Here is a 141,159-nt window from a genome sequence, read left to right as displayed (position 1 = left end):
TCCAGAGGAGGACTTCCTGGGGAAGACAAGGAGGCGCTCATGAGGCGTTTGGTTAGTAATGGTACACAGTAGCGACCGGATGGAGTGGAGGGCGTCCGGGAGGACCTCCTGCCAGCGTGAAACTGGGAGATCCCTGGACCGTAGGGCCAGTAGGACGGTCTTCCAGACCGTGCCGTTCTCCCTCTCTACTTGCCCGTTCCCCCGGTGGTTGTAGCTGGTCGTCCTGCTCGAGGCTATACCCTTGCTGAGCAGGAACAGGCACAGCTCGTCACTCATGAAGGAGGACCCCCTGTCGCTATGGACATATGCGGGGCAACCGAACAGTGTGAATATGGTGTTAAGGGCTTTAATGACTGTGGCCGCTGTCATGTCAGGGCAGGGGATGGCGAAGGGGAAACGGGAGTACTCGTCCACCACGTTCAGGAAGTACGTGTTGCGGTCGGTGGAGGGGAGGGGCCCTTTGAAATCCAGACTGAGGCGTTCAAAGGGACGGGAGGCCTTGATCAGGTGCGCACTATCCGGCCTGAAAAAATGCGGATGCACTCTGCGCAGATGTGGCAGTACCTTGTGACTGTACGGACCTCCTCCACGGAGTAGGGGAGGTTGCGGGACTTTATAAAATGGTAGAACCGAGTGACCCCCGGGTGGCAGAGGTCCTCGTGGAGGGTTTGGAGACGGTTAATTTGTGCGTTGGCACATGTGCCGCGGGATAGGGCATCGGACGGCTCGTTCAGCTTTCCGGGACGGTACAAGATCTCATAGTTGAAGGTGGAGAGTTCGATCCTCCACCTTAAGATCTTGTCATTTTTAATTTTGCCCCGCTGTGCATTATCGAACATGAAAGCTACTGACCATTGGTCAGTGAGGAGAGTGAATCTCCTGCCGGCTAGGTAATGCCTCCAATGTCGCACAGCTTCCACTATGGCTTGGTCTTCCTTTTCCACTGAGGAGTGGCGGATTTCTGAGGCGTGGAGGGTTCGGGAGAAAAAGGCCACGGGTCTGCCCGCTTGGTTAAGGGTGGCCGCTAGAGCTACATCGGAGGCGTCGCTCTCGACCTGGAAGGGGAGGGACTCGTCGATGGCGCGCATCGTGGCCTTTGCGATATCCGCTTTGATGCGGCTGAAGGCCTGGCAAGCCTCTGTCGACAGAGGGAAGGTCGTGGTCTGTATTAGGGGGCGGGCCTTGTCTGCGTACTGGGGGACCCACTGGGCGTAATATGAAAAGAACCCCAGGGTTGGATGAAGCTATCTGTGCTCCCGGAGTCGACCAGGCATGGTGTCTCGTGCCCGTTGATCAGCACCGTTGTTGTCGTCGTCTGGAGCGTCCGGGGCCGTGCTTGGTCCAGCATCATTGAGGCCAGACGTGGTCGTAGTGCTTCAGCGTCTTCCTCGAACCCCGTTGAGCCGTCGATGCTGGGGTCCATTGTTGCCGTCCAAGATGGCGGCGGGGGTGAACAGAATGGCCGCCCCCATGCATCGCACATGGCTGGGGGGGTCACAAGATGGCGGCAGGGGTGGACAAAATGGCCACCCCCATGCGTTGCACAGGGCTGGGGGGTCCCAAGATGGCGGCGCCCCTCCTCCCCTCGTGGTGGCCGGGACCCAAAATGGCGGCACCTGCGGGTCGCACATGGGGCGCTGGGGGGGTTGGGGAGCGTTTGAAACACGCAGGACTCCTTGTTCTCCGGGGACAGCGGTGGCCGGGACCCAAAATGGCTGCGCCTGCGGGTCGTACATGGGGCGCTGGGGGGGTTGGGGAGCATTAGAAACGCGCAGGACTCCTTCTTCTCCTGGGACAGCGGCGACCTCCCGGGACCGGCACACAGCCGCGAAATGGCCCTTTTTCCCGCAGCTCTTGCAAATCGCTGCGCGGGCCGGGCAGCGCTGCCGGGGGTGTTTCGCCTGGCCGCAGAAATAGCAGCGGGCCCTCCCGGGACGACTTGGCGTCTGAACCGCGCAAGCCTGTGGGATGGGGGGGGGGGGGGTTTGTCGCGACGGGGGTCCATGGAGCCCAAGGGGCTGCCGCGCGGTCGGGGCCGTACGCGCAGGCGTTTCGCGCGGCCACATCTAGGGAGGCTGCAAGGGCCTGTGCCTCTGAGAGTCCTAGCGACTCTTTTTCTAAAAGTCTTTGGCGGATTTGGGGAGAGTTCATACCTGCCACAAAAGCATCGCGAATTAACATGTCCGTGTGTTCAATCGCGTTTACCGGCGGGCAGCTGCAGGCCCGTCCCAAAATTAGCAGCGCGGCGTAGAATTCGTCAAGCGATTCTCCGGGACTTTGCCGTCTCATTGCGAGTTGGTAGCGTGCGTAGATCTGGTTCACTGGGCGAACATAGATGCTCTTTAGTGCTGCGAACGCCGTCTGGAAATCCTCTGCGTCTTCGATGAGAGGGAAAATTTCCGGGCTTACCCTTGAGTGCAGGACCTGTAGTTTCTGGTCTTCTGTGACCCGGCCGGGGGCCGTTCGGAGGTATGCTTCGAAACATGTCTGCCAGTGTTTAAAAACTGCTGCTGAGTTCACTGCGTGGGGGCTGATCCTCAGGCATTCCGGGATGATCCTGAGCTCCATAGTCCTTTAAGCACGCTTAATAAATTGTAGCGCACAAAGACTCACGAGAGACGAATAGAGATGAAGTCGATGAGGCTTTATTAAGCGTGACTTGTTCCCCGCAGTTCAGTAACAGACTGGCCTGCGGGGGAGATCTCCTGGTTCTTATACTCCGCCTTCAGGGCGGAGCTAGAGGTCAACAGCCAACCAGGACCCGGGATCTGTCAGCCAATGACATCACGGCTTCACAGTCCCACATGACCCCTAATGCATACTACCACAGTAAATAAATAAGCATTTGACTTTGAACTAACTAACTGGTGTATCGAGTCTTTGATCAGTATTCGGTTTGAACCTTGTGGCAGTATCGAAAGATACCTGGCGACTCTAGAGCAAAACGTAATTAGAATTAAGGAACGCGACCATATTGACCGCCATATTCAGAGCCAAATAAAGAGAGAAACACAGTTAGCAACAAAACTCCACACAGTCAGCCAAGGCCGGAATTGAAATCGGTCCCTGGTGCTGTGAGGCAGTAGTGCTAACCGCTGCGCCGCCCAAAAATCACCGGTTGTATCCTTAAGCATTTTAACTTTCATATGACACAAATTTTCAACATCCTCTACTGACTGGCAGGATGTACAGAAGTTAGAATTACAGGAGGCACCGTTATGTATGCATTTTTGTCTCCTAGTAAAATATCTGTGACTTAAAAACGAATGAAAGATATTGCAGCAAGTAGTTTGATGTTTGTGGGATTTGCAATCTCCTTAGATCCTCATCCATTGTCTCATACACATATTGTTTCCCAAGCAAGTTTGATTTTCTTTATTATCAAGTTGGATAAGCAGCAGCCTGATTTTGGAATGATTTTGAGATGCATTTTTAACCATTTTTTTTATTGCAGTCTGAGTGGATTATGTCCCCCTGTGAGCAGCTGTCTGCGAAAGCAGAAACATTGTGGACATTTTTTGTAATGCAGTACGAATACCTCAATGCAGAACGCTGCCAATTACAACAAGGTCAAACTCACTACGATTCAGTTTAAATAAACAATGTTCTAGTAATAGTGGGGGTCTACAGTACAATGGGTGCTTCATCACAGTTGAATTTGCCCTGTCTGGAACAGTCAATTTGTAAATAGATCAGCTATAAGAGTTCTCCATATTGAAAAGAAATGAACAGACGTGGTATTGACTGCAATGGAGGCAGCTGCTGGTTAAACTCAGACCTCATGACAGTGGATTCACTGGTCACTAATGCAGAAACAACCTCCAATGGAAGTTGCAGCACACTTATTACACACTATTGCCCAACAAACAACCCTTTGCTCATTGTACAATTCATATAGCTGGAGGCGATGGACATAAACTTCAATTATTTTTTTCATGTTTGACTGAGAGCCATTTTCTCGAAGAACAGAAACATTGTACAGGAGTGATAATGCCATGGAATCATTAAACCGTTGTGCAAACATGTGTAGTTCAATCTCCCCTCGCTTCATTCAAAATAGTCAAGCTTACGTTTTCCACCATTGCTTCCCTGACGTTTTCTGGGGTTTTGTTTTGAAGGGGATGAGAGTGAGATTTGGGATGAGAGCCCCTCCATTGGATTTCCCGTTTCCACCAGACTGTGGGCGAACGTTTGCAAATGCTGGGGAAGTAATGGTTTCCTATTGCTACTCTTGTCATTAATGGCGTAGCAAGACTTCTGCATTGCTGCCATCCAATAATACTCAGGGAGGAGGATGGAGGAGGTGTAGAGGAGAGGGAGGAGGGTTGGGTAGGAGGGGAAGAGGGACTGTTGATAGACACTCTGCCTCGTGCAAATCTCATAATTAAAATTAATTTTCAACAGTGTTTTTCTTCTGCTGAGGAGCCAGATACTCGATGATATGATCAGGACGTTTCTCCCTGTCTCTTCCCCCTACTCCCTTTCCACAGGGAACCTGATGGCACGGTGGTGGTAGCGTAGGGGGCGGCCTTAAACAGGAAATTAGAGATGTCTGTACTATTTCCAAGTTTGTAGATGACACAGAATTAGGTGGGGATGTGAGTGGTGAGGGCGATGTTAAGAGACTTCAAGGCCACTAAGACAAGTTTTAAAAATAATTTAGAGTATCCAATTCATTTTTTCCAAGTAAGGGGCAATTTAGCGTGGCAAGGCATCCTGCAAGGCCATCCTTACTAACTCCACCAAACTCGTTTGCCCAACTGTGCCAGGCATCGTGCCAACCTGCTATTCAACAGATTTCTTACTCACCCCTCATGTGATAAATAGTGATCCTGCCAAATCTGAAAAATTGTGCAGGATGGCCAGGGTAGGTATCCCAATGCTCAGAACAAAGTAGCAGACACTCCCTACAATTGTTTTTACATCTGAGAAAGTGTCATGACTCCTGTCCAATCAATAATAACAACCTGCACTTTTTTTTAGCACCTTTCGCAGCAATAACCTGCATTTGTTATAAAACATTCCAACTATGCTTCAGAGGAAAAATCATCAAATATTATTTGACTTTGGGCCCCATGAGGGAGACATCAGGGACAGGTGACCAAAACCTCGGCCAACAAGGTCAGTTTAAGGAGGTCTTAAAGGAAGAAGGGAGGGGGGAGTGGGAGTGGTGCAGGGAGGGAGTTGTGGATTTTCAGGGCCCAGGCAGCTGAAGGCATAACCAGCAATGGCAGAGCGATTAAAATGGGGCAAGGCTGTGAATGGGGCAAGGATTTGAAAACAAGGGTGAGAATTTCAAAACTGAGGCACGATAGGATGGTACAGAAAGGAAGGAGGCCCATTGTGCATGTATCAGCTCTTTCTGGGAACTATTCGATTAATGCTCCTCTCCCTGCTCTTTCCTCATTGCTCTGCAAATTTTCATTTTCAATGATTTATTCAATGTACTTTTGGAAGTTTCTGTTGAATTTTCTTCCACCGCCCTCTCAGCCAACACATTTCAGATCACAATAAATTGATGTGTAAAAAAAATAATTCCCCCAGCACACAGCCTTTTTGAAAATTATCTTATAACCATGTCCTTTGGTTACAGACCCACCCGGCATTTGACATATTTTTCAATTCTGACCAAAGAGTCGGGGCTGTGATACTGAACCGTCGTGTCTCTCCACACTGACTGATGTATGAGAGGCTCCAGCATCTTCTGGTGAGCTCTTTGGTCATAACCACTGTTTAACCAATACAGTGACTTAGCAACAGTTGAACATTAACACGGGGATCTGACCTGTACTGAAATGCCCTTTGTTAACACATTTATGGAAACTTTGCAAATATTGATAAGTTGCAGCCAATATTTTGACATCTGAGAGAGCTAATTGTCTGAAATATTTATGTTTGCAAAATTACTGATGCATTACAGTACAGTGTGATCGAATAGACTCTCCATGTGTCACCATCTCACTGTAATGTATAGCTTTACAAAAATGTCAACTGAGTCACATATCATTGTTTAAATCAAAACCAGCCCCAGTTCAGTTGCTGTTAAAACATTTATCCATCCCTCTGTTACTCCTAGCTGTGACTATTCCAACACACTCCAAGCCAGCCTCCCATCTGCCACCCGATGTAAACAGCAGCTCATCCAAAAATCTGTTACCTGCATCCGAACTTGGACCAAGTCCCAATCACACATGATCTCTCTGGCTTACTGACCCACGGCAACTCCCAGTCCAGTGGCAGCACATTTTTAACATTTTCATCTTTGTTCTCAAATCCCTTTATGGCCTCATGCCTGTCCCTGTAATCTCCTCCGGCCCCACACCCTCCTCTATGCTCCTCCACTTCCCCGATTTTAATCACTTTACTAATGCTGGCTGCGCCTCCAACTGCCAAGGTCCAACATCCTGGAATTCCTTCCCAAAACCTCTCCACCTCTGTCTCCATTAAGACTCGCCTTCAAAACCAACCCCTTTGACCAAGATTCTGGCCACCTGTCACTAATGTGTTAGATTTTGATTGATAATTGGAAATTTCTCGTGTTCTTTTTAAATAAACCAGAGGAAAAACCTTACAGTAACATAACAACATGTCTTTTCTCTCTTTTAATGACTTCATTAAAGTTTTTATTTAAAGGCAATATTCTTATTGAACAAATTTAGCAGGCTTAAAAGTGGATGAATCCCAGTCCCATATTGCTGTGTGAGGCAAGGGGGGAGATTGTAGGGGCTCTGGCGCTAATTTTCAAATTTCCTCTGGCACCGGGAGAAGTGCTAAAGGACTGGAGCACGGCTAATGTGGTACTATTATTCAAGAAGGGAAGTGGGGAAAACCAGGTAATTACAGGCCAGTGGGTCTAACATCAGTGGTAGGGAATTTATTCGGAAAGATTCTAATGGACAGAATTAACCTCTACTTGGACAAAGATTAATCAAGGATATTCAGCATGGCTTTGTCAGGGGGAGAGACCATGTGTGACAAATTGGATTGAATTTTTTGAGGGGGTAACTAGGTGTGTAAATGAGGGCAGTGTAGTTGATGTAGTCTACTTGGACTTCAGTAAGGCTTTTTACATGGTCCCGCATGGGAGACTGGTCAAGAAGGTAAGAGCCAATAGAATCCAGGGCAATTTGACATATTGGATCCAATATTGACTTAGGATGGTCGAAGGTTGTTTTGTGACTGGAAGCTTGTATCCAATAGTGCACTGCAGGGATCGGTGCTGGGTCCCTCGCTGTTTGTAGTGTACGTTAATGATCTAGGCATGAACGTGGGAGGTCTGATCGGTAAGTTCATAGAGGGCACAAACATTGGTGGTGTGATAAAAAGTGAGGGGAAAGCATTGGATTACAGGATGATATAAATGGGCTGGTGAGGCAGGCAGAACAGTAGCAAATGGAATATAACCCTGAAAAGTGTGAGGTGATGCATTGTGGGAAGACTAACAAAAAAAGGGAATATAAAATGAACGGTAGGATTCTAGGAAGTACCGAGGATCAGAGGGACCTTGGTGCGCATATCCAAAGATCCCTGAAGACAGCAGGACAGGCAGATAGGGTGGTTAAGAAGGCTTATGGGACACTTCTGGTGGCGGCCACGGAGTGACATGGTCGCACATTTAGCAGCTCCCGCTCGAGGTTGGGTTTGGTGGCAGGATGTCTGGGTAGCTTTGAGGGTGAGTGCACCTTTTTTCTTGTTCCATTGTTGTTGTGTTATGGAGGTGTGCGAGTGGGGGAGGGGAATCAGTGGAGTGTAGGAGATTCAGGCGCCTTGGGCGGGTGCTGCCAGGCTAGCTGGGCAGGCTAGAAGTGGGGGGTGGCTAGATGGTTAGTGTAGTGGAGGGGGATGGGATGGTTATTTTGTTGCGGGGAGGGGGGTGGGGGGAAGGGGAGCTTTTCACAAAGGTGTGGTTCCTGCGTACCAGCAAGAAAAGGAGCGGTGGGCATCCGAGGGTTGGCCTAGATGGTCAGGTGACATGGGCCAGGGGCTGGTCCAAGAAAGGATATGGTTGACCGGCATAGGAGGGCACTCCCCCTCGACCAGGTTGGTCACATGGAACATGGTTGAGCTGAATGGGCTGGTCAAACGGTTGCGTGTGTTCTCGCACTTGAGGATCTTGAAGGCGGACGTGGCCTTTTTGTAAGGAACACACTTTTGTTTAGAAAATATTTTATTGATTTTATAATTTAAAACATTTAACATTTTAAACAGAGATCCAACAAACGCAAGAACCTCGCAATAACACACCCAACTCCCCCATCCCTAAATCTCTACTCATATATTAGATTCCCTGCCCTCATCCATCCCTTCCATGCACCCCCCACCAACACCCCCCCCCCCACCCCGCCCGCTGGTCAATTTTCCTTGAAGTCGATGAACGGCTGCAATCTCCGAGCGAACCCTTGTAATGAACCCCTTAAGGCGAACTTAATTTTCTCTAGCTTAAGAGACCCTGCCATGTCACTGACCCAAACCCCTGACTTTGGCAGCTCCGAGTCCCTCCATCCCAGCAAAATGTGTCTCCGGGCCACCAGGGAAGCAAAGGTCAAAATGTCGGCCTCTCTCTCCACCTGGGCTCCCGAATCTTCTAACACTCCAAATATTGCCATCTCTGGACTCGGAGTCACCCTCCCTTCCAGGACCTCTGACATGGCATCTGAAAATCCCTTCAAGGAATACACTTGAGGACCAGGGATCAGACTAGGCTAAGGAAAAGGCGGGTAGGGCAAGTCTTTCAATCGGGATTAGATGTGAAGACACGGGGGGTTGGCGGTGCTGGTAAACAAATGGGTGGCATTGAGGTGGGGAACATTGTGGCATATTCAGGAGGGAGGTTCATAACGGTGAGAGGGTAACTAGAGGGGATGCCGGTGGTTTTGGTAAATGTTTATGCCCCAAACTGGGATGATGTGGAGTTTATGAGGCGGGTGCTGGGGAAGATCCCGGCCTTGGATTCACAACAATTGATCATGGGAGGGGATTTTAACACGGTCATTGAACCAGGTTTGGGCCGGTCCAGCCCGAGGTCAGGGAGTGTGTCAGCAGTGGCAAAACAGCTGAAGGGGTTCATGGAGCACATGGAAGTGGTGGATTAGTGGAAGTTTGGGAGGCCGAGGGAGAACGAGTTCTCGTACTTCTCCCATGTATACCGGGTGTACTTTTGGATTGATTTTTTCTGTGGTGGACAAGACACTGCTGGCGGGGATCGTGGTTTCAGACCACGCGCTGCACTGGGTGGAACTACAAGTTGGCCGGGTGGTGTAGCCATCTGGGATGGCCACTTCCAGAATACAAAATGGATGCTCGCAAAGAATATAGGGAACTGTGGACAATGCTAGAAAACAAGCAGGCACAGAGCCTGAATGTATATTTGGGAAACAGCTCCCAGATGGAATTGAAACTCTGGTGGGTCGATTAGCATATTGATGGCCCATCTCTGGGAAACAAAGGAATGACACTCAGGTAACCGATACTATTGCAGACATCCCGGCGCCAGTTCCCCAACCGAAAAGCACAAACAAAGCAAGGCCAACGGCCACCAAAGACATGCCCAGCCTTCAGGGCACCCACTCCTTCATTGGTCAAGATCGATAACAGTGATCGAGAAGCGGCCCAATTAATTGGGACCAAGTTTAAGGCCCGCCTAAAAGCGCGCGAAGCCCCTCCAAGGATAAGAAGGAACCCCCATGAGAGATTCGCTCTCTTGGACTTGGCTCTCAAAGCGGAGAGACCCGTCCACCAGCATCACCAGAAGCAAGCAAGTTCAAGGTCAACACTCGCTACCAGACGGACGATCCTAGCTGTTCTCCTGTATATCTTCGAACCCAACAGCCTCAGATCCGAACAACGGCCATTGTTCCTCTGACAAAGTGGGCACCCGAAGTTAACTATAGGCGTTAGCGTTAGAGATAATTTAGTTTGTAGTACTGTTGTGCATGAGTAGATATTACTGTGTGTGTAAATAAATATTATTGACTTTGAACTAACTAACTGGTGTATTGGCTCTTTGATCAGCATTCGGGTTTGAACCTTGTGGCGGTATCGAGCAGTATCGAAAGTAAACATAATTAGGATTAAGGAAGGCGACCTTATTGACCGTCATATTTATAACCAGGTAAACAGAGCAACATTACTGGCGACACCTGGTTGGACTCGACCTAGAAGTGGCCTAGTCACTCTGAGAGAACCCAAATTTGAATTAGAATCTTTTATAAGGGCCACGAAGAATCCAGCACGAGTTTTAAGGATACAAAGTAATAACATTTATTTAATATAACATATATACATAACAGTAGCAGTAACTTCCCTTGCTACATACTCCTTCCTGTTGGTTCCTGAACTGGCCAGCTTTATTTATACTAGGAGTTTACTAGTGGTTTCTCCGCCCCCCGTCATTGGGGAAGCTCATACTCCCACAGGATTGTGGGATAGTCATTAGTCCCCAGCCAATGGTAAGTAGGCAGGTTATAACATCCCTCCCCCCCAAAGTCCAAGGAATCCACCGAAGACCCTGGCGAAGGAGGGCGTCGGCCTCGTTTGGCCGCAGGCCGGACACCATTTGCACGCGGCGCTGGATCAGGCGGCGTGTAACGAGACGGAGACCGGCGCTTCCGTGATGAACGGCGCAACGGTTGTACGTCCACGGCTCGTGGACCCGAGGATTCCCCCTCTGATGCATCCTGTGTCTCCATCTCGGAGTCAGAGTCTGCTGCCTCCATCATGTCAGCGTCTCTAACTCCATTCGGTCCCGTAACGACCTGTGCAGGCTTCGAGTGAGGCACCAGTGGAAGATTGTGAAGACTACCTTCCCTTGTCTCTGGTCTCTGCGGCTGTTGAAATGAGCTCCGGGGGCGGGGAATCTTTTGAGGGGATGGTCTTCTGGACCGAACGTGGTCTACATGTTTTCGCTGGAGACGACCCTGGGCTTGCACTTGGTAAGATATAGGGCCCGTTTGGCGAAAGATTACACCAGGAACCCATTGGGCACCACCAGCAAAATTCCGAACGAACACTGGGTCACCGGGCGCAAACTGCCGAATCGGCCGATGCCGAGAAAATCCCTGTCCCTGCCGTTCTTATGTGCGGTGTACTTTTGCGCCAATGTCCGGGAAAACCATACTAAGGCGGGTGCGAAGTCTCCGGCCCATTAGGAGTTCTGCGGGAGCTACCCCAGTCACTGCATGGGGGGTGGTCCTGTATGTAAACAAAAAGCGAGCCAGTCTCGTGTCCATTGATCCGGAAGACTGCTTCTTTAGGCCTCTTTTGAATGTCTGCACTGCGCGCTCTGCCAACCCATTTGAAGCCGGGTGGTAAGGGGCAGTGCGGATATGGCGGATGCCGTTCATCTTTGTGAACCTCGCAAACTCCTAACTCGTGAATGGAGTGCCGTTATCTGTGACCAGCACCTCGGGGAGGCCATGCGTACTAAACGATAAACGCATCTTTTCAATTGTTGCGCAGGACGTTGTCCCCTGCATCTTATGCACCTCTAGCCATTTGGACTGGGCGTCAATTAGTAGAAGGAACATGGATCCTTGAAAAGGGCCTGCGAAATCTGCATGCAAGCGTGCCCAAGGCCGCCCTGGCCATTCCCAGTGATGTAGGGGCACGGCCGGCGGAAGCTTCTGATGCTCCTGGCAAATGGAGCAGTTTTGGGCCACCTTCTCAATGTCGGTGTCGAGGCCTGGCCACCAGACATAACTCCGGGCCAACATTTTCATTTTGGTCACGCCTGGATGCACATTGTGCAAGTCTGATAGTATCAGCTCCTGGCCTTTTTCCGGGACAATCACACGCGGCCCCCACAAGAGGATGCCGTCTTCCATGCTGAATTCTGACAGCTTGGAGGAAAATGCCCGCAACTCGCCTGGGAGCTGTCTATGCTGCCCACCATATAGGACTATGTGCCGAACCTTTGACAGGACTGGCTCCGTCTGGGTCCACTCACGGATCTGTGATGCCGTGACAGGCAAGGTGTCCAGAAAATTTAAGGTTGCAACCACCTCACCGGTCGTGGGGGTCAACATGGGGCCGGTCGATAAAGGCAATCGGCTCAGTGCGTCGGTATTTGCTATCTGCGTACCTGGTTTGTGCTCCAGAGAATACTCGTATGCAGCAAGCAACAAAGCCCAGCGCTGGATCCGTGCAGAAGCAATGGGCGGTATTGGCTTATCCTCTCTGAAAAGTCCCAGCAGGGGCTTATGATCAGTCACGATAGTGAAATGGCAGCCGTACACGTACTGGTGGAAGCGTTTCACCGCAAAAAACACTGCCAGGCCCTCCTTTTCGATCTGCGCGTACTTTTTCTCCGTTGCAGTCAATGTGCGGGAGGCGAAAGCTATCGGTCGTTCGGCCCCGTTCTCCATCTTGTGGGACAGGATGGCCCCAATACCATACGGGGATGCATCACATGTGACGAGCAAAGGCTTTCCAGGATCATAGTGGGTTAGTAACCCAGACGACGACAATTGTTGCTTTACCCGCCGGAAAGCGGTTTCTTGCGGCTGACCCCAAACCCAGGTGTGATTTTTCTTTAGCAGAAGGTGCAAAGGGGCCAGCGTAGTTGCCAGATTGGGGAGGAACTTCCCGTAATAGTTTACGAGACCGAGAAAAGAACGAAGATGCGAAGTGTCAGTCGGGGCGTGGGCATGTTGAATTGCACGCACCTTCTCTGCGACGGGGTGCAGACCTTCGCGGTCCACCCGATAACCTAGGTAGACTACTTCCTTTGCCTGAAATACGCACTTTGTGCAACGTAAACGGACTCCAGCCTCCGAAAGGCATCTAAGCACAGCCTCCAGATTTTCCAAATGTTCCTGCTCCGATGTCCCTGTAATCAAAATGTCATCTAGGGAGACAGCCACACGTGGTAAACCTCTCAAAATGCCCTCCATAACACGTTGAAAAATTGCGCAGGCAGAGGATACTCCAAAGTTTATAGTCGCCACACAAGCGAACTGTGGCATCTGGCTTCATTACAGGTACAATTGGTGCTGCCCAGTCAGCAAAACGGACGGGCCTGATAATACGCAAACTCTCCAAACGAGTGAGCTCCCCTTCTACCTTCTCGAGCAAGGCGTAAGGCACTGGGCGCGCCCGGAAATAGCGCGGCGTGGCTCCTGGTTCAACTTGGATACGGGCTACGGCCCCTTTTATTTTCCCCAAATCAGGCTGGAATACATCTGGGTATCGTCCTAGCACCTCAGTCAACCCTTCAGAAACTGTTTGGAGGATGTGCTGCCATTGCAACCGCAAATGGCGCAACCAGTCCCGACTCAACAGGCTGGGCCCATGGCCGCGCACCACGATAAGTGGGAAACGCCCCTCCTGGCGTCCATAGACAACAGGGGTCATTGTAGTTCCTGCAATGTCCAGTGGTTCCCCCGTGTAGGTGGCCAACCTGGCCTGTGAGTCGGTTAATGTAAGGGTCTGTATACCCTGCTTGATGCGGTCGAATGTCCTCTGGGCGATCACGGAGACCGCTGCGCCAGTATCCAACTCTATCTCAAGCGGGTGGCCATTGACCCGTACTGTCACCTTAATGGGGGCCACACGGGGAGCTGCCACACAATGCAGCTGCAGGCAGTCGTCCTCCGTCTCCACGTCCTCAGGAGTAGTCGCCGCAGGTTCATCCACATGGAAGGTACGGTCTCTGAGCTGGTCCCAGTTATGGCCCCTGGGCTGGTCCCAGTTTCGGTCGGAACGACTGCACCTCTGGCGCCCCCAGGACTGCCGTCCGCGACGGGGTCGGCGCCTACAAGTCTGACACGGACATGGCTCCTCATCCATTGGCTCTGGAGAAGGCTCCCTTCGGGGAGGAATGTCTGACGGCCACTGGCGTCGGTCCGGACGTTGCCTCGCCCAAGGTACCGCAGGAGTGCGGGGGGACGTTTTCGGACGGAAGGGGTTGCGCCCCAAGGCATGCACTTCCATTCCCTGTAGCTCCTGTACTCCTCGCTCTCTCGGGACAATACTATTTGAATGGCCTGTTGAAAAGTCAATGTTGGCTCCGCTAACAACTTTCTCTGGGTGGCCGCATTGTTAATACCGCAAACCAAACGGTCGCGTAACATTTCTGACAAGGTCTCACCATAGTCACAGTACTCCACAATCCTGCGTAGCCTGGATAGAAAATCGGCAAGGGGTTCTCCAGGGGTCCTCTCAGCGGTATTAAACCGGTAACGCTGGACTATCATGGACGGGGTTGGGTTAAAGTGTTGCCCCACTATATTCACAAGTTCGTCAAACGTTTTGGTATCCGGCGCAGCTGGGTACGTAAGGCTCCTAATCACCCCAAACGTATGCGGGCCGCAGGCGGTGAGCAATATGACCACCAGGCGCTCGTTTTCGGTGATATTGTTTGCCCGGAAATAGTAACGCATCCGTTGTGTGTACTGGTTCCAGCTTTCCAGCGCAGCATCAAAAACATCCAAATGTCCGTACAGAGGCATGGTATAATAGAAAACAACTTCCAACCTGTATCCAACAAAAATCCAGGGAGGTGGCTTCAGCAGTGTAGACAGCTATTCACTTTAACCTTCGTCGCCAGTTTTGTAAGGGCCACGAAGAATCCAGCACGAGTTTTAAGGATACAAAGTAATAACATTTATTTACTATAACATATATACATAACAGTAGCAGTAACTTCCCTTGCAACATACTCCTTCCTGCTGGTTCCTGAACTGACCAGCTTTATTTATACTAGGAGTTTACTTGTGGTTTCTCCGCCCCCCTCATTGGGGAAGCTCATACTCCCACAGGATTGTGGGATAGTCATTAGGCCCCAGCCAATGGTAAGTAGGCAGGTTATAACAGAATCCAATTGGAAAAAGAAAAGCCACAAGCGTAAGACCAATACTGATCAAACCACCAAGGTTCGGAAGTGTGTTATTTGCATGCATACCAACAGGGATAAAAGGTAAACCTGAGAGATTTTGTCGCGTAAAACTGTCGCGAGTTTTGTAGAACGGAAAATAGCGTAAGCCGTACCCGTGTTTACATCACCACTTTATTCCCCCCTGTTCCAAATTCAGTAGAAACCCCAGAGATAGCGATAGAAATGGCAATGAAGGCAATGGAACGCCTTATGAACCCCCAGGAATTCGAGGTCGCAGCGACCAGTAGAGTAGGACAGTGTCCCGTATGGGAAGAGGAAATCAGAAAATATCTCAAAGGGAAAGGATGGCCCCTTTGGAGTGAATTTTGTGCGAACGATGAAACAGCTCCCGGATGTATAGGGCATACTTGGTGGGAGAACCTGACAGAGATCCATAAGAAGAGCTTAGGGAAAGCTCATAAGCCGATGGCAATCCTGTCCTGCTTGGCACAATTATGAGGCACAGAGGAGGTCGGGAGGACGCTCCGCAGAGATTGAAGAGAGAGATAAGAATAGTGAAGGAGACGTGAGTGAGTATGAGAAAGAAAACAGGGAACTGAGAGGGCAGTTAGCGGCGAAGGACAAGGAGATGCTGATGTCAAACGGGCACACCAATCTTGTCTCATCCATTTAAGCAGCTTTCAGTCGCAATATGACAAGGCCTACCAAGACACGCAACGCACAGTGTTGGTAAGAGAGGAAACGGAACACCAAGTTGAGCAGTTACAGAAATAATGTAACGATTTACGAGCACTCCACAGTTCCACGACGGAACAAAGACAGAGCTCGGTAGACCACGCCAAATGCCGAAAGGAAATTGCTGACCTTCAATCCCTATTTTCTGGACAAAATGGATTCCAGAACACGGGAGGGAGCGCGGGAGCCATATTGGGGTGGGGTGCTGGTCATAGTAGGTTGGGCGGGATATGGTGGAGGGGCGGTGGTGGTGGTGGTGGAACCGGCGGGTGCCAGGTCCCGGAGGGAGACCGTATCCTGTCGGCCATCGGAGTGTTCGATATAAGCGTACTGGGGGTTGGTGTGAAGGAGCTGGCCCCTCTCTACCAGAGGATCGGACTTATGGCTCCTGACGTGTTTTCTGAGTAGGACTGGCCCCGGTGTCTTCAGCCAGGACAGAAGCGAGGCCCCTGAGGTGGACCTCCTGGGAAAAACAAATAGGCGGTCATGAGGGGTCTCGTTTTTGGCCATGCAAAGTAGGGACCTAATAGAGTGGAGTGCGTCGGGGAGGACCTCCTGCCAGTGGGAAACTAGGAGACTACTGGACCGCAGGGTCAGTAGGACGGCCTTCCAGACCTTCGCGTTCTCCCTCTCCACCTGCCCGTTTCCCCTAGGGTTATAACTGGTAGTCCTGCTCGAGGCGATGCCCTTACTGAGCAGGTACTGACGCAGTTCGTCGCTCATGAACGACGAGCCCCGGTCACTGTGAACATACGTGGGGAAACCAAACAGGGTGAAGACACTATGTAGGGCTTTAATGATGGTGGACGTGGTCATGTCGGGGCAGGGGATTGCAAAGGGGAAGCGGGAGAACTCATCAATAATATTGAGGAAATATGTATTGCGGTTATTGGAGGGGAGGGGCCCTTTGAAATCAATACTGAGGCACTCAAAGGGCCGGGATGCCTTCACCAGGTGGGCGTTATCTGGTCGACAGAAGTGTGGTTTACACTCCGCCCAGATCTGGCAGTCCCTGGTCATAGCTCTGACCTCCTCGGTGGAGTAGGGCAGGTTGCGGGCTTTGATATAGTGGATAAGCTGGGTGACCCCCGGGTGACAGAGGTCATCGTGGATAGCCCGTAGTCAGTCACCTTGCACGCTGGCGCATGTGCCGCGGGACAGGGCATCTGGGGGCTCGTTGAGATTCCCAGGACGATATACTATATCGTAATTATAGATGGAGAGTTCGATCCTCCGCCTCAAGATCTTATCGTTCTTGATTTTGCCCCGCTGCGTATTATCGAACATGAAGGCTACCGATCGTTGGTCGGTGATGAGGGTAAACCTCCTACCAGTGAGGTAGTGCCTCCAGTGCTGTAGAGCTTTCACGATGGCTTGGGCCTCCTTTTCGGCTGAGGAGTGCCGAATTTTGGAGGTAGTGAGGGTGCGCGAGAAAAACGCTACAGATCTGCCTGCTTGATTGAGGGTAGCGGTGAGAGCGACCTCTGATGCGTCGCTCTACACCTGAAAGGGGACGGACTCGTCCACCGTGCGCATCACGGCTTTGGCGATGTCCGCCTTCATGCAGCTGAAGGCCTGGCAGACCTCAGTTGCCAGTGGGAAGATGGTGGCCTTGATTAGTGGGCGGGCTTTGTCCGCATAGTTGGGGACCCACTGGGCGTAATAGGAAAAGAACCCGAGGCACCTTTTCAGGGCCTTGGGCCAGTGGGGGAGGGGGTGTTACAGGAGGGGGCGCATATGGTCGGTGTCGGGTCCTAGAACCCCGTTTTCCACGACATAGCCGAGGATGGCTAGTCTGTTGTGCGGAAAACGCATTTCTCCTTGTTGTATGTGAGGTTTAGGGTTTGGGCGGTTTGCAGAAATCTGTGGAGGTTGGCGTCGTGGTCCTGCTGATCATGGCCAAAGATGGTGACATTGTCCAAGTACGGAAATGTGGCCCGCAGCCTGTACCGGTCCACCATTCGGTCCATTGTTCTTTGGAACACTGAAACCCCGTTCGTGACGCCAAAGGGGACCCGGAGGAAGTGGAAAAGGTGGCCGTCTGCCTCAAACGCCGTGTAGTGGCGGTCCTCCGGGCGGATTGGGAGCTGGTGGTATGCACACTTCAGATCCACCGTGGCGAACACCCGGTAGTGTGCGATCTGGTTTACCATGTCTGCAATCCGGGGAAGGGGGTACGCATCAAGGTGCGTGTACCGGTTTATGGTTTGGCTGTAATCTACAACTATCCGATTCTTTTCCCCGGACTTGACGACCACCACCTGGGCTCTCCAGGGACTATTGCTGGCCTCGATGACTCCCTCCCGCAAGAGTCGCTGGACCTCGGACCTGATAAAAGTCCTGTCCTGTATGCTATACCGCCTGCTTCTGGTGGCGACTGGTTTTCAGTCGGCGGTGCGGTTTGCGAAGAGTGGGGGAGGGTCGACTTTTAGGGTCGCGAGGCTGCATATGGTGAGTGGGGGTAGGGGCCCCCCGAACTTCAGGGTTAAGCTCCTGAGGTTGCATTGGAAATCTAGTCCCAATAGGGGAGGAGCGCAGAGGTCTGGGAGCACATATAATTTAAAATTGGTGTACTCGGCGCCCTGTATTTCTAGGGTTGCGGTTGCAGTAGTGCACCCTCGGATTTTCACCGAGTGGGACCCAGAGGCGAGGGAGATGGTTTGGTGCGTCGGGAAAATTGGGAGCGAGCAGCGTTTGACCATGTCCGGGTGAATGAAGCTCTCTGTGCTCCCGGAGTCGAAAAGGCAAGGCGTCTTGTGCCCGTTTACCCGGACGGTCATCATGGAGCTCCGGAGGTGCTTGGGTTGTGACTGGTCCAGGGTGAACGCGCTGAGTTGTGGGTAGCCGGCGTGGTCGGAGGTGCTGCGGCGGTTTCACGATGGCTGCCCTTGTTAATCATACGCGTCGAGCGGCGTAGCAGATGGCGGCCAAGATGGCGGCCCCCATGGATCGCACATGGCCGGCCGCGTGGGGGAGGATGGCCAAGATGGCGGCCCCTGTGAGTCGCACGTGCTGTGAGGGCTGGAAGATGGCTGCCCCCACGGATAGCACGAGGCTGATGACGCGTCTACAGGGGACGGAGTCGGCAGACACGCTGCCACGCTGCGGGGTCTGCGGGCCTGTGAGTCTGAGGGTCGGGCCTGTGAGTTAGAGTTCTTGGACCTGGCCAGGCAAACTTTGGCAAAATGTCCTTTTCTCCCGCAGCTGCTGCAGTTCGCGTACGGGTCTGGCAGTGCTGCCGGGGGTGTTGGGACTGGCCGCAGAAATAGCAGGGTAGCCCCCCATGGTGGGCGGGCAGCCGCGCAGCACAGGCCTGGGGTGGTCTTTGGTCGAGGGTCAATGATGGGGTCGCGTGGTCAGCCGGGAACACGTTGAGGCTCTGGAACACTACTTCCAGAGAGGAGGCTAACTTTACCGTCTCATCCAGGTCCAGGGCCCCCTTTTCGAGTAGGCGCTGTCTCACGTCGTTGGACCGGACTCCAGCCGCGTAGACGTCTCAGACGGCGAGTTCCATATGTTGAGTGGCCGTAACGGCCTGGTAGTTGCAGCTGCGTGTGAGGGCTTTGAGGTCACGTAGGAAGTCTTCCAGCGATTCCCCGGGACGCTGGCGGCGAGTGGTGAGGATGTGTCGCGCATAGACCTCGTTCACGGGCTGTACATAGAGGCGTTCGAGCATCGCGAGGGCGTCTGCGTAGGGGGAGGCCTCGTCGAGTTGAACAGAGATTCGATGGCTCACCCGTGCGTGGAGGAGGCTCAGATTCTGTTCGACAGTGACGGAAGGTGTGGAGGAGGCTGTGAGATAGGCCTTGAAGCAGCGGAGCCAGTGCAAAAAAATGTCTTTCGCCTCCGCGGCCAGCGGATCGAGTTCCAGTCGGTCAGGTTTGAGGGCCGATTCCATAGTTGCGTTTAAGTTGATTAAATTGATGCAACCATCAATTCACTCGAGTCAAGAGTAGAAGTAAACCGTGGCTTTAATCAACTTAGAACAGTGCCTGTCTGCGACTGATCCAATACTGAGAAGCGCCTACAGGTCGACTGCTCTTTATACCTCCCTTCAATGGGAGGAGCCATGGGCGGAGCACATACATGCCCCAACATGTTCCCCTATGGAATATGCCAAACAATGGCCCATAGGTGGAGCACACAAGGGCAACAGCATAGCACAGATACAAATACAAAGGCAAAGCATGGTACAGATATAATGGTGGATTATTGGTATAATACATTCACCACACACCCCATTAACCGTCACTCAATTAAGGGACCCATGCAATAAAATAACACCGTTCCTATCCACATCGGACCCACACCATTATTTCGCAAGAGTCAAACAACAGGTGACCATGTACGGCCTGGATGAAAAAGAGCAAGTGAAGCTCACAGTTTGAGCCTCGACCCCTCAGTCGTGGCAGCTCTTCCCGACCCACAAAATGTAGGAGGAGGCACCCTCCAAGAAATGCTTGCAGCGATCCTATATGCGATCGGCTACAACAAAGGAGACCCCGTAGAAGGCCTAAACAAATGTAGGCAGAAAAAGACAGAGCACCCAACAGCGTTTGCTGGACGCCTGTGGATTAATTTCACAGCGGTATTTGGAGTTAGCCAGCGCCCATTTGACCCCAGACAATATGACCAAATGGACCCGCATCCTAGTCTCTCATGCGACAGAATCATTACAGAGAGCTTGCGCAAATTACGACCCCTCAGACGAGGCCCACAATGAGAAATGGGTACTAAAAAGATTATCCCGCTCTTGGGAACAGTCCGTCCAGGGAAAATCAGCTTACGGTAAAGCAGAGGAAGAGCAGGCAGATGCGAACATGCATCCAGTTAGGACGCACCAGAACCCCGCATGGGTAAATGAGGGAAGAAACAGCCCCCAGCAAACTAAATCCCAAGAATGTTATAATTGCGGCCAATTAGCACGAGAATGTCAAGCCTCCCAGAAGCAGCAGCGAAACCAGCAGACAGGCACCCTGAATAAGAATAGGGCCAAGCCAATCCATAGTATTAGCGCCTGTTCCAAGAACGCAGATATGAAAGGCACCAATTGACGATGTTCGGACTCCCCAACTTGGGTCTGCGACACCCTTTGGACAAGTCCGGGAGACCGATAGTGGCAGGCACACTCCAGGGACACCCCGTAGAATTTCTTTGGGACACAGGAGGGTCCCGCACCACGCTCAACTCCTCCACAATGTTTCAGCGAGACACATGGCCCACCACAGATACCATTACCCTCAGCGGTGTTACAGGGCATTTGCAGCAGGGACACATCACGGCCCCTGTAGCGATTCAGATAGGGAACATAAAAACGAAACACCCCGTGGTTCTAGTAGATCTACCCCAGATAGCCGAACACATTTTAGGTATCGATTTTATGAGCTCCCACAATCTATCATTCGGCCCAGTAAACAAATGTGTGTGGAGAATGGTAAAGGCAGCACGAGCCCCCGCCACGCTCACAGTTGGAGCTACGAAAACAGAATCAGCGCAGTAGGAGACTTCTGGTTCAACCCTCGAGCCATTAGTCAGGATAGAGAAGTTAGGGAAGTTTTGCAACGACACAAAGCAGCTTTTGCCCAGCACAAGCACGACTGTGGCAAGATCGCTGGCTTAGTGAATATTACAGGTCCCGACCCCAGACCCCAAAAGCAGTACGGTTCTTCCCAATAAGCAGAGGGAGAAATTGCAAAGGTTATTCAGAGTCTGCTTGACTGAGGTGTACTCCGTTCAGTGGCATCAACGAATAATGCACCAATTTGGCCCGTCAGGAAACCCGATGGATCATGGCGACTGACCATTGTTATCGGGAACTAAACAAAGTGACCCCAGTAGCAGCCCCCACCGTAGCCACGAGTCCCGAGACAATGCTAAAACAGGGACTCCAATCAAATTTTTTTTCGGTTTTGGACATTAGCAACGGCTTTTGATCCATTCCATTGGATAAAGCGTGCCAATATAAATTTGCTTTCACATTCCAGAGACAGCAATACATGTGGACGTGCCTTCCACAAGGTTTCCACAATTCCCCCTCCATTTTCCCCCGACAGCTGGCGAATGGTTTAGCCAAATTTTCCCGACCCGATTGCCTTGTCCAATATGGCGATGATTTGCTTCTACAGACAGACACTAAGGGAGAGCACATTTCGCTTCTCGCCGAACTATTAGGACTCCTTCAACAAATTGGATGTAAAGTGAACCCCAAAAAGGCCCAGATTCTACAAGAAAAAGTAATTTATTTAGGAACAGTGATCACCCATGGCAAACGTGAGATCGAGCAGAAACGAATCGACTCGATTGTCAAATTACCTCTGCCCCATAATGTCACAGCCCTCCGGTCATTTCTAGGAATAGTTGGCTACTGTAGGAATCACATCGACGGTTTTGCCACAAAAGCAGCCCCCCTCTCCGAACTGCTAAAGAAGCAAGCACCATGGGAATGGCTTCCACAGCACACGGATGCCATGGATGTATTAAAACAAGCCCTCAGCACAGCCCCCGCATTACAGGTCCCAGATCCACTCTCCCCGTACGCAATTGAAGTTGCAACCACCGACCGAACCCTTTCGGCCATGCTCCTCCAGGCACGACATGATCGTTTAGGCCCCGTCGCATACGCCTCACGAGTACTTGATCCAGTTGAGCAAGGATTTTCTGCCTGCGAAAGGCACATGCTCGCAGTTTTTTGGACAGTCCAATACTTCGCCTACATTACAGGACTCAACGCCATCACCATTTTAACTAAGCACACCCCAACACAACTCCTACTTGATGGTAGATTAAAGGACGGCACAGTCAGCCAAATTCACGCAGCCTGATGGACCCTTCTCTTACAGGGACGGGATGTTACAGTAAAGAGGACAAAAACACACACTTTCCTGGCTGACAATTTACACTATGCAGGCACCCCACATGAATGTGAAATCATCTCCACCAAACACAACACAGGACCCTTTGTACCAAAGTCAGCTCACCCGAAACCAGGTACTACACCCCAGAGGCCCCAGCCCACAGACATTGGTGCACCCCTTAGGATTTATGTGGATGGCTCCTCCACAGTTCTGAACGGAAAAAGGATTACCGGTTGCGGTATATATGTAGAGGACGCGCAGGGACGCGCGTTAGAGGAGATATCTTTGATATTGCCCGGACATTTAGGCTCACAGGCAGCAGAACTAGCAGCCGTAGCGTATATCGTAGACCACCCCGACTCGTTCCCGACCCCAGCCGACATATATTCCAACAGTTTATATGTCTGTAATAGTTTGACAGAATTCCTACCCCTGTGGGAATCTAGAGGTTTTGTCTCCGCAGATGGAAACCCCTACCCTCAGCCCCATTACTCCAGCATATCCTAAAGACAGCAAAAGATCGGAAATATGACATTATTAAAGTTCCACCGTGGTCTGGCCCACCAACTCAGGAAGCAGGAGGCAGTGAGGGAGATTGGAAGGGTGAAGGACAGGAGGGGAAGAGTGCTACTAGACCTAGTGGGGTGAATGGGTTATTTGAGGAGTTTTATCGGAGGCTTTACAAATCGGGGGGGGGGGGGGAATCTTATAAGAAGTTTGGGGGGGACCTGGGGCTCCTGCTGGTGAGGGAATATAATAGGTGAGGGAAAAGGAGGAGCGCCCCCTACATAATCGCAGGTGTCCATGTCCCTAATTCTGAAGAAGGATAAAGATCCGGAGCAGTGTGGATCCTAATGCCCGATATCACTACTAAATGTGGACGCTAAGTTGCTAGCAAAGATCCTGGCCAGCAAATTGAGGACTGTGTGCCTGGGATGAAGGGGCAGATCAGACAGGGTTTGTAAAGGGGAGGCCACTGTCGGCGAATGTTAGGGGACTATTAAACGTGATAATGATGCCCCCGAAGGGACAGGACGTGGAGGTGCATCAGTAATGGACGCAGAGAAGGCTTTTGATCGGGTGGAATGGGAGTACTTGTGGGAAGTGTTAGGATGGTTCGGGTTCGGGCAGGGGTTTGTGGACTGGGTCCAATTATTGTATAGGGGGCCGGTAGCGGACAAACTGGGTGAGCTTGGTGTACTTCGGGCTACATCGAGGGACAAGGCAGGGGTGCCCACTCTTCCCATTGCTTTTTGCCTTGGCAATAGAGCCATTGGCAATGGCACTTAGAGCATCGAGGAGCTGGAGAGGGATTGTGCGGGGGGAGGGGTTGAGCACAGGGTCTCGCTATACGCCGATTATCTGCTGATTTATATCTCGCACCCACTGGAAGGTATCGGGGGAATTATGAGTGTTTGGAGGAGTTTGGCCGGTTTTCCAGATATAAGCTAAACATGGGGAAGAGTGAGGGGGCAGAAGAGGAGGTTGGGTGAGCTGCTGTGCCAGGTGGTGGGGGTGAGCTTCAGATATTTGGATATCTAGATGGTGTGGGGATGGGAGTAGCTGCACAAGTTTATAATAATAATAACAATAATCTTTATTGTCACAAGTAGGCTTACATTAACACTGCAATGAAGTTACTGTGAAAAGTCCCTAGTCGCCACATACCGGCTCCTGTTCAGGTACACAGGGAGAATTCAGAATGTCCAAATTACGTAATAGCATCTCTTTCGGGACTTGTGGGAGGAAACCGGAGCACCCGGAGGAAACCCACGCAGACACGGGGATAACGTGCAGATTCCGCATAGACAGTGACCCAAGCTGGGAATCGGACCTGGGACCCTGGCACTGTGAAGCAATAGTGCTAACCACTGTGCGAGCGTGCCACCCATGTTGAACTTGGTGCGAGTGGTGCAACAGATGAGGGGGGATTTTAAGAGGTGGTATGTATTGCTACTATCGCTGACGGGGCAGGTGCAGACAGTGAAAATGGCAATGCTGCCGAGGCTCCTATTTATCTTTCAGAACCTCCCGATCTTCGTCCCCAAATCATTTTTTAAGAAAGTCAATACTCTCATCTCGGGTTTTGTGGGCAAGGAAAACCCCACGGGTTAAGAAGGTGCTGTTGGACTGGGGGCGAGGTGGGGGGCGGGTTGGCCTTGTCAAACATCATGAATTATTATTGGGCAGCATACATTGCTGTGGTGAAGGGATGGCACGATGGCACAGTGGCTAGCACTGCTGCCTCAGGGCGCCGAGGCCCCAGGTTCGAAACCGGCTCTGGGTCACTGTCCATGTGGAGTTTGCACATTCTCCCCGTGTTTGCGTGGATCTCACCCCCACAACCCAAAGATGTGCAGGCTAGGTGAATTGGACACACTAAACGTGCCCTTAATTGGAGAAAAATGAATTGGATACTCAAATTTTAAAATTAAAAAAACGTAGCTATGGTGAGGAAGTGGGTAGTGAGGTCGGCGTGGGGACAGATGAAGGCTGTCTCTTGTAGGGATACGAGTTTAGGGCATTGTTTTTTTAAAATAAATTTGGAGTACCAAATTATTTTTTTCCAATTAAGGGACAATTTAGCGTGGCCAATTCACCTACCATACACATCTTTGGGTTGTGGGGGTGAGACCCACACAGACACTGGGAGAATGTACAAACTCCACACAGACAGTGACCCGGGGCCGGGATCGAACCCGGGTCTTCAGCGCCGTAGGCAGCAGTGCTAACCACTGCACCACCGCACTGCCCGTTTAGGGCATTGCTGATGGTGCCTCTGCCAATCCCGTTGGCCAAGTACTCCACGAGTACTGTGGTGGTGGCTGCCTGCAGGTGTGGGGGCAGTGGTGGCAGCATCTGAGGTTGGAAGGTGCCTAGGTGTGGGCAGTGATTTGCGACAATCACAGATTTGCACCGGGGGGGTGGGGGTTGGACGTGAGGTTTCGGGGGTGGCGACAGGCAGGGATCAAGTGGTTTGGGGACCTGTTTGTGGGAGGAGACAGCTTTGCGAGTTTAGAGGACTTGGAGGAGGATTATGAGCTGCCCAGAGGGAACGGTTTCTGATACTTAGAGGTCCGGGACCTTGTGAGGAAGCAGCTCCCGTCCTTTCCCAGTTTGCCGCCCTTGGGATTACAGGATAAGGTGCTTTTGCTGGAAGGAGTGGGTGAGGGCAAGGTGTCTGAGATCTACAAGGAGCTAATGTTAGTAAGGCCACACTTGGAGTATAGTGTTCAATTCTGGTCGCCACACTACCAGAAGGATGTGGAGGCTTTAGAGAGGGTGCAGAAGAGATTTACCAGAATGTTGCCTGGTATGGAGGGCATTAGCTATGAGGAGCGGTTGAATAAACTCGGTTTGTTCTCACTGGAACGAAGGAGGTTGAGGGGCGACCTGATAGAGGTCTACAAAATTATGAGGGGCATCGACAGAGTGGATAGTCAGAGGCTTTTCCCCGGGGTAGAGGGGTCAATTACTAGGGGGCATATGTTTAAGGTGAGAGGGGCAACGTTTAGAGTAGATGTACGAGGCAAGTTTTTTACGCAGAGGGTAGTGGGTGCCTGGAACCCGCTACCGGAGCAGGTGGTGGAAGCAGGGGCGATAGTGACATTTAAGGGGCATCTTGACAAATACATGAATAGGATGGGAATAGAGGGATACGGACCCAGGAAGTGTAGAAGATTGTAGTTTAGTCGGGCAGCGTGGTCGGCACGGGCTTGGAGGGCCGAAGGGCCTGTTCCTGTGCTGTACATTTCTTTGTTCTTTGTTTTGTAATGGATTGGCAGGGAGCTTCGATAGGGGAAGTCAAATGGAAATGGGAGGAGGAACTGGGGGCGGGTGGGGGTGGGGTGGGGAAATGTAGGCTGGGTTATGGGAGGAGGCTCTGAGGAGACTGACTGCGTCCTCGTCGTGTGTGAGGCTCAGCATTTTCCAGTTTAAGGTAGTTCATAGGGCGCACGTGACGGTGGCTAGGATGAGCAGGCTCTTTGAGGGGGTGGCGGACAGGTGTGGGCGGTGCGCGGGGTGGCCCGCAAACCATGTTCACATGTTTTGGGCATGTCTGAAGCTGAAGGGGTTCTGGCAGGGGTTCGCGGACGTAATGTCCGAGGTTTTGAGGGCGAAGGTGTCCAGAAGTGGCGATATTCGGAGTGTCGGAAAACCCGGGATCCAGGGGCGAGAGAGGCCGATATTCTGGCCTTTGCCTCCCTGGTAGCCCGGAGACGTATTTTACAGGAGTGAAGGGACTCGGAGCCACTGAAACTGAGGGTGTGGGTGAGTGACCTGGCGGAGTTCCTAAGGTTGGAGAAAATCTAGTTTCTCTTGAGAGGCTCGGTCGATGGGTTTGCCTGGAGGTGGAAGCCGTTCATCGACTTCTTTAAGGAGAATTGAGGCATCAGCAGGGGGAGGGGGGATAAAGGAGTTAAAATGGGGAAGGCAGGATGGGAGGAGGCGAATGGCAGGGGGATTGGGGTGTTGGTTAATGTGGTAATACCAGGTATTGCAGTACCTGAGAGGTGGATGCCCATTGGCTAGACCTAGGAGTCTACCATTGGCCAACGTATGTAGCTCCGCCCTGAGAGGCGGAGTATAAGAACCAATGCCATCCCAGCAGCCTTCACTTTCTGTATCAAACCTGCTGGGCACAGTTCTAGCTGATTAAAGCCGATTAGTATGACTCTCCTTGTCTTGAGAGTAATTGATTGTGCATCAATTTAATCAGCTTTTACTTCTGAAAGGATGGACCTCCGCATCAAGCCGGAGTGCCTTCAGTTCAGTCCCCACGCAGACAACTCCGCTGCTATCTTCAAGCACTGGCTGGCGTGTTTTAAGGGCTACCTCGACACGGCCGCCGACACCCCTACGGAAAGGCAGAAAATGCACCTTCTACGCTCGCGAGTCAGCCCTGCGATCTACCCTCTGATCGAGGAGGCAGAGAATTATGCTGCAGCTATCGAGCTGCTAGAAGGACATTACATCTGTCCGCTGAACCAGGTCTATGCCCGTCATCTGTTGGCAACTAGAAGGCAGAGCCCTGAAGAAACACTGGAAGACTTCTATCGGGCTCTACTAGTGCTGGGCCGGAACTGCGGCTGCCCACCAGTCACGGGGAACGAGCACACGGAACTTTTAATTCGGGATGCTTTCGTGGCAGGTATGTCTTCCCCCGACATCCTTGAAATGGACACGCTGGGCCTCACTGAGGCACGGGCCCTGGCAGGGTCTATGGACGTTGCGTACAAAAACGCACTGGCCTTTGCTCCCGGGCGCACGGCGCCCCCCTGGGCTGCGTGGCACCCCGTCGCGGCAGCCCCCCAGACGTTCCTGCTAACCCCGCAGGCCTGCGCCGCTAGACGGCCCCTTTTTCGCCGCCGGCCAACGCTGCTTCTTCTGTGGCCAAGCGAATCATCCCCGCGCGTGCTGCCCAGCCCGCACCGCCAGCTGTAAAGGGTGCGGCAAGAAAGGCCATTATGTCGCGGTCTGCCAGGTCCGCGCCGTGGCAGCGGTCGCCAGCGACTATCAGCAGCCTTTGTTCCACGTCCCAGCCGTCCAATGCCCACCGCCGCCCTCCTATCCCCAGGCAACGTGCGACCCACAGGCGTGGCCATTTTGCCCTCCGGCCACCACGCTGGATGGGTGGGCGCTGCCATTTTGTCCCTCGCCGATGCCATCTTCTGCATCCCCGGAATCCAGGTGCGACCCGTGGCTGACGCCATCTTGGATGGGGCCTCAAGCCCCCAGCACTGCCGACTCTATGCCGCCTGACCAGAACTCCCCCTTGCTACAGCTGGCCTCCGTTACTCTGGACCGGCTTCAAGCCCCCAGCACAGCCGACTCCACGCTGCCTGACCAGAACTTCCCCTTGCTACAGCTGGCCTCCGTTACCCGGGACCGGCCTCAGGCCCCCAGCACTGCCGACTCCACGCTGCCTAACCAGACCTTCCCCTTGCTGCAGCTGGCCTCCGTGACCCTGGACCAGAGTCGACCCCTGACGCTAGCGAAAGCCACCACAATTATAGCCATCAACGGCCACGTGACGTTGTGCCTGATCGACTCCGGGAGCACGGAAAGTTTTGTCCACCCCGACACGGTAAGGCGCTGTTCCCTTGTCACCCATCCCGTAAACCAACGGATCTCCCTGGCCTCCGGGTCACACGCAGTGGAGATAAAGGGGTTCTGCCTAGCGAACCTCACTGTCCAAGGCAGGGAATATCGCAATTTCCGCCTGTACGTTCTACCGCACCTCTGCGCAGCCACCCTTCTTGGGCTGGATTTTCAGTGCCATCTGAAAAGCCTGACCTTTAAATTCGGCGGCCCTATTCCCCCCCTTACTGTCTGCGGCCTCGCGACCCTAAAGGTCGACCCGCTTTCCCTGTTTGCGAACCTCACCCCGGATTGCAAACCCGTCGCCACCAGGAGCAGACGTTACAGTGCCCAGGACCGGACTTTCATCAGGTCCGAGGTCCAACGGCTGCTGAAGGAATGGGTCATCAAAGCGAGCAACAGCCCCTGGAGGGCTCAAGTAGTGGTGGTAAAGATCGGGGAGAAACATAGGATGGTCATCGACTATAGCCAGACCATCAACCGGTTTACGCAGCTGGACGCGTACCCTCTCCCCCGTATAGCCGACCTGGTAAACAGGATTGTGCAATACAAGGTCTTCTCCACGGTGGATCTCAAGTCTGCCTACCACCAGCTGCTCCTCCGTCATGGGGACCACCAGTACACTGCCTTCAAAGCAGATGGGCGGCTCTATCACTTTTTAAGGGTTCCCTTCGGTGTCACGAATGGGGTCTCGGTCTTCCAGCGTGAGATGGACCGAATGGTTGACCGGTACGGCTTACGCTCAACGTCCTCGTATCTTGATAACGTCACCATCTGCGGCCATGACCAGCAGGACCACGACACCAACCTCCGAAAATTTCTCCAGACCGCGAATATCCTTAATCTGACCTACAATAAGAATAAATGCGTGTTTAGCACCGACCGTCTAGCCATCCTAGGCTACGTAGTGCGAAACGGAGTCATAGGCCCCGACCCTGAACGCATGCGCCCCCTCATGGAGTTCCCCCTCTCTCACTGCCCCAAGGCCCTAAAGCGCTGCCTCGGATTTTTTAGCTATTATGCACAATGAGTCCCTAATTACGCAGACAAGGCTCGACCCCTGATCCAGTCCACAACCTTCCCCCTGTTGACGGAGGCCCGCCAGGCCTTCTGCCGCATCAAAGCGGACATCACAAAAGCCACGATGCGCGCCATCGACGAGTCCCTCCCCTTCCAGGTCGAGAGCGACGCATCCGACGTAGCTCAGGCGACCACCCTCACCCAAGCGGGCAGGCCCGTGGCTTTCTTCTCCCGCATTCTCCATGCTTCCGAAATTCACCACTCCTCGGTCGAAAAGGAGGCCCAGGCCATAGTAGAAGCTGTGCGACACTGGAGACATTACCTGGCCGGCAGGCGATTCACTCTCCTCACGGACCAACGGTCGGTGGCCTTCATGTTCGATAATGCACAGCGGGGCAAGATTAAGAACGACAAGATCTTGCGGTGGAGGATAGAACTCTCCACCTACAATTACGAGATCTTGTACCGTCCCGGGAAGCTGAACGAGCCTCCTGATGCCCTGTCCCGCGGCATTTGTGCCACCGCACAAGTAGACCGCCTCCGAGCCCTCCACGAGGACCTCTGCCACCCGGGGGTCACTCGTTTCTTTCATTTCGTTAAGACCCGCAACCTGCCCTACTCCATCGAGGAGGTCAGGACAGTCACCAGGGACTGCCGAATCTGCGCGGAGTGCAAACCGCACTTCTACCGACCAGAGAGAGCACATCTGATAAAGGCTTCCCGCCCCTTTGAACGCCTAGCATGGATTTCAAGGGCCCCCTCCCCTCCACCGACCGCAACACGTATTTCCTGAACGTGATTGACAAACACTCTCGGTTCGCATTCGCCATCCCCTGCCCCGACATGACCGCAACCACTGTTATCAAGGCCCTCCAGGGTATCTTTACACTGTTCGGTTTCCCCGCATACATTCACAGTGATAGGGGGTCCTCCTTTATGAGCGACGAACTGCGTCAATTCCTGCTCAGCAAAGGCATCGCCTCCAGCAGGACGACCAGTTACAACCCCCGGGGAAACGGGCAGGTAGAAAGGGAGAACGGAACGGTCTGGAAGACCGTCCTGCTGGCTCTTCGGTCCAGGAATCTCCCAGTCTCCCGCTGGCAAGAAGTCCTCCCAGTTGCCCTTCACTCCATCCAGTCGCTGCTTTGTACTACCACAAACCAGACACCTCACGAACGTCTCCTGGTTTTCCCCAGGAAGTCCTCCTCTGGGACCTCGCTCCCAACCTGGCTAGCGGCATCCGGACCCATCCTGATGCGAAAACATGTGAGGGCGCACAAGTCGGACCCGTTGGTCGAGAGGGTCCACCTGCTGCATGCCAACCCCCAGTACACCTACGCAGCGTTCCCCGACGGCCGCCAACACATGATCTCCCTACGGGACCTGGCGCCCGCCGGAGCCCCACGCGCATTTGCACCATTGCCCCCATCCCCACCCCCCTCGCAGCACCTGACCGGAGGGTCAGTACTGCCGCCGCCCCTACCCGGCGCCGAACGAGCACCGACGCCCCCTACAGGTGCCCCTCCCCCTGACCACCTTTCGCCCCAACAGCGCCGCCTAGGGGTGACGAAGCTGCCAGGGAGGAAGACACCACGTTCCCGGAGCCACAACCGCCGGGGCCCCCACCAGGATCATCGCCGAAGCCCAGACGCTCCAGAAGGACGACTCGGCCACCCGATCGTCTGATTGCTGCACCTTAAAACACTAAAAACTATCTCTGTTACCCTCGACATCACGGTACCTCAATACCTGGTCCTACCATGCAAAAGGCGACAGTAACGCTGGCCATCACCCCGCCGGGTTCTTTTTTTAACAGGGGTGAATGTGGTAATACCAGGTATTGCAGTATCTGAGAGGTGGATGCCCATTGGCTAGACCTAGGAGTCTACCATTGGCCAACGCACATAGCTCCGCCCTGAGAGGCGGGGTATAAGAACCAATGCCGTCCCAGCAGCCTTCACTTTCTGTATCGAAGCTGCTGCGTACAGTTCTAGCTGATTAAAGCCGATTAGTATGACTCACCTTGTCTCACGAGTAATTGATTGTGCATCAGTTAGTTATCTATTTATTATGATGTTCCTGCTTGTTCTTATTCTTTTTTAAAATAAATTTAGAGTACCCAATTCATTTTTTCCAATTAAGGGACAATTTTAGCGTGGCCAATCCACCTACCCTGCGCATCTTTGGGATGTGAGGCCGAATCCCATGCAAACACATGTGCAAACTCCACACAGACAGTGACGCAGGGCCGGGATTGAACCTGGGACCAAGGCACATTGAGGCAGCAGTGATATCCACTGTGCCATCGTGCTGCCCATTTGTTCTTGCACTTGTGTTGGTTTGTATTTACTGTTCATATTAATGCCTTAATTTAAAAAAAATTTTTTTAATGAAGATATATGGAATACTTGCGTCTATTAACTGAGGCATAGAATATAAGGGCAGGGAGGTTATGAAGAAGCTGTATAAAATACTCATCAAGCCACAGCTTGAATAATGTGTACAGTTCTGGTTGCCACACTATAAGGAGAATGTGATTGCATACAGAGGTTGCAGAAGAGATTCACCAGGATGTTGCCTGGGGTGGAGTGTTTCAGCTGTGAAGAGAGACTGGACAGACTGGAATTGTTTTCCTTGGAGCAAAAAGGCTGAGGAGGGACCTGATCGAGGTGTACAAAATTATGAGGGACATAGATAGGGTAGATGGGAAGAAACTTTTCCCTTCAGTTGAGGGGCCAATAACTGGGGTCATAGATTTAAGGTAAGGGGCAGGAGATTTAGAGGGGGTTTGAGGAAATGGTTTTTCACGCAGATGGTGGCTGGAATCAGGAACTCACCTTGCCTGAAAGGATGATAGAGGTGAGAAACCTCACACCATTTATGAAGCATTTAGGTGAGCACTTGAAATGCCATAGCACACAAGGCTACGGACCAAGTGCTGGAAAATGAGCTTAAAATAGGTGCTTGATTCAGCCCACGATGGGCTGAAGGGCCTCTTTTTGTGTTGTCAAACTCTATGACTCATTCTCTTTTCTTCCTCTTTTGACCAGCTGATTGAATTTCTTCACATTATTTTGGAGATTATTTTGATTTTAGTTCAGGGTGACCCATGTAGTGCATGGTAGCTTCAGTGTGACTCCTACATTCTGTACCTTTACAATCATTACCTACTGTTTGGGATGGAGCCATCTATTGTTATGAGAAATGTCCACCGGTTCAGCTCCTCAGGCATGGCATTTTCTCACTAGCTTTCCATCCTGTTACAATCTCTTGTCCCATCTCACACAACAGTGGCCCTGGGTCACTGTCCGTGTGGAGTTTGCACGTTCTCCCCGTGTCTGTGTGGGTTTCACCCCCACAACCCAAAAAGATGTGCAGGTTAGGTGGATTGAGCATGTTAAATTGCCCCTTAATTGGGAAAAAAAATAATTGGGTACTCTAAATTTATATTAAAATAAAATGTAGGTTGTTGGGGTGTAATATGGATGGACAGGGTTTAATATGGATGGGCGGGGTTTAATATGTACAAAAGGAGTTTAAAATAGATGTGTGGTGTGTAACATGGTTGGGCGGAGTGTAATATAGATGGGCGGTGTTTAATATGGATGGTAGGAATTTAACATGGATGCGAGGGGTGTAATATGGATGGGAGGCATTTAATATGGATGGGCAGTGTGTAACATGGATGGGCGCAGTTTAATACAGATGGATGAGGTTTAATATGGACGGGAAGAGTTTAATAGGGATGGGTGGGGTGTAATATGGATGGACGGAGTTTAATAAGGATGAGGGTTTAATATGGGTAGGAGGAGTTTAACATGAATGACCGGACTTTAATATGGATGGGAGGAGTTTAATATGGATGGCTGGGGTGTAATACCGATGGACAGAATTTAATACGGATGAAAGGAATTTGATACGATAGATGGAGTTTAATATGGATGGACAGGTTCCAGCTATGCCTAGGTAGGTCGCACGTTCGGCAGCTCCCGCTGGGAACGGACTTTTGGGCTCTTCAGAGGGGCGCAACGGCAATTGTTCAACGGCTCCCAGTGTGGGAAGGAGACAGCAAGGTTCCCCCGACACTATATGGATTGGACCAGGAGTGGAGCGGTTAAAAAAGTGATCCTGGTGCAGTGGAAAATGCGAGGGAGGAAAAGCAAGATGGCGGCGGGTGGAGACCAAACAGCGTGGGCGCAGTGGTCGCAGGAGCAGCAGGAATTCCTTAAACGCTGCTTTGAGGAGCTGAAGACAGAAATGCTGGCGCCAATGAAGGCGGTGATTGAGAAGCTTGTGGAGGCCCAGAAGGCACAAGGGGCGGCGATCCGGGAGGTACGGAAAAAAGCCTTGGAGAACAAGGACGAGATCTTGGGCCTGGCGGTGAAGGTGGAGGCGCACGAGGCGCTGCACAAGAGGTGGCAGGAAAAATTTGAGGACCTGGAGAATAGGTCGAGGAGAAAGAATCTTCGGATTCTGGGTCTCCCCGAAGGAGTGGAGGGGCCCAATGCCGGGGCATATATGAGCACGATGCTCAATTCGCTGATGGGCGCGGGAGCTTTCCTGAGGCCCCTGGAGCTGGTTGGGGCTCATCGGGTCCTGGCAAGGAGACCCAAAGCCAGCGAGCCGCCAAGGGCTGTAGTGGTGAGGTTCCACCACTTTATGGACAGAGAGTGTGTCCTGAGATGGGCCAAAAAAGAACGGAGCAGTAGGTGGGGGAACACGGAGATCCGTATTTACCAGGACTGGAGTGCGGAGGTGGCTAAGAAGAGAGCTGGTTTTAACCGGGCTAAGGTGGTTCTCCATCGGAAGGGGGTGAAGTTCGGGATGCTGCAGCCAGCACGATTGTGGGTCACGTTCCAAGATCGGCACCACTATTTTGAAACGCCTGATGAGGCATGGAACTTTATACAGATTGAAACGTTGGACTCAAACTGAGGGTTTGCCGTGGGGGGATGTTTACTGTGTTTACTGCGTTTGGGGAATGTTCTTTTTGTTTTGGTGCTGGGTGGGGATGGGTGAATGGATTTGATGTGGGGGCTGTGGGAGAGTGTGGGCGTCGGTGTTGGAGGGGCGGGGCCCCGTGGAGGAAGGGGGGGTGGAGGCCCGGGGATGGGGAGTTGGGGTAAGGCCGCAAAAAGGAGCTGCGCCAGAGGGGGCGGGGGCAGCTCAGACGGAAAGCGCGGGCTTTGTCCCGTGCTAGGGAATGGTTTGGGGGCGGGGCCGAGGGGGAAGGTCGGTGCTGGAGAGGAGCACACACTGACTGCCAAGGGATGGGGGGATTCTCACACTGGGGGGTCGATGGAATGGCGGGAGAGGCCGGGGTAAGCAGGAGTCAGCTGACTTACGGGAGTGTCATAGGGGGAGCAAAATGGCTAGATGAGGATCTAGCGGGGGGGGGAGGGGGGGAACTGGGTTGCTGCTGCATTGGCCAAAGTGGTGCTGGAAGTAGGAGAGGTGGTCGGGGCGGGGGTCTGCCGCCTGGGGGACTGGAGGGTGCGGGAGGCGCGGGCACGTGGCTGGCCTAGAAACGGAGATGGCTAATCGGCAGTGGGGGGACAAGTAGCCCCTGATCCGGCTGATAACTTGGAATGTGAGGGGCCTGAACGGGCCGGTCAAGATGGCCCGGGTGTTCGCGCACTTAAAGGGACTGAAGGCAGACGTGGTTATGCTCCAGGAGACACATTTGAAGGTGGCAGATCAGGTTAGGCTGAGAAAGGGATGGGTAGGACAGGTCTTTCATTCATGGCTTGATGCAAAGAACAGAGGGGTGGCAATACTGGTGGGGAAGCGGGTGTCATTCGAGGCACTGAATATTGTAGCGGATAATGGAGGTCGATATGTGGTGATGAGTGGTAGGTTGCAGGGGGTGCGGGTGGTACTGGTGAATGTATATGCCCCGAATTGGGATGATGCCGGATTTATGAAACGCATGTTGGGTCGGATTCCGGATCTGGAGGTAGGAAGCTTGATAATGGGGGGGGGGACTTTAACACGGTGCTGGACCCAGGACGGGTAAGAGGCCGGCTGCGGCCAAGGTGCTCAAGGGGTTTATGGACCAGATGGGGGAAGTGGATCCATGGAGGTTTGCCAGGCCGCAGGCCAGGGAATTTTCCTTCTTTTCCCACGTCCATAGAGCCTACTCCCGGATAGATTTTTTCATTTTGAGTAGGGCGCTAATCCCGAAAGTGGAGGGAACGGAATACTTGGCCATAGCCATCTCAGACCACGCCCCGCATTGGGTGGAGCTGTAGTTGGGGGAGGAGAGGGACCAGCGCCCGCTGTGTCGCCTTGATGTGGGACTGTTGGCGGATGAGGTGTTGTGCGGGCGGGTGCGGGGGTGCATTGAAAGATACTTGGAGGCCAATGACACCGGGGAAGTGCAGGTGGGGGTAGTCTGGGAGGCGTTGAAGGCGGTGGTCAGTGGAGAGCTAATCTCCATTAGGGCCCAGAGGGAGAAGAGAGAGAGGAGGGAGAGGGAGAGGTTGATGGGGGAGATTTTAAGGGTGGACAGGAGTTATGCAGAGGCCCCCGAGGAGGGGCTACTTAGGGAGCGACGGAACCTCCAGACGGAATTCGACCTGATGACTACGGGGAAAGCAGAGACACAGTGGAGGAAAGCTCAAGGGGCAGTTTATGAGTATGGGGAGAAGGCGAGTCGGATGCTGGAAAATCAGCTTCGCAGCGAGGGAGATTGGTGGAGTTAGGGATAGAGGGGGGAATACGGTGCGGTGTTCGGTGAGAATAAACAAGGTATTTAGGGACTTTTATGGGGATCTGTACAGGTCTGAGCCCCCAGCAGGGGAGGAGGGGATGCGACGATTCCTAGATCAGCTGAGGTTCCCGAGGGTGGAGGAGGAGCAGGTGGTTGGTTTGGAGGCGCCGATTGGGCTGGAGGAGCTGGTTAAAGGATTGGGGAACATGCAGGCGGGGAAGGCCCCGGGGCCGGATGGGTTCCCAGTTGAATTTTATAGGAAATTTGTAGACCTGCTGGGCTCGTTGCTAATGAGGACTTTTAATAAGGCGAGGGAGGGGGGACCTTGCCCCCGACAATGTCCAGGGCGCTGATTTCTTTGATCTTGAAGCGGGACAAGGATCCATTGCAATGTGGGTCGTATAGACCGATCTCGCTCCTCAATGTTGACGCTAAGTTGCTGGCGAAGGTGCTGGCTACGAGAATTGAGGACTGTGTCCAGGGGGTGATTCATGAGGACCAGACGGGATTTGTGAAGGGTAGGCAGCTAAATACAAATGTGCGGAGGCTCCTCAATGTGATTATGATGCCCTCGGTGGACGGGGAAGCGGAGGTAGTGGCAGCTATGGACGCGGAGAAGGCCCTTGATCGGGTGGAGTGGGAGTATCTTTGGGAAGTGTTGTGGAGGTTTGGGTTCGGGGAGGGGTTCATCAGCTGGGTCAGACTGCTATATAGAGCCCCGGTGGCGAGTGTGGCTACGAACCGGCGGAGGTCGGAGTACTTTCGGCTGTACCGGGGGACGAGGCAGGGGTGCCCCTTATCCCCCTTGTTGTTTGCACTGGCAATTGAGCCGCTGGCCATGGCACTGAGGGAGTCCAGGAAATGGAGGGGATTGGTCAGCGGGGGGGGGAGACACCGGGTGTCGTTGTATGCCGATGACCTGTTGTTGTATGTGGCGGATCCAGTGGAGGGGATGGTGGAGGTCATGCGGATCCTTAGGGAGTTTGGGGACTTTTCGGGGTATAAAACTCAACGTAGGGAAGAGTGAGCTCTTTGTGGTGCATTCAGGGGACCAGGGAAGGGGGATAGACGAGTTACCGCTGAAGAGGGCGGAAAGGAGCTTTCGGTACCTGGAGATCCAAGTGGCTAGGAGTTGGGGGGCCCTGCAGAAGCTTAATTTGACGCGGTTGGTGGAGCAGATGGAGGAGGATTTTAAAAGATGGGATATGCTGCCACTCTCACTGGCGGGTAGGGTGCAGTTGGTAAAAATGATGGTCCTTCCGAGGTTTCTCTTTGTGTTCCAGTGCCTTCCCATTTTGATCCTCAAGGCCTTTTTCAAATGGATACCAGGAGCATCATGGGATTCGGGTGGGCGAATAAGACCCCGAGGGTGAAGAGAGTGTTTCTGGAGCGTAGCAGGGATAGGGGGGGGCTGGCGCTGCCGAATCTGTGTGGCTATTATTGGGCAGCCAGTGTGGCGATGATCCGTAAGTGGGTAATGGAGGGAGAGGGGGCGGCGTGGAAGAGGTTAGAGATGGTGTCCTGTGTGGGCACAAGCCTGAGGGCGCTGGCGACGGCACCGCTGCCGCTCTCGCCGACAAGGTACACCACGAGTCCGGTGGTGGCGGCGACGCTGAAGATCTGGGGGCAGTGGAGGCGACACAGGGGCGAGGTGGGGGCCTCGGTTTGGTCCCCGATTCGGGAGAACCATCGGTTCGTCCCGGGAAGGATGGATGGGGGGGTTTCGGAGCTGGCATCGGGCAGGGATTAGAAGAATGGGGGTCCTGTTCATTGACGGGACGTTTGCGAGCCTAGGGGCGCTGGTGGAGAAGTTTGGGCTACCCCCGGGAAACACTTTCAGGTACATGCAAGTGAGGGCGTTTGTGAGGCGGCAGGTGAGGGAATTCCTGCTGCTTCCGGCACGTGGGATTCAGGACAGGGTGATTTCGGGTGTATGGGTTGGAGAAGGCAAGGTTTTGGCGATTTATAAGGAGTTGCAGGAAGAAGAGGAGGCCTCGGTGGAGGAGTTAAAGGGCAAGTGGGAGGAGGTGCTTGGGGAGGAGATAGATGAGGGTCTGTGGGCTGATGCCCTGAGTAGGGTTAATTCTTCCACCTCTTGCGCCAGGTTTAGCCTAATACAGTTCAAGGTTACTCACAGAGCGCATATGACAGGGGCGAGGTTGAGTAGGTTCTTTGGGGTGGAGGACAGATGTGGGAGGTGCTCGGGGAGCCTGGCAAATCACATCCATATGTTCTGGTCGTGCCCGGCACTGGATGGGTTTTGGAGGGGTTTTGCGAGGACTATGTCCAAGGTGGTGAATGCCCGGATCAAGCCGAGCTGGGGATTAGCATTATTTGGGGTATCGGACGAGCCGGGAGTGCAGGAGGCGAAAGAGGCCGGTACTCTGGCCTTTGCGTCCCTGGTAGCCCGGCGGAGAATTTTGCTACTATGGAAGGATGCGAAGCCCCCTAGTGTAGAAGCTTGGATCAATGACATGGCAGGGTTCATCAAGCTGGAGAGGATAAAGTTTGCCTTGTGAGGGTCTGTGCAGGGGCTCCTCAGGCGGTGGCAACCGTTCCTGGACTGTCCCACGGAGCGTTAGAAGGAGGTCAGCAGCAGCAGCAGCCCAGGGGTGGGGGGTGGTTTCTCTTGGGGTCGTGTTTGGGTTAAGTTTTTTTTTTTTCCTATTTGTGCATACTGTTACTGTTATATGGGGGGTTACTTTATATGGGGGAAATCCAATGTATAATTTCTACTTGTTGTGTTCTTGTTGCTTTCTTTTTGTTTGGGGGGGGGGGTTTGTTGAAAATTTGTTGAAAAACTTGAACAAATATATTTTTTTAAAAAGATATGGATGGACAGAGTTTAATATGGATCGGTGGTGTTTAATACGGATGGACATAGTTTAATATGGATGGGCGGAGTTTAATACGGATAGACGGAGCTTAATACGGATGGACAGAGTTTAATATGGATCGGTGGAGTTTAATACGAATGGGCGGAGTTTAATACGGATGGGTGGAGTTTAATACGGATGAGTGGAGTTTAATATGGATGGGCCGGGATTAGTATGGATTGAGGAATTTAATATGGTTGGGCCAAGTTTGATATGGTTTGAGGAGATTTACATGGATAGGCGGTTTTTAATATGGATGGATGGAGTTTAATATGGGTTGAGGAGTTTAATATGGATGGGCGGAGTTTAATATGGATGGGCCGAGTTTAATATGGATGGGCCGAGTTTAATATGGGTTGAGGAGTTTAATATGGATCCGGAGTTTAATATGGATTGATGAGTTTACTATGGATGGGCCGAGTGTAATATAGATGGGCCGAGTTTCAAACAGATTGAGGCGGTTAATATGGATGGGCCAAGTATAATATGGATGGGCCGAGTTTAATATGGATTAAGGAGTTTAATATGGATGGATGGAGTTTAATATGGATGGGCCGAGTTTAATATGTGTAGAGGAGTTTAATATAGATGGGCCGAGTTTCAAACAGATTGAGGCGTTTAATATGGATGGGCCAAGTATAATATGGATGGGCCGTGTTTAATATGGATTGAGGAGTTTAATATGGATGGATGGACTTTAATATGGATTGAGGAGTTCAATATGGATGGACCAAGATTAATATGCATTGAGGAGTTTAATGTTGATAGGCAGAGTTTAATATGGATGCGCCAAGTTTAATATGGATTGAGGAATTTAATCTGGATTGAGGAGTTTAATATGGATGGGTTGAGTTTAATATGGATTGAGGAGTTTAATATGGATGGGCTGAATTTAATACGTATTGAGGAGTTAATATGGATTGAGGAGTTTAATATGGATGGACCAAGTTTAATACGGATTGAGGAATTTAATATGGATTGTGGAGTTTAATATGGATTGTGGAGTTTAATATGGATGGGCCGTGTTTAATATGGATTGTGGAGTTTAATATGGATTGAGGAGCTTAATATGGATTGAGGTGTTTAATATGGATGGGCCAAGTTTAATATGGATAGGCCGAGTTTAATATGGATTGTGGAGTTTAATATGGATTGTGGAGTTTAATATGGATTGTGGAGTTTAATATAGATGGGCTGAGTTTAATATGGATTGTGGAGTTCAATATGGATTGTGGAATTTAATATGGATGGGCCGAGTTTAATATGCATCGTGAAGTTTAAATGGATAGGCTGAGTTTAATATGGGTGCGCCAAATTTAATATGGATTGTAGAGTTTAATATCGATGGGCCGAATTTAATATGGGTTGTGGTGCAGTGGTTAGCACCGGGGGATCGGCGCTGAGGACCCGTGTTCGAATCCTGGCCCTGGGTCACTTTCCGTGTGAAGTTTGCACATACTCCCCGTGTCTGTGGGGCTTTCACCCCCACAACCCAAAGATGTGCAGGTTAGGTGGATTGGCCACACTAAATTGCCCCTGAATTGGGAAAAAAAAATTGCATACTCCGCAAATTGCGGAACTTGGCTATAAGTTTCTGCTCGGCGATTCTGCGTTGTCGCGCGTCCTGAAGGCTGCCTTGGAGAACGCTTACCTGAAGATCAGAGCCTGAATGCCCTTGACTGCTGAATTGTTCTCCGACTGGAAGGGAACATTCCTGCCTGGCAATTGTCGCGCGATGTCCGTTCATCCGTTGCCACAGTGTCTGCATGGTCTCGCCAATGTACCGCACTTCGGGACATCCTTTCCTGCAGCGTATGAGGTAGACAATGCTGGCCGAGTCGCACGTGTACGGTGTACCTTGTGAGTGGTGTTCTCACGTGTAATGGTGGTACCCATGTCGATGATCTGGCATGTCTTGCAGAGACTGCCATGGCAGGGTTGTGTGGTGTCGTGGTCGCTGTTCTGAAGGCTGGGTAGTTTGCTGCAAACAATGGTTTGTTTGAGGTTGCGCGGTTGTTTGAAGGCAAGTAGTGGGGGTGTGGGGATGACCTTGGCAAGATGATCGTCTTCATCGATGACATAGTGAAGGCTGCAAAGAAGATGTCGTAGTTTCTCTGCTCCGGGGAAATACTGGACGACGAAGGGTACTCTGTTGGTTGTGTCCCCTGTTTGTCTTCTGAGGAGGTCGGTGCAGTTTTTTGCTGTGGCGCGTTGGAACTGTCGATCGATGAGTCGAGTGCCATATCCCGTACGAGGACATCTTTAGCGTCTGTAGATGTCTGTTATGCTCCTCCTCGTCTGAGCAGATCCTGTGTATACGGAGCGCTTGTCCATAGGGGATGGCTTCTTTAAAGTGTTTTGGGTGGAAGCTGTGGAGCATCGTGAGGTTATCCGTGGACTTGCGGTAAAGGGAAGTGCTGAGGTGACCATCCTTGATGGGGATGAGTGTGTCCAAGAATGCAACCGATTTTGGAGAGTAGTCCATGGTGAGTCTGATGGTTGGATGGAACTTATTGATGTCATCGTGTAGTCGTTTCAGTGATTCTTCGCCGTGGGTCCAAAGGAAAATGTCATCGATGTATCTGGTGTATAACATCAGTTGAAGGTCCTCTGCGGTGAGGTCTTGTTCAAACTTGTGCATGAAGATGTTGGCGTATTGAGGGGCGAATTTTGTCCCCGTGGCTGTTCCGTGCGTCTGGATGAAGAACTTGTTGTCGAAGGTGAAGACGTTGTGATCCAGAATGAAGCGGATGAGTTGCAGAATTGCGCCGGGAACCCACATCATTGGTACCATTTAATATGGATGAGCGGAGTTTAGGATGAATGGGTGTGGTCTATGACGAATGGGGATGGTGTAGGGTGAATGGGCGGGGTTTAATGTGGATGAGCGGGGTTTAGGATGAATGGGTGTGGTCTATGACGAATGGGGATGGTGTAGGGTGAATGGGCGGGGTTTAATGTGGATGAGCGGAGTTTAGGATGAATGGGTGTGGTCTATGACGAATGGGGATGGTGTAGGGTGAATGGGCGGGGTTTAATGTGGATGAGCGGGGTTTAGGATGAATGGGCGTGGCTCAGGTTGGGGTGGCTCAGGTTGGGCGTGGTTTAGGATGAATGGGCGGGGTTTCTGTTCAGGGAAGTTGATGTGACGACCTCTGTGGGCGGGGCTGTGACGACATCCGTTGGCGTGGCGACGCATGCAGCAATGGGCGTTGCGATGACGTCATGGGGGGGGTCGGGCAATGCGCGCGCAGTGGGGGCGGAACTGTCTGGGTGGAGCGACCACAGAGAGAGACAGGCAGAGGCAATGGGAGCCGGGGGAGAGCGGCCGCGGTGACCGGCGGGGGGAGAGCGGCCCCGCGGCCTGAGGTAAGCTTGTTGCAACCAGTGCCAGGCCGGGGAGGAAGTCCCGAGGTTCAGGCTGGGCTGGAGCCGACCTGATCATGAGGGAGCGCGGCCTAACAGCCAGTCCCTGTCCCAGGCGGCCGGGCCTCTGGTCAGAGGGCCTTCTGTCCCTCACCTGGAGTCGCGCCTGTTCCAGGTGGAAAGCCCCGCGGCTCGGAGCTCCAGATCCGGCTTTGGGGGATGAGGGCCTCGGGCTCTCCGCTCCCTCTGAGCAGCTGTCATCGTGAGATCGCGGGTGGCTCTAGATCTACTCTGTCCGGGAGAGCTCACCTCCTTCCCCCTGTCATTGCAGAGAGTTCCCAGCAATGCCCAACCAGCTAGCGAGTGAGGGGAAGTAACCTTGAAGCTGAGTAGTTATTGCTCGTGATCTAACCTGTTCACTGGCCTGTTACAGGTTTCTGTAGCTTAATTATTGATTTTAAATTATTTGCACAGTATTTGTATTACATGATGATTTGTTTATACTGATCAAATCTTAAATTGGCAGAAATGTGCAGTTCCCTGAAGCCAGTATTTGTAAACTTAATCAAGAGCCTAGGTAACATAGGAGGATAAACTGAACAGTGCACCTGTAATGCCTTTTAAAACCCACTACTTCTCTACAAATGAGGAACAACAAAGTTAAAACTAACCTCAAATAACTTTTGTTTTGTCAGACCATTTTTTGTGGGGAATTTGGCATTTTTCTGTTAAGTTAAACAAACCGATCACCTTTTTGAGTTATTTTTGGCATTCTAGTGAAATGTCCCATTTTAAAAATGCCACCGTTTAGAGTTCTGTTTTTGATGAACAGCAATATCCTTCTACAAACAGCCCATTGACAAGCGTGTGCATTTCTTATTTAGTTAATCATTTACTCTGAAAGCAGTTGATAATATAGACACCTAGTCAGTAGTTTTTGGCAATGACACAAGGACCCAATTTCCATATTCATGGCATTCCTATAGTGCAGAAGGAGGTCATTTGGCCCATCGAATCGGCACTGACGCTCTGCAACAGTACTCTACTTAGGCCCACTTCCCGCCATACCCTGCAATGCCACCTAACCTGCACATCTTTGGACACGATAGAGCAATTTTAGCATGGTCAATCCATCCAAACTGCGCATCTATGGATAAACACGTTTTTCAATGTTTGGGAAATATTTAAATATGAGGAACATATTTGATTCAGAAATTACCCAAACTTTATTTGCATTTTTAAATCCAAATGAATAATGGAAAAGTGGTTTAATAGTTTCTATGATTATATACAGTATGCATCCTCTTTCTCTCAAACTATGATACTGCCTTTAGATTTCTCTGTGCTATCTTGCTCTGATCAGACTATTATAGCTTGGTGTAAGATGCATTTTCAGTGAGGATGTGTCAGCTGGTATAGCATTTCGAGCTATGGAGGATACTGTGTTACTCTGTGTTGTCCTCTCAACAGTCGTTCAATTTCAATGTTGTATTTGGTGAGGAAAGAGTGGAGAAGCGATACTGATATCCTTCTGGTGTTGATATCCATGAAATGTACAGAATTAGTGTTTGTAAGCAGGGTCCTGTTAGCTGATTAAGCAAACACAACGGAAAAATATCTCAAAACCAGTTATAACTCCCAGTGAAACCTCAGTTTTCTAAGTGACAAATGTTTATCAGTAGGACAAGTGATTGACATTTTGCAAATTTCCACATTTACTGCATGTACTGCGATTTGCTGTGTAAGCACCATAGTTATACATCAAAGTCTAGGTGGCAGTGACAATGTTTTCTGAGCGCATCACATGGCCTTATGGAGATCTCCATATTACAGTAGAAAAAAGTTCCTTTTGCAGCGGGGCAGCAGTGCTCATATTTGACCATACTGGAATTTTTAGTTACTTGTTAATCAGTTGAATCGATGGAACATATGAGAAAAAATATTTGTCTGAGCGAAATGGGATTGCATCTTTTATTTGTTTGGTTATAGCTGTTTGATTTGAGTGATGTGGAAATTTATTAAAAATCTAAGTCTGTCTTTACTGATTGTGTTTCATGTAGGGGGAACATTACTGATTTCTTAGCAATTGGAATTAAAGAAATTGATATTTACTATAGCTCATATCTTTAATTATTTATGGCTGATTCGCACCTGCATATTGATGAGATGCTCTCTCTAGATAATTTTTGAGTATGTTGAACTATATTTTCATTCATCGCTCAAAGTCCTTGCTCTATCAGGTAGCTAGGGTGGTCACCTGAGTTTTTTGGACTTGTGTCCAACTTAACAGAACTTCTCTTTCAGTATGTATTGCTTTGTGACATGTCTAACCTTGCTGAAATATGAATATTATTTGGAGATCTCCAATTGTGGCAAGCACAAAAATATAGTGGGCTGAAAGGGAGAACATTAAATAAATAAATTGTAATAAGGGGGAAATGGGGTTCAGAAATAAGGTTATACAGGAAAAAAATGAACAGAAATTTAGCAGAAGTGTAGAATGGCAGACTCCGATGGATAATCAAAACTACAAAAATAAAATGTGAATGAGTACAGGTAGTAACACTTCAAAGCTGACCAGTTCTTGGCTGTTTCAGTTCTAAAATTGTGAAAAATAATTATGCAATAGTTAGCCATGAAAAATTCTATGTTCTGCATCATTCTACAAAATTTCCCAATTTAAATATAATGCCTGCAGTTAAAACTGATGAGCATAAGGTTTTCAGATATTGAAAATGATACCTTTGTAATTTTTAGTGAAATTATTTTTTGTGTGAAACTGCTTAGGCAATGAACATGTTCCCATAAGCCATATATAGTGCATTGTCCTATGAGGCCACAATCTAAGCAATATCCAACACGAACAATGGTCAACTCAGTGCATCATGAGATTGTTGAGTAACATATACTTCCTGTCTAGAATCATGAACCTACAGGCAAATCAATTTCTTACAAATCTGGATTGAGAAATAACCAAACAGTTGACAAATATTTTTGTTCTTCTAGGTGTAGAAAGTGGTGGAAAATGTCAGTGGAGTTGTGTTGACAAAGCTTCTGCCCTTCCTGCTGCAACTGACCTTCAACTTTATTGTTCATGTAGTATGCAGTTGTCACCAATTTTTCACAACTGGAGCCTCAATTGTGCATGTCTCCTATACTACTGGTGCAACTACTCTTTTAAAAAAAAAAAAAAAAAAAAATTCCAATTAAGGGGCAATTTAGTGAAGCCAATCCACCTACTTTTGGGTTGTGGGGGTGAGACCCATGCAGACACGGGGAGAATATGAAAACTCCACACGGACAGGGACCCGGGGCCAGGATCGAACCCGGGTCCTCAGCGCCATGAGGCAGCAGTGCAAGCCTCTGTGCTGCCCTTAGTAGCGGAACTGCTCTTAACTGTCTATGGAAGCTTAATTTGGCCATTAAATTTTATGCCAGAGGACTTAAAATTTTAAAATACCAAATAATAACCAATAGCTACTGCTTATGACACAATTTGCCAGTTCAGTATTTACATCATAAATAATTGTAATCTTCAGTGAGATATGTGGTTTGTATGATTTTGTGTGATGCACTGGAGTTGAAAGGAGAAAGTTGCTAGTGGTGTGACAGGTAACAAGTCGTTTGTTGGAATTTGCTTGAATTGGGGTTTGGTCTTTGCTGAGATCGGCTATCATTTTTTTGCCATTGTTGCTTGAAGTTCATCGTTGGATGCATCATCTAACTGAGAATCTAAGTATTGGTGGTACCTTTCCCACACATTGCTCTGATTGATCTTACATTAGAAGTAGAAATAGTTTCTTAAGAGAAATTTAGTATTTTTGTAATGTGTCGGTGTGCTTGACGTGTGCGTATGATTTCTGAAAATGTTTTTCAGTCTTTCAGCTCCAGTTCTACATCTGGCAGCACATTATTTCAAAATTCAATTTAATCGCCCATCCCTAATTGGGGGACTTTTTTTTTAAAGAGTCAACTGCATTTCTCTAAAGGACAACAATAAACATAGGTGTCATGATTATCATTAGACTTTCAATTCCAGATTTTTATTGAATTCAAATCTGCATTGGTGGGATTCGTATCCAGGTCCCCAGAGCATTATCGTGGGTCTCTGGAATACTAGTCCAGTGACAATGCCACTGCCTCCCCTACTTTAAAAAATTTTAATGAAAGTTTTTCATTTTATACAATACAAAATAAATAAATCTCTGTTGACCAGATACAATTTACAAAGGCCTACATTGGAAATAATCTTCAGTGCCTGTTACAACTTGCATCATATCTTCACGTTTAAAATGTCATTGCATTCACTGTGCCGAGGCTTGAACCCGACCCCGGGTCATTGTCTGTGTGGAGTTTGCACATTCTCCCCGTGTCTGCGTGGGCTCACTCACGCAACTTAAAAAGATGTGCAGGGTATAGGTGGATTGGCCCAAATTGCCCCTTAATTGGACAAAAATAATTGGGTACGTAAATGCATATTATACATCTTGTGTATATGAATAATTAACTGTTGACCATTACTCATTAAACCTGCAATGTCTACATTGTTTGTAAACCTTAGTGTGGATGTTTTTGTACATGAACTATTTGGCACGTTGGTTATTGCATACCATGATCTCCACTGCTCATAGAAAAATAATTCCCACAATATTCAAAATATAAATATGTGCTACTTTGTATTAACTTGTTTTAAAATTCATTCTAAATTCTCAATTGTAATCCGTTTTCATTCAACATGCATGAATGGCATTCTAGTTTTAATAGGAACAAACTTCTATTTAATTCTTTTTTGAGTGCATGAAAGTCAAATGCTGCTTTAAATGTCTAATTCGAATCACTGACCTTTTTTGTGGTCGGAAACAGTCAGAGTAGACTGATGTATTTTACGTTGATTCCATTAAGTTTTCTACTTTACATCCAGTTAACTTTTCTTCCTCAAATGTAATTTTCAAAGATGTTACTAATGTTTAGATTTTAGAAACTTCTGTGTTTGGTGTTGAACAGATAACTTCAGAAAATAATGTACAAGGTATTACTTTACAATTTTGTATGTTTTCACAAAGAGTAAAGTTGCGATAAGACAGAAGTGTAGCTAATAAAGTTACTTTAAAACACATGAGCAATACATAGTGCCGGGTTTGTTGGAGCACAGGTTTGATTTCTGGGTGTCAGCTGTGGGGGATCTTTAGCAGAAGTATCCCAGTAAGTGGGAGGGAGAATCAGATGGGCTGGTTGTTGAAATCCGTACCAGTATTTTCTAGTGTGGTCTGAGTGATATTAGCTAAAGCCGGGGAACAGCTTGTGCATCTATACCCTTAGCACTTTCCGTGCAAGAACATGAAAGAAAACATGAACAAAAATAAAGATGTTAAAACGTGTCCTGAATTTAAAAATGACTGGACTTCATATGGGGCATTTAACACCAAAATCAATAATACATAAGGGAACCTGTGCAAGATTACAGTACACAGGGCATAACTCGTATTTCCACTAAGATATTTGCCAATTGGATATCATGGTCCCATCAGCTTTTACATGTTGCACTTAGCTGCAAATTCTTTGCTCGTAATGTACATTTGTATTGTGTCGAACATGATCCTTCTGTCTTGAATCTCTTCACCGTCCCCATTTTACAGTACTTGTACATATTTTGTAGTTTCAAGGATTCCATTATATAAATGCAGATCATTTGCACAATACTATTCGAATGAACTGCACATTTTGCAGAATGTACAGAATTGGGACCGGTTTAGCTCCATCATTGGCCATCTTGGCTGCCATGTCTTTGGCCATGTAGGCCACATAGTCTAGAAAACCTGCCTCTCCATCTCCCTCGCCTCTTTCATGCCCTTGCTTAAAACCCATTTCTTATTCCAAACATTTTGCTCTCCAGTTATCTCCTTTCTTCAGCATATTTATTTTGCTTATGTTAAGTTTCTTGGGCATCTGTTCTGTGTTAAAGATGCTACAAATTTGTTAGCCTTGGTTGCCTCTGACTCAGAAGTTGTGGATTAAACCCCGTTTTAGAGATTTGAGCAACGACCCTGGGCTCACACGTCAGGGCAGTTCCAAGGAAACGGCAAATTGGTGTAGGTATTGATTTTTGGATAAACAGTTAAATTGATGGGCCTTGTGCCCCTGAGGTGGCTCTAAATACCACACGCTACTTTTTGAAGGAAAACAGGGGTGTTTTCCTGGTATCTGGGCCAATGTTTGTTCTTCAATAATGCCATGAGAAACAGATTAACTGGTTGTTTATCTCATTGCTGTTTTGGGACCTTGCTCTCCATAAATTGGCTGCTGTTTTTCCCGGGATTACAACATTGACTGCCTTTCAGAAGTAACTGATTGACTGTGAAGTCACTTCAGGGATCCTGAGAATGTGGAACATGCTATGTAAAGTCAAATTTGTTCTTTTATTCTTGATATAAATGCAATCGTCTCTTAGCTTCCGATATGTAGCACGTTATTCTTGGCTGCATTAAATTTCATCCGCACTGTTCTGACAATATCCATATACCATCCACCTCATTCTGTAAATTCTGATCTTCTCTGGTTCCTCTTTGTTTAGCATAATATATTTCATTTTAAACAAACCTGAAACATACAACGAGGGACAGAGTCTATCTATATCCAGAAGCATGGAATTCAAGTGTGTTGACACTTAAAAAGTCCTGACGTTCTTACTTGAAGATAACCAATACTGAATAAATTGAAATGCCAAGTTTGCAACATATTAAGCATTTGACCGCTGTTTGGATTTTCATGAAGCTCGCAATTTGCATTGCTTGCTTACTGATGGGCATAGTCATTTACAGAATTTTTGGAACTCTTTTGGCCGCCTTTGGAAAATTGTCTCCCACTTACATAGCAGAAAGCAAAGAACTTCAGATAAAAAAAAGTGGGCAGCACAATTACAAAACTCTGGGACATATTTTATATGAATTGAGCAACTGCCGAGTGTTATGCTAACTGTTTGCGTTTGAATTGCTGCCTATAAATAAATTCAAATCAGATATTTTTGCAGAATTTAAAATAATCAGTTGCTATTCTTAATTTACTTTAATTGGTGAGGCTGTAAATGCTTGAAGTCACATTTGCAAGCATTATGGTCTCATTTAACCTTTGCTGCAGTTCCCTTGTTAACATTACCTTCCTGCAACCTAACGTTCAGTCCACCCTTTTTTATATATAAATCCCCAATTATTTATAAAATCATTTGACGTCATTTCAGTGTTTAGTTTTGATTTTTGTGTTTGTAATTAGTCTCCTATCAAAATTTGTACAAGTGACCTTGTGGGTGATTCCCATGAACTTTGTTGCCAGTATTCCTCTGCATATTGCTGGCTGGAAATGTGCTTGTGCAGCAAGATTAATAATGCTGGAACCTGTTCTCTAAGGCAAGATGCTACACATTTACAGGGCTCTTCACCTGACCATTTTAACTAGAATTGACAAACTAACTGCAGGTAGCTCTGGGACAGCAAATCTATGGCTGCAGGTTATAGGAAGTTCTGCCAAAGCATCCTCTAGGTGCACTTGTGATTCTCTGAAGATTTCCTTCAGTACTGTAATCCACAGCTTTGCATCTTGTAAACTGATTTAGTCAACATTTTCTATTTGTTTAAATTATATCAGAATAAGCCAACTTTGCTTCCCTGTTACCTATATCATTGTTTGCTGTTAACTTAAAAAGTTAAATGTGTAGATTGAAACAGTGATTGAATTCTTTTTGCATTTGTCCATCATCTGCTGTCCTTTAACCTGAAGATTAGAGTTGGTTTTGATTTAGTGTGCAATTCCATCGATCAGCCAGTATTCATATACCTACACAAGGTTTTGACTGACAGTTGTGTGTCAGTTTATTTAAATAGGAAATTTAAAGATTTTTTAGATCCCATTTATGTTTGGCTCTAGTTCCGCATGGAAAATATATTCTGGGAGATGAATATGATTTACAATTAATTTCCAGAATGCTCACATGAGTTAATACTGGTCTGGTTAGCAATGACTATTGAATGAGTTTATCTGAAATATAAAATTCTGGATTTCTAATGTTAACTTCTGTTCTTCTCTCCAGGTGTAACAAACTGACCGAGGGGAGACATCATGGAACCAGAAGTTATTACAATGTATTCTTCGTCACCACCACCATTAGACGATGGGACTGAAATTGATGATGAGGAGTTTGGTGAATTTGGTGGTTTTTCAGGAGTTGGTAGTTCAACCCTTGGTTATGCTGATTTTGATTTGGAAGACCACCATGGGAACTTTTTGCCCCAGAACCATTTTGTGCCTGGTCATGAATACTCCAGTCATACAGATGTATTTGCTGACTTCCATTCAGCAAATGCCAGTGAGGGCAAAGACTTTATTTCAGGCTTCTCAAGATCTGCAGAAGGAATGCCAATGCCAAATGAAGTATCTATAAGTACTGAAAAAGATCTAGTTCGATCAAAATCTTCAAGAAATGATTTTGATTATACGGCAACGGAACAAACAATGGAATCCATCAAACAAATGGAAGTAACTGCTAGATTTGATAGCCTGGCCAAGGATGCTCATGCAATAGATTCAGAACCAGGAGAGCACTGTAATGGTCAAAAGAGCAACCCAGAAATTCTGACAAATGGATACCCAATAAAAGATTCAACACACACTCAGGGAATAGAAAATATGGACAACACAAGTGACCAAGCAACCACAAATGCTCACATTTCAGAGTCTGTGCCTAGACCAATTGAGGACTTTACTGCGTTTTCTGCATTTTCAAATGTTAAAGAGCCTCCCAATTTAACAGCAGAAAATACAAGTGGATCTCTGTCTACTACCAGTAAAGCACCACTAAAAGAGCATGATTCTGGCAATCATTCAGCTTTCGGGGAACTGCCAAATGTCCTGGTCAGTTCGAACTTTGCAGCGGATTGTGATCAACTGAAAGTGACTTCAAGTTGTAAGAGTGGGAATGGTAATATTACAAGTGCAGATGTAGACTGTACCCAAAGCAGCTCCTCTGAACATAGCACTTCAGCTGACACAAACATTGCTAACAATAATTGGAACTCATCCGAATCAATGGAGCACATTGAAACCAGGGATCAAAATGCTCAGCACTCAGTTCATGAATTGTTGGACAAAGTGGAAGAAACCACTACCACAGAAATTAAAGGGATTCAATTAGTTGTAGATCGATCAGATAGTAAAAATCAAGATATACCAGAACCAGAATTGGAAACGTGTATTCATGATGAGGAAGAGTATGGTGATTTTACAAACAATGTTGTGTGTAAAATGTCTACAATTGAACAAGGCCATGTTGCAGTCAGTGATGAACAACCGGAAGCTGACATGACACGGCCAGAGGAAAATGAGTCTGATCATTTTGGAATTTCAAGAGGCAACTGTTCACAAGATGGTGATTGTTCTACTTTTAGTCCGGTGTTGAATTCTGATCCTGCAGATGATGATTTTGGAACAGTTGATGTGCATTGTGTGAACTCTGACAGCAAAGCAGCTTCAAAGTTGACAACAGACGAGTTGTCAATATTTCGGGAACCTGGTGTGAAAGACGGGTTTGGTGACTTTGGTAGAGTGAGCACCGACTCTCTAAAAACGTTTGCTAATATGTCTGACTCTCCAGCTGAGAAGGAGGTGGAAACGGAGCATGAAGGTGATCTGGAGTTTGGTGAGCACGGGACTGCCACCGCAGTTAGAAAGACTGATGAGGAGGAGGATTTTGGAGAATTTGGGTTCATTCAGGAAGATAAAAATGTGTCTGATTTTGCAGGATTTAAAAGTGATGAAGACTTTTCAATGGGTGGACAAGACACCAAGTGGAATGCTTTTGGGGATTCAGTGGCTGAAAGTACATCGTGGGCAGCATTTGGTGAAGAGCAGTCTCTTGGTGCCTTTAAAGAAGAAATGAGTCAGTGCAGCAGGACAGAACCTGCCCTTTCCAGTAACACCCAGTTGACTGGCTGGGCAGACCCTACTTCTGTTCAACCCATTGAAGAAAAGACAAGAATTAAGAGTTCAAGTCCAGTGGAAGAGTCTATGTCACAAGTAAGTGTTGCTGATGTTGAAATATTGGTATAAGAACAAATTAGTCAACTTTGCTGCATTATGATATTACAACTAAACACCACAGAAAACGTAAGCTTTTAAAATTCCGTCTACATCTTTTCTTAACATTGCTTTTGTAGGTGATAGGTAAGCGACCTTTCCCGAGGTCTCTAAAAGCTTTGCTTTATTGCTGGTTGCCAGTTAATATTTAAGAATAGTCTGGAACAGTTCATCCGCCAGTTTTATTCACTGTGTGGGGAAAGTGTTTGGCTTTGACTTGGCATCAGTGAATGGGAAATCAGCTTTTGGGAGTTGTGGATGCAAAGCTCATCTGATTTGAGTGCGCCAATATTTGGAGCACTAACATGCTATGTCTATAAAATATGTTGCTCAACTTTATTACTCATTTTGTGAACGGTAAGTTGTATTGTTGAGCCAATCAAATCTCCTGATTTTTGAGAACATTGTACATGGTGTTTTGTAATGTTTGTGAATCTGATCTTCTGAAACGTTAGGTGTGTGCTGATGGAAACACTGTTAATAAATAGTATTAAAATGTCTGTGGTATAATGAGTCTAGCAGAATGTACCTTGCCCAATGGACTTGTGCACAGAGAAGAGCAGGAATATGCAACTCAAAACAATTAATTTAATTTTAACATTGCTACAGAGTGGTTTTTGCTTTGCGTTGTGGTACGTCTGTATTGTGTAAATGAGTTAAGACCTCACTGAGTTCAGAGTCAATTGGAGTGCTTACTTCAAGGAATTTTAACTGACTTTGTTGAAGTATCAGGGTGGCCCCTAACCCCAGATTTAGGCTCCATTGACACTAAACACTTGGAGCCAATGTGAAGCAAAATCACTTGTATCAACTTTACAGTTGCAGTGTACATGCAATATGAAAAGTAAATTAAAGTGGGAAAGGGAATAAAGAAAGCAATGCATCTTGCAGTTTATTTATAGGGACAGTGTATAGAAAGGTAAGTTTGTAAATACATCGCATAATTGGTTAGGCTACAACATTTCTAGTTTGGTGGGGAGAGTGAAAGCTGATCTGGCAAGGTGGGATGATCCCCCTCTGTCACTGGCGGGTTGGGTACAGGCGATTAAAATGAACGTGTTGCCGCAATTTCTGTTTATCTTTCAATGCCTACCGATTTCCCTGCCAAAGGCTTTATTCCGAGAGATTGAGGGAAAGATTATGAAATGAAATGAAAATGAAAATCGCTTATTGTCACGAGTAGGCTTCAATGAAGGTACTGTGAAAAGCCCCTAGTCGCCACATTCCGGCGCCTGTTCGGGGAGGCTGGTACCGGAATCGAACCGTGCTGCTGGCCTGCCTTGGTCTGCTTTAAAAGCCAGCGATTTAGCCCAGTGTGCTAAACCAGCAATTACGTTGTTCATATGGGGAGGGAAGGTGGCCAGAGTTAGAAAGGTGCTGCAACAGAGGGGAAGGCAGACAGGGGGTTTGGGTCTTCCCAACCTGATGTATTACTACTGGGCGGCGAATGTGGAGAAAGTGCGGAGCTGTGTCAGAGGGGTTGATTCCCAGTGGGTCAGAATAGTTTGTGCAGGGTGTCGGGATTGAAAGCACTAGCAACAGCGCTGCTCCCGATAGCCTCGGGGAAATACTCAGGCAGTCCGGTAATAATAGCTTCATTGAGAATTTGGAGGCAGTTTCGCCAACACTTCAGGTTGGGGGCAGGATCAAGGGAAATGCCGATCTAGGGGAACCACAGATTTGAGCCAGGGAGGTGGGATGGAAATTTTCGGAAATGGGGGTCGATTGTTGGAATTCTTGACTCTTGAGGAGGATAAGTTTGAACTGAGGGGAAGCATGGGCATTATTCATTATGCACTTTCAAGAACTTGATAGCATCGAACATTAGTTTGGGGGGGGGGGGAGCTGGTTGTGTTAATGGTGACTATGGGTGATTCCTGATTCCTTTTTGTCATTTGTTTATGTGAACATGCGGGCTAATGTTTGGGGTTTGGTGGGAGGATGGGATCGTTGTTATTGATATAGGGATTGACATATTTATTCCTGATTATTGTTTATTGTTGGTGGGTGTAAATTTGGGAGAAAATGTGAAAAAGGAGGAGAATAAAAAATATTTTAAAATTTAAAAAAAAAAAAAAAAAAAAAAATTGGTTAGGCTGCAGTTGGATTACTGTTGGACTCCCCATTATGGAAAATAAATTTTAGCCATGCAAAGGAGCAATGTCATGTCAATGGATCAACACCAGAGTTATGGTTTTAATAGACGTCGCGTGCCGATGGTAGCATGAGCTCAGCGGTCACACAAAAGGTGGCTATCGCTTTAAATCTACGACAATGGCCTGCTAACTCCAGCAAACGGGCACCAAAAGCGCCACCCCCGCCTACTCCGCATGCTCTACCCTGCCAAGCTATGGGTTACATACCAGGGGAAGAAACATTATTTTGATGCCCCAGAGGAAACCAACATAGTTATCCAGAAGAACGGACTGGGCAAACAGCGATTGAGCGCAATGGCCAGACTATGGGCCTCAAAAAGACTAGCGGGGCAGAGAAGAACACTGGCAAAGCCACAGAGAAAGTGGGGGTGGGGGAATGAACAGACAGTCAGAAAGGGGATCCTGGCTAGTAGAGGAGCCGCTGTACTAGCGAGCAAGCTGGTTTACGGGAGTATACAGGCGGGAGAGAGTGCCTGGCAAAAGGGAAGGGGAAACAAAGGACAACGAGAGGGGGGTGGAGGATGCAGAGAAAGGGGTAAAGCCAAAGGGATGAGTAAAGGGGCGGGGGGGTACAGGGGGAGAAATAGAGATGGGGTGGAGGGTAGAATGCTGATTGCAACAGTCAACACGTGGAGATGGCGAAAAAGAGGAAGCAGTCTGCGGCCATCATGAAGGGGACCTGGTGGTGGAACAGTTCCTCGACAGACTGCATATAGTGATGGTGGGGGAGGACAGGAAGCACCGCTGGAGCTGGGCAAAATAATGGAATGCATCAGTTCAATGCTTCAGGGAAAACCAGGATTGGATCGGTTCCCGGTAGACCTTGACAAGAAATTCTCAGCAGTGGTGGCCCCGCACCTGCGGGAGATGTTCAGGACTCACTGTCAAAGGGGCCCCTGCCACCCACGTTGGTCCAGGCCTCGATCTCACTGATCACCAAAAAAGACAAAGACACAATGGGCGTGGATCATACAGACCCATAAATACTGAAGCGAAAATCCTAGCGAAAGCACTGGCAAGGCCTTGGAGAATTGACTGCCAGAGGTGAGCGCGGAAGATCAGACTGGTTTTGGTAAGGCAGACAATTAACAGTGACGCCTGCTGAACATAATAACGACCCGATCCAGGGAGAGGACACCAGAGGTGATCGTCTCCCTGGACGCTGATAAAACCTCCGATCGAGTACAGTGGAGGTACCTCCATGGAGGTGCTTGAAAGGTTTGAGTTTGGAGCATGGTTCACGAAGCGTATGGACGAACACTTCCAGTTGCACAGGGGAGCAAGGCATATGATGCCCGCTGTCCCCGCTCCTGTTCACAGAGGCAATCGAGCTGCTGGCTATCTCCCTTAGATCAGCGTATTGGTGAACGTCATTTCGAGAGGGGGCAGAGAGCATAGAGTCTTGCTCTATGCAGATGACCTGCTCCTCTACCTGTCAAACCGCCTAGCCAGCGTGCGAAAGGTAACCGGACTCCTTAAGGATTTTGGTGCCTTCTCCGGTTACAAATTCAACCTGGGAAAGAGCAAAATCTTCCCGGTGAACCCGCGAAAGAGATAAGTGGAGCTGGAGGAACTGTCTTTTAAAGTTTCTCAAACCAATTTCAGGTACCTGGGGATTAAAGTGGCCCACACCTGGACGAGGCTCCACAAATGGAATCTCTCCAGCCTGATGGAGACGGACCTGCAAAGATGGGACTCGCTCCCTCTTTCACTGGCTTAACGATTTTCATCCCCAAATCCGCCTTCATCAGGGTTGACCAGTTAATCATTGCCTTCACCTGGGGAGGCGGGGGAAGAGTCCCTAGGATACACAAGACCATCTTGCAACTAGGGCAATGTGTGGGAGGCCTGGCCCTACCGAATCTTCAATTTTACCACTGGGCAGCAAACGCGGAGAGGGTAAAGGGCTGGCTAAGGGAACCGGAATTGGACTGGGTCCAAATAGAGGAGGCCTCCTGCACGGGATGTCTCTTCGAGCGCTGGCCACCGCTCCACTCCCGGCCCCCCACATACACACACACACGCACACTCCAGGAGCCAAGTAGTAGCAGCTACCCTAAGCACATGGTTTGGAGACGACGAGCATGGCGACATCTACAGACGACTCGTAGAAAAGGTCAGGACCCCACTGGACACGACCAGATGGAAATACGGGGAGGAGATGGGCATGGAGATAGGGAGAGGACTTTGGATCAAGGCGCTGCACAGGATCAACTCCACCTCCTGCGCCGGGCTAAGTCTGATGCAGCTCAAGGTGGTGCACAGAGCGCACCGTACCAAGACATGCATGAACAGGTCCTTCCCGGAGGTAGAGGATAAGTGGTGTCGGGGGGGCTCGGCCAGCCACACCCTCAGGGAGTTCTGGATGATCTTTGAGGCTATGTCCTGGGTGGTGGAGGTCGAGATGGAGCCACGCCCATCTGTGGCGGTCTTCGGGGTGTCAGAACACCCAGAGCTTTGGATGGGGAAGGGGCCGGATGCCCTGGCCTTCGCCTCACTGATCACCAGGTGGAATCTTCTGCCAGGTTGGAGGTCGGCAGCACCACCCAGGGTCTCAGAATGGCTCTCTGATCTGGCAGAGTTCTGAGACTAGAAAAAATAAAATTTGCAATAAGAGTGTCTGAGATGAAGTTCCACAAGGCGTGGAAAAAGTTCACAAACCTCTTCACAATCTGTTCACAACCAGCAGCTAACGGGCAAGCAAGGGTAAGGTCCCAGCAATGTAAGTAAATATATCGGCAAAGCTGGGTATCCCAGTAAGAACCCGTCAAAATATTGTACAAATGAACGCTATTGTAAATAACGTAAAATTGTACTGGGACCTCAGTACGGACACGGTGACAGCGTGGTGCTCATCATGTTTTGTCGGCTTTATTCTGTTAACTTCTATTACCGTTGTTCTTGTATTCTTTGTCTGCGAATCTGTTTTTAAATACAAATGGCACTAAAAATATTTTCAAATAAAAAATAGACATCAGGCTAAGTTCATTGGAATAGAGATGGTTACATGGATCGTGAGGAGTTCAGATTAGTAAAGGGTTTATGTTATAAATTAAAGGTTATTTCTAATGGTTGACCAATTAGTGAGAAGGGGACATACAAAATCTATCAATGCTAGAAGCATGAAAGTCATTAAATACCTTGCCATTTGTGGTATTGACGTTCAGCTTGAGAGGATGAGAAATATTTAAGAAACCGGCAGGCAGAAGTGTAGCTAGCTCAGCTCGTTTGGAAGAGGCGAGGAACCAAATACTGACACTGGCATGATTCATAAAATAATGGTGTAAGATTTCTTACTATTGAAATTTTACTATGGGTGTCGCACTATAGCCTCAGGGCAGCACGGTGACACAGTGGTTAGCACTGCTGACTCACAGGGTCCCAGGTTCAAATCTGACCTCTGCTCACTGGAGTTTGCTCTTTCTCCCTGTGTCTGGGTGGGTTTCCTCCCACAGTCCAAAGATGTCAGGTTAGGTGGATTGGCCATGCTAAATTGCCCCTTGGTGTTCAAAAGGTTGGGTCGGGTAACTGGGTTCCAGGGATAGGGTGGAAGCCTGGGCTTGGGTAGGGTGCTCTTTCCAAGGGCTGGTGAAGACTCGATGGGCTAAATGGCCTCCTTCTGCACTGTAAATGCTATGAAATGAATATTAAGGTGAATGGATGAGGATGTTAATGAAGCAGGTAGCTTTGCCCTGGTTGATGTCTGAAATGTTGCACTCATCCAGGCAAGTGGTAAAATTCCATCATGCCACTGACTGTCTTGACAATAATTGAGATTTGGGGAAATCAAGAGATGAGCCACTCACAGCAGAATACCCAGCCTCTCTCCTTCTGTTAGTAGCCATGGAAGTTATGTATTTCGTTCACATGAATTGCTGATCAACAGTGCGTGTTGATGATGGGGGGACTCGGTGACGATAATTTTCGTTGAATGTCATGGGGAGGTAGTTAGACTCTTGCTTGTTTAAGATGCCCATTGCCTGGCACTTGTGTGCTACAAATTTACTTGCCACTTACTAGCCTAAGCCTGGGTGTTGTGCAGGTCGCTTCATGTGGACACGGTCTGCCTCATTGTCTTTGGAATTGTGAATTGAGTTGAATGTTTCGCAGTCATCAGCGAATAGCCCAGCTTCTGACTTTGGAGAGAGGGAAGGTCATTGAATCTGCTGAAGATAGTTGGGCTAGGACACGACCCTGAAGGCTCCCTGCTTGGATGCCCTGAGGCTAAGTGATTAGTTTCAGACTATTATAACTGTCTTCATTTGAACCAGGTATGATTCCAGCCAAGATGGGTTTTCTCCATCATCACCATTGTCTCCAGGCTTCCTAAGGCCCCTTGAAGGTCCCTTCTGGAATTCAGCTCCCTCTCACATTAGTAGGATTACAGGGTGGTAATTAGCTTAATTGGATGTGTTTTGCTTTTTGTAGACTGGGCATAACTAAGCAATTTTTCATTACCTGATGCCAGTGTTGTAGCTGTACTGCAACAACGTGGCTAGGGGTATGGCTAATTCTGAAGTACTGGTCTTCACTATAACCAGAAGGTGGGAGCCAATAGTCATTACTATGTTTCTTGATGTAATGCGGAATTAATTTTGACATTTTGGATTATAGGGACCCCGGGAGGAGGTCAGAAGGATTATCCATTAGTTAAGTTGGCTGAAGATGGTTGAGGATGTTTTGCCTGCCAGTCCGTTGTCTAATTGACCACTTGCAATATGGCAGGACTATAGAGCTTTGTGTTCATTGAGGTTGTTTGGCAGCGACATGCTGTTAAATATGCATATCATTCTGTGTTGTCAACTTGGTGAAACTACATCTCATTTCCAGATGCTTGGCTTGTTCTACATTCTTTTGTCATGTGAGAGTACCTTTAAGACATGGATGTTTAAGCAATGTACCTTTTAAGAAAACAGTGATATCAGAGAGTGAGTGGAGCTGAGGTCAGGTCAGCAATTTTGCAGTTTTGAAAAAGAGCTGGTGTGTGTCTGTGTGTTTCCAGAGAGCTGCAGTTTAGTTTTGCAGTTTGAAAAGCAGCTTGTGTGTGTCTGTGTGTTTCCAGAGAGCTGCAGTTTTTCAGTTTGAAAAGAGCTTGGGAGTGTCTGTGTTTGCAGTGAGCTGGATCTCTGCCATAAAAGACTATCTCTGGATCATTTGGGTGATTTAAACTCATAATAGTAAAGCCTTTAACCTGATGCGATTTTGTTTAAAGGTGTTAAGTCTCTTGGAAGTTTGAAGGAACATTTTAAGGAATTATTTACTGTTGCAATATTTTCTGAGTTATCTTTGAAGTAAGGGGTGTTAAGAGATCCAATGTTTATTTAAGATGTTAAGTTGAGTTCATGGAATAAACATTGTTTTGTGTTTAAAAACCCACGTGTCCATAATTGTAATCCCACACCTAGGGAACAAACCGTGTGCTAGGAAAAGCAACAAATACATTAAAGGGAGAGGTTGGTTGAACTCCATGATACGTTTTGGGGTTGTGATACCCAACTTTGGTTCAATAAAGTGTTATCAGGCTTGGTGGTGATGGAGGAATGTGGGGTATTCAGTGTTACAAATCCAGACTTATCCTTGCTGTCAGGTGAGGGTTGGGAATTGTAACTCCCAGCATGTATTGGGAGGTTCTGCCCATACGCGGACTGGAAGTGGGCGACACATATACACAATCCGACACTTTGTAGTTCTTCAGACTGATAAGACAGGCTCAGTATGCCTGTGTAAAAAGAAAATCGCACAAACTTCAATCACGTGACAGAGAGCAGAGCATCACAATTGAGAAGAGCCCAGGCAGGGGACAGGATGATTCCATAGAGGGGGTCCCAGAGCGGGAACGGGGCTAGGTCCCAGCTAAGAAAGTGAAAGGAGCAGAGGGAGAGGCTGAGGTTATATTTGGCAGATTTAATGTGATGGCAGCTCAGGTGCCCTGAAGATCTAGAAAGGCAGCAGAAGGCTGGGGACTCTGCTGTGAGCCATTGGAGCAAAGGTAAGCCTTTGGAGCAACAATGTTCTGCTCAGCACGATTAACAAGCTAAAGTTGTGCACTATGTGCTTGTGAATTCGTGTTGGAGTGCAGACTTGGGAATCCAAGGGAACAGATACTCGGGAGACGAGATTGAAACCCTGCAAGGTGGGCTGTTGTTGAGGCCATCTGAGTTGGAGTGCGTTTTGGAGCAAATTCCAATCAGACCTTTAAAGATGAAGCCTGGAATTCCTCATGAGAGAGGGAGAGTTTCAATAAGATTGGTTAACTCAATGTTTACTGATGTCTGAATGGGTTGTTGAGAAATCCGCAGAATTTGTCTTGGTTGCATCTGTCATTTATCATGCAGCGTGGTGCCTTCAAACCCACTTTACCTGTTAATTCACATGGACCTCACATTAACCCCGAATATGATGGATATTGCAAATGGTTCGTCTTTCTGACCTTGTACACTAAAGTTTATTTTTATTTGTTCAAAACCAGTGGAACCTTGTGTTTATTTTTTCTCTCAGTTCAAGAAGGCAGCTCACCACCATCTTCTCTCGGGCAATTAGGGAAGGATAGCAAATGCTGGCCGAGCTAGCGAAGCCCACATCCTTTTTTAAAAAAAAATTAATCCCCCCCCCCCAAAAAAAAGCAAATGTCTTAAATCTCAAACTTTGTCTACTTTAAGCAAAACATTATTAGTCTCGAATTGAATCATACCAAACATTTGAGGGTCTGGTCCAGGATCACACCAGCAGTTCATGAGATTCTAGTGTTGGGTGGGGTTACTGGGAAATGGGGATAGGGTGGAGGTGTGGGCTTGGGTACGGTGCTCTTTCCAAGAGCTGATGCAGACTCGATGGGCCAAATGGCCTCCTTCTGCACTGTCAATTCTATCTATGAACTAGTTTGTGGTGGTTTATAATTCTGCTGATGACCCACAATTCTTCATTGCTGTCCAGGTTTGAGTTCCATAAGAGTCCTTTGTAAACAAAAAAATTATTCTACAAATTCTCTCCATTTTCACCATAGAAAAGAAAAACAGGAAGAACAACTGCAACAATATAAAAAACAATCCAAGCCCAAGAACCCCCCTGATTTCCCCCCCCCCCCCCCCCCAAACAATCAGGAGTGATCAACTCCTGAAAGTGCACGATGAACAAACCCCAACAATTGTAGAACCCCTCCTTTGCCCCCCCTCAGCTCTAACTTCACCTTCTCCAGGATCAAAAACTCCAGCAGGTCCCCCCGCCACACTGAGGCACAGGATGGAGAGACTGACCTCCACCCCAACAGGACCCGCCCACGAGCAATCAGCTAGGCGAAGGCTAAAATATCCGCCCCACTCCTGCCTGCAACTCGGGCCAGTCCGACACCCCGAGTATGGCTTCTAGGGGACCGGACTCCAATTCCACATGCAAGACCCCTGAGATTGTGCTTAAAGCTGTCCAAAACCTTTCCGGCTTAGGGCAGGACCAAAACATATGAACATGATTCGTGGGGCCTCTCCCACATTGCTCACAGACATTCTCCACCCCCTCAAACAGCCGGCTCATCCTTGATTTTGTGTGGTGCGCCCTATGTACAACTTCCAGCTGTATCAGCCCCAACCCCTCACACCAGGTCGAGACATTCACCTTCGCGGCACCTCACACCACAATCCCTCTTCCAACACCCCACTGCTCCTCCTCCCACTTTGCCTTAATCCCCTCCATGGGTGCCCTATCTTCGTCCAGAATCCTCCTGTAGATCGCCGAAATAATCCCCCTCTCCAGCTGACAGCACCGCCTCCAGCAACAAAGGGGCCAACGCTATTGGGAAGGTCGGGAAAATTTTTCTTGTGAAGTCCCGAAACTGCAGGAACCTAGACCCTTCCACCTGCGCCAACCCATACTTCTCTCCCAACTCCTCTAGGCTCGCGAATCGCCTCACCAACGAACCATTTCTTCATTTCCTTGACCACCCCCCTCCCTCATCCCATCTCCAAAACCTCTCATCCATCCTCCCCAGCTCGAACCCATGATTCCCCCACTAATCAGCATCCCCACCTGACCTGGCCCCCAGCTTAAAATGCTGCCTAAACTGCCTCCAAATCTTCAACTTGCCCACCACGACCGGGCTCAACGAACACTTTCTTGGAACTATTGGAAGCGGGCCGTTGCCAGCGGCCCAATCACGATCCCCTGCACAAGCCCACATCCATCTTTACCCACCGGGCCTCCCCCTCCTTGCTCCAGCCCTGCTCCTTCTCCGCATTCGCCACCCAATAATAGTACAGCAAGTGTTGTAGGCCTAACCCCCCACCTGTCGTCCTCTCTGTAGAACCACTCTCTGAATCCCCCTCCCAAATAAATGAGATCAGTTTGTTTACCCCCCCCCCCCCCCCCCCCCCCCCCCCCCCCCCGAAGAAGGACTTCGATAAAAGGCACTGAAATAAAAACCAGAATCGTAGCAAAACATTAATTTTAACAGCCTGCACCCGGCCCGCCAGCAACAGAGGGAGGTTTTCCCACCTTGACAGATCGGCCTTCACACTCGGCCTTCACACATTTTGTGTGTGAATGGGTTGCTGTCCAGGGGATGGGGGATAAAGATGGGCTGGAATCTTGCTTTCAGGGAATGAGACTGCCTTGAAGGGAAGAGGTTGAAGGGTGATTATTTGTGACTAATTGGGGCAGGGGTTGGGATGCCCGATAAATTGTTGCTAACTGACGAGGCTTAAAACACGTTGGATGAGAAATGCTCTCCCACAAGGTATTGGTGCTGCCAACTCAAATTTCGCATTATTTGCTGATAGTTTACACTTTTACTGCTAATACTGGTTTCCTCCAACAATCAGCTTTGTCGTATTTTTAGAAATTCGTTGCCTTTGACCTTCTGTATGGGTCTCTTTCTTTGTTCATTTAGTCTCAGCTTCCACTATTTCAGGATTATTTCCTCTTCGGACTCCAATACTTCAGATATTTGTGAGCAGATTTCTCACAAATGTTTTCTAAACCTTTGCTTTTCACTTAAAGACTTAATGTATTGCAATAGTTTAGTTTGATCACAAATAATATCCCTTCATTTGACTTTCTTTGATTCAAAATACTTTTTTTCTGGGTTGTATGCATATGATTTATTTAGCGTGCTATTTGGGCTGTATATCCATTAAAAATTGTATATGTCATTTTCCTGTAACACTTGTCTCACCTATTAATTTGTCATAAATTGCATCTATATTTAATGATTGGTGGTTTTCATTCCTGTTTGCACTGTGTCCATCGAAAATTCACATTCAAATTCCCAATTCCTTATCAAGACTTATATCCATCTCTGCCATAAGCATGCTCAATGTCTTTAATGCTCTGGTTTCCATCAATCACAGGCTCCCACACCACATGCTCCCACAGCTGCTATTGCCCTGATACAGACCTTGCCGTCTCTCTGGCAAGTCCAAAAGTCCAAACTTGAAGATGTTTGTTGTACCAATTAGTCATCTATCGGATAACCATTGGAAGCGTTAATATGCTTCTCCCTCTTCAGCCAAAACCATGCATTAGTGCCCCTGAGTATGCACTGCATTAAAGTAAATAGACCCAGCCTTGCTTTAATTCCTTCATGGGATGTGGGTGTTGCTGGAAATGCTGGTAATTATTGCCCATCTCTAATTGCACTTGGGCAGGTGGCACCTTGAGTCTGTGTGTACTGTTTAGGATGAGCTCCAAGTCAGGATGGTGAGTGACTTGGGAATTTGCAGGTGGTGTGTTCCCATGTATCTGCTGCCCATGTCCTTCTGGGTTATCGAGGTTGCAGGTTTGTAAGGTGCTGGCGGAGGAGCTTAAGTGAGTTGTTGCGGTGCATCTTGTCAATGATGGTACACACTGTTACCGCGGATGGTGGAGGGACTGCAGATTGCTGTGGTAGAGAGGGATCTAGCTGTCCTGGTACATAAGACCATCAGACATAGGAACAGAATTAGGACACTTGGCCCACCGAGTCTGCTCCACCATTCAATCATGGCTGATATTTTTCTCATTCCCATTCTCCTGCCTTCTCCCCGTAACCCATAAGACCATAAGACATAGGAGCAGAATTAGAAAATCGTACATGAATCACAAAAGGGTAGCATGAAGGTACAGCCAGCAATTAGGAAGGCAAATGGAATGGTTTTGGAATAAATCATAGAATCCCTACAGTACAGAAACAGGCAATTCAGCCCATCGTGTCTGTACCGACCCTCCAAAAGAGCACTCTACCCAGGTCCACTCACCCACCTACCCTACCCTATCCCCGTAACCTTGTAACCTAACCTGTACATCCCTGGACACTAAGGGGCAATTTAGCAAGGCCAATCCACCTAACCTGCACATTTTTGGACTGTGGGAGGAAACCAGAGCACCCGGAGGAAATGCTTGCAGACACGAGGAGAACGAGCAAACTTCACATGGTCACCCAAGGCTGGAATGGAACCCGGGTCCTGGCGCTGTAAAGCAGCAGTGCTAAACACTATGCCACCATTGGCTTTTATTCCAAGAGGGATGGAATATGAAAGTAGGGACCTCTTGCCAAAACTGTACAGGGCATTGGTGAGACTGCACCTGGAGTAGTGTGTGCAGATTTGGTCGTCTCAGTTAAGGAGGGACATACTTGCATTGGAAGCAGTTCAGAGAACATTACCTTGGCTGATTCTTGGAATGAAGAGGTTATCTTGTGAAAAAATATTGAGCAGGTTGGGCGTATATTCTTTGGAATTCAGAAGACTAACAGGTGACCTAAAAGAAACAAAACTAACCTGAGGGGGGGGGGTTGAAGAATGAGAGGTGATCTCAGGATTCTTATGGGGCTTGACAAGGTAAATGCTGAGAGGATGTTTCTGATCATGGGAGAGTCTAGGACCAGAGGGCGTAGACTCAGTATAGGGGTGCCAATTTTAAGTCTAAATTATAAGAAATAGAAACCGAAGTAGGCTGTTGGCCCCTCAAGCCTGCTCCACTATTCAAGGATCATGGCTGATCTAATATTTCTCATGTTCACTACCCTGCCCTTTGCCTGTAACCCTTCATTCCCTTACTGATCAAGAATCTATCTATCTCAGCCTTAAATATACACAGGGACTCTGCCCCCGTAGCTCTCTCTGGCAAGGAGTTGCAAAGACTCTCAATCCTCTGAGAAGAAATTCCTCCTCATTTCAGACTTAAAATTGACACGACTATTCCACTATATCTGAGACTATGCCCTCTGGTCCTAGACTCTCCCATAATCGAAACATACTCTCAGCATTTACCCTGTCAAGCCCCATTAGAATGCAATATGTTTCAATGAAATCACCTCTCATTCTTCTAAATTCCAATGAGTAGGGTCCTAACCTTTGCTCATAAGACAATCCCTCCACACCGGGGATCATCCTAGTGAACCTTCTCTGAACCGCCTCCAATGAAATAAGATGTTTCCTTAAATAAGGGGACCTCTCCAATACCTTGTTGCAGCAAGACATCTCTACTCCAACCCCCTTGAAATAAGGCCAACATTCCATCAGCCTTCCTGATTACCTGTTGCACCCGTGTGCTAGCTTTGTGTTTTGTGCACAAGTATCCCCAAGTCTCTTTGTGTTGCAGCTTTCTGCAGTTTTTCTCCATTTAAATAATATGTTGTTTTCTCCCTTCCAAATTGAACGTCACATTTTCCCACATTATACTCCATTTGCCAACTTTTTGCCCACCTACTTAACTTATCAATATGCCTTTGCAAACTGTTTGTATCCCCCTTGCAATTTGCCTGTCCACCTATTTTTGTGTCATCTGCAAATTTGATTACAGAACATTTGCTTCCTTCGTCCAAGTCATTTTATATTTTAAATAGTTGCAGTCCGAGCACAGATCCCTGTGGAACCTCACTGGTTACAGATCGCCTCTGCCATTTCCTTGTTTCCCATTACTATTTCCCAAGTTCACTTTGACCACACTCTTTTTTTAAATAAATAAATTTAGAGTGCCCACTTTTTTTTTCCAATTAAGGGGCAATTTAGCGTGGTCAATTGACCTACCCTGCACATCTTTTTGGATTGTAGGGGTGAGGCCCACGCAGACACGGAGAATGTGAAAGCTCCACATGGACAGTGACCCGGGGCCAGGATCGAACCCGGGCCCTTGGCGCAGTGAGGCAGCAGTGCTAAGCATTGCATCACCGTGCTGCCCTGCTGTCTCTTCCTTTTTATATATTGAAAGAAGCTCTTATTGTCAGTTTTTATATTCCTCGCTAGTTTGCTCTCAAAGTTTATTTTCTCTCTCTATTATCTTTTTCGTCCTCTTTGGCAGATTCTGAATTTATCTCCGTCTTCGGGGCTATCACTGACTCTTGCCTCCTTATATGCATTTTCTTTCAACTTAATACTCACTGTAACTTCTTTGGTTAGCCATGGTTGGTTTACCCCTCTCCTTATATTTCCTCCTTACTGGGATATATTTTTGATGATAGTCATGTCTGCCACTGCTTGTTTGCCATCTTGCCTGCTAATCGATCCGCCCAGTCCACTTTAGCTGACTCCTCATTTCATTGTAATTCCCTTTATTTAAGTTAAACACAGTTGTTTCCAACCCAAGTTTTTCACTCAAACTGAATATTAAATTCTATCATGTTGTGATCACAGCTTCCTTGGGGATCTTTTACTCTGAGGTCATTTATTAAACCTCCTTCATTCCCCATTACCAGATTAAAGATAGCCTGTTCCATGGTTGGCTCCATGACATATTGCTCAAGGAAGCTATCCCTCATGCACTCCATGAATTGCTACCCAAACCAACTTTATTTTTTTGAATTTAGAGTACCCAATTATATATTTTTTCAAATTACGGGGCAATTTAGCGTGGCCAATCCACCTAATCTGCACATCTTTGGGCTGTGGGGGTGAAACCCACGCAGACCCGGGGAGAATGTGCAAACTCCACACGGACAGTGACCCAGGGTCGGGATTTGAACCTGGGTCCTCAGCGTCGTAGTCAGCAGTGCTAACCACAATGCCACATGCCGCCCTACCCGTATCAACTTGATTAGCCCAATCGATATGAAGATTAAAGTCACCCATAATTATTGCTCTATTCTTTTTATGTTATTTGTTGATTTATACCTTTTCCTACAGTGTGTCTACTGTTTGAAGGTTCTATGCACTACTCCTCCCAGTACCTTCTTTTCCTTGCTGTTTTTTTTTTTTTTACCTCCACCCAAATGGGACGATATCACCTGAGTCCAGATCGTCTCTGACAACTGTCCTCATTTAATCTCTTATTACCAATGCTACCCCATCACCTTTTTCTTCCCTCCTGTCTTTCCGAAAAGTCAAAGATCCCTGAATATTCAATTCCCAGCTTTGATGATCTTGTAACCATGTCTCCGTAATGGCTGAGATCACCATTTACCTCGATTTGCACCATCAGTCTGTCTACCTTATTCCGAATGCTTCATGCATGAAGATACAAAGCCTTCATGGCTTTCTTTTGCCATTTTTAATCATCCTAACTTTTCTTTGTACTTTGGCCCCATTAGCCCCTCTCCCTTGATTATCCTGTCTACCGTTTCTGCATGTTACTGTTCGTTTATTACTGTCCTTGTTTCTCTTTCCCTTGTCACCCTGCTTAGGTTCCCATCCCCCTGCCATTCTTGTTTAAACCCTTCCCAACCACACTAGCAAATACTCGCCCTAGGACATCAGTTCCAGTCCTGCCCAGGTATAACCTGTCCAGTTTGTATTGGCCCTACCGCCCCAGAACCAGTCCCAGTACCCCAGGAATCTGAATGCCTACAACTTGCACCATTTTGCCAGGTACATATTCATCCGATACATCCTGCTATTTCTACTCTGACTAGCAGATGCCTGAGATCACTACCTTTTGAGGTCCTACTTTTCAACTTTCTTCCTAACTCCCTATATTTGGCTTTTAGGACCTCAACTCTTTTATTATTAACGTTACTGATACCAATGTGTGCCCTGGCCGCTGGCTGTCCACTCCTCCCCCTCCGGAATGTCCTGTAGCTGCTCTGAGACATCCTTGACCCTAGCACTAGGTAGGCAGCATGCCACCCTGGAGTCTCATTTGCGGCCACAGAAATGTCTGTCTATTCCCCTTGCAATTGAATCCCCTATAGCTATTGTATTCCCACACTTTTTACTCCTTCCCTGCGCAGCAGAGCCAACTGAGGTGCAACTAAATTGGCTATTGCTGCTTTCACCTGCGAAGCCATTCCCCTCAACAGTATCCAAAGTTGTACATCTGTTTTGCAGGGGAATGGCCACAGGAGATTTCTGATGGGGCTGGTTTAGCACAGTGAGCTAAACAGCTGGCTTGTAATGCAGAACAAGACCAGCAGCGCGGGTTCAATACCCGTACCAGCCACCCCAAACAGGCGCCGGAATGTGGCGACTAGGGGCTTTTCACAGTAACTTCATTAAAGCCTACTTGTGACAAGCGATTATTGTTATTATTGTTATTATTATTATTATAATTAACTGCCTGCCTAACACTCTTGCTCTACCTGGTGGTCATCTGTTCCTGTCCTGCCTATGGAGTCTGAGCCTGTGGTGTGACAACCTCTCTACACGTGCTATGCACAATACCCTCCGCCTCACGGATGCTCCACAGTGTCCCCAGCCACCGCTCCGGCTCTGAAACTCAGGCTTCCAGGAGCTGCCGCTGGAAACACTTCCTGCACACATGCTGGGACGATGTATCCCATTCTGGTGGACTCTTGAACAAGGGGGGTTCCATATCAAAATAAGGGATCTCTCATTTAAGATGGAGATGAAGAGGTATTTCTTCTGATAGTCGTTAGTCTTTGGAATTCTGTTCCATAAAGGGCAGCGGACGCTGAGTCATTGGATATATTCAAGTCTGAGTTAGACAGATTTTTGATCAAGAAGGAATTTGAGGGTTAAAACAGGAAAGCGAGACCAGAATCTGATCAGCCATGATCTTATGTTTGAGGGGCTGAATGGTCTGTTACTCCTATATCTTATGAACCGTTTCAGTATTGTTCCCTGCACATGATGAGTGTATTCTGTGTTCTTACTCCCTACATGTATTACACTGCATTTAAACCGGTTCAAAACCATTTGCCATGTATGGCCTGTTCCTGCAATGTGTCAAAACCTTTCTTAACTCTTGTACCAATCACCAATTTACTAACCGGTTCATTAATGAAAGGTGAACAATAATTGGCCTAGCACCAATCTATGGGAGACACGGGCAGTAACATACCTCCAGGCTGATCAACAGTTAGTTAAAACGTTTGGATATGGGAATTGGAGATAATTCCTGAATGATGTATTATATTTCCATTGTGACTTTGTGAGCTTGTTATATTGCATTAAAAAATGTCACAATCTGGAAGCAATAAACCAGTTTGTTGGGTTTTAATTCCAACAAAACGCTTCATGAATCACAAGGTAAATTCTTAAATTTAATAGCAACAAGGGACATGTTAAAGGAAACTGGTTATAAGTCCCTCCCTCAACTTTCCCAAATGATGAAAAAAATCATTGACCATGCCCCCATTTGAAAATTAAATTGATTTTTGCGGTTGGGAAAATTTTTATTGAGGAAAACGCTTCATTCATTGACTCAGATGAAATAGTTTACAAATTGAAAGCCAGAGCTATGAAGCTTGGAGATTCATTGCAAGGTTGTTGCATCATCTTGAGTCAAACTATACATTACACCTTCTGGTTTGGCTAACCCTTGGAGATTCTTCTCGGTGCCTTCAAATCCAATTGCTAACCATGTTGCCTGTGCTTTCAAGCTTCAGGATTCTCTGTGTACTACTAAGTCTTGATATTCTTTGTATGCCTGTAAAACCGCAAAACAATCACCTGCGCTGCCAAATGCAGGCCCCCTCTATTGGATTGGATTTGTTAATTGTCAGATGTATCGATGTCCAGTGAAAAGTATTTTTCTGCGAGCAGCTCAAACAGATCATTAAGTACATGAAAATATGAAAATAAAATAAAAAGCAAATACATAATGGGGCAACACAAGGTACACAATGTAAATACATAAACACCAGTATTGGGTGAAGCATACAAGAGTGTAGTATTAATCAGGTCAGTCCATAAGAGGGTCGTTTAGGAGTCTGGTAACAGCGGGGAAGAAGCTGTTTTTGAATCTGTTTGTGCGTGTTCTCAGACTTTTGTATCTCCTGTCCGATGGAAGAAGTTAGAAGAGTGAGTAAGCCGAGTGGGAGGGGTCTTTGATTATGCTGCCCGCTTTCCCCAGGCTGCCCGCTTTCCTCCAGCGGGAGGTGTAGATGGAGTCAATGGATGGGGGCAGTTTTGTATGATGGACTGGGCTGTGTTCACGACTCTCTGAAGTTTCTTGCGGTCTTGGGCCGATCAGTTGCCATACCAGGCGGTGATGCAGCCAGATAAGATGCTTTCTACGGTGCATCTGTAAAAGTTGGTCATAATTAGTGTGGACATGCCGAATTTCCTTAGTTTCCTGAGGGAAGTCTAGGGGCTGTTGTGCTTTCTTGTTGAACTCCAAGATGTCTCAATCTATGTTGATATATTGCTGGAACTTTCCATCTCATTGTACTGCCAAAGTTAGGAATGACCAACTCTCGCATTCTACACCTGGTCTACCATTTTACTGTGGGTCTGGGCTTTTTAAAAAAAGGAGTAGATAGTGGAGCACGCAATAATTACCAAGGCCACTGATTTACAGTTCTTCAGGAAAAATTAGCAGAACTACAGAATCCCATGAATAAATGGCCAGTAAAAATTCCAGAATGACAAATAATAAAATGGAATTTGACGTGAGTGCCATTGTATATCAGTGGTTCTGTACTAAATCTTGTCTATGTATTGTTAGAAAATAGCATATCCTTCAACTCATGATGTGTTGTAATGGAAGCTTCACTAATTGTGCATGTTCTTTGCAGACAGAAAGAACATGTTCACACGTTGCACTTGTTTCTGCTAAACAAAATAACCAATAGCCATTCGCTGCGTCATTCCGCAGGGCAATGTCCTGGTTTAAATTTCAAACAATGCTTGGCAGTTAATGGTCAGGCACCTTCAACTGGTGCATACTCCATGGCAGTGCCTCTACCAATCTAAGAGTCATCTTGCCAACCAATCAGTACCCTCTTCTCATACAGTATAAAGTTGTTATTTCCCCTGACATTAGTAGTCTTGCGATTGGGCAGCACGATAACATAGTGGTTAGCACAATTGCTTCACAGCTCCAGGTCCCAGGTTCGATTCCTGGCTTGGGTCACTGTCTGTGCGGAGTCTGCACGTTCTCCCCGTGGGTTTCCTCCGGGTGCTCCGGTTTCCTCCCACAGTCCAAAGATGTGCAGGTTATGTGGATTGGCTATGCTAATTTGCCCTTAGTGTCCAAAATTGCCCTTAGTGTTGGGTGGGGTTACTGGGTTATGGGGATAGGATGGAGGTGTGGGCTTGGGTAGGGTGCTCTTTCCAAGAGCCGGTGCAGAGTAAATGGGCCAAATGGCCTCCTGCACTGTAAATTCTATGAAATCTATGATTGTCCTGATGAGTGCAAGATGAAATACTTCAACAAGGGCCGTATGGCCTCCACCTGCTCCGATGTTCTATGTAAAATGTCTTTTTTCAGCAGTATTCAGTTCTGTACGACCAGACAACTAGTTATGCACCCATTGTTTATTAGAAGTCTGTACTTCCTACAATTATGTCTTGTAATGTTTTTGGCCATGGGTTTTCTGATTTTACTTAATTCTTTTTGTCTTGCACTAGTTGGCCTTCAAGCTAGGTGGTGCTGTTTTTTTCTTTGAAACCCAGTAGCTGACACTGGAGTGATCAGCATTGGGTCACTGCAACCTTCAAATAAGCTTCAAGAAATAAAAATGGTAGTATCCCAGGAGTTAACCAAACTTTGAAATAACGCTTTCTAATTGGACTAAAGGATCATGCTTTGAAGTAAGGTTTCTATGGGTTTATAAGGTTTAAAATATGATATTGAAATGAAATGAATGAAAATCGCTTATTGTCACAAGTAGGCTTCCAATGAAGTTACTGTGAAAAGCCCCTAGTCGCCACATTCCGGCGCCTGTTCGGGGAGGCTGGTACAGGAATTGAACCGTGCTGCTAGCCTGCCTTGGTCTGCTTTAAAAGCCAGCGATTTAGCCCTGTGCTAAACCAGCGCACCGTTGAATACAGTAAAATGCTAGGTCTTTACAATCTTGATTAATTCCTCACTAATTCATTCACCACAACCTACCTGCTGGGGATATGTATTGCAAAATCATCTCTGCACTTTCCATGATTTTCCAATATATGCTTCTAATAAGTAAGATTTCACAGCAGAAATATGCATCAGTAGAATCTTCCCAAAGAGTTCCACTAAAAGAAGAGTGAGAAATCTGTAAGTGTTGATGTTCAAAGAGAATTGGGTGTGCTCGTACAAGGAACACAAAGTTAGTACGCAGGTGCAGCAAACAGTCAGGAAGGCAAATCGCATGTTGGTCTTTATTGCAAGGGGAGTACAGGAATAAAGAAGTTTTGCCACAGTTGTGCAGGGTTTTGCGGAGACCACATCTGGAATACTATGTGCAGTTTTGGTCTTGCATAATTTATACTTGCATTGGAGGTGGTATAGTGAAAGTTCATTAAATTGGTTCCCGGGATGAGTGAGTTGCCCTATTATATTCTCAATGTGTTGCAAAGAGGAAAGGAATGGAGGTGCCAGACACTTGGGTCTCTTCCAAACATGATGCAAGGTTTATTCGAGAGATTTTGCTCACACAGTACTAAGATGGAGAACTACAGCCTGTGCAAACATTCTGCTGGCATCACTGCAGATCGCGTGATGTTCCACCAACAGGGATGTATTACTTAAATATGTAACACCCATGATGAGAGGCCACGTAAATTGGGTTTATAATCTCTGGAGTTTAGAAGAATGAGAGGGCGGTCTCATTGAAACCAACACGATTCTGAGGGGGTTTGATAGGGTGGACACGGAGAGATTGTTTCTGCTGGTCGGAGAATCTAAAACATAAGAGCCCAGTCTCAGGACAAGGGGCTGATCATTTAGGACTGAGATGAGGAGAAATTACTTAAAGGATTGTAAATCTTTGAAATTCTCTATCCCAGGGGGTTGTGGATGCTCCTCATTTAATATATTTAGGTCTGGGATAGATATCTTTGATCTTTTAGGGAATCAAGGGATGTGAGGGGTAGGCGAGAAAATGGAGTTGAAGCCCAAGCGAAGCCGCGATCGTATTGAATAGTGGAGCAGGCTCGATGGGCCATATGGTCCACTCCTCTTATTGCTTCTGTTGTATCCAGTGGAGTTTGAGTTTCATCAGTTGTGGTTCCTTCTATCTCTGATCCTCTTGCTATTTTCTGCCTAATTTACCAGCTCTTCCCTCCCCCACTTTCTCCAGCCTTCTCTCCTATCCCAGCCATTAGCAGCCTGTTAATAGCTTCTCTCTTCACGAGTGAGTTTTTTTTCTTCTTTTTTAAAAATAAATTTGGTGTACCCAATTCATTTTTTTCCAATTAAAGGGCAATTTAGCGTGTTCAATCCACCTAGCCTGCACATCTTTGGGTTGTGGGGGCGAAACCCATGCAAGCATGGGGAGAATGTGCAAACTCCACATGGACAGTGACCCAGAGTTGGGATCAAACCTGGGACCTCGGCGCCGTGAGGCAACAGGGCTAACCCACTGCGCCACCGTGCTGCCCACGAGTGAGTTCTTAACCCCCTGTCTGCGTACCATTTTCTTACCCTGATTCTGGCTGTATGCTTCTCTCGGTCTACTAGTGATAACTGTCATCAACTATGGTGCCTCCCTATTTAATCAAATCCTCTTGCCTTGTGTGCACAGATCTCCGGGCGGTAACTGGGAAGAAAGTAAAGAGTGGATTGAGTTGGTGGGGCAGGGAAAATTAAAGAGGGATGTAATTCAGAGAGGGAAAAATAGAGATTTGTCTATTTTTAAATTGTTTACAGTGCTGAACAAATGTCAACGTTCATGTTCACAGCAGTAAGTTGCTTTTTGAAACCTTGGTATAGGAATCAGGGCTGGGGCTTGCATCACGGCAAATGTCCCACATTTTAAGGGATTGTCCCTTATTTTGACTGCTTATCCCCAGGGACACCCTTTGTCCTTTATTTCTAGGACACTTTTGAGAGACTGATCCTGGAGTCTCCTGGGACTGCAAGTGAGTGAGTTGGCCAGCAGAGAGATGATAATGTTCTATCTCAACATAAATTGTAAGTTTTTAAAATTTGATTTTAACCCCCACCATCCCTAGGGATTATGGTCTCAAGGCCCCCTTCCTCACTCTCATGTAGCCAAACCTCACCAGCTCAGCCTCTGCTCAAGCGGTTAACAGCAACCCCCACCCTCCACAGTTCCGCGGTCAAAGTGTCCCGTACTTCATTTTGTAAGAGTTGGTTAGCCTGAGTGCAGACCTGAAGGCATTGGCAACCAGAGTAATGCAGAGTGTAGCTGTGGATGAGCGCTTCAACTCTTAGAGTGGGAGAGGGTGCAGCAGCCAATTCGGGATTGTGTCCTGGCTGTGGTAAACAGATTATATGCAAAACCCTGTGTTACAAGATATATTAAATAACACAGGACTTTCTTAATTCACTCTTTCCTCTTCCCCTTGCGGCACATGTGGTTAACCTAGCCTGTAATATTTGCTCAAAGTGCCCTGCACCTACCACTAGCTGCTCTCTACATCTCCCAGGGAAAAGAAGAAATGGGAAGGAGGGAGAGAGAAGCAACACAAAGATGACAGATGGTAAGAATGAAACATATCCTTTGGCTCATTGTAATGCCCAAGAATTCTGCTAAAATATACAAATGTTGCACTGGGTGTGCAATCTGCCTGTCACATCACACTTCCCGTGTCACATTTTGGTGTCTGTTATAGCTGTGTGGCTCAAATCTCATGTTCACAAAATAACAGCAAAGAAGTCAGAAATGTATGAATTAAACACAAAGAAAAACAAGATTACTGCAAAGAATGTGACATATAAAGATTTACGTATGAGGAGATTTTAATATCTATTGTTAGTGGAAATGCAAATCCAGGCAAATTCTTTGAAAATCCCCCAGTTTGCAATCTTAATTTATCCTCCAAGCTGAATATTCCTGCTGCAAATGAGATTTCTAACATTTGTAAGCTCGAGTGTTGAGTTCCTGGTTGTTCGTGATGCCATCAATCTCAAATGTAGAATTTCATCAAGGTAACAAGACCAAGAGACCAGTGCGAATTTGTCTCCACTGTCTGGAATATTTAAACAGTTGAGAGCTAGACTGGTTATTTGTATCAGAGCATTGGGCACATATTGTCTCCAGTTTAGAACAATGAGAGGTGATCTTGTTGAAATGTTCAAGATTCTGAAAGGGCATGATTGGGTAGACACGAGGAAGCTGTCCCCTCTCACTGGGTATCTACAACATGGGGGCAGTTACAGGATAAGGGGCCGATCTTGTAAGATTGATACGAGAAATGTCTTCACTCGGAGGACTGTGAATATTTGGAATTCCCTTCTGAGTAGCAGCAATGGTCGTCGGATTGTCCCTGTGAACAAAAATTCTCCCAACTCAATGCTACTGCGTATTTCCCCTGGGGGTCTTGCCAGTCTGTCTTCTACAGAAGTATATAGCACAGTGTCCTTTGGAATCTGGTTAAAGCAAACCCCCCCCCCCAGTCCAAAGATGTGCAGGTTAGGTGAATTGGCCACGCTAAATTGCCCCTTAGTGTCCAAAAGTGTTGCTGGATAGGGTGGAGGCGTGGGCTTAAGTTGGGTGCTCTTTCCAAGGCCAGTGCAGACTCGATGGGCCGAATGGCCTCCTTCTGCACTGTAAATTCTACGACAGCCTCTTTTTACAATGCTAGTTGCCGAATGGTAAGTTTAAAGGTCTGGTTTGAATATTAGAGAATGGATGAGTGAGTGAATGAATGGGTAGGTGATGAGGTGGGTAAGTGGGTAGGGGTTAGATGGGTGAGGTGAGAAGGGATGGTGAGTTGATCAGGGGGCCCCAGTCAGTGTGGGTGGTGTGGTGATTAGGGGTCAGTTGTGTTGTTACCTAGATTTTAGACTAGGTTTTGATCTAACTATTGCTGATTTCTTGGGTAACTATCCAGATAAAGTACATGGAAACTGTACCAAGTCTCTGAATTGGAACTCAAAAGTAAAGATATTTGCAGAGGTCCCAGGGAGCAGGGACATTGCCCATCAGAAGTTGAAATTTCTGGGCAGTTTTGAGGAAGGTTCGCACCTCAGAACATCTGCAGCTTTCCAGTACATATTTTGGTCTCGCATTCAGTTGCTGACAATCTGCTAGCTCCATATCTAAGGCTGGACTTAAGATCTTTGGTCTCTTAGGAATTAAGGGGTATGGGGAGCAGGTGGGAAAGTAGAATCACGGTTGAAGATCAGACATGATCGTATTGAATGGTGGAGCAGGCTTGAGAGGCCGTATGGTCTATACCTGCAATGTGCGGAACCTCTTTGGGTAAGCGTTCTCCAAGGCGGCCTTTGGGACGCGCCTGTGCAGAATCGCCGAGTAGAAACTTATAGCCAGGTTCCGCACACATGAGTGCGGCCTCAACCGGGACCTTGGATTCATGTCACATTACATTCATCCCCCACCATCTGGCCTGGGCTTGCAAAATCCTACCGACTGTCCTGGCTTGAGACAATTGACACCTCTAATCTGTGATTATCCTTCTCTCCAGTTGCTCCGTCTGGACCTGTAATGACTTAATGACCTGCAAAGACTCTCATTCAAAGTATCGTCTTGCATCATTGACTTTGTCTATATATATATGTTTCTGGAACCCACCTCTTCATTCACCTGAGGAAGGAGCTGTGCTCCGAAAGCTACTGATTCGAAACAAACCTGTTGGACTTTAACCTGGTGTTCCATTGTATAAGTCTTGTGTCTAGCATGGATTTATTATTCTCTCGGGGTCACGCTTTCTTAAAAATGCGAAATAATCGCTTTTTTAAAAAGCAGATGTTTTAACCAAAGTTTTCTGATCATCAAACCATCAACATTCAAATGTTTCGACCTTCAATGGTACAGAATAGCATTGCCAGCAAGGTGGTTTCAGAAGAAGTCCCATCACCAGAAGTATCTCTCTGGCCATAAGTGCCAGACCTTGTCTTCAATAGAAGAATGAGACTATATGCATTACGACTCTTCTAAGACATAATACCCTCTGGGTATGAGCAAAATCACAAGAGTTATAGTAGTTCTGATCTATTTTATTTTACATTTTTCTCTTATTTTGAATAGGCTTCCATTACAAAAGATGAAAAAAGCGTAGTGTTTTTTTGCATTGTTAGGGTGTGGCACAGCCTTGAAGTTTTTTGGCAGTGTAGTCATTGTTTATAGGGAATCAGACAGCCTATATGCTTACAGCAAGGTCCCACACCAGCAGTGAGGTAAATCACCAGTTCATTTGTTTCTGGTGGTGCTGGTCGAGGGATAATTGTTAGGACTCGAGGAGGCCTTTCCAGCTCTGCTTCACATAGTTGCTATGTGGAAGTATGATGTTGTGATTACAACAGATACTTGAGGGCGGCATGTGGCACAGTGGATAGCACTGGGACTGCGGCGCTGAGGACCCGGGTTCGAATCCTGGCCCTGGGTCACTGTCCGTGTGGAGTTTGCACATTCTCTCCATGTCTGCGTGGGTTTCACCCCCACAACCCAAAAGATGTGCAGGTTAGGTGGATTGGCCACGCTAAATTGCCCCTTAATTGGGGAAAAAAAATAATTGGGTACTCTAAATGTTTTTTTAAAATAACAGACACTTGGCTCAGAAAGGAGGAGGACTGGTTGTTAAAAATGCCTGGGTTACTGGGTGTTGAGGAATGATAGGAAAGGAAGCAAAGGGTTCGGGGGTCGGTGGTGGTATTGATTAAGAAGACCGTTGCAGTGCTGGAGCAAGAAGATGTCCCAGAGGGGTTGCTAGAGCTAAGGAACAAAAAGGTTGCAATTGCATTTCTCAGTGTAGTCCATAGGCCACCAACTCGTGGGAAGAATATGGAGGAACAAATTGGCAAGGAATAGTGAGGTACAAAATGTTTATCGTTATGATGGGGGGCGGTTTAATACCTGAATATAGACTGGGAAAGTAGTAGTGTTGAGCGCGGAGAAGGGCAAGAATTCCTAGAGTGTCCTCAGGATGTTTCCAGTCCAAAGAGGAAGGGGGCAATGCTGGACCTAGTTCTTGGGACTGAGGTTGGACGAGGTTGGGGAAGTGTCAGGAGAACATTTAGTGGACAGTGATATTGTTGTATCACAAGGTTCAGACTGACTCTGGAAACAGACAAAAACAATGTAGAGTAAGAATAATTAATTAGGGAAAAAGTCAACTTCAGTGGAGTATGAAGATCGGGGTGGAATAAATTGGAATTTGATGATTCCCGTGATCATAATGAATGGCAGAGCAGGCTCAACGGGCCGAATGGCCTTCTTCTATTTTTCTATCCATGTTTCTACCTATGTAAATCCTGCATGGATTTCTTAAGGGGAAATCATGTTTTACTAACTTGAGTTTTCTTTGAAGAGGTAACAGAATCATACACTAGAATCCCTACAGTGCAGAAGGAGGCCATTCAGCCCATAGAGTCTGCACCGACCCTCTCAAAGAGCACCCCAACCTCAGCCCACTCCCCGCAGTATCCCCGTAATTCCACCTACAGATCAATTTTATCATGGCCAATTCACCTAACCTGCACATCTTTGGACTGTGGGAGAAAACTGGAGCACCCGGAGGAAGCCCACGCACATGGGGAGAATGTGCAACCTCCACACAGTCACCCAAGGCCGGAATTGAACCTGGGTCCCTGGTGCTGTGAGGCAGCAATGCTAACCACTGTGCCACCAATTTGATAAGCTCAATGCTGTTGAGGTGTACATGGACTTTCAAAAATGCTTTTTAAAAAAAATATATTTTATTCCAGATTTTTGGCCAAACATAACAGTACGTAGTGTTTCTTTTACACAACAATAAAGCAATATAAATAACAGTGGCCTGTTTTAAACAAGTAAATAAATAATATATAAACAAAAACAAAACTGAATGGCAACTGCCTTGTCCAAAATAAATACTCTCCAAAAATACAATCCAACAATCCAATATACAATTACCTATAACAACTACCTATACATATTATACATATACAATAACATCTCTGAGAGTCCGTTCGATTCCTCCCCTCCCCCTCCCCCCGGGTTGCTGCTGTTGTCTACTTCTTTTCCATTCCCTCTATCTTTCTGTGAGGTAATCGACGAACGGTTGCCGCCGCCTGGTGAACCCCTGAGCCGAACCCCTTAACACGAACTTAATCCGTTCTAACTTTATAAACCCTGCCATGTCGTTTATCCAGGTCTCCACACCTGGGGGTTTGGCTTCCTTCCACATTAACAATATCCTGCGCCGGGCTACTAGGGACGCAAAGGCCAAAACATCAGCCTCTCTCGCCTCCTGCACTCCCGGCTCTTCTGCAACCCCAAATATAGCCAACCCCTAGCTTGGTTCGACCCGGATCCCCACCACCTTCGAAAGCACCTTTGCCACCCCCACCCAGAACCCCTGTAGTGCCGGGCATGACCAGAACATGTGGGTGTGATTCGCTGGGCCTCTCGAGCATCTCGCACACCTATCCTCTACCCCCAAAAATTTACTAAGCCGTGCTCCAGTCATATGCGCCCTGTGTAACACCTTAAATTGTATCAGGCTTAGCCTGGCACACGAGGACGATGAGTTTACCCTACGTAGGGCATCAGCCCACAGCCCCTCCCCAATCTCCTCCCCCAGTTCTTCTTCCCATTTCCCTTTCAGCTCATCTACCATGATCTCCCCCTCGTCCCTCATTTTCCTGTATATGTCCGACACCTTACCATCCCCCACCCATGTCTCTGAGATCACTCTATCCTGCACCTCCTGCGTCGGGAGCTGCGGGAATTCCCTCACCTGTTGCCTCGCAAAAGCCCTCAATTGCATGTACTGAAATGCATTCCCTTGGGGCAACCCATATTTTTCGGTCAGCGCTCCCAGACTCGCAAACGTCCCATCTACAAACAGATCTCTCAGTTGTACTACCCCAGCTCTTTGCCATGCTCCAAATCCCCCATCCATTCTCCCCGGAACGAACCTATGATTGTTTCTTATCGGGGACCGCACCAAAGCTCCCGTCCTTCCCCCCTGCCGTCTCCACTGCCCCCAAATTTTCAATGTAGCCACCACCACCGGGCTTGTGGTGTATTTCTTTGGTGAGAACGGCAACGGTGCCATCACCATTGCTTGTAGGCTAGTCCCCCTGCAGGACGACCTCTCCAATCTCTTCCACGCCGCTCCCTCCCCTTCTCCCATCCACTTACACACCATTGAAACATTGGCGGCCCAGTAGTACTCACTTAGGCTCGGTAGTGCCAGCCCCCCCCTACTACGCTGCAAGAATCCCCCCCTCACTCGGGGTCTTCCCAGCCCACACAAAATTCATAATACTCTTCTCGATTCTTTTGAAAAAAGCCTTCGTGATCACCACCGGGAGGCACTGAAACACAAAAAGGAATCTCGGGAGGACCACCATTTTAACCGCCTGCACCCTACCTGCCAATGACGGACACCATGTCCCATCTCTTAAAGTCCTCCTCCATCTGTTCCACCAACCGCGTTAAATTAAGCCTGTGTAGTGTACCCCAATTCTTGGCTATCTGGATCCCCAAGTACCGGAAATCCCTTGTTACCTTCCTTAACGGTAAATCCTCTATCTCTCTGCTCTGCTCCCCTTGATGCACCACAAACAACTCACTTTTCCCCATGTTCAGTTTATACCCTGAAAAATCCCCAAACTCCCCAAGTATCCGCATTATCTCTGGCATCCCCTCCGCCGGGTCCGCCACATATAGCAACAAATCATCCGCATACAGAGATACCCGGTGTTCTTCTCCTCCCCCCCCCCCCCCCCCCCCCCCCCCGAGTACTCCCCTCCACTTCCTGGAACCCCTCAATGCTATGGCCAGGTGTTCAATCGCCAGTGCAAACAATAACGGGGACAGAGGACATCCCTGCCTCGTCCCTCTGTGGAGCAGAAAATAGTCAGACCCCCGTCCATTCGTGACCACGCTCGCCATCGGGGCCCTATACAGCAACTGTACCCACCTGATATACCCATCCCCAAAACCAAATCTCCTCAGCACCTCCCACAAATAATCCCACTCCACTCTATCAAATGCTTTCTCGGCATCCATCGCCACCACTATCTCCGCTTCCCCCTCTGGTGGGGGCATCATCATTACCCCTAGCAGCCTCCGTATATTTGTATTCAGCTGTCTCCCCTTCACAAACCCAGTTTGGTCCTCATGAACCACCCCCGGGACACAATCCTCTATCCTCATTGCCATTACCTTGGCCAGAATCTTAGCGTCCACATTCAGGAGGGAAATGGACCTGTAGGACCCGCTTTGCAGCGGGTCTTTTTCCTTCTTTAGGAGGAGCGATATCGTTGCCTCTGACATAGCCGGGGGCAGCTACCCCTTTCCCTCGCCTCATTAAAGGTTCTCATCAGTAGCGGGGCCAGCAAGTCCATATATTTCCTATAGAATTCAACTGGGAATCCGTCTGGTCCCGGGGCCTTCCCCGCCTGCATGCTCCCAATCCCTTTCACCACTTCCTCCGTCTCAATCTGTGCTCCCAGTCCCACCCTCTCCTGCTCCTCCACCTTAGGAAATTCCAGCTGATCCAGAAAGCACATCATTCTCTCCTTCCCATCCGGGGGCTGAGCTGCATATAATCTTTCGTAAAATGCCTTGAACACTCCATTCACTCTCTCCGCTCCCCGCTCCATCTCTCCCTCCTCATCTCTCACCCCCCCTATCTCCCTCGCTGCTCCCCTTTTCCTCAGTTGGTGGGCCAGCAACCTGCTCGCCTTCTCCCCGTATTCGTACTGTACACTCTGTGCCTTCCTCCATTGTGCCTCTGCAGTGCCTGTAGTCAGCAAGTCAAATTCTACATGTAGCCTTTGCCTTTCCCTGTCCAGTCCCTCCTCCGGTGCCTCCGCATTTTGTCTGTCCACCCTCAGAAGTTCTTTCAACAACCGCTCCCTTTCCCTACCCTCCTGCTTTCCTTTATGTGCCGTAATAGATATCAGCTCCCCTCTAACCACTGCCTTCAGCGCCTCCCAGACCACTCCCACCTGTACCTCCCCATTATCATTGAGTTCCAAGTACCTTTCAATACACCCCCTCACCCTTAAACACACCCCCTCATCTGCCAATAATCCCATGTCCATTCTCCAGGGTGGACGTTGTTGTTTTTCTTCCCCTATCTCCAGGTCTACCCAATGTGGAGCATGATCCGAAATGGCTATAGCCGTGTACTCCGTTCCTGTCACCTTTGGGATTAGTGCCCTTCCCAAAACAAAAAAATCTATTCGTGAATACACTTTGTGGACATAGGAGAAAAACGAAAACTCCTTACTCCTAGGTCTACTAAATCTCCAGGGGTCTACTCCTCCCATCTGCTCCATAAAGTCCTTAAGCACCCTAGCTGCAGCCGGCCTCCTTCCGGTCCTGGACCTCGATCTGTCCAGCCCTGGGTCCAGCACCGTATTAAAATCTCCACCCATTACCAACTTCCCCACTTCTAGGTCCGGGATTCGTCCTAGCATACGCCTCATAAAGTTGGCATCATCCCAGTTCGGGGTATACACGTTCACTAATACCACCGCCTCCACTTGCAATTTGCCACTCACCATCACGTATCTGCCCCCACTATCTGCCACTATAGTCTTTGCCTCAAACATTACCCGCTTCCCCACTAGAATGGCCACCCCCCTGTTTTTTGCGTCTAGCCCCGAATGAAACACCTGCCCCACCCATCCTTTGCGTAGTCTGAACTGGTCTATCAGCTTCAGATGCGTCTCCTGAAGCATAACCACATCTGCCTTAAGTTTCTTTAGGTGTGCGAGTACCCGTGCCCTCTTAATCGGCCCGTTCAGCCCTCTCACATTCCACGTGATCAACCGGGTTGGGGGGCTCTTTACACCCCCCCCCCCCCCCCCCCCCCCCCTTGACGACTAGCCATCTCCTTTTTTCAATCCAGCTCCTCACCCGGTTCCCACGTAGCCGTATCTCCCCCAAGCGGCGCCCCCCCGCCCCGACCACCCCCCCACCCCCCATACCAGCTCCCCCTTCTCCCCAGCAGCAGCAACCCAGTTAACCCCCCCGCTAGATCCCAGACTAGTGTAATTGCACCCCCCATGTTGCTCCCAGAAGTCAGCCAACTCTGGCCGACCTCGGCTTCCCCCCGTGACCTCGGCTCACACTGTGCGAGGCCCCCTCCTTCCTGCTTCCCTGTTCCCGCCGTGATTACCATAGCGCAGGAACAAAGCCCGCGCTTCCCTTTTGGCCCCGCCCCCAATGGCCGGCGCCCTCAGCTCCTCATCCTTCCCCCCCCCCCCCACGACATGGGGAAGAGAGAAAAGTTACAGGGTCGCAGGATTAACAACTTGGGAAGTCATCTCGTCCCTCTTTCCCCCCCCCTTCATCCCACATATTCACCCCCCCCCCCCCCCCCCCACTTTGTCCCAAACGTTCTTTTTATGGCCCGCTCACTCCAGTTTCTCCTCGACAATAAATGTCCACGCCTCATCTGCCGTTTCGAAGTAGTGGTGTTTCCCTTGATGTGTGACCCACAGTCTTGCCGGTTGCAGCATTCCAAATTTAATCTTCCTTTTGTGCAGCACCGCCTTGGCCCGATTAAAGCTTGCCCTCCTTCTCACCACCTCCGCACTCCAATCTTGATATACGCGGATCACCACGTTCTCCCACCTACTGCTCCGAGTTTTCTTTGCCCATCTGAGGACCATCTCTCTGTCCTTATATTGGAGAAATCTCACCACTATGGCTCGAGGAATTTCTCCAGCCCTCGGTCTTCGCGCCATAACTCGATAGGCTCCCTCCACCTCCAGCGGACCCGTCGGGGCCTCCGATCCCATTAACGAGTGCAGCATCGTGCTCACATATGCCCCGACGTCCGCCCCTTCTACACCTTCGGGAAGACCAAGAATCCTTAAATTCTTCCTCCTCGCATTATTCTCCAGCACCTCCAGCCTTTCCACACCCCTTTTGTGTTGTGCCTCGTGCATCTCCGTTTTCACCACCAGGCCTTGTATGTCGTCCTCATTCTCAGCAGCCTTTGCCTTCACGACCCGAAGCTCCTGTTCCTGGGTTTTTTGCTCCTCCTTTAGCCCCTCAATCGCTTGTAATATCGGGGCCAACAGCTCCTTCTTCATCTCCTTTTTGAGTTCTTCCACGCAACGCCGCAGGAACTCTTGTTGGTCAGGGCCCCATATTAAACTGCCTCCTTCCGACGCCATCTTGCTTTGTGCCTGCCTTCCTGGCCGCTGCTCTAGAGGATCCACCGCAATCCGGCCACTTTCCTCTCTTTTTTCCATCCGTGTCCAGGGGGGATTCCCTTCTGGATTCCAGCACAGTGTCTTTTGCCGTTAGAATTGCTGTTGGGGCTCCTATCAAGAGCCCAAAGGTCCGTTCCACCGGGAGCTGCCGAAACGTGCGACCTAGCTGGTCATCGCCGCACCCGGAAGTCTTCAAAAATGCTTTTGATACAGTGCCATGCTACAGACTTGTAATCAAAGTTGTAGCTCATAGAATAAAATGTGACAATAGAAAAATGGATACAAATTTGTCCCAGTGACAGGAAAAAGAGTAATGGTTAATGAATGTTTTTCGGGCTGAAGGAAGGTTTGTAGTGGAGTTCCCCAGAGTCAGTGTTGGGATCCTTTCTTTTCCTGATAGCACTGTTGCTTCGCAGCTCCAGGGTCCCAGGTTCGATTCCCGGCTTGGGTCACTGTCTGTGCGGAGTCTGCACGTTCTCCCTGCCTCTGCGTGGGTTTCCTCCGGGTGCTCCGGTTTCCTCCCACAAGTCCCAAAAGACGTGCTTCTTAGGTGAATTGGGCATTCTGAAATCTCCCTCTGTGTACCCGAACAGGTGCCAGAATGTGGCGACGCGAGGCTTTTCACGGTAACTTCAGAGAACAAAGAAAAGTACAGCACAGGAACAGGCCCTTCGGCCCTCCAAGCCTGCATCGCCCAAGCTGCCCGTCTAAACTAAAATCTTCTACACTTCTGGGGTCCGTATCCCTCTATTCCCATCCTATTCATTCATGTATTTGTCAAGATGCCCCTTAAACGTCACTATTGTCCCTGCTTCCACCACCTCCTCCGGTAGCGAGTTCCAGGCACCCACTACCCTCTGTGTAAGAAACTTGCCTTGTACATCTCCTCTAAACCTTGCCACTCGCACCGTAAACCTATGCCCCCTAGTAATTGACCCCTCTACCCTGGGAAAAAGACTATTCACCCTGTCTATGCCCCTCATAATTTTGTAGACCTCTATCTGGTCGCCCTTCAACCTCCGTCTTTCCAGTGAGAACAAACCAAGCTTATTCAACCTCTCCTCGTAGCTAATGCCCTCCATACGAGGCAACATCCTGGTAAATCTCTTCTGCACCCTCTCTAAAGCACTCCTCTGGTAGTGTGGCGACCAGAGTTGAACACTATATACACCAAGTGTAGCCTAGCTAAGCTCCTATACAACTGCAACATGACTTGCCAATTTTTATACTCAATGCCCTGGCCAATGAAGGCAAGCATGCCGTGTGCCTTCTTGACTACCTTCTCCACCTGTGTTGCCCCTTTCAGTGACCTGTGGACCTGTATAACTAGATCTCTCTGACTGTCAATACTCTTGAGGGTTCTAACATTCACTGTATATTCCCTACCTGCATTAGACCTTCCAAAATGCATTACCTCACATTTGTCCGGATTAAACTCCATCTGTCATCTCTCCGCCCAAGTCTCCAAACGATCTAAATCCTGCTGTATCCTCTGACAGTCCACATTGCTATCCACAATTCCACCAACCTTTGTGTCGTCTGCAGACTTACTAATCAGACCAGTTACATTTTCCTCCAAATCATTTATATATACTACGAACAGCAAGGTCCCAGCACTGATCCTTGCAGGACACCACTAGTCACAGCTCTCCCAATCAGAAAAGCACCCTTCCATTGCTACTGTCTGCCTTCTATGACCCAGCCAGTTCTGTATCCATCTTGCCAGCTCACCTCTGATCCCGTGTGACTTCATCTTTTGTACCAGTCTGCCATGAGGGACCTTGTCAAAGGCCTTACTGAAGTCCATATGGACAACATCCACTGCCCTACCTGCATCAATCATTTTTGTGACCTCCTCGAAAAACTCTATCAAGTTAGTGAGACACAGGGCAGCACGGTGGCCTAGTGGTTAGCACAGCTGCCTCACTGCGCTGAGGTCCCAGGTTCGATCCCAGCTCTGGGTCACTGTCCATCTGGAGTTTGCACATTGTCCCCGTGTCTGCGTGGGTTTTACCCCCACAACCCAAAAATGTGCAGAGTAGGTGGATTGGCCACGCTAAATTGCCCCTTAATTGGAAAAAATAATTGGGTAATCTAAATTTATTTTTTTAAAAGTTAGTGAGACACAACCTCCCCTTCACAAAACCGTGCTGCCTCTCGCTAATACGTCCGCTTGCTTCCAAATGGGAGTAGTTCCTGTTTCGAAGAATTCTCTCCAGTAATTTACCTACCACTGACGTAAGGCTCACCGGCCTGCAGTTCCCTGGATTATCCTTGCTACCCTTCTTAAACAAAGGAACAACATTGGCTATTCTCCAGTCCTCCAGGACATCACCTGAAGACAGTGAGGATCCAAAGATTTCTGTCAAGGCCTCAGCAATTTCCTCTCTTGCCTCCTTTAGTATTCTGGGGTAGATCCCATCAGGCCCTGGGGACTTATCTACCGTAATATTTTTCAAGACGCCCAGCACCTCGTCTTTTTGGATCTCAATGTGACCCAGGCAATCTACACACCCTTCTCCAGACTCAATATTCACCAATTCCTTCTCTTTGGTGAATACTGATGCAAAGTATTCATTTAGCACCTCGCCCATTTCCTCTGGCTTCACACATACATTCCCTCCCCTGTCCTTCAGTGGGCCAACCCTTTCCCTGGCTACCCTCTTGCTTTTTATGTATGTGTAAAAAGCCGTGGGATTTTCCTTAACTCTATTTGCCAATGACTTTTCATGACCGCTTTTAGCCCTCCTGACTCCTTGTTTAAGTTCCTTCCTACTTTCCTTATATTACACACAGGCTTCATCTGTTCCCAGCCTTCTAGCCCTGACAAATGCCTCCTTTTTCTTTTTGACGAGGCCTACAATATCGTTATCCAAGGTTCCCGAAATTTGCAGTATTTATCCTTCTTCCTCATAGGAACATGCCGGTCCTGTATTCCTTTCAACTGGTATTTGAAAGCCTCCCACATGTCAGATGTTAACTTACCCTCAAACATCCACCCCCAATCTAGGTTCTTCAGTTCCTGCCTAATATTGTTAATATTAGCCGTCCCCAATTTAGCACATTCACCCTAGGACCATTCTTATCCTTGTCCACCAACACTTTAAAACTTACTGAATTGTGGTCACTGTTCCCGATATGCTCCCCTAATTCTACCGCCTGGCCAAGCTCATTACCCAATACCAGGTCCAGTACAGCCCCTTCCATAGTTTTAAGAAGCCCTCCTGGATGCTCCTTACAAACTCTGCCCCGTCCAAGCCCCTAGCACTATGTGAGTCCCAGTCAATGTTGGTGAAGTTAAAGTCTCCTATCACAACAACCCTGTTGCTTTTACTCCTTTCCAAAATCTACCTACCTATCTGCTCCTCTATCTCCCGCTGGCTGTTGGGTAGCCTGTAGTAAACCCCCAACATTGTGACTGCACCATTCTTATTCCTGATCTCTACCCATATAGTCTCGCTGCCCTCTGAGGTGTCCTCCCGCAGTACAGCTGTGATATTCTCCCTAACCAATAGCGCAACTCCTCCACCCCTTTTGCATCCCCCTCTATCCCGCCTGAAACATCTAAATCCTGGAACGCAGTGTTAATGTAAGTCAACTTGTGACAGTAAAGATTGCTATAGATTATATATATTGATGACCTAGACCTTGGTGTCAGAGCACAATTTCAAAATTTGAGGATGATATGAAACTTGGAAGCATGTGAACTCTGAGGAGGATAGTGTGCAACTTTAAAAGGACATAGACAAGTGGATGGAATGGACAGACTGGTAGCAGATGAAGTTCAATGCAGAGAAATATGAAGATATTCATTTAGGTAGGAAGAATGTGGAGACACAATTTAAAATACCGGGTACAACTCTTAAAAGGTAGTGTAGGAGCAGAGAGACCCGGGTGCGTGCGCATCAATTGTTGAGTCATTGAAGGTGGCAAAGCAGTTTGAAAGAGGGATTAATAAAGCATGCAATATCCTAGGCTTTATGAATAGGGGCAGAGAGTACAAGAGCAAGGAGGTTTGGCATTAGTTTGCCCTCAGCTGGAGTATTGTGAGCATTCCTGGGCACTGCACTTTAGGAAGGATGTGAAGGCATTGGAGAGATTGCAGAAAACATTAATGAGAATGGTTCCTTGCCTGAGATACTTCAGCTATGAAGATAGATGGAGAAATTGGGACTGTTTGCCTTGAAGCGAAGGCTAAGGTGAGATTTGATGGAGTTGTTCAAAATCATGAGGGGTCTGGCCTGAGTAGATGGGGAGAAACTGTTCCTGGTCATATAAGTATCAAGAACAAGAGGACACAGATTAAAGTAATTGGCAAAAGTGACGTGAGAAAAACGTTTTCACACAGCAAATAGTTAAGATCTGGAATGCGCTGTCTGAGTGTGTTGGACACAGGTTCAATTGAGGCATTCAGAAGGGAATTAGATTGTTATCTGAAAAGAAAGAATGTGAAGGGTTGTGGGAAGAAGACAGGGGTGTGGGACTAAGTGAATTGCTCATTCAGAGAGCTGGTGCAGACACAATGGGCTTGAATGGCTGCCTCCTGAGCTGTAGCAATTCTGTGAAGTTAGCTTACCATTATTTCTGCCTTACTTTGCTCGATTCATGATGTGCACCTTGTATTCATTCAGTGTTTTATTGTTAGATGATACTCTTAATAATTCTATTACAACCTCATCATCGTTGGGTACAGTCAGCGCTCGATTGTGTTTTTAAAATAATGAAAATAGTTTGCCCAGGATGCAATAAGAAGGGAAATTAGCATTGCATAAAAATATGGACTCTGAATGTCCCCCGAAACCAGTTTTTACCATTCCAACCATGCTTTGGTGGCATAATATGGTGTTAGACCCTCACACTGGAACCACTTAGGCTGAGTAAGAAAATCAGAAATAAAAGCAGGAATAGACTTTGAGTCTGTTCCACCATTCAATATGATCCTGGCTGATCTTTGACTTCAAATCAATTATCCTGCTTGTTCCCCCTATTCCCTTGATTCCGTGAATGACCAAAACTCTGCCTGCCTCAGCCTTGAATATGCTCAATGATGGAGCATTACTCTGGATAGAGAAGATTTATATGCCTCTGAGTGAAGAGATTTCTCCTCACCACAATCCGAAATGATTGGCCCCTTAACCTGAGACCATGAACTTGTGTTGTAGATTACCCAGCCATTGGGAAACAACCTCTGAGTCTATCCTATCCAAGCCCCTTCAGATTACCCCTCATTATCCTAAACTCCAGAGAGTATAGGCTAATTTACTTAGGCTCTCATCATTGGGCAGCTCTCTCATCCCACGGACCAAACTAGTGAACCTTTGCTGCACCATCTCCAAAGCAACTATAATCTCAAATACGGAGACCAAAACAGCACCAAGTATTCCAGGTGTGGTCTCCCAAAAGCTCTGTAGAATTGGATTGGATTGGATTTTGTTTATTGTCACGTGTACCGAGGTACAGTGAAAAGTATTTTTCTGCGAGCAACTCAACAGATCATTAAGTTCATGAAAAGAAAAGGAAACAAAAGAAAATACATAATAGGGCAACACAAGGTACACAATGTAACCAGATAACACCGGCATTGGGTGAAGCATACCGGGGTGTAGTGTTAATCAGGTCAGTCCATAAGAGGGTCGTTTAAGAGTCTGGTAACAGTGGGGAAGAAGCTGTTTTTGAGTCTGTAGCAATTGTAGCAAGACTTTCTTATTCTTGTACTCCCAAGAGTTCCAGACCATCCTAAGAGACACATGTGGGAGTATAGATTCAGACATATCTTTGAGGACAAATATATTTGATGAGGTATGGGTCTTGCCTGTCACCCCGGAGTTTGTAATGCATGTGAAGGTAAAGTGCTACAGGTCACCATAGTTCTTTTGAGCCGCCATTCAAGTAACTACTTATTTTTATGTGGAGAGATTATTCCTCAGAGAGCCAACATTATCTCAATGGGCCAAATGGCTTCCTTCTATGCCGTAATGACTTTATTGAAAGTTTACTCTGTCACTCACTGATGCATCTTTTCTCACCTTCCAAATGTAATTTGCACAAAACGCAGGAACTTGAATTGTAGCTGATCATGTTTGTTCTTTTTTTCATATGAATTTGTTCTGCATTAGTAGGCCATGGTGCTGAGGCAAATTGTAGTTGGTCCACAGCTGACCTGTTGAAATTGTGCTCTGGCTCTGCTGAGTGGAGGCTAGACTTTTAATTTTTTTTTTGGAATGTTGGAAAGGCAGGGAAATAGTAAACCAAGGGGCTGTGATCCATCTGACTTCGACAGTGCAAAAGCCAAAGACTGTGGGTGCTGGGTATCTGAAATTTAAACAGATCATGCTGGAAATACTCGACAGGTAGCCTCCATGGAGAGAGAAACAGTCGAAATGTCAAGTCAGTGACTTCTTATCAGAACTTGGAAATCTAAAAGGTGAGAGGGTGGGAACAACAAAAAGGAAGGCCTGTGATAGGATGGAAGACAGGAGGAATTAAGTGACGAGGCCAAAGGGAGTGGCATTGAGACAAGTAAAGAATCCAGAGAGGCGTCCAAAGGAAACGTGAGCGGCAGAGTGTTCAACAGCTGCTGTCCGAAAGCATAAACAAGAACACGTGCCATTCGAAAGTGAAAGCATAGTATTTCCAGAATTTTCAGTTTTCATACCTCCACGTTGTTCAGGAGGAGCAAATGGGACAAGACAGCCCATTTTATCGCCACACAATCCACCACCTATCATTCACTCCTATCACCATTGACGCACAGTGGCAGCAGTGTGTCATCTACGAGATGCACTGCAGCAACTCAACAAACCTCCTTCGACAGCACCTTCCAAACACTCAACCTCTACCACCTAGAAGGACCAAGGACAGCTGCTGCGTAGGAGCACCACCACCTGCAAGTTCTCCTCCAAACTACACACCATCCTGACTTGGGAATACATCACTGTTCCTTCGCTGGCACTGGGTCAAAATTCTGGAATTCCCCAACAGCACAGTGGGTGTACCTACACCACAGGGACTGCAGCGGTTCAAGAAGGCAGCTCACCACCACCCTTCTCAAGGGGCAATTGGAGATGGGCAATAAATAATGACCGAGCTAGCGACATCAAAATTCTGTGGGAGAATTTTTAAAAAGCTAATGGCCTAATTGGAGTTAGATGTGTATTGTTGTACAAGTAAAACTGAGAAAGGGAAAATTCAAACTAATGCCAACTGTTGCTTATTAAACGTAGGTGTCTTTGCTAAATCGCCTGGAGCGAGTTTTCCAAACGTGTTTTTCCCTGGTGCCAGCTATTGAGGTCACCAAAGAAGAAATCTGCTCTCTTGGGCATCTACTGCAGTCTGGATTTGGCAAAGGAGAGGAAATCAAGACAAACAATGGGTAAGACTGTGAACCGTACACATCGCAGAGAATAATTTAAACAAAGTAGGAATAACTTGACTAAATGCAACAAAAGTGATGAATCTAATAATATTGAGCTGATAAATTTTTACGTGTAGATGACAACCAAAATGATCTTAGCATACTGTTTAAAAAAAAAAAAAAAAAAACCCCACTAATAAATCCAATTGTCTGTTTGCTAAAACCAAGATAAATTAAATTCTGTAACTGGTATGTTGGAGATCTATTCTAAATGAAATGCTTTGAGCACCAATGTTTGATGTGCTGTATTGTACCGAACAGCTTTATGATTTCTTGTGGGGTTGTGCAGGGAGTTATTGGCTGTCTGGACTGAGCTGCAAGATGTGGAAGATGCCCACGGACTGAGGTACCAGTGGGGTGGTTCCCACAGCAACAAAAAGCTTCTGATTTCCCTGGGAATCGATACCAGAAATATAGTAAGTTATGGAGACTGGGGGGGGGGGGGGGGATATATTTCATTTATTTGTTTGAAGTGAAATGAGGCAACTTTGTTTTTCTTTCAAGAAAGAGCTATGCTTCACACGATCCATTCCTTTCTGAAGTGCACTTACCCTTGTTTTTTTTAAAAAAAAAAAAATTCTTAAAGGTTTTCATAAAATATCAATAACAAAATGAGAAAGAAAAAAGAACCCAACAGGGTTAAATACAAAACACAATCTAAAAAAGCAACCCCCCAAACCCCCCCCCGTACCTAAATAATAAATTAACATTAACACCCCGACTTAAGACAACAGGTGTATACACCCCCTCAGACCCTTCCAGTGTAAATAACATAAACAGAAATAAAGTAAACCCCCCCCCCCCACCCCCCGAGCTTCTGCTGCCATTGACCAATGTCTAGCGTTCTGCCAGAAAGTCTAAGAATGGTTGCCACCGCCTAAAGAACCCTTGTACCGACCCTCTCAAGGCAAATTTCACCCTCTCCAATTTAATGAACCCTGCCATAGCGCTGATCCAGGATTCCACGCTTGGGGGCCTCGTATCTTTCCACTGAAGGAGAATCCTTCGCCGGGCTACCAGGGACACAAAGGCCAGAATTCCGGCCTCTTTCGCCTCCTGCACTCCCAGCTCCTCTGCCACCCCAAATATTGCGAGCCCCCGGCCCGGTTTGACCCTGGATCCTACCACCCTCGACACTGTCCTCGCTACGCCCTTCCAAAATTCCTCCAGCGCTGGGCATGCCCAGAACATATGGGTGTGATTTGCTGGGCTCCCTGGGCACCTAACACACCTGTCCTCACTCCCAAAGAACCTGCTCATCCTTGTCCCGGTCATGTGTGCCCTGTGCAGCACCTTAAACTGTATGAGGCTGAGCCTCGCGCATGAAGAGGAAGAGTTCACCCTCCCTAGGGCATCTGCTCACGTCCCCTCTTCGATCTCCTCTCCCAACTCCTCCTCCCACTTACCTTTCAACTCCACCACCGAGGCGTCCTCCTCCTCCTGTCCTGTACTGTGTGTGGCAGTATCCGTGGGAATTCCACCACCTGCCGTCTGGCAAACGCCCTTACCTGTAAGTACCTGAAGGTGTTCCCCGGGGGGAGCACGAACTTCTCCTCCAGCTCACCCAAGCTCGCGAACTGCCCGTCCACAAACAGGTCCCCCAACTTTCGTATGCCTGCCCTGTGCCACCCCAAAAACCCTCCACCTGTTCTTCCTGGGGCGAACCGGTGGTTCCCCCGTAATGGGGTCCACGCCGAGGCCCTAACCTCCCCCCTATGCCGCCTCCACTGCCCCCAAAGTTTGAGGGCCGCCACCACCACCGGGCTCGTGGTATACATCCTTGGAGGGAGTGGCAGCGGTGCCGTTGCCAGCGCCCCCAGACTCGTACCCACACAGGACGCCGTCTCCAGCCTCTTCCATGCAGCCCCCTCCCCCTCCATCACCCACTTGCACACCATTGTCGCATTGGCGGCCCAGTAGTACCCACAGAGGTTGGGCAGCGCCAGCCCCCCCCCTATCTCTACTCCGCTCCAGGAACACCCTTCTCACCCTCTGAGTCCCTCGCGCCCACACAAACCCCATTATACTCCTGTTAACCCGCCTGAAAAAAGCCTTCGGGATAAACACGGGGAGGCACTGGAACAGGAACAAAAACCTTGGGAGCACCGTCATTTTGATTGACTGCACCCTACCCGCCAGGGACAGCGGCAACGCGTCCCACCTCTTGAACTCCTCCTCCATTTGCTCCACCAGCCTTGTAAAGTTAAGCCTATGCAGGGCCCCCCAGCTCCTGGCCACCTGGACCCCCAAATATCTAAAACTCCTCTCCGCCCTTTTTAGTGGGAGCTCGCCAATCCCCCTCTCCTGGTCCCCTAGCTGAACTACGAACAGCTCGCTCTTCCCCATATTGAGCTTGTACCCCGAAAAGTCCCCGAATTCCCTAAGCATCCTCATTACCTCTGGCATTCCTCCCACCGGGTCCGCCACATACAGCAGGAGGTCGTCCGCATAAAGCGACACCCTATGCTCCTCCCCCACTTACCCTTGTTAGGGACAAATCGACTCATTCTGTAGCAACAGTGTTCTTGTTGCTATTTGTGTGAGACATTCATTTAATAATTTTGGTGATATTTGTTGAGTTAGGAGAGATCCCTCGTCTTTGAAAAGAATATGCAGCTATGATGCAAGTTTGAGGTGTCCCCTGAAGTTTGACACTTTTAGCAGTCAGGTAATTTATCAGTACTGCACTGAAATGTCAGCTTAGATGATGAATTCAGACCACAGTATGGACCTCAAACCCATTATCAAGTGGAAAAGCTGTCATCAGCTGAACCAAACTGACACCTACTTCGTTGCGAACAAGACAGCAATTTATAGGTAAATCAATTTCTAAATTTAAAACTCCGTCCAACTTTTAAATTGCTCATCAGAAATAAAATTGGAAATCTTTTGTGCACCAGCTTGATGAGGCTCAAGATCATTACTTATACTTTATTTCTTAAATATTGATATTTTAGGGGTGGTGCAGTGGTTAGCATTGCTACTTCACAGTGCCGAGGACCCGAGTTTGATCGCAGACAGCTGTTGTCCATATGGAGTTTGGACATTCTCCCCATGTCTCTGTGGGTCTCTCCACCACAACCAAAAGATGTGCAGGGGAGGTGGATTGGCCTCGCTAAATTGCCCTTTAATTGGAATTTTTTTTAAAAGGTTGATATTTTAGCTTCAGACAAGATTTAATGAGGCAACAGTAAATTAATTGTTTCTGTCTCAAAAGTTGTTTACAGGACAGAGGAAGCAGCCTGTCATAGTTCCAGCATATGCATCTGGCCTGGTAAGTACAGCTTTAAATTGTATAATATATTTTAACCACCTTTATTTCAGCTTTCTACATCTGGAGGCACAATTGGATGAATGATCTGTTCCTGCACTCTGTAATTCTATCATTTTATGAATCTAATTTCCTGAACATTAATACAATGCAAAATTTCGGCAAATATTGTAGATGGAACAAATTTTATGTAATTGGTGTTTCAAACTTTAAAATAAATTATATGCAGAAATCCTCTTTGATATCAGGATAGATTTTTTGTAAACCATGAAAATGACTGTCAAACTACAATAAGTGGATAAATTGCTTCACGCTGTGAAATTGATTTGCTTAGTGTGTTTATGTAAAGCCAACCATTCTTTACAGTGGATTACAATTTAACACTGATTTCTGCAATATTCATGATTAAGAACAGATTTTATTTATTTAGATATGCACCTAGAAAAGCATGGATAGAAATAGATTGTGAGCCTTCACCTGGAATTGCTTGATCCACACATTCTTGTCTTTAACATCAAGGTGTGGATCCGTATCACTGCAGATTGTAATACTGTATTACAGTTTGCAGTGGTACTGATGCACTCCTTCGTGTTATGGACAGTGCAGTATTACAGTCTGCGGTGATGCTGATCAATACTTTGATGTTATAGACAGTGCAGTATTACAGTTTGCAGTGGTACTGATGCATTCCTTCATTTTATGGACAGTGCAGTATTACAGTCTGCAGTGATACTGATCAATACTGTGATGTTATAGACAGTGCAGTATTGCAGTCTGCAGTGATACTGATCAATACCGTGATGTTATAGACAGTGCAGTATTACAGTCTGCAGTGATACTGATCAATACCGTGATAATACAGACAGTGCAGTATTGCAGTCTGCAGTGATACTGATCAATACCTTGATGTTATAGACAGTGCAGTATTACAGTCTGCAGTGATAGTGATCAATTCCTTGATGTTATAGACAGTGCAGTATTACAGTCTGCAATGATACTGATCAATACAGTGATGTTATAGACAGTGCAGTATTACAGTCTGCGGTGATGCTGATCAATACTTTGATGTTATAGACAGTGCAGTATTACAGTTTGCAGTGGTACTGATGCATTCCTTCATTTTATGGACAGTGCAGTATTACAGTCTGCAGTGATACTGATCAGCACCTTGATGTTATAGACAGTGCAGTATTGCAGTCTGCAGTGATACTGATCAATACTGTGATGTTATAGACAGTGCAGTATTGCAGTCTGCAGTGATACTGATCAATACAGTGATGTTATAGACAGTGCAGTATTACAGTCTGCAATGATACTGATCAATTCCTTGATGTTATAGACAGTGCAGTATTGCAGTCTGCAGTGATACTGATCAATACAGTGATGTTATAGACAGTGCAGTATTACAGTCTGCAATGATGCTGATCAATACCTTGATGTTATAGACAGTGCAGTATTACAGTCTGCAGTGATACTGATCAATACTGTGATGTTATAGACAGTGCAGTATTGCAGTCTGCAGTGATACTGATCAATACAGTGATGTTATAGACAGTGCAGTATTACAGTCTGCAATGATACTGATCAATTCCTTGATGTTATAGACAGTGCAGTATTACAGTCTGCAGTGATACTGATCAATACAGTGATGTTATAGACAGTGCAGTATTACAGTCTGCAGTGATACTGATCAATACAGTGATGTTATAGACAGTGCAGTATTACAGTCTGCAATGATACTGATCAATGCCTTGATGTTATAGACAGTGCAGTATTACAGTCTGCAATGATACTGATCAATTCCTTGATGTTATAGACAGTGCAGTATTACAGTCTGCAATGATACTGATCAATGCCTTGATGTTATAGACAGTGCAGTATTACAGTCTGCAGTGATACTGATCAATACCGTGATGTTATAGACAGTGCAGTATTGCAGTCTGCAGTGATACTGATCAATACCTTGATGTTATAGACAGTGCAGTATTACAGTCTGCAATGATACTGATCAATTCCTTGATGTTATAGACAGTGCAGTATTACAGTCTGCAATGATACTGATCAATTCCTTGATGTTATAGACAGTGCAGTATTACAGTCTGCAGTGATACTGATCAACACCGTGATGTTATAGACAGTGCAGTATTACAGTCTGCAGTGATACTGATCAATACAGTGATGTTATAGACAGTGCAGTATTACAGTCTGCAATGATACTGATCAATGCCTTGATGTTATAGACAGTGCAGTATTACAGTCTGCAATGATACTGATCAATTCCTTGATGTTATAGACAGTGCAGTATTACAGTCTGCAATGATACTGATCAATGCCTTGATGTTATAGACAGTGCAGTATTACAGTCTGCAGTGATACTGATCAATACCGTGATGTTATAGACAGTGCAGTATTGCAGTCTGCAGTGATACTGATCAATACCTTGATGTTATAGACAGTGCAGTATTACAGTCTGCAATGATACTGATCAATTCCTTGATGTTATAGACAGTGCAGTATTACAGTCTGCAATGATACTGATCAATTCCTTGATGTTATAGACAGTGCAGTATTACAGTCTGCAGTGATACTGATCAATACTGTGATGTTATAGACAGTGCAGTATTACAGTCTGCAGTGATACTGATCAACACCGTGATGTTATAGACAGTGCAGTATTACAGTCTGCAGTGATACTGATCAATACCGTGATGTTATAGACAGTGCAGTATTACAGTCTGCAGTGATACTGATCAATACCTTGATGTTATAGACAGTGCAATATTACAGTCTGCAATGATGCTGATCAACACCTTGATGTTAAAGACAATGCAGTATTACAGTCTGCAGTGATTCTGATCCACACCTTGATGTTATAGACAGTGTAGTATTATAGTCTGCAGTGATGCTGATCCAATTCTTGAACCAATCTCCCATCACCATATCAAATGACTGTTTAATGCCTGCCCCAAAATGTTTTTTATGTCAGTTCTGTTTTATAGGTAGAACAAGAGGGCAGGGGTTTAAAGTGATTTGCAAAAGAAGCAAATGTGATGTGATAGAAAATACTTTTTCACACAAAGAGTGGTTCAGGTCTGGAATGCACTAACTGGAAGTGTGGTGGAGGCAGGTTCAATCAAGGTATTCAGGAGACCATTGGATGAATATTTGAATGGAAATAATATGCATGGGGAAAAGGCAGGGGAATGGTATTAGGCCATTCTGCTCGTTTGGCGAACCGGTGCCGACAGGATGAGCCAAATGGCGCCTCTGACGCTGTAACGATTCTGTGATGTACCTTAATTTTTTGTTTTGTTTCAGGGCATGTTAGAACCCACCAAAGAACCAGTAAAACCAATATCAGCTGCAGAGAAGATAGCTTCAATAGGTCAAATATCAACCACAAGTGTAACGCCGTCCGAGATGTCTACTTCTGATCAAACCCAGGTAAGAATAAACTATCTTTTGTTTCACTCCTCCAATATATATCAGCTTATAGCCCTTGCTTATAATTAACATTATTGGCCAGTTAGTAAGTTGTGGGGTTAAGGAGGAAGATTGACGAGGATAACTTTGCTCGATAGTTTGCCTGTTGCCTAGTTTTTTAAAACAAAATAATTTTTATTAAGATTTTCACAGAATATCAATAACTAAATGAAAAAGGAACCCAACAGGGTTAAGTACAAAACACAGTCCAAAAAAGCAACCCTCCACACCCCCCTCCCCACTGTACATAAATAATAAATTAACACCCCGACTTAACACATAGCAAATATATACACCCCCTCAGACCCCCCAGTATAAAAATACAAGAACAACTCTCCCCCTCCCCCCCCCCCCCCCCCCGGAGTTGCTGCTCCCATTGACCAATGTCTACAGTTCTGCCAGGAAGTCTAAGAAAGGTTGCCACCGCCCTTGTACCGTCCCTCTCAAGGCAAATTTCACCCTTTCCAACTTAATAAACCCCGCCATTGATCCAGGATTCCACGCTTGGGGGCCTCGCATCCTTCCACTGAAGAAGAATCCTCCGCCGGGCTACCAGGGACGCAAAGGCCAGAATACCAGCCTCTTTCGCCTCCTGCACTCCCGGCTCCTCTGCCACCCTAAATATTGCGAGCCCCAGCCCAGCTTGACCCTGGAACACCCTCGCCACCGTCCTCGCTACACCCCTCCAAAATTCCTCCAGCGCTGGGCATGCCCAGAACATATGGGTGTGATTCGCTGGTCTCCCTAAGCACCTAACACACCTGTCCTCGCCCCGGTCATGTGTGCCCTGTGCAGCACCTTAAACTGTATGAGGCTGAGCCTCGCGCACAAAGAGGAAGAGTTCACCCTCCCAAGGGCATCTGCTCACGTCCCTTCCTCGATCTCCTCTCCCAACTCCTCCTCCCACTTACCTTTCACCTCCACCATCAAGGCCTCCTCCTGCATCAACCGGTAAGTTTCCGAGATCTTCCCCACTCCCACCCCCTCCCCCCGAGAGCACCCTGTCCTGTACTATGCGTGGCAGCAGCCACAGGAATTCCACCACCTGCCACCTGGCAAACGCCCTTACCTGTAAGTACCTGAAGGTGTTCCCCGGGGGGGAGCCCATACTTCTCCAGCTCACCCAGGCTTGCGGACTTCCCGTCCACAAACAGGTCTCCCAACCTTCGTATCCCTGCCCTGTGCCACCCCGAAAACCCTCCATCTGTTCTCCCTGGGACGAACTGGTGGTTCCCCTGTATTGGGGTCCACACCGAGGCCCCAACATCGCCCCCTGTGCCGCCTCCACTGCCCCCAGATTCTGAGGGCAGCCGCCACTACCGGGCTCGTGGTATACCTCCTTGGAGGGAGCGGCAGCGGCGCCGTTGCCAGCGCCCCCAGACTGGTACCCACACAAGATGCCGTCTCCCGCCTCTTCCATGCAGCCCCCTCCCCCTCCATCACCCACTTGCGCACCATCGTCACATTGGCGGCCCAGTAGTACCCACAGAGGTTGCGCAGCGCCAGCCCCCCCCCTATCTCTACTCCGCTCCAGGAACACCCTTCTCACAATCGGAGTCCCTCGCGCCCACACAAACCCCATTATGCTCCTGTTGACCCGCCAAAAGAAGGCCTTCGGGATAAAAACGGGGAGGCACTGGAACAGGCACAAAAACCTTGGGAGCACCGTCATTTTGACTGACTGCACCCTACCCGCCAAGGACAGCGGCAACGCGTCCCACCTCTTGAACTCCTCCTCCATTTGCTCCACCAGCCTTATGAAATTAAGCCTATGCAGGGCCCCCCAGCTCCTGGCCACCTGGACCCCCAAATACCTGAAGCTCCTCTCCGCCCTTTTTAGTGGGAGCTCGCCAATTCCCCTCTCCTGGTCCCGTGGGTGAACCACGAACAGCTCGCTCTTCCCCATGTTGAGCTTGTACCCCGAGAAATCCCCGAATTCCCTGAGGATCCTCATTACCTCCGGCATTCCCCCCATCGGGTCCGCCACATATAGCAGCAAGTCGTCCGCATAGAGTGACACCCTATGCTCCTCCCCACCCTGCACCAACCCCCTCCAGTTCCTTGACTCCCTCAGTGCCATAGACGGGGGTTCAATCGCCAGTGCGAAGAGCAGGGGGGACAGGGGACACCCCTGCCTCGTCCCTCGGTGCAACCAAAAGTACTCAGACCTCCTCCTGTTCGTGGCCACACTCGCCATCGGGACCTCGTACAACAACCTAACACACCTGACAAACCCCTCCCCAAACCCAAACCTCTGCAGCACCTCCCACAGGTACCCCCACTCTACCCTATCGAAGGCTTTCTCAGTGTCCATCGCCACCACTATCTCCGCCTCCCCCTCCCTCGCCGGCATCATGATAACGTTCAGAAGCCTCCGCACATTCGCGTTCAACTGCCTCCCTTTCACGAACCCCGTCTGGTCTTCGTGGATGACCTGCGGCACACAATCCTCAATCCTCGTGGCTAAGACCTTCGCCAGCACCTTGGCATCTACGTTTAGCAACGAAATCGGCCTGCAAGACCCACACTGCAGGGGATCCTTGTCCCGCTTCAGGATCAAGGAGATCAGTGCCCGGGACATCGTAGGGGGCAAAGCCCCCCCCCTCCCTTGCCTCATTGAAGGTCCTAACTAGCAACGGGCCCAACAGGTCCATATACTTTTTATAGAATTCGACCGGGAAACCGTCCGGCCCCGGTGCCTTCCCCGCCTGCATGCTCCCTATCCCTTTGATCAGCTCCTCCAGCCCAATCGGGGCCCCCAATCCCGCCACCAGTCCCTCTTCCACCTTTGGAAACCTCAATTGGTCCAGGAAGCGGCCCATCCCTCCCTCCCTCCCGTGGGGGCACGGATCGGTATAATTCCTCGTAAAAGTCCCTGAAGACCCCATTGATGCCAACCCCACTCCGCACCACACTCCCTCCCCTGTCCTTAACTCCCCCGAACTCCCTAGCTGCGTCCCGCTTCCGAAGCTGATGCGCCAGCATCCGGCTTGCCTTTTCCCCATACTCATAAATCGCCCCCTGGGCCTTCCTCCACTGCACCTCCGCCTTCCTGGTGGTCACCAGGTCGAATTCGGCCCGGAGGGTACGCTTCTTCCTCAACAATCCTTCCTCAGGCACCTCCGCATACCTCCTGTCTACCCTCACCATCTCCCCCACCAGCCTCTCCCTCTGCTCCCTCCTCTCCTTGTGGGCCCGAGTGGAGATCAGCTCTCCCCTAACCACCGCCTTCAGCGCCTCCCATACCATCCCCACTCGGACCTCCCCGTTATCGTTGGCCTCCAGGTACCTCTCTATGCCTCCTCGGACCCGCTCACTCGCCTCCTCGTCTGCCAACAGCCCCACATCCAAGCGCCACAACGGGCGCTGGCCCCCCTCCTCCCCCAGCTCTAAGTCCACCCAATGCGGGGCGTGATCCGAAATGGCTATCGCCGAGTACTCTGTATCCTTTACTCTCGCTATCAACGCCCTGCTCAAAATAAAAAAGTCGATCCGGGAATAAGCCTTATGGACATGTGAGAAGAATGAAAATTCCCGAGCCCCCGGCCTTGCAAATCTCCAAAGGTCCACCCCTCCCATCTGGTCCATAAACCCCCTCAGCACCTTCGCTGCCGCCGGCTTCCTACCCGTCCTAGACCTGGAGCGATCCAGTGCCGGATCCAACACCGTGTTAAAGTCTCCCCCCATTATCAGGCCCCCCACTTCCAAGTCTGGGATCCGACCCAACATGCACCGCATAAAACCCGCATCGTCCCAGTTCGGGGCATACACATTGACCAGTACCACCAGCTTACCACTTACCATTACGTACCTACCGTCATTGTCTGTCACAATGCTCGACGCCTCGAACGACCAAGATCGCCACCCCTCGATTTTTTGGCATCCAGCCCCGAATGAAACACCTGACCTACCCACCCTTTCCTCAATCTTAAGTCTCCTGGAGCATGACCACATCCGCCATGAGCCCCTTCAGGTGCGCGAACATGTGGGGCCCGCTTGACTGGCCCGTTCAGTCCCCTTACATTCCAGATTATCAGCCGGATCAGGGGGCTACCCGCCCCCCTCCCCCGCCGACTAGCCATAACCCCTCCTTGGCCAGCCACGCGCCTGCACCCCACGCCCGGACCGTTCCCCACGGTGGCAGACCCCCGTCTCGACCCCCCCCCCCCCCCCCACTCGCTCCTGCTCCCCTTTGACCATAGCAGCAGGAACTCGACGCCCTCCCGCCAGCTAGGTCCCATCCTAGCTGCTTTACTCCCCCCATTGCACTTCAGCAAGTCGGCTGACTCCTGCCACTCCCACCTCTCCTTCAACTCCTCCCATTATGTGACACACCTCCTCTTCCATTCCCCATCTGCAGGCTCTCCGCCTCCCCCTTCCATCCCGAGCGCGGGAAACAACCCTCGCTTCCCCGCCCCAGCCCTGCCCCCTCCAGTCTACAGCGCGGGAAAAAGCCCACACTTTCCACCTACCCGGCCCCGCCACCTCTGACGCAGCTCCTTTTACAAGCCCAGTTCCCTCACCCCCGACTCGGGCCTTCCCTTCCCGCAGGGCCCCATCTCACTGCCGGCCATCCACCCCTGTTCTGTTTGCTTACTCCCCTCCAAGAGCCCCCCCGACCAACCCAACCAAAACAGTACCCAACCCACCCTAACCACCCTCACCGAACCAGAAAGAAAAAAAAACACGAGCAAAGGACCCCTCCTCAAAAAGTAACATATCAACCGCAATCCCTAAACGCCTACCCCAACCCTCAATCTGTGTCCAACTTCTCGGCCTGAACAAAGGCCCACGCCTCCTCCGGAGACTCAAAATAATGGTGCCGGTCCTTGTAGGTGACCCACATTCGCGCCATCTGCAACATGCCAAACTTCACCCCCTTTCTGTGTAGCACCGCCTTCGCTCGATTGTACCCGGCCCTCCTCTTCGCCACCTCCGCACTCCAGTCCTGATATATCCGAACCTCCGTGTTCTCCCACCTGCTGCTCCTCTCATTCTTGGCCCACCTGAGCACACACTCCCGATCAGCGAACTGATGAAACCGCACCAGCACCTCCCGCGGAGGCTCGTTAGCCTTGGGCCTCCTCGCCAGCACCCTATGGGCCCCTTCCAGCTCCACGGGCCCCTGGAAGGACCCCGCTCCCATCAGCTAGTTCAACATGGTGACCACATAGGCCCCCACGTCTGGCCCCTCCAGCCCCTCCGGGAGGCCCAGAATCCGCAAGTTCTTCCGCCTCGACCGATTCTCCATCTCCCTCGAACCGCTCCTGCCATTTCTTGTGGAGCGCCTCGTGCGCCTCCACCTTTACCGCCAGGCCTAAAATCTCGTCCTCGTTGTCGGAGATCTTTTGTCGGGCCTCGCGGATCGCCACCCCCTGGGCTGTCTGTGTCTCCAGCAGCTTATCAATAGAAGCCTTCATCGGCTCTAGCAGGTCCGTTTTGATCTCTCTGAAGCAGCGCTGGATAACCTCCTGTTGCTCCTGCACCCACTGCATCCACGCTGCCTGGTCCCCGCCCGCCGCCATTTTGTTCCTCTTCCCTCGCACCTTCTTCGGATCCACCATCACTTTTTTAGTCGCCCCGCTCCTGGTAAAAGTCATATACTGTCAGGGAACTATTGTACTCTCCTTCCCACACCGGGAAACGTCGAAAAAATTCCGTTGGGGGCCCTGAAAAGAGCCCAAAAGTCCGTTTTTTGCGGGAGCTGCCGAATGTGCGACTTGGCTCCGCATAGCCGCAACCGGAAGTCCCTGTTGCCTAGTTAAAAAAATATATATATATATATTTATTAAAGTTTTTTAACACAATTTTTCACCCTTACTAACAATAACCATCCCCCACCCCCCCCCCCCCCCCCCGTAACAAAACAAAATAACAAGAAATCGCACAGAGCAAGATATATACATGGTAAAATGATATGTTTACATAGCTTTGTACACTGGCTCTCTCCCGCATGTGCCAGTTTCCCCAACCCTTCATGTTATCTCTTGCTCATCCCCCTCCCAGGCAATCCCCCCCCCCCCCCCCCACACTCCCAGGACGCCCCCCCCCCCCCCCCCATGTCGTTTATCCAGGCCGCCACGCTGGGGGGCTTCGCCTCCTTCCACATTAGCAAGATCCTTCGCCGGGCTACTAGGGACGCCAAGGCCAGAATGCCGGCCTCTTTCGCCTCCTGCACTCCCGGTTCGTCCACTACTCCAAATATTGCTAGCCCCCAGCTTGGCTTGACCCGGACTTTCACCACCTGAGATATTGCTCCCGCCACTCCTCTCCAGAACCCCTCCAGTGCCGGGCATGACCAAAACATATGGACATGGTTCGCCGGGCTCCCCTAAGCACCTTCCACATCTGTCCTCCACCCCAAAGAACCTACTCCAGCTCGCCCCCGTCAAGTGCGCTCTGTGAACCACCTTAAATTGTATCAGGCTGAGCCTGGCACATGAGGAGGAATTAACCCTACCTAGGGCATCAGCCCACAGACCTTCCTCAATCTCCTCCCCCAGCTCCTCCTCCCATTTACCCTTCAGTTCCTCTACCAGCGCTTCCCCCTGTTCTTTCATCTCCTGGTGTATTGCCGACACCTTGCCCTCCCCGACCCATACACCCGAGATCACCCTGTCTTGAATTTCTTGTGCCGGGAGCAACAGGAATTCCCTCACCTGTCGCCTCACAAACGCCCTCACCTGCATATATCTAAAGGCATTTCCCGGGGGTATCTCAAACTTCTCCTCCAGTGCCCCTAGGCTCGCAAACGTCCCGTCAATGAACAGATCCCCCATTCTAATCCCCGCCCGATGCCAGCTCTGGAACCCCCCGTCCATCTTCCCCGGGACAAACCGGTGGTTACCCCTGATCGGGGACCACACCGAGGCTCCCATTGCACCCCTGTGCCGTCTCCACTGGCCCCAGATCCTTAGCGTTGCCGCCACCACCGGGCTCGTGGTGTACCTTGTCGGCGAGAGCGGCAGCGGTGCTGTCACCAACGCCCCCAGGCTCGTTCCTTTACAGGACGCCATCTCCATCCTCTTCCATGCCGCCCCCTCTCCCTCCATCACCCACTTGCGGATCATCGCCACATTTGCTGCCCAGCAGTAGCTCCCTAGGTTTGGCAGCGCCAACCCTCCTCGGTCCCTACTGCGTTCCAGGAACCCTCTTCTTACCCTCGGGGTCCTATTCGCCCACACAAACCCCATTATACTCCTACCTACTCTCTTAAAAAAGGCCTTGGTGATCACGATGGGAAGGCACTGAAACAGAAACCCCGGAAGGACCACCATTTTGACCGTCTGCACTCTACCCGCTAACGAGAGCGGTAACATGTCCCATCTTTTGAAGTCCTCCTCCATTTGCTCCACCAACCTTGTCAGATTCAGTTTATGTAGGGCCCCCTAACTCCTGGCTATCTGGGTCCCCAGATACCGAAAGCTCCCCTCCGCACTCCTCAGCGGTAGGTCCCCTATCCCTCTTTCTTGGTCCCCTGCCTGTAATATAAAGAGCTCACTCTTTCCTACATTGAGCTTATAGCCCGAAAACTCTCCAAACTCCCTTAGAGTCTGCGTGACCTCCACCATCCCCTCCACTGGATCCGCCACATACAGCAACAGGTCATCCGCATAAAGCGACACCCGATGCTCTTCTCCCCCTCGGACCACCCCCCTCCATTTACTAGACTCCCTCAATGACATTGCCAAGGGTTCGATCGCCAATGCAAACAACGGGGGACAGGGAGCACCCTGCCTCGTCCCTCGGTACAGCCGAAAGTACTCCGACCTCCGCCGGTTCGTCACTACACTCGCCACGGGGCTCTGTAAAGGAGCTTAACCCAACTGATAAACCCTCCCCCGAACCCAAACCTACGCAGCACCTCCCAGAGGTACTCCCACTCTACCCGATCAAAGGCCTTCTCCGCGTCCATAGCTGCCACTATCTCCGCCTCTCCCTCCTCCGATGGCATCATTATCACGTTTAAGAGCCGCCGCACATTAGTGTTTAATTGCCTCCCCTTTACGAATCCCGTCTGGTCCTCGTGGATTACCCCCGGGACACAGTCCTCGATCCTCGTGGCCAGCACTTTTGCCAGCAACTTAGCATCCACATTGAGGAGCGAGATCGGCCTGTACGATCCACATTGCAGTGGGTCCTTGTCCCGCTTTAGGATCAAAGAAATCGTCGCTTCCGACTCTCTTGCCTCATTAAAGGTCCTCACTAGTAGCAGGGCCAACAGGTCTACGTACTTCCTGTAGAACTCCACCGGGAACCCGTCCGGTCCCGGGGCCTTCCCCGCCTGCATAGTCCCCCAAACCCTTGCTCAGCTCCTCCAACCCAATTGATGCCCCCAAACCAGCCACCTCTTGCTCCTTCACCCTCGGGAATCTCAGTTGGTCTAGGAATCGTCTCATCCCCTCTTCCCCCGCTGGGGGCTGGGATCTGTACAGCTCTTCATAGAAGGCCTTGAATACCTCGTTTATTTTCGTCGCACTCCGAACTGTGGCTCCCCTTCCATCTTTGACTCCCCCTATTTCCCTCGCTGCCGTCCTCTTACGGAGCTGGTGTGCCAGCATCCGACTAGCCTTTTCCCCATACTCGTAGGTCGCCCCCTGCACCTTCCTCCACTGTGCCTCCGCCTTCCCTGTGGTCAACAAGTCAAACTCCGTCTGGAGCCGTCGTCTTTCCCCAAGTAATCTCTCCTCCGGGGCCTCTGCATATCTCCTGTCCACTCTCAAAATCTCCCCCACTAACCTCTCCCTTTCTATGCCCTCTGTCTTCTCCCTATGAGCCCTGATGGAGATTAGGTCTCCCCTGATCAACGCCTTCAACACCTCCCATACCACCCCCACCCGCACCTCCCCGTTGTCGTTGGCCTCCAAGTACCTTTCGATGCACCCCCTCACCTTCCCACACACCACCTCATCTGCCAGCAGTCCCACATCCAGCCGCCACAGCGGGCGTTGGTCCCTCTCCTCTCCCAGCTCCAGTTCCACCCAGTGCGGGACGTGATCCGAAACGGCTATGGCCGAATACTCCGTCCCCTCCACCCTCGGGATGAGCGCCCTGCCCAGAATAAAAAAATCTATCCGGGAGTAGGCTTTGTGCACATGGGAGAAAAAAGAAAATTCCCTGGCCTGCGGCCTTGCAAACCTCCATGGGTCCACTCCCCCCCATCTGGTCCATAACCCCCTAGGCACCTTGGCTGCCGCCAGCCTCTTTCCAGTCCTTGATCTGGAGCGGTCCAGTGCTGGGTTCAACACTGTATTGAAGTCCCCTCCCATTATCAGGCCTCCTACCTCCAGGTCCGGAATGCGCCCCAACATGCGCTTCATGAATCCCGCATCATCCCAGTTAGGGGCGTATACATTTACTAACAACACCCACTTCCCTTGCAGCCTACCGCTCACCATCACATATCACCCTCCATTATCCACTACGATAGTCTTGGCCTCAAATGACACCCGCTTCCCCACCAATATTGCCACCCCTCTATTCTTCCCGTCCCCCCCCCGCTGACTAGCCATCTCCTTTTCTAGGCCAGTCCCGTGTCCGCGCCTCCCTCACCCTTCAGTCCCCCAGTCGGGGGAGCGCCGACCACCTCTTCTGTGTCCCATTCCCTTTCGGCCAGTGCAGCAGCAGCAACCCCCCCCCGCTAGACCCCTGTCTAGCTTTTTTGCTCCCCCATATATATCACTCCCGTAAGTCAGCTGACACCTGCTGACCCTGGCTTCCCCCACCGTCCCATTGACCTCCCCGCGTGGGAGTGTCCCAATCAGTACGCGTTCCTTCGTTCCCCTTCCCGCCTTTCTTCCCTCGCGCGGGAAAAAACCCGCGCTTTCCAAAGCCCGCCCCGCCCCCTCTGGCGCAGCTCCTGTCGCGGCCTTGTCTCTCTCCCCCAGCCCATGTAACATTTCCTGCGCATGATTGACCCCCTATATACAACAACCATCACACATCAAACGTCAAACATCCCCCCCACCCTCACAAACCCTCAGTTAGAGTCCAACTTTTCGGTTTGTATGAAGGTCCACGCCTCTTCAGGCGTTTCGAAATAATAGTGTTGGTCCTTGTATGTGACCCACAGTCGCGCTGGCTGCAGCATTCCGAATTTCACTCCTTTCCGGTGCAGCACCGCTTTGGCCCGGTTGAAACCCGCTCTCCGCTTTGCAACCTCTGTACTCCAGTCCGGGTATATTCGGATCTCTGCATTGTCCCACTTACTGCTCCGCTCCTTCTTGGCCCATTTCAGGACCCTCTCTCTGTCCGTGAACCGGTGAAATCTCACCACCATCGCCCTTGGCGGCTCATTTGCCTTGGGCCTCCTCGCCAGCACCCGGTGTGCCCCGTCTAGCTCCAGCGACCTCGAAGGGGCCTCCGAGCATCGTGCTCACGTATGCCCCGGCATCGGCCCCCTCCACTCCTTCAGGGAGACCCAGGATCCACAGATTCTTTCTCCTCGACCTGTTCTCCAGGTCTTCGAGTCTTCCCGCCCACCTCCTGTGTAGCGCCTCGTGCTGCTCCACTCTCACCGCCAGGCCCAAGATCTCATCCTCGTTCTCATTGACTCTTTTCTGTACCTCCTGGATCTTTACCTCGTGGGCCTTCTGGGCCATCTCTAGTCCTTCAATTGCCGACAGCATAGGCGCCAGCATCTCCTTCCGCAGCTCCTCGAAGCAGCGCTTGCTGAACTCCTGCAGCTCCGGCCCGCACTCCGCTTTGTCCCCGGCCGCTGCCATTTTGTTTTTTTTCCCTCGCTTCTCCCGCTGCTCCAATGCAGCTTTTTTGGCCGTTTCACTTCTGGTCCGGTCCATAAAAGTTGGAGGGGGACCTCTCTCTTCCCTTCCCCACAGGTTGTCTTCGAAAAAGTTCCGTTGGGGCTCCTCTAACGAGCCCGAAAGTCCGTAATAGCGGGAGCTGCCGAATCGTGCGGCTTAGCTCCGCATAGCTGCAACCGGAAGTCTTGCCTAGTTTTTTAATCTAACTTTATTTTCCTGTTCTTTCCATCTTATTTTTTTGAAGTTTTATTCCTTCACTGTTCTATTCCTGGCAGAATGGTAGATTGCCATCCTGTTCCAGGTTTGTAACAATACTTTTTATTTTTGTAGCTGACAGGTAAACCCTTGTGGAGAATTACCTTCCTCGTTTTCGAATCCTGCACAGTAATGAGGCAGCAAGTTGAAACAGGAACTTGTGGAGAATTATTTGTGACCTATTCAAAATTCCAATTTTACTCTTTACCATCCAACAAAGCAATTGAGATGAAAATGAACTAAAAAGCAACAATCCTCCACTGTTTTGATGCATACCAAATGTGAACAAAAATTGATTTGCTGTCTAAATTAAAGATATCGGGTGGCGGAAATGAGTACCAGTTTATTTATGCGCAAGGTACTAATACACTTTATATGGTCTATACATGATCATTATATAAAAAGTAAAAATGCATAATTACATATGCAATTGCTTCAGCACCTTAATTTTATTGGAACTACATCAAATTGCATTTATATAATAGTCTTAATGAAGAAGACACCTCTTGACAGAAGAGTGATCAAACAAATGGGTGTTGAGCCAAGGAAGGAGATGTTAGGAGAGCTAACAACATTGGCCAGTGGTGTGGATTTTAAGGAGAATCTTGAAGGAAGAGAGGGAAGACGAACAGCGAACTGGTTTGGTGACAGGAATTCTGCAGCTGGTGGTGAGGCAAAGAAAAGTGGCTAGCTTAAGAGGCCAGAGTGGAGGACATAGAATCATAGAATTTACAGTGCAGAAGGAGGCCATTCAGCCCATCGAGTCTGCACCGTCTCTTTGAAAGAGCACCCTACCCAAGCCAACACCTCCATCCTATCCCCATAACCCAGTAACCCCACCCAACACTAAGGGCAATTTTAGACACTCAGGGCAATTTAGCGTGGCCAATCCACTTAACCTACACATCTTTGGACTGTGGGAGGAAACCGGAGCACCCGGAGGAAACCCACGCACACACGGGGAGAACGTGCAGACTCCGCACAGACAGTGACCCAAACCGGGAATCGAACCTGGGACCCTGGAGCTGTGAAACAATTGTGCTAACCACCATGCTACCATGCTGCCCTTAAAGTTTGGGGTGGAATGGATTTGTAGGGCTAGAGGAGGTTACAGTAATAGAGGTGGCAAGGGAGCATGATGAAATTTAAATATCAAGATGAGAACTTTAAATTTGTGTGATCGCCGATGTCAATGAGTAGGGGCATCTGATGAAGGAGCGACACTCCGAAAGCTAGTGATTCCAAACAAACCTATTGGACTTTAACCTGGTATTGTAAAATTCTTACAATGAAGAGGGGGTAATGGGTGATGGCTTGGGGCACAGCAGAATTTGGGATAATCTGAAGTATGCAAAGTTTGGCACTCATTCAGGAGGACAGATATAGCAGAGTTTGAAGGTAACAATTTTTGTTTCAGAAACCGATGATAACTTCAGCCGTAGTCATGTTCAGCTGGAGGAAATTGTGCCTCATACAATACTGGACACCATAAGGCATAGGAGCAGAATTAGGCCACTCGGCCCACCAAGTCTGCTCTGCCATTCAATCATGGCTGATATTTTCTCATCCCCATTCTCCTGCCTTCTCCCCACAACCCCTGATCCCCTTATTAATCAAAAACACTCAGTAATTTGGCATCTACAGCCTTCTGCGGCAAAGAGTTCCACAGATTCATCACCATCTGGCTGAAGAAATTCCTCCTCATCTCTGTTTTAAAGGATCGTCCCTTTAATCTGAGATGGTCTCCTCTGGTTCTAGTTTTTCCTACCAGTGGAAACATCCTCTCCACGTCCACTCTATCCAGGCCTCGCAGTATCCTGTAAGTTTCAATAAGATCCCCTCTCATCCTTCTAAACTCCAACGAGTACAGACCCAGAGTCCTCAACCGTTCCTCACACGACAAGTTCTTCATTCCAGGGATCATTCTTGTGAACCTCCTCTGGACCCTTTCCAAGGCCAGCACATCCTTTCTTAGATACGGGGCCCAAAACAGCTCAGAATACTCCAAATGGGATCGGACCAGAGCCTTATACAGCCTCCATAGTCTTGTATTCTCGCCCTCTTGACATGAATGCTGACATTGCATTTGCCATCTTAACTGCCGACTGAACCTGCACGTTAACCTTAAGAGAATCGTGAACAAGGACTCCCAAGTCCCTTTGTGCTTCTGATTTCCTAAGCATTTCCCCATTTAGAAAATAGTCTATGCCTAAATTCCTCCTTCCAAAGTGCATAACCTCACACTTTTCCACATTGTATTTTATTTGCCACTTCATTGCCCACTCTCCTAGCTTGTCCAAAACCTTCTGCAGCCCCCTTACTTCCTCAATACTACCTGTCCCTCTACCGATCAGTGAACTGTATTTTATTTGCCACTTCATTGCCCACTCTCCTAGCTTGTCCAAAACCTTCTGCAGCCCCCTTACTTCCTCAATACTACCTGTCCCTCTACCGATCAGTGAACGTGTTGAAATGGAGAGTGAGATGTAGAGCTGGGTGTCATATATATGGAAGCCCCAACACTGTAGATGTCACTAAGAGGCAGCATGAATGCCCCTTTGGCCAGTTATCAGTTTCCACACATTTGTTCCGGGATATAAGTAACATGAGCGTTGGAAGGCCTTTCAAAATTTCCATGTTTTCCTCTCGCCCTCTCTTAATTCAAACATTTTGTTTTTAATATTTAGAGTGCCCAATTATTTTTTTCCAATTAAGGGGCAATTTAGCGTGGCCAATCCACCTACCCTGCACTTCTTTGGCTTGGGGCGAAACCCACGCAAACATGGGGAGAATGTGCAAACTCCACACGGACACCATGCTGCCTGCCCTTAATTCAAACATTATGGTTATGAATGTCCCATTTAGACCATAAAAGACCAGATTCTCAGTCTCAAAACTTCTTGTCCTGCAATCTATTTGGTGCTTGACAGGAAGATTCTGATATTTCGTCAGGAATCTTTAATCCAGCTCCGTGAACGTTCTCATACATCTACCCAGCTCTTTCCCTTGGCCTAAGAAGAAGGGCCTGCATCTGAAACATTGAATTTCCCATTCTCCCTACGAATACTGATTAACTTGTTGTATGTTACCAATGCTTCATGGTTTTATTTTTGAAGCCGTTGACAGATTTGCAGAAATCTCTTCTGAAAGGTTTCCAAAGGGATTTTCTGTTGTGACACATTCTTTTTCCCGAATGTCCTGGTTTGCTGCCGTGGCTTTGAAAAGGTGGTGAAGAAACTTTTCCATTTGTTTCCTAAACTACTTTTCTTTTTTACTCTTCACTGCTAATTCGCTTTCTGGAATACAGCTAAAGTACCTCAGCCAAATGGGCATTGTTGACATGTTGGTAGTGACACTCCATACGAGGACAGCACTGGTTAGCACTGCTGCCTCACGGTGCCTAGGGCCCGTGTTAGATCCCGGCTATGAGTCACTGTTCGTATGGAGTTTGCACACACTTCCCGTGACTGATTGGAAAAAATAATTGGGTACTCTAAATTAAAAATAAAATGACACTCCATGCGTGCCGTTGGCCCCGTGAGGCAGCAGTGCTAACCACTGCGCCACTGTGCTGCCCGGGAATATTCAATTGTAAAGGGCATCACAATTGAACCCAATTTGTGTTCACACACTCACTTCCAGCAAAGGTTACTACTAATAATCTGGATGACTTTTCCCCTTTTAGCACAGATGTACTTTGCCCTGATTGAAATCAGTTAGCTCAGTACAAAACAGGAGCAGAACCTGATACCTTTTTGGTCTGCATGGCTTGGGGACAGTGAGTTCATCTGGAGGTGTTTACTTGTTATCTCTATCACTTGCTTTAGAGGGCAGCATTTTTGTTTAGCTTAATGTGAACTTCTTTGAGAATCAAACATTATGGACAATTGCAGTAAGTGTTAAGAAATACTCACCAAATCTGTCTATGATATTCGTTTTGCAGATGGACACCTTTTTCTCTTGTCAGCGTTCCAGTGTAATGGAATGTTTTCTTTTCTCCCTAGGATCACGTCCCGCCTGTTCAGTTTGACTGGAGTAGCAGTGGCCTTACTAATCCTCTTGATGGTATGTCCCCGAGTAGAGCCTCTAGCACCAGAACTGGAGTTAAGAAACCTACCAAGTTCAGACAGACTTCTCTCTGCTGATTTTTTTTTACCTTCCATTTCTTTTTCACTGTGGAAATCTAGGCTTTATTTTAACCTTGCTTTGTCGATGTGCGCTATTACTAATTACATAGGCACATCTCCACAAATATCAATGATAGAATGTGAGCATTAGAAGGCTACTGTGCATTCTTAAGTCTACTCACTGGCTTTCACTGTTTTAATTCTTTGCCTCTTATATTAACCACACTAAACTACACAATATTGATATGTGAAATTGAATTGCCTAAACCAGCTGATTTTCTAATTGCACTATTTTGAAGTGTTACTTCCTGTTAACAGCCCCGTGACAAATGTGAGCAATTTTAATGTGGAGAACATCAATATTTGTTACATTTTTAAAAACAAATTCTGCCCACATGTGTATATGGAGAAAAGCTCAGTTAGGTTCACTGAACAAAGGCAAGTGCAAAAATACGTTTCCATCCGTACAATACATTGCAAGTTATATTAAATGATTCGCGATCCTCCGCGAATCGGAGAGCATCATGGATAGCACGTATAGAGAGGTGGTCACGCCGCAGACTCAGACTCCGCAGGCAGGAAGGGAATGGGTGACCATCAGACAGAGCAAGCGAGCTAGGCATGTGGTGCAAGACTCTCCTGTGGCCATTCCCCTGCAGAACAGATATACCGCTTTGGATACTGTTGAGGGGAATGGCCTCTTAGGGGAAAACAGCAACAGCCAAACTCGTGGCACCACGGTTGGTTCTGCTGTAGAGGGGAGGGGTAATAAGTGTGACAGTGCAATAATTATTGGGGACTCAATTGTAAGGGGAATAGACAGGCGTTTCTATGGCCGCAAATGAGACTCCAGGATGGTCTGTTTCCTCCCTGGTGCTAGGGTCAAGGATGTCTCGGAGCGGGTACAGGACATTCTGGAGGGGGAGGGTGAACAGCCAGTGGTCGTGGTACACATCGGTACAAACGACATAGGTAAAAAAAAAGGGATGAGGTCCTAAAAGCAGAATACAGGGAGCTAGGAAGGAAGTTAAGGAATCGGACCTCCAAGGGGGTGATCTCAGGGTTACTAGCAATGCTACGTGCTAGTCAGAGTAGAAACGACAGGATATATTGGATGAATACGTGGCTGAAGAGATGGTGTCGGGGAGGGTTTCCGATTCCTGGGGCATTGGGACCGGTTCTGGGAAGTTGGGACCTGTACAAACTGGACGGGTTACACCTGGACAGGACTGCAGCTGATGTCCTAGAGGGGCTATTTGCTAGAGCGGTTGGGGAGAGTTTAAACTAATATGCCAGGGGGGTGGGAACCTATGCAAGGAGTCCGAGAAAGAGGGAGCAAGGACAAAAATAAAAGGTAGAAAAGTGATAGGTGGAGAAACCAAGGACAAAATTTAAACAGGGCAGTAGAGAAAAATATTGGGAGCAAGACCAGCATTGTGAAAAAGACAAACTTAAAGGCTCTGTGCCTTAATGCATGGGGCAGCATGGTAGCATTGTGGATAGCACAATTGCTTCACAGCTCCAGGGTCCCAGGTTCGATTCCTGGCTTGGGTCACTGTCTGTGCGGAGTCTGCACATTCTCCCCATGTGTGCGTGGGTTTCCTCACGGTGCTCCGGTTTCTTCCCACAGTCCAAAGATGTGCAGGGTAGGTGGTTTGGCTATGCTAAATTGCCCTTTGTGTCCAAAATGGCGCTTAGTGTTGGGTGGGGCTACTGTGTTATGGGGATAGGATGGAGGTGTGGACCTTGGTAGGGTGCTCTTTCCAAGAGCCGGTGCAGACTCGATGGGCCGAATGGCCTCCTTCTGCACTGTAATCTCTATGATTCTATGGAACATTTGCAATAAGGTGGATGAACTAATCGCGCAGATAGATATAAATGGGTATGATATAATTGGGAGTACGGAGACATGGCTGCAGGGTGACCAGGGATGGGAACTGAATGTCCCAGCGTTTTCGGTATTTAGGAAGGACAGGCATAAAAGAAAAGGTGGTGGCGTGGCACTGCTGGTTAAAGGGGAAATTCACACAGTAGTGAGAAAGGATATTAGCTCTGACAATGTGGAGTCTGTATGGGTAGAGTTGAGAAATACCAAGAGGCATAAAAACATTAGTGGGTGTCACATATAGACCCCCAAACTGCAGTGGTGAGGTTGGTAATGGCATTAAACATGAAATTAGAGATGCATGTAACAAGGGAATATCGGTGATCATGGGTGATTTTAATCTTCACATAGATTGGGCAAATCAAATTAGCCACAATGCCATAGAGGAGGAATTCCTGGAGTGTATACGGAATGGTTTTCTTGACCTAGAGAGCAGGCCATCTTAGACTGGGTACTGTGTAATGAGAAGGGAATCATTACCAATCTGGCTGTGCGAGACCCCTTGGGGATGAGCGACCATAACATGATAGAATTTATGATCAAGGTGGAGAGTGAAGTAGTTGATTCGGAGACTAGGGTGCTGAATCTTAATAAAGGGAACTATGAAGATGTGAGGCATGAGTTGGCCTTGATAGATTGGGGAGAGTTACTTAAAGGGATGACAGTGGATAGACAATGGCAAACATTCAAAGAACGCATGGAGGAACTACAGCAACTGTTCATTCCTTTTTTTAATAAATGTTTTTTATTAGGTTTTTGAACAAAGTATATTTACAGTTAAGTAGGTAGAACAAAATATATATATATATATAAATATAGAAGAGAAGAGAAAAAAAACTGGTATGATATTGTGCACAGTTAGCAATATTATTTTTAACAAATAAGTAGGCACCTGTTTGTGGGTGGGGGGGGGGGGGGAGAAACTGGGGAGGTACATATACATTTGGGTGCCGGAGAAACAATTACATTACATACGGAGAGGGCAATACGAGAATGGATCTTGTGTTGGTGTTGTTACTTTCTTCTCCCGGATGATTTTCACTGTCGTTGGTGTCGCGCATTCACCTCCGCTTTGGCTGTTCGTCCCGTCTTTCGCCCATATTTTCCTTGCTCTCTTACTATATTTGCCAAGTTTGTTGTAGCTTCCCGTGCTCCCCCCCCCCCCCCCCCCCTGGTTCACCTCTATTGTTCCCTGCCTTTCCCTCCCTCTCATGCCTTGGCTACTTTCCCCTGATTCTTGGCTACCTGGCTATTCTGCTTGCCCGTGGCCACAAACCGGTACCGGAACAATTGGGTGAATGGCTCCCACGTTCTGTGGAAGCCGTCGTCTGACCCTCTGATGGCGAATTTGATTTTCTCCATTTGGAGAGAGTCTGAGAGGTCGGACAGCCAGTCTGCAGCTTTGGGTGGCGCTGCTGACCGCCAGCCGAACAGGATTCTACGGCGGGCGATCAGGGACGCAAAGGCAAGGGCGTCCGCCCTCCTCCCCAGGAATAGATCTGGCTGGTCTGATACTCTGAAGACCACCACTTTTGGGCATGGCTCCACCCTCATCCCCACCACTTTGGACATTGCCTCAAAGAAGGCTGTCTAGCACCCCGCAAGTCTCAGGCAAGAACAGAACATTTGGGCGTGGTTGGCAGGGCCTCCTTGGCACAGTTCACATCTATCTTCCACCTCCGGAAAGAACCTACTCATTCGGGTTCTTGTTAAGTGGGCTCTATGTACCACTTTTAGTTGCATCAGGTTGATCCTTGTGGAGGTGGAGTTGACCCTATGCAGTGCTTCGCTCCAGAATCCCCACCCTATTTCAATCCCCAGGTCTAGCAACTGTTCATTCCTGTCTGACACAAAAGCAAAATGGGTAAGAGGGCCAATCCATGGCTGACAAAGGAAATTAGAAATAGTATCCGATCCAAGGAAGAAGCATACAGATTGGCCAAGAAGAATAATAGGTCTGAGGATTGGGAGCAGTTTAGAATTTAGCAAAGAAGGACGAAGGGGAAAGTATAGTACGAAAGGAAGCTTGCAGGGAACATAAAGACTGACACTAAGTGTTTCTACAGATATGTGAAGAGAAAGAGATTGGTAAAGAGAAATGTAGGCCCCCTATAGACGGAAACAGGGGAATGCATAATAAGTGACAAAGAAATGGCTGAGCAATTGAATACATACTTTGGTTCTGTCTTCACAAGAGGACACAAATCAGATACCAGAAATGTTGGAGAATGAAAGGTTTAGTGAGAAGGAAGAACCTGAGGGAGGTCAATGTTAGTAGAGAAATGGTGCTGGGAAAATTGATGGGATTGAAGGAGGATGAACCCCCAGGACCTGAGAATCTGCATCCCAGAGTGCTTAAGGAGGTGGCTCTGGAAATAGTGGATGCATTGGTGGTCATCTTCCGGGATTCTATAGACTCTGGAACTGTCCCTGGAGGGTAGCTCATGTCACTCCGATATTCAAAAAGGAAGAGAGAAAGCAAGGAATTATAGACCAGTAAGCCTAACATCGTTAGTGGGGAAAATTCTTGAATCCATTATCAAGGACTTTATAGTGGAACATTTAGAAAGCAGTGGCAGGATCAGTCAGAGTCAGCATGGATTTATGAAGGGAAAATCATGCTTGACAAATCTGTTGGAATTCTTTGAAGATGTAACCAGTACAGTTGACTAGGGGGAGCCAGTCGATGTGGTATATTTGGTCTTTCAGAAGGCGTTTGACGAAGTCCCGCATAAGAGATTATTGTGCACAATTAAAGCGCATGGGATTGGGGGAAGTGTATTGAGGCGGATAGAAAACTGGTTGGCAGAGAGGAAACAAAGAGTAGGAATTCATGGGTCCTTTTCAAATTGGTAGGCAGTAACTAGTGGGTGCCACAGGGATCGGTCCTGGGCTCCCAGCTATCCACAATATATATTAATGATTTGGATGAGGGAACAAAAAGTAACATCTCAAAGTTTGCAGATGATATCAAGTTGGGTGGGAGGGTGGACTGTGACGAGGATGCAGGGATCCTACAGCATGATCTGGACAGATTGGGTGAGTGGGCAAATCAATGGCAGATGCAGATAAGTGTGAGGTTATTCACTAAAGTGAAGGCAGATTACAACCTGAATTGTTGTAAATTGGGAGAGGCGAGTGTGCAGCGGGACCTGGGTGTCCTTGTGCGTCAGTCGCTGAAGGTAAGCATGCGGTAAAGAAGGCTAATGGTATGTTGGCCTTCATTGCAAGAGGTTTCGAGTACAGAAGCAGGGATGTGTTGCTCAATTATACAGGACCTTGGTGAGGCCACATCTGGAGTATTGTGTTCAGTTTTGGTCTCCTCTGAGGAAGGATGTTCTTGCTCCCGAGGGAGTGCAGCGAAGGTTTACCAGACTAATTCAAGGGATGGCAGGACTGTCAGACGAGGAGTGATTGACTAGGTTGGGATTGTTCTCGCTGGAGTTCCGAAGAATGAGGGGGGATCTCATAGAGACGTATAAAATTCTGACAGGACTAGACAGGGAAGATGCTGGGAAGATGTTACCAATAATGGCAGTGTCCAGAACCAGGGGTCACAGTCTGAGGATTCAGGGTAATCATTTCGGACAGAGATGAGGAGACATTTCTTCACACAGAGTGGTAAGCCTGTGGAATTCATTACCACAGGAAGTAGTTGATGCTAAAACATTGAATATATTCAAGAGGCGGCTAAGATATAGCACTTGGGGAGAATGGGATCAAAGGCCATGGGGAGAAAGCAGGATTAGGCTATTGAGTTGGATGATCAGCCATGATTGTGATGAATGGCGGAGCAGGCCGAAGGGCCAAAAGGCCTCCTCCTGCTCCTATCTTCTATGTATCTATGTAAATGCAGGATGTAGGGTATTAAGCTTAAAAACTTTGCAATTAACATGCAACAAAACTTATGTCATGTTCCTGGGATAATTCCCCTCTTATTTTATGATGTACATTTCTTTTTAATTGCACAATTTCTCAGGCAAAGCTTTATTAAGTTTGCTTTAACAAATGGAATAAGACCACATACCAATTTGCTCAAATCGTTGATTGCTTTTGAATGTTGCATGGTACCTGACATCGGTTCTCTCGCACTTACATTTTCTCTTTGTGTGTGTATATTACAATATATATAAAAACTTGCTAACATTTGGCTTGGCTTTAAGTATGAAGTTCACCTGAAATGGGCAATACTACTTCATGTATTGGCTTTTTTAACCCTTTGAACACTTGAATTTCATGGGTTGTCTACTGCCAGTTTTATGACAATTGGCATTTTATGAATTTCAAAGTATTATGTAACAACGTGGAAATTTGTGAAATCTTGAAACAGTAAATTAGTGGGATAAAGCTAAAGAATGATTCTATTAAGTCAGTACACCTAGCGTTAATCATGTGGGTTAGATCAAAAGACCTGCTTCACAAATTCCTTACTGAAAAGTGAAAGGAAAGCCTGGGTCAGCCTCTACTGTCTTGGTGTCCATTAACTACTCCAGTCAAATCTTCTTGCGCACTTTTACAATTGATCCTTTGTGCTTGTAACTTGTTTGTCAGGCTTTCTAAATGCAAAATAGAAAATAGTTTTCCTTTTAAAGTAAATTTTTTTTTGTCAGCTACATCATTGAAGAAAGTGTAGTCTTTCATTATTTTTAACAGCAGAGTTAAGCGCACTGTATTCAGGCAACATTGTGTATTGTAACATTATAAATACTGATTGTTAAGCTGGTTAATGTGTCAATTTATTTAGATATTGGCCAATTAACCCGGAACCAGTTTGAATGTTTATGTTTATAGTATAGTAATGATAACCTGCATGTTGAAGTTTGTGTCTTGCCCCTTTCTGACACATCAACCCCCTTTTCCCCCTGGTTTACCCTTTATGACAGTCTGCCAACATGGTTACTCAATCTCAAGCTAACGGAGCATCCCCTGTTCTGAGCCTCGATTTCTTTGGGCTCGTGGATGACAGTAGCTCTAGCAACTGTAGCATAATCCCACGTCAGCAGCTTTCTAATCCTGTGATCACATGACTCTTTCCCATGAACAAAACCATGTTCATCCAATTGGTATCAGAACCTTCTGATTTGATGTAACTGAAGAAGTTAAATGTTTTAAAGTGCTGCTGGTTTTCAAATCCGAAACCTACATAATACTTTCTTTGGTCATTCTACCTAAAAGAAGGGTGATAAACTTTCTGTTTTGTCTGTATGTTTGTGTACGTTCCAATATTCTCTGAGCTAAAGTCCAATTACTCATGCGAGACTAGTGAAATTGAATAATTTTGGCTTTCCCCCCTAGATTTCTGGTTTTCTTTATTGTCAGGTTATAGATAGCACTGGCTAGGTCACATTTATTGTACATTGCGAGTTGCCCTGATTGTAGATGGTGGGCTTTGTCCTTGAGCTGCTTGTGGTGACAGGACTCCTACAATGGTGTTAGTTATGAAATTCCAGGCTACTGATCAAGTAGCTATGAAGGATTGGAGGCACCTGACCAAGTTAAGATGGAGCGTAGCTTGGAAGGTAATGGTGGTGGTGTGGCATTGCTGCTCCTGTCTTGTCCTCCTTGGAGGTACAGGTTCCCGGAGAGGGATTCACTGTCAAAAGTAACTTTGGTGAGTTGCTGCAGTGCACCCTGCAGCCACAGTGCGCTGGTGGTGGAGAGGGTGAATGTCTTGTGGCAAGGCCAGTTATTCTGTCTGGAGACTGATCAGCTGCTTGAGTTGTTCCTGGTGAGTATTTCATTATACTCCTCACTTGAGCCTTGTAGTTGGTAGAGGGGGGTGTCAGCTGGTGAGCCAGTCATTGCACATTATCCAGTTGTTGCCTGTTCTTGTAACCACACTGATTTATTTGAGGCTTTGTTCACCGGTGACTTGCCAAGATGTTTATGGTGGTGATATTTAAGGTGAGGTGCCTGGGCTTTCTCTTATCCCGATACTCATTAGTCAACAGCAAGGTGTGCATGTTATCTGCCCCTCACCAACCCAAGCCTCCTGACTCCCCAAAGCCTGTCTATCATCTACAAGGCACAAGTCAGGAGTGTAAAGGAATACTCTCCACTTGCCTGGATAAGTGCAGCTCCAACACCACACAAGAAGCTCAACACTATCCAGAACACAGCAGTCCCGCTTGATTGGCACCCCATCCACTACTTTAAACATTCACTCCTTTCACCACTGGCAGCAGTGTGTACCATCTACAAGATGCCCTGCAAAGCCACCAAAGCTCCTTTGACAACACATTCCAAACCCACAACCTCTACCACTTAGAAGGACAAGGGCAGCAGATGCATGGGAATGTCACCACCTCCAGATTTTCCTCCAAGCCACACACTATCCTGACTTGGAAATATATCACCGTTCCTTCACTGTCGCTGGGTTAAAATCCTGGAACTCCCTCTCTAACAGTACTGTGAGCGTACCCACACCAGAGGGACTGCTGTGGTCCAAGTTGACAGGTCAACACCACCTTTCCCAGGGCAATTAAGGATGAGTATTAAATGTTGCCTAACCAGATATCCTGTGAAATAATTTGTAAAAAGCTGAGATGGTATTCCAAGTCCTGTTGTTGGCTAGTATGAGTTGTGACATTGTTAGTGGAGTTGTGACTGGAGCTGAACAGCGGAATTGTCAACTAACAGCCCTACTAATTATACAGAAAGTTAGGATATTATTGATAAAACATCTGAAGATGGGTGATCTCAGGTTGTTTCCCTGAGGAACTCCTTTAGAGATGTCCTGGGTTTGCGACAACTGGCCTTGGACAACCATCTTCCTTTATGTCAAGGATGACTCAACACCTGGACGGTTTCCCTTTACGTCCCCATTCAACAGCTATGCTGGTTTCCCTTGATGTCATATCGAGTCAAATATTGTCTTAATGTTGAGGCAGTGACTCTCATCTGTCTGGATCAAGCCTGTGATGAGGTCTGCAACCAAGTGCTTCTGGTGGATCTTGTGTCGTTAAGACTCCTGTACGAGAATCCCAACAATTTGCAATTTGTAGACTGAAGGCAGTCTACTAAACCACAGGAGTGATAACACCGGCCAATAGGTAATTTTTATGTTAAAACAAACCTTAATTTAAACACAGAATCAATCAAATTAGCAAGATAGTTATATCTTTCCAATTTACAGTTAAAACAGTTCTTAAATAAAAAGGGAAAAAAGCTTTAACTACCTTTCTGCACCTGCCACCATCAATTCCAATGAAACAGCCCCATACAGTTCAAATTTGACAAGACCATAAGACATAGGAGCAGAATTTGGTCATTTGGCCCATCTAATCTGCTCCGCCATTCAATCATGGCTGATATGTTTCTCATCCCCATTATCCTGCCTTCTCCCCATAACCCCTGATCTCCTTATTAATCAAGAACCTATCTATCTTGGTCTTAAAGACACTCTGATTTGGTCCACACAGCCTTCTGCGGCAAAGAGTTCCACAGATTCACCACCCTCTGGCTGAAGAAAGTCCTCCTCATCTCTGTTATAAAGGATTGTCCCTTCAGTCTGAGGCAGTGTCCTCGGGTTCTAATTTCTCCTACTAGTGGAAACGTCCTCTCCACATTTACTCTATTTAGGCCTCTCCGTATTCCGTACGTTTCAATGAGATTCCCCCAACCCCTTCCTTCGAAACTCCCAACAAGTACAGACCCAGAGTCCTCAACCAGCTTGAGAAAAACTTACCAGAGACTTCACACCTGTACTAAATTCCCATTTTAACACACTCCTTGTCACAGTCTTCATCTCACTTCATGCTCACACTCCCTTGTTTATTCTTCATAGCACTGCAAATCCTTTTCCTTCAAGCATATATCTAATTTCCATTGCTGTTGAATCTGCTCCCACCACCCTTTCAGATCATAATTCTTTAAAAATGTTTCCTCATGCTGCCCTTGATTATTTTCTCAATTATCTTAAATCTGTCCGATCTCTCTGGTTATCAATCCTTCTGAGGTTGAAACCGGTTTCTCTCTCTTTACTGTATCAAATCCCTTCATGATTTGGAACAACTCTATTAAATCTCATCTACTCCTGCTCCTAATTTGTATGTTCATTTATAGAACAACTCCAGATTCTTCCCCCTTACTCAATACTCGCCGCTGGTAAATGTCTAGCAAATCTGCTCTGCACCCTCTTGGCTGGTGACAATGCAACAACTTGCCAACATTTCTTCAACAGTGCCCCCTCAAACCAGCAATCTCTACCACCTAAAAGGACAAGGATGGAAGGTGCATGGATACTCCAGCTGCAAGTCAGTTATAAATAAAGTTAACAATCAGTGTTACTTGCTTTTCTGTGCAGACCTTTGGAGAGCGATACCCTTTCAGGAACAACCTCAAAATCCTTCTGCCTTGTCAGACTCAAATCCTATGGCAAACTGCTGTTCAACTTAATCTCTTTTATAGTAGACAGCAAAACTACAGACAGAGCTGGCTCCTCCCATTAATTACATCTGTATCCCAAGCATAAGGCATTCTCCAGTCTCCTCCCACTGAGATGTCCCATGATCTGCTTTTAGGTAGGACTAAACACAATTCCATATTAATTATCTACAACCAGGGAACCTCCTAAACATAAACAATATTCCATTAGCCATCTATATGTAAACAAGCAAATGGTTAAAATCAATGATTGCCTCATCTTTAACCCCTTAATCACAGCTTCAAATACCAGATGGTGGTATTTGAACCCAGGGCTTTTAATAACATTACAACAAAATATAACGTATAACAATTTCCTACATTCATCACACTGCATTGATGAGTAGGTGTCTGTCACTTGATGGCAATGTTAATGACTCCGATTATGTGACTGGTGTTTGGGATGGGACCAATGGGATGATAGTCAGCTGGATTGAATTATTGGCCAGAACTCTCCAGTCGTTGGGAATCTCTTTTCCCGCCGGCAGCGCATCCCCGCCTGCGGGTTTCCAGCAGCATGGTGTGGCTTCAATGGGAAATCCCATTGACAAGCGGCGGGAAGAGAGAATCCCGTTGCCAGCAAACTCTGCACCACCGAGAAACTCGCAGCTTGGGGGAACGGAGAATCCTGGCCATTGTGTTCTTGTGGGTAGGACATAGATGGGCAATCTTTCACATCTTTCTGAGTGCCATTATCATACGTGTACTTCAGTAGCTTATCTAGTGCACAGGTCTACAGTGCCAGGGTTGGTAACCTTTGCTGTGTCCAGTATGCTGAATACCTTACTGTCACATTGGGTGACCACAGGAGGGGGTCCAATAGGATCATGCACATGGTGATTTTGGCTGCATGATTGGAAAAACTTGTCTTTTGTGCTTACACATCAAGTTGAAGATGGGGATGCTCATGAGGCCTCCTCCCACTGTTGGGTCCACATTTTTTGCGACTGGATATTGTAGGGCTACAGCATTCCTCTGATCCTTTATTTCTGGGACCACATAGCTCTTTTTTTTAAACTGCTTTTGTGTCTGACATGCAGATAGTCGTTTGTAATACATTTTACGAGGTTCTTCAAGGAGTTGCTCTTGGCAGAATTTTCTACACTTTGGATTGAACACACATTCTCTCCTCTCTCGTCATCTTAAATCACACCAACGCTATTTGTGATCACTTCCTGTATCTCCCCACTCTACTAAGGAGAAACCCACATGAGAGTTGGTTTCCTTTTCAGGTGTATGCACATTGCCTTTGGGATGCATCCAATTCCTTTATGTATGTTGTAATTTTGGCTCTGTTTTCCCTTGTCTCCACCCCATCTTCTCTTTGAGATGCTGTGTGCAGCAATGTTGTACCCATCTTCTTTGAGGAAAACAGGTGGCACACAATCTTTTATCCAACTTTGGCATCTTGAAATTTCAATGCACTGTGGTTTCATGGGAAGTCTTGTGTCACACCTTTCTGTTTGCCATAACGTACAATTTATATTGTTCTTTTTGCATGTAATAGTTTATTTTTAAAATATTTACATTGATGTCTTTATCTGTAGATGTACAGTCCCGACTGCTAATAATGGGTGCATTCAAACAAATGCAATTTTCCTGCTAGAAATAAAACATTAATAAAATTAGAAATCATTTCCCTTTGAACCAAGTTTATTTGCGAAAGTTACATTCTAGTACTAGTTTGTCAGGCATTTATTAATGCCGATTCTGCCTGAAATTACAAGAAAATCAATTGGTATTTTCTACCCCTGCAATGCTGTCTGACTTAAATAGTGGCACAAGGGTTAGCACTGCTCCAGTGACCCGGTTCATTTCCGGCTTCGGGTGATTGTGGAGTTTACACTTTCTCTCTGTGTCTGTGAGTTTCCTCCGGATGCTCCAGTTTCCTCCCACAGTCCAAATATGTGCAGGTTGGGTGGATTGGCCATGATAAATTGCCCCTTAGTGTCCAAAAGATTAGGTGGGGGTTACGGGGATAGGGTGGAGCTTAAGTACGGTGCTCTTTCCATGAGCCGGTGCAGACTCGATAGGCTGAGTGGCCTCCTTCTGCACTGTAGATTCTATGAAATACATCTAAAGAAAGAACCCTGCACTTATATAACGCCTCACCACATTAGTGGAATACCTCTGCTTCACATTAATTTCAGTACAAGCTCATCCTTGGAAAATTTCAGAATTGGCCTCTACCTCAATAAGTCAAATTGCATTCCGTGCACCTGAAATGTGAGAGAGACGAACTAGTGAGTAAACACAATTGGCTGACATTGTCATTAATGCAAATGGTAAATGATAGTGGCCGGCACGGTAGCACAGTGGTTAGCACTGTTGTTTCACAGCACCAGGGTCCCAGGGTTGATTCCCGGCTTGGGTCACTGTCTTTGTGGAGTCTACACGTTCTCCCCGTGTCTGCGTGGGTTTCCTCCGGGTGCTCCGGTTTCCTCCCACAAGTCCCGAAAGATGTGCTTTTAGGTCATTTGGACATTCTGAATTTTCCCTCTGTGTACCCGAACAGGCGCCAGAATGTGGCGACTAGGGCTTTTCACACTAACTTCATTGCAGTGTTAATGTAAGCCTACTTGTGAAACTAATAAAGATTATTATTAGGATTATTATATACCAGCCCTGTAAAATGTTTCATGTGATGGGGACTGTATTTCAAAGACGAGATCTGCTTCTTGAGTTGTGCTATAGTGCTTGGCATGCAGCACTTAATTCAGTGCTCGTGACAGTTTATCATTACCACTTTAGGGCTGTAACAAAGCTGGGCCTTGAAGCTGTTTAATTGTTCAATGCCACTAAAGGCTACAACTTCAGAGAACCCTTCTGAATCCAGATGATTACCTATGGGGAGGCTGATCATCAATGTAGGGGTAAATAATCCTGGATCCGTCTTAATCAGATGTAAACTGTGTGAGGGGGGTTAGACACGGAGGTTTCAACTTTGAACTCCTGTAGAAAGGAGGAAAAGAATCTTAAAAGCTTGGTTACAGCTCTAGCTGGTGCTCATAATATTTTGTAAACATCTGAGAGGGGGCTGTGTGAGATCTGTAACAAAGTAAGTGTTGAAAGGCATCCAGATGCTTCAAAGTGATTGGCAGCGACGTCAGCACGGCAGTATTTACACATATAAAAAAAAATCAACATTCCTTCCTTCATAAATTTGGATGAGCTACTCCTTCAGAGAGACAGCATGGACATGATGGGCCAAAAGGCCTCCTTCTGCACTCTAACCATTTCCTGATTTTTAATAGGCCCAAACCCTTCCTGAAGTTAGTATCAATGTGTTTCGAAAACAAAACTCAATATGACAGATTCATACAATGGTTAGAGCAGAGAAGAAGGCCATTTAGCTCATCGTGTAAGGTAAGGTACAGTCGCCATAGTCCCAGATGACCACAAGCTGCTTTCCCCTTTGAGGGTCACCACACCTCAGGGGAGGGGCAAGGTTGAGAATGCAGGGCCTTCATGAATAACCTCAGCCGGTACAGGAATTAAACCCGCACTGCTGGTCTTGTTCTCCATCACAATCCAGCTGTCTAGCCCACTGAGCTAATCCGGCCCATCATGTATCTGCTGGTCCTATAAAAGACCAGTTCCTCCACTGGCACCGCCCCTGCCTTTTTTCCGTAGCTCTCCAGATTTTTCCTGTCCGGATAATGATCCTCTTGAAAGCCACAATTCACGGGGCAGCATGGTAGCACAGTGGTTAGCACTGCTGCCTCATGGCGCCGAGGACCCGGGTTCGATCCCGGCTTTGGGTCACTGTCTGTGTGGAGTTTGCACGTTCTCCCCGTGTCTGCGTGGGTCTCACCCTCACAAACCCAAAGATGTGCAGGAGGTGGATTGGCCACGCTAAATTGCCCCTTAATTAGAAAAAGATAATTGGGTATTATAAATTTATTTAATAAAAGGAGTCACGATTCACCATGCGTAACTGTCAGGCAAAATGCCAGAATCATTCATTAGTTTTCCACACTGAAATATCTTTGTTTTGTATGAGGTTAACATTTTGTCTTTTTTTGGGGTTCTTTGCTTGGTTTAGGGAACATTAAATAGCAGTAATTGTGTAATTTTACTGAACTGGCTCACGATCGTTTTGACATTCTGTGTGCGCACAGAATGCTGCCAGGTTCTACACACAGGTAGCATTACAGCCTTGTGTACACTGCCAACAAGATCTATTAGGAGCAGCAGCTATCTGAATATTTTCACTTCTTTCCCCTGCATTGCCTGGAGATGAATTGTAATGGCACATTACCACCCTCTGTTGAAATAATGAAGTTGTCAGTAGTATATAAATAAAGCGCTGGAATGCAGCAGTTCCAAAGAGGAGTCATACTGAGCTAGAAGCATTAACTTTGGTTCTCTCTCCACAGATGCTGCAAGACCTGAACTTTTCCAACATTTTCTGCTTTTATTTTGGATCTCAAACATCCAGAGTAATTTTGCTTTTAGTAGGAGTTACCAGTGGCCTGTATTGAATAGAGAACCTTTCTTTATCGCAGATTGCCATAGAACCTATTTCACTTATACACTTGAGGCTTCAGAGGACTCAACTACAAGCTCCCTTCGGCGATTGTGATAATTACCATTACATAGAGAGTGGAGGATTCTGTCCCCATATACTCTTGCCCCAGCAGTTGTTCAAAAACCTAAATGGAAGAAACTCCATGATACTTGGAAACCGTTTCTATTCTACTTAGTTGAAGTGAATATAAAACAAAATGAAAGATGCTCAAGTTTATTTCTAGATCCCTATGTATTTTAGTTAACTGGCCTCTCGATGCATTGTATCTGCTGGCTCTGTTATCTTGCTAAAGAAATGCAATGACTGCAACAGGTGAATGGAAATCTTCATTCAACATTCAGCTTTTTATTTTTTTAAATTAATTTATGGGGTGTGGACGTCGTTGGCTAGGCCAGATTTATTGCCCATTTCTAGTTGCCCTTAAGGTGGTGGTGAGTTGCCTTCTTGAACCGCTGCAGTCCTTGAGTTGTAGGTACACCCACAGTGCTGTTAGTGAGGGAGTTCCAGGATTTTGACCCAGCGACAGTGAATGAACGATGATATATTTCCAAGTCGGGGTGATGAGTTACTTGGAGGGGAACCTTCAGATGGTGGGGTTCCCAAGTATCTGCTGCTCTTGTCCTTCTACTTGGTAGTGGTCGTGGTTTTGGAAGGTGCTGCCTAAGGAACCGTGGCAAGTTCCTGCAGTGCATCTTGTAGATGGTATACACGGCTGCCACTGTTCGTTGGTAGCGGAGGGATTGAATGTTTGTGGAAGGGGTAGCAATCAAGCGGGCTGCTTTGTCTTGGATAGTTTCGAGCGTCTTAAATGTTGTTGGAGCTGCACTCATCCAGGCAAGTGGAGAATATTCCATTACACTCCTGACTTGTGCCTTGTAGATAGGCGTTTGGGGGTTAGGAGCTCAGTTACTCGCCATAGGATTCCTAGTCTTTGATCTGCTCTGGTAGCCACAGTATTAATATTGCTAGTCCAGTTCAGTTTCTGATCAATGGTAACCCCCAGGATGTTGATAGTGGGGGGGGAATTCGGTGATGGTAATGCCATTGAATGTCAAGGGGTGATGGTTAGATCCTTGCTTGTTGGAGATGATCATTGTTTGGAACTTGTGTGGCTCGAATGTAACTTGCCACTTGTCAGCCCAAGCCTGGATATTGTCCAGGTCTTGCTGCATTTGGACACGGACTGCTTCATTATCTGAGGAGTCGCGAATAGTGCTGAACATTGTGCAGTCATCTGCAAACATCCCCACGTCGATGTAAGGGAGGTCATTAATGACTCAGCTGAAGATGATTGGGCCTAGGACACTATCCTGAGGAACTCCTGCAGTGATGCACTGGATTTGAGATGATTGACCTCCAACCACCACAACTGTCTTTCTTTGTGCCACGTATGACTCCAGCCAGCGGAGAATTTTCCCCTGATTCCCATTGACTCCAGTTTTCCTTGGGCTCCTTGATTCCATTTGATCAAATGCAGCCTTGATGTCGTGGACAGTCACTCTCACCTCACCTCTGGCATTCAGCTCTTTTGTCCATGCTTGAACTAAGGCTGTAATGAGGTCAGGTGCTGAGTGAACCTGGTGGAACCCAAACGGAGTGTCCGTGAGCGGTTATTGCTGAGTAAATGCCGCTGAATAGCACTGTTGATGATGCCTTCCATCACTTTGCTGATGAATGATAGGGTGGCAATTGGTCGGGTTGTATTTCCTGTTTCTTATGGACAGGATGCATTTGGGCAATTTTCCACATTGCCGGAGAGGTGACAGTGTTGTAGTTGTACTGCAACAGCTTGGCTAGGGGTGTGGCAAGTTCTGGAGCACAAGTCTTCAGTACTATTGATGGAATACTGCCAGGGCTCATAGCCTTTGCAGTATCCAGTTCCCTCAGCCGTTTCTTGATATTGGCTGAAGATTGACATCTGTGATGTGGACAACATCCAAGGAGACCGAGATGGATCATCCACTCATCACTTGTTACATATACAGAATATCTAGTGACTGCATTAGATATTTCCTTTAAAAATTGGATGCAACTTGGAATTTTCTCTCTGGGCCTGAATGGATGGAAAAGGCAATGTTCCTAAAACTATTATCAGTAACATTTTACTGTGCTGTGCTGAAAGGTGGATCCTGAGACTGATCTTAAAGCACTGTTTTGCATTCTGTTTCAGTCAGTTCCCAATTCCTATTCCAGCATCAAATAAGTTCAGTACATTTACTACTAACCACCTGAAAACGGGACTTTTTGATTTAGACATGTCTGAATCCCTACAGTGTAGAAGGAGGCCATTCTGCAGATTGACTCTGCAACTGACCCTCTGAAAGACCACCCTAACTATGCACAATCCCCACCCTATCCCCATAACCCCACCTTACCTTTGGACACCTAAGTGGCAATTTAGCATAGCCAATCCACCTAACCTGCACATCTTTGGACTGTGGGAGGAAACCTGAGCACCCGGAGGAAACCCACGCAGACACGAGGAGAACGTGCAAACTCCACATAGTCACTCAAGGTCAGAATCAAACCTGTTTTAAAAGGAAGTTGCTAATTCAAAGGAGAAATCTAAACCACGCCTTTTAAAATCAAACTTGCAAAAAAATCTTTTATATTGTCGCTTTTCTTTTTAACATTATTCACAATAAGGAAATAAGTAGTGAATTATCATGGGGTAACATTTTGGAGAATTGACTGAATTTTGACCCATGCTCAGTATACAGTGATTGACACCATCATGACCACTAAGTCCAGATCATAGAAGCACAATCAAATCTGAAATAAAACTAACACAAGATTTTTTTTAAAATGTTTTATTAAATCACTGATAAGTAACTAACTATGGTTTGGAATTACAGAATAGAATTCTATTATCACTTAACAGCTAAACCAATGGTAGAACAGTGGTTAGCACTGTTGCTTCACAGCGCCAGGGTCCCAGGTTCGATTTCCAGCTTGGATCACTGTCTGTGCGGAGTCTGCACGTTCTCCCTGTGTCTGCGTGGTTTTCGTCGGGTGCTCCGGTTTCCTCCCACAAGTCCCGAAAGACGTGGTGTTAGGTAATTTGGGCATTCTGAATTCTCCCTCCATGTATTCGAACAGGTACCAGAATATGGCGACTAGGGACTTTTCACAGTAACTTCATTGCAGTGTTAATGTAAGCCTACTTGTGACAATAAAGATTATTATTATTAACTTTGCCATAACATAAAAAGATTATTTATTCTGTAACCCGACTGCTGGTGCCTTTCTGCCTTTTCCATTGAGATTCTAAAGTGCGAGTGATGGCTACACAAACTATAGTGGTATTGAGAAAGGACACTCTGTCTTTCTCTCCATTTCCAGAATTATGAACTGGTACTTTATGTCTACACTGCTTCTATTACCCTTGGACCCCATGCTTCAAATAGATTTGCAAATGAGACGCTTAAAATAGTTAGGAAATAAATCAATGGTTGTACCATTGCCACCATTGAAAATCTCTTCAAATCAGAAATAGCAGCAGGAGTTAGGCCATTTGGCCTCTTGTGCGTACTCCATCATTTAATATGATCTTGTACTTCAACTTCACTTCCCAGCCCCGTGCTAAGCTTCAAGATTTATTTCAGAATTCCATCTGTACTTTCTTCCTGTAGTCCATCTATTAGATTTCTGAAACATTGCATTCAGCTTAGTTAAATAGTGGTATTTTCTTTGAGATGCATTAAATGCAAAACAAAAAAACATTCCTGCAAACTGCTTTTCCAGCTGTGAATATGGTGAATTTAGGAATTGTACTGGGTGTGTTACTGGACTGCTGTAATAGCCAGGTCACGTGGTCTGAGAAGTTGAATTCCGTTTTTCAAAAGATTCAACAAATAAAAAGCTCACAGCAGTAAAAGTAAACATTATGCTGTCACTTGTCATTCCTTCAGATAAGGCAACCTGCTGTTCTTTCCTAGACTGGCCTATATGTGACTCCAATCCCACGCCAGTGTGGTTGATTCTTAACCATCTGAAATGATTGACCAAACTTCTCGGTCGTATTGCAACTTCCGAGCAATTAGGGTGGGATAAGGAAGGCCAGAGAAACTACAATCTATGAATTAATTTTTACAAAAGATGTTGCATTCCCTCTACTTAACTGTGTGTGTAACTGAAAACTGATCTTTCAATTTGTTGCAGGACAGCCATTGGGTAATTCTGCCTGCCGAGCTATGTCAGTTGTGTAACAGTTGAAGAGGAAATTTGAATATTAATAGCTGCCCGTATATTTGAGCAGTTAGTTATGAACATTTTGTCTATCAAAATTGTGTTCTTCTAATGAGATTTATGACAATGTCACACACTTGAAATTGCTGTGGATTAGCAATGCTGCGTTATTCCACTGATGCTGCATTGCTACAAGTATTCATCAGAGCTCCACCCAACAGTATTCAAATGTCAGAGATTCATAAGGTATTGAATTAATACCTAGTAACTACCCACAGCATCCCATGCTGATGGACTGCTACTCATTCTGCATTTGATCCCATGAAGCTAATTCAAAGCAATTGCAAGTGTTTGGAGGAGCTGAGTTAAGCTTTTCTGTCAGAACTTGGCATATTAAGTTGTTGCAATTCAATACAACTGATTTTGGGTGCTGCAACAAATTTATCTTGATCATCTAGCCTTACTATGATCTAGAAATTCTACAGTTTACAGTTAATATTAATGTTCCACTTCTGTGGCGCTGCTTTTTGATCTTGAGCTTGCCTGGCCTGATTCTTTCGATAATCTTGCAGCGCAGCTATTATTAAACCAATGCTGAGAACTAATGCTCAGAATTTACCTGCTTGAGCAGCCATCGTACTTTACAGAGACGTATATTATTTGTTTGGTTTAATTTCTACAGTTCTTCGCAACTTCTGGCTAAGCCTTTTAACTCTGTTATATAGTCAAACCTCGAAGCTGGATCCCCCACTGCTCCCCACCCATCCCCCACCCCCACAACAGTATAAATCTGACCCTATTTCCAGTTCTCTCCAGTTTTGACTAAGAGTCATCCAGGCACAAAACGTTCGCTCCCTTCTCTCTCCACAGATGCTATCAGACCTGCTGAGCTTGTGCAGTGTTTTCTGTTTGTTTGTGAGTATATACCCAACCTGCTTGACCTTTCCTCATTTAAATGTCCCTTCATCCCAGGAATCAACCCAGTGAGCTTCCTCTGAACTGCCTGTCCCTTCTTAAATAGGGACAACTATACTGCACAACAGTCACAGCAATACTTCACTACCTTAATATTCCAACCCCATTTCAATTAAGGTCAACATTCCATTTGTGTTCCTAATTGCCTGCTGTACCTCTACTTTGAGGCACAGAGGCATTTCTGACAACACGATGTCTTGGATCAGCTTGCATGCTGTAATTGGGGATGAAATCTGGGACCTTTTGGATCCCCATATGACTGTATAATAATTCATGCCTCCACTCTAAGGAGTTAAAAGAATCTGCTGAAACATAGATTGCACAATTTGTTTTTCATCAGGAAATCTGTGTACAAAATCCTTGCCATTTGGAGCTTTAAGTGACGATGTGTCTAATGTACTCCGAGTGCTTTCTTTCAATAGCGTTTTGACTATTTTAAAAAGCATTTCTACAACTTTGCCGGTGACCATTTTCTTGCTCATGTTTCTAGTTTTGAATTTGTCTAATTTTTGTTTTGTCAGAATCACATTTTTGTCTAGTTATCTGCTTTGATTTAATGAGGTTGAAACCTTGGCACTGAGATTTATTGTTAAATTATTTGCACCCGTGGAAGTTGCAGATTTTTAGATCCCCAAGGATATGATTAATGAAAACATTTTGTGGTTTAGTACATTTGCTGAGGTTCAAGATGTTTCAGATAATTTGTCAAAATACTGCAAAATTTATTTTTCTGGAAATTTATAAGCACTAATTGGCAAATGTAATGGCATATCCATAACTCTAATTTTTCCTCACCATGAACAATTTACATTCTTTCTGATTTACTATTCTAGACTTATTACTCATTTTCTGAGATATAATTTTGCTACTGCTAACAGCAATAGTTTTAACCTTCTGCTGTTATTGTTAATCACACAAATCCCTTTTATTCAGCATTTGCATTTCTCCGTGTTAGTACCAGCATCAGGAATTTGGAAAATGGGAATAATTCATTGAACTCTCAGATTTTAAATCATCTGGTAAAATGCCTGGAATGTGAGAGATTATAGAATGTAAAGTTTTGGGGCAGCCATGTTGCAACTATTTAAAGAAAATGTTTATTTATGAAGAAGAAAGATATTGGAAAACTTTAATTTTGAGAGATTCCTTTAACTTTAGAACATCTCAACTTTCATTGTCCAAAAAATGTGCCACTTTTACAGAGAATCTGTTTGATGTCGTGCATGGCAAAACATCATTGCTATCAATTCTCAGTGATGACTTGGCTAGTGCTGTAGGAAACTTCAGTTAAATTATGTTACAGCCGGCACAGTGTGCATTGAAACTTGCTGTCAGATTGATTTTTATAAATATTTCAGATGTTTACAGAAATTAAAACCATGTCTAGCTATATTTGTAGCTATGTGGCGGATAGATGAGTGGCCTGATTTTGTTCCCTGATCTCTATAGGTGTCGACCCAGAACTGTATGAATTGACCACATCTAAACTGGAAGACTCTGGTACAGTCAATCGAATGACTGATGCATTTGCTCGCCTCATGTCGACAGCGGAGAAGACCAGCACATCCACCAGGTAAGAAATCCAATCCTTTGCAATTCTATCTAGCAGCTAAGTTTACATTGAGTGTTATTTTATACACCAGAGTATCTGTTGGGTATCTAATTAAAAATTAAATATGCTTTCATATTAATGTTTAATGTACAAATCTTTGTGATGTTACCTAACTTATTCGAATCTTGAGAGTGAATTGCTGCTCTGTAGTGTTTCTCAAGTGTGCTTCTGTTTATTTTCTTCTATCTGGACATGATCTTGTTTGTGAATAGCTAAATTAAGCATTCATCTGAATGTAATTTTATTTCAATGTGGATTCCATTTCAATGTGGATTCCATGAGCACTGGAAAACCTATTAGGTGAAAAATGATCCCATGAAATCCAATTCTGCGATAAATTAATTTCTAGTATTTTAACTGCTCTGAAGATGGTGGCTGTTTATTCCCCTCTGTATTTTTCCAACTTCATTTTCCTTCCTATACTTCTGCAATAATATTGTTGGCACCAAACTCTCATGTCACCAGCTTTGCTATTTGGGTTTTAGTCCCTTCCGTCAGGTTTTTGTTTCTTCATTTTACCTGTTCCATCACCGCAATCAAAAATCAGCAATAATGTTCTATGTGATTTTGACCACAATGCCTTATTATTTCTCCTTATCCTTGAGTCTCTCTCTCTCACTCTCTGATCTTAAACATAATTTAACACACGATCCACCTGCTCCAGCTCTCTCCCCTCTTTTCCTTGAGTCTGCCCTCTCATGGTTCCATTGAAACACACCAGGTTCCACAGGTATGCTGACAATGTTCACCACTGCCACCCATCACATCTCTCGATCCATCCACAGTCCCTCATTTGTCGTGCTACTTGGCAGACACCCAGCACCGGATGAAGAAATTTCCTCCAATTTAATATTGGGGAGACTGAAACCATTGTGTTTTTTAAAAATTTGTTCATGAGATATGGGCATCAGTGGCTAGGCCTTCATTTATTGCCCATTTCTAATTGCCATTGAGAAGGTGGTGGTGAGCCGCCATCTTAAACAACTGCAGTCCATGTGGTGTAGGTACACCACAGAGCTGTTAGGGAGAGAATTCTAGGATTTTCAGTGACAGTGAAGGAATGGTAATTATGTTTCCAAATCAGGATGGTGTGTGGCTTGGATGGGAACTTCCAGATAGTGGTGTTCCCAAGATCTTCTAATTGGTAGAGGTTGTGGGTTTGGGAGGTACTTTTGGAGGAGGCTTGTGAGTTGCTGCAGTGTATTGTGTAGATGGTGCACACTGCTGCCACTGTGTTGGTGGTGCAGGGAGTGAATGTTTAAGGTGATGGATAGGGTGTTGATTAAGCGGAATGTTTTGTCCTGGATGGTGTGTCAAGCTTGAGTGTTATTGGAGGTACACCATCCAGGTCAGTGGAGATTATTCATAGAATCATAGAATTCCTACAGTGCAGAAGGAGGCCATTCGGCCCATCGAGTCTGCACTGAATCTCTGAAAGAGCATCCTACCCAGTTCCACTCCCCCACCCTATCCCCGTAATCCTGCAGTACTTTGGACTCTAAGGGGCAATTTAGATTGGCCAATCCACCTAACCTGCACATCTTTGGAGTGTGGGAGGAAACTGGAGCACATAGAAGAAACCCACACAGACACGTAGAAAGAACTGTATGCAGGACAATACTTTCACTGTACCTAGGTACAGGTGACAATAAACAAATCCAATCCAATCCAAGTGCAAACTCCACACAGTCACCCAAGGCCGGAATTGAACCCGAGTCCATGGTGCTGTGAGGCAGCTGTGCTAACCATTGTGCCACCATGCTGCCTATCACTCTCCTGACTTGTGCCTTATAGATGTTGGACAGTCTTTGAGGAATCAAGAGATAAGTTACCCCATCTCGTCTTCATCACCAAGACTACCCATTTCCACCACCACACATCCTCTGCCTCTGTTACGTCTCACCTGAAGTGCTCATCCAATGCCTTTGTTACCTCTAGACGTGACGATTACAATGCTTTCCTGATCAGCCCTCCAATCCAGCCCCCCCCCCCCCACCAAACTTCAGCTTGTCCAAAATGTTGCTGCCTGTATCCTGACTCTCAGCAAATCCCCTTCCACAAATCACCTCTGTGCTTGGTGACTCACTGTGAATCTCAGTCTATCAACGCCTTGATTTTAAAATGTTCACCCTTCTTTTCAAATCCTTCCCTGGCCTCACCCCGCTTTCTCTGTATCCTCCTTCAACACGCTGCGATCTGTGCACTCTCCAATTTCGGCTCCCTGAGCATGCCCGATTTGAATAACTTTGTCATTAGCGCCCATGTCTTCAGATGTTTTGAGTCCTTAAGTTCTGGAATTCCCTCCCTAAACCCTTCCCCTCTCTCTCTCTCTCTTTAAACCAACCTCTGACTGAGATTTGCTCACCTGTCCTTTATGTGACTCATTGTCAGATTAAGTTTTGTAACCACTCCTGTGAACTGTCTTGGGACTTTAAACACGTGGTATAGATGCAATTTGATAAAAGTCTTTAGAGGGAGCTAACCTTTGTTATTTTATAATGAGCTATGATAACTTGAATATTTGACTTTTGGGAGATTTATTAAACAATCAGATTAAATGTGTAATGTTGCACTTTCTCAATTCTTACATTAAGATTGCAAATTAAAAATAGAAAATAATAATTATTTTATCCTTCATAGGAAACCCAAGAAAGAGGAATTTCTTAGTAAGGAAGCTGCCAAAGTGATAGCGAGCCTTCCAGACTTATCATTCATGCATGCCAAAGTGCTGATGTTTCCAACCACATTAACACCTTTGGTAAGCTCCTGTGAAAAGGCAGACTGAACAGTGGATCATAGTTTTATTTTTTGAACATTTTAAAATCAAACTTATTTTGGCTTTCTCAAAATAAAATAAAACTAATCAGTCATTCAGATGAGTTGTTAGTCAGCTGTTCTGGAGAGTTCTACAGAGAATATGATGCTGTTGTATATTTATTTATACTGAAGTGATTTAAGTGTTTATATTAGAAAAATCTGTAAATATCAGGTGGATGGTTTATTATGCAGATTAGTTATTTTCTTTGTGTTGCTATACTGGGTTGGTTAAATTTGTTTTGTCAGCTAATCTGACAGGGACTGTCATTAAACATGTTCACACAGGCATAACTGTGTTCAGATTCTGGGAAACAGCGGAATCCTGGTGAATTGCTTCATGTTGAGTTTTGTTACTTTTTCTGACGCAAGTGAGAACAGTTTTTTTTGGGAGGGGTGTATTTCCAAGCCTATTTGATCAAACGGCATTGGTTGTAGGCATTTTTTGGTATTACCATTTTTCACGTTTCATCAAACTAATGGTCTACCTGGTATATACAGGACTGGCTCCAAATCAAGGTGATGCAGTTACCATTAAAGCCATTACTGAGGTGAAAATGTGTTGCTTATTTAGGAAACCACTATCTAATGACAGTTCTGGCATCAGCTGAGCTCATCTTTGAATGAGATGCTGGATCTCACAAGCCTAAGCTCATTTGGGGCATGAGGGACCAATATCTAAATGTCTTCTACAAATCCTTGAGGTGAACCTGATCTTTCACTCATTATTTTTGCTTTATTTTGCCACTAATATGTTTATTGAGGATTTTGCACAGTGTAAAGACAAGGTGGACAGAATAGTTTGCAGTGATTTGGGCTGTATGTACAGTAACAACTATGGATTGTAAATGTTGGTGAAATTCCTATGGAAAAACTCTGATACAAAGAAGAACCTACATAGGTTGATGTGCATGTCCAGGTTCTTTTATAACTGTAGTATGTAAATTTACTTTTAGAATACACCGAAAATAAAGAGAGATGATTTGAAAAGATGTTGTTCTGTGTTTTTCACTATGACAAAAATATAATCTATAGGCAACATTACAGCTTTGGTGTGAGCTCTATCCAGGAAAAATAATTTGGGTGAAGGAGCAGTGCCTTTAATCTAATGCTCCGACCTTACTTTTACTCTGTGGTTTGCCAGTTCAATGCACTGCTCTTTAACTGGAAAAGTAACAATGAACTGGTTATGTGCCAGTCACTGATAGACGGATACTAAGTACTTTCATTGGCCTGTTAACATGATTTCTGGGGCTAGAAGCAACACTGCCCTCTGCTGTGCAGCTTTTGTCAAATGCTATTTTTAAAAATATATCATAACTAGTGACAAACCTTTTACAACAAGGGCCTGGATCTGTAAACCGTAACCATTGAAAGTGTCATCAAATTATTAAAGACTTTTTTAACTTTCCAAATCCAGATTACATTTCACGTCCAACAAACGCATTTAGAGAGGACAGCTTTTTTGTATTTAAGAAAACATATTTCTCTCTCTGAGTTAGTTACAAGTTTGTTATGTCAGCCAAACTGACCAGATGATGAAGTCTCTGTTAAAACCATCAGTCGGGTCCGAAACACTCCATCAACAAAACTTTCTGCTTCAGAGTGCAAAATGAGTTTACACTAACCTGTCATTCTTCAGCTTTTTCAATTTTCCTCTCTGCGTAATCATAGAATCCTCACTTTATTGCTCACATTTCATCTCCGAATGTGGCTTGCAAACATTTAAATTAAAGTTTTGTCAATGCTACGTTGCACCATTTACCAGCGACTGATTTTCTTTCCACTTTTTTTTTTGGAGTTATTAAAATATATTTTATTCAAAATTTTTGGCCAACCATGACAGTACATTGTGTATCCTTTACACAGTAATATAACAATATAAATAACAATGGCCAGTTTTAAGCAAGAAATAAATAATATATAAACAACATCAAAATTAGAAAACAAAACTAAATGGCGACTGCCTTGTCCCAAATAAATACTCTCCAAAAATACAATTCAACAGTCCAATATACAATTACCTATAACAACAACCTATACATATTATACATGTACACTAACATCCCTGAGAGTCCTTCTGGTTCCTCTTTCCCCCCCCCCCCCCCCCCCCCCCCCCCCCCCCCGGGTTGCTGCTGCTGTCTTCTTCTTTTCCATTCCCTCTATCTTTCTGTGAGGTATTCGACGAACGGTTGCCACCGCCTGGTGAACCCTTGAGCCGATCCCCTTAGGACGAACTTAATCCGTTCCAACTTTATAAACC

At 47.4% G+C, this 141,159-nt stretch overlaps 1 protein-coding gene across 3 annotated transcripts; it reads left to right on the top strand.

Annotated features, from left to right (window-relative positions):
* The first annotated feature begins 42,389 nt into the window (after window positions 1-42,389).
* Window positions 42,390-139,886, top strand: LOC140422058 (aftiphilin-like). 3 transcript variants are annotated; one of them, XM_072507058.1, is made up of 10 exons: window positions 42,390-42,501; window positions 50,579-52,168; window positions 52,286-52,560; window positions 92,378-92,526; window positions 92,858-92,984; window positions 95,786-95,842; window positions 99,158-99,283; window positions 114,345-114,405; window positions 135,920-136,043; window positions 138,723-139,886. In XM_072507058.1, the coding sequence occupies exons 2-10, from the start codon at window positions 50,608-50,610 to the stop codon at window positions 138,865-138,867; spliced, it is 2,625 nt and encodes an 874-aa protein (XP_072363159.1). In that variant the 5' UTR covers window positions 42,390-42,501; window positions 50,579-50,607; the 3' UTR covers window positions 138,868-139,886. The 3 variants fall into 3 exon arrangements, with proteins under 3 accessions (XP_072363159.1, XP_072363153.1, XP_072363144.1); XM_072507052.1 differs by having other exon boundaries at window positions 50,579-52,183; XM_072507043.1 differs by having other exon boundaries at window positions 50,579-52,560.
* Window positions 139,887-141,159: the final 1,273 nt, after the last annotated feature.

This window comes from Scyliorhinus torazame, chromosome 1 (assembly GCF_047496885.1).
Source record: "Scyliorhinus torazame isolate Kashiwa2021f chromosome 1, sScyTor2.1, whole genome shotgun sequence".
Taxonomy (NCBI): domain Eukaryota; kingdom Metazoa; phylum Chordata; class Chondrichthyes; order Carcharhiniformes; family Scyliorhinidae; genus Scyliorhinus; species Scyliorhinus torazame.
Note: the sequence above shows the minus strand (reverse complement) of the source record. Positions and strands in the feature narration are given on the sequence as shown.

Coding starts and splice junctions, on each gene's coding strand:
- LOC140422058 (XM_072507043.1), top strand. CDS start 50,608: ATGGAACCAGAAGTTATTACAATGTATTCTTCGTCACCACCACCATTA. Junction 52,561..92,377: donor TGGAAGAGTCTATGTCACAA/GTAAGTGTTGCT, acceptor TATTAAACGTAG/GTGTCTTTGCTAAATCGCCT. Junction 99,284..114,344: donor CTACTTCTGATCAAACCCAG/GTAAGAATAAAC, acceptor TTTTCTCCCTAG/GATCACGTCCCGCCTGTTCA.